At 43.9% G+C, this 144,179-nt stretch overlaps 2 protein-coding genes across 6 annotated transcripts in view; one reads left to right on the top strand and one right to left on the bottom strand.

Annotated features, from left to right (window-relative positions):
• PPT1 (palmitoyl-protein thioesterase 1) overlaps nt 1–59,761 on the top strand; it is a 71,731-nt gene extending 11,970 nt beyond the window's left edge. Inside the window, exons 2-10 of one of the 2 annotated variants that reach the window (XM_033955681.1) lie at nt 3,179–3,291; nt 3,386–3,495; nt 16,181–16,308; nt 30,104–30,174; nt 37,555–37,657; nt 37,748–37,838; nt 58,222–58,320; nt 59,015–59,086; nt 59,229–59,761. In XM_033955681.1, coding sequence (XP_033811572.1) covers nt 3,288–3,291; nt 3,386–3,495; nt 16,181–16,308; nt 30,104–30,174; nt 37,555–37,657; nt 37,748–37,838; nt 58,222–58,320; nt 59,015–59,086; nt 59,229–59,351 — 801 coding nt within the window. In that variant the 5' untranslated portion in view covers nt 3,179–3,287 and the 3' untranslated portion in view covers nt 59,352–59,761. The remainder of the gene's footprint in view (nt 1–3,178; nt 3,292–3,385; nt 3,496–16,180; nt 16,309–30,103; nt 30,175–37,554; nt 37,658–37,747; nt 37,839–58,221; nt 58,321–59,014; nt 59,087–59,228) is intronic. The other variant, XM_033955679.1, reaches the window with a different exon arrangement.
• A 2,763-nt stretch (nt 59,762–62,524) lies between these two features.
• On the bottom strand, nt 62,525–132,520 carry CAP1 (cyclase associated actin cytoskeleton regulatory protein 1). 4 transcript variants are annotated; one of them, XM_033955675.1, is made up of 13 exons: nt 132,365–132,520; nt 123,723–123,844; nt 119,470–119,570; nt 114,939–115,016; nt 112,411–112,554; nt 112,235–112,320; nt 110,168–110,273; nt 108,945–109,122; nt 108,657–108,844; nt 88,754–88,877; nt 86,711–86,793; nt 70,175–70,318; nt 62,525–63,454 (listed from the first exon to the last, which is right to left on the bottom strand). In XM_033955675.1, the coding sequence occupies exons 2-13, from the start codon at nt 123,832–123,834 to the stop codon at nt 63,371–63,373; spliced, it is 1,428 nt and encodes a 475-aa protein (XP_033811566.1). In that variant the 5' UTR covers nt 123,835–123,844; nt 132,365–132,520; the 3' UTR covers nt 62,525–63,370. The 4 variants fall into 4 exon arrangements, with proteins under 4 accessions (XP_033811566.1, XP_033811567.1, XP_033811568.1 ...); XM_033955676.1 differs by lacking the exon at nt 132,365–132,520 and adding an exon at nt 132,234–132,363; XM_033955677.1 differs by lacking the exon at nt 132,365–132,520 and adding an exon at nt 132,219–132,242.
• Between the last annotated feature and the right edge of the window lie 11,659 nt (nt 132,521–144,179).

The raw sequence follows: 144,179 nt of genomic DNA, 5'->3' as shown, positions 1-144,179 counted from the left end.
GGGTATTCTAGATTGTTTTATTAGACTGAAGGACTTGCACATGTCTATGCTGTTGATTTTAATTCTATGTGCTATTTTGGAGTGTGGTATGCAGCTCTATGTATTTTTGTTTTTGCCTTTCATGTGCAATTGTTCTGTACTGTTTGGAGTGTTTTTCAATAAAAGCTTTTCAATTGAAAAAAAAAGAAAAAGAAGATATCTTCCTCCGCCTCGATGCGGCCCGTAAGATACTTGAACGTCTCGATCATGTCCCCCCTCTCTCTGCGCTCCTCGAGCGAGTATAGCTATAATTTAGAAACATAGAAACATAGAAATAGACGGCAGATAAGGGCCCACGGCCCATCTAGTCTGCCCACCTTAATGTCCCTCCCCTACCTTTGCCCTGTGAATAGATCCCATGTGCCGATCCCATTTGGCCTTAAAATCAGGCACGCTGCTGGCCTCAATCACCTGTAGTGGAAGACTATTCCAGCGATCAACCACTCTTTCAGTGAAAAAGAATTTCCTGGTGTCACCTTGTAGTTTCCCGCCCCTGATTTTCAACGGATGCTTTCTTGTTGTCGTGGGACCCTTGAAAGGTTCCTGAAAGGTTTCTGAAAGGTTCCTGAAAGGTTTCTGAAAGGTTCCTGTTCTAATCAGCATCCAACAGTGTTTTTCCTTTGTCTTCTTCATGTACATGTGGAGTTGGGATGTTATTGTTTTCAGCCTAGTGGTTTTCTGCTTGGCTGTTCGTTAAAACTAAGGGCTCCTTTTACAAAGGCACGCTAGGGCCTTATCGTGCGGAATAGTGCTTGCCGCTGCTGCCTCCTTTTGAGCAGGCGGTAGATCTTCGGCTAGCGTGCGCTAAAACTGCTAGCGCATCTTCGTAAAAGGAGCCCTAAGCAAAGCCCACTTGTACTGTAGCCAAAAGTCAATGTTGCAGTCTACCTGCTGGCAGAGGAGCGTCCATAAGAACATAAGCAGTTCCTCTGCTGGGTCAGACCAGAGGTCCATCATGCCCGGCAGTTCATCAGGTCCTGGACCTGAATATTAATCCCCTTTTCCTTCAGGAAAACATCTAATCCTTTCTTGAAACCCAATACCGTACTCTGTCCTGTGGAAGCGCATTCCAGGTGTCCACCACCCTCTGGGTGAAGAAGAACTTCCTAGCATTGGTTCTGAAGCTGTCCCCTTTTAATTTTGCCAAATGCCCTCTGGTTCTTTCAGATTTCGAAAGTTTGTAGAATCTGTCCCTCTCCACTTTCTCGATGCCCTTCATGATCTTGTAAGTCTCTATCATGTCCCCTCTTAGTCTCCACTTCTCCAGGGAAAAGAGCCCCAGTTCCTCCAATCTTTCAGCGTATGACAGGTTTTCCATACTTTTTATCAAACGTGTCGCTCTCTTCGGAACCTTCTCGAGTATTGCCATATCCTTCTTAAGGTACGGCGACCAATATTGGACGCAGTACTCCAGGTGCGGGTGCACCATCGCCCGATACAACGGCAGGATAACTTCTTTCATTCTGGTTGTAATACCTTTCTTGATAATACCTAGCATCCTGTTTGCCTTCTTAGAGGCTGCTGCGCACTGTGCTGACGGCTTCATTGTCTTGTCCACTATTACCCCAAGTCCCTTTCTTGGTACTCTCACTCAATGACAGCCCTCCCATCGTGTAGCTGTACCTCGGGTTTCTGTTTCCTACGTGCAAGACTTTACATTTCTCTACATTAAACTTCATCTGCCATCTCGTCGCCCACTCCCCTAGTTTGTTCAAGTCCCTTTGTAAATCTTCGTAGTCTTCTTTAGTCCTAGCCTCATTAAATAGTTTGGTGTCATCTGAAAATTTTGTTAATTTGCACTTCGTCCCTGTTTCTAGATCATTTCTAAATACATTGAATAGCAGCGGTCTAAGCACTGACTCCTGCGGAACACCACTCATGACCCTCCTCCAGTCCGAGTAGTGGCCCTTCACTGCTACCCTCTGCTTCTTACCTGCAACCAATTCTTGATCCATCTGTGTACGTCTCCTTCCACCCCATGGTTCTTCAGTTTTCGAAGTAGGCGTTCATGGGGTATCTTGTTAAAGGCTTTTTGGAAGTCTAAGTATACAATGTCTATGGGGTCCCCTTTGTCTATCTGTTTGTTAATTCCTTCGAAGCAGTGCAATAAGTTCGTTAGGCACGATCTTCCCTTGCAGAAGCCATGTTGGCTTGTTATGATAAGTTTATTCCTTTTTAGATGCTCCTTGATACTATCTTTTATCAGTGCTTCCGCTATTTTCCCCGGGAACCGAGGTCAGACTTACCGGTCTGTAGTTCTCCCAGGTCACCTCTCGATCCCTTTTTAAAGATGGGCGTAACATTGGCTATCTTCCAATCCTCCGGGATCACGCCTGTTTTCAGAGATAGATTACAGACTTGCTGTAGTAGTTCCGCTATTTCCTCCTTTAGTTCTTTCAGTACCCTAGAGTGGATTCCGTCCGGGCCCAGTGATTTGTCAGTTTTTAATTTTTCTATCTGCCTGTGTACGTCTTCGAGGCTTACTTCCATGGATGTTAATTTTTCTGCTTGGTCTCCTTTGAAGATTTAACATTTAACTGTAAGTTTAGTATGAATTTGCCTCTCCCAGATCAAAAAGCTGTAAGTAGCACACCAGTCCCAGATTTCTCACTTGCCATCCCACAAAATAAATATCTTCAAATTCTGGTGTCGCCTCTGTAATAGCAGTATAACATCTCCTGCAACACAAACATCTTCAAATATGCTACCCAGAAACTATGGACAGCAGACCTGCAACATTTTCAGTTTGGTCTGGTGGCAACAGTTATTATTGGGGGTAGTGGGAAGAAATAGCGACCAGCAATTCCAATAACCTGACTTTCAAGAGTACTGGTCTTCCCAGCTTTGAGGCATTGATGGTTGCAAAGGAAACACGTGCTTGCTGTCTACATCCATTTTTTTGTGATGCACTGGTTGAGAATCTCTGATGTAGATAAATGAAAATGTATAATATACAACATTTTTATTGTAGTGCCTAATCTTTTACAGACTAATGTGTTTGTTTTTAATGTGACAAATCTCTAAATAAAGGATAATAATAATAATGACATAGCTGTGTTCATAATGAATTTGATTTATTCACTTGTGTAAAAACCTTTTGAAAATTAACCTCCTTAAAATTACTCTTTGCCCTCTGTAGGGAAAGGTATGGCAGCTGCCAACAGTATGCAAGGGAAAACTCAATACCAATGAGCTTTTAAGGAAAAGGGACATGGGAGCAACCCTTTTAAAAATCGACTTAAAGCAATATGGGTATGAAACATTTGTGGGTCTTCAAGCTAAACAAGAGAGCTTTAAAGATGGGATGGGTCCATCTCTTTGTTGTAAACTGCTGCTTCTTTTGCAGGTGACACTTGTTGTAATCCATTCAGCATGGGAGCTATTAAAAAAATGGTTGAAAGAAAGATACCAGGAATCTATGTTTTATCACTGATGATTGGAAATAGCATGGCAGAGGTAAGTAAACCTGTCTTCTTTACATTGTTTCTTATTTTGCATATCTGGTTCCAGCTTTTCTCTATTCACTATCAAGTTTGTTTGTTTCTCGTTGATATCTCCCCAAAAGCAGTGCTGTCATGGTGGTATACAAGCCAATACTAATGTCAGTAGACAAGATGAAAAATGCCTCTGTGCCGTAAAGGATGCTCATATCTAGATTGCTTATGTGTTGGGTTATTGGGGCTGAAGAATATAGTTTGAGTACAGAGGTCCTGTGCAATAAGTAATAGGGAATGGTTATCTACACTTGAGAGAGTCTTTTAAGGATATAAGACTAGCCTTAGTGGGTCAGACCAATGGTCCATCAAGGCCAGTAGCCCGTTCTCATGGTGACCAATCCAGGTCACTAGTACCTGACCAAAACCCAAGGTGTAGCAATATTCCATGCTACCAATACAGGGCAAACAGTGGCTTTCCCCTTGTCTTTCTCAATAACAGACTATGGAATTTTCCTCCAGGAACTTGTCCAAACCTTTCTTAAAACCAGCTACGATATCTGCTCTTACCACATCCTCTGGCAACACGTTCCAGAGCTTAACTATTCTCTGAGTGAAAAAAAATTTCCTCCTATTGGTTTTAAAAATATTTCCATGTAATTTCATCGAGTGTCCCCTAGTCTTTGTAATTTTTGACGGAGTGAAAAATCGATCCACTTGTACCCATTCTACTCCACTCAGGATTTTGTAGACTTCAATCATATCTCTCCTCAGCCTTCTCTTTTCCAAGCTGAAGAGCCCTAAACATTTTAGTCTTTCCTCATATGAGAGGAGTTCCATCCCATTTTCGATCTTGGTTGCTCTTCTTTGAACCTTTTCTAGCGGCACTATATCTTTCTTGAGATAAGAAGACCAGAATTGAATGCAATACTCCAAATGAGGTCGTACCATGGAGTGATACAGGGGCATTATGACATTCTTAGTCTTGTTAACCATCCCTTTTTTAATAATTCCTAGCATCCTGTTTGCTTTTTTGGCCCCCACTGTACATTGGTGGAAGGTTTCATCGTATTGTCTACAATGACACCCAGATCCTTTTCTTGGGTGCTAACCCCACAAGGTAGACCCTATTACCCAGTAACTGTGATTCAGGTTATTCTTCCCAATGTGCATCACTTTGCATTTGTCCACATTAAATTTCATCTGCCACTTGGATGCCCAGTCTTCCAATTTTCTCAGGTCCGTCTGCAATTTTTCACAATCTGCATGCGTTTTGACAATTTAGAACAATTTAGTGTCATCTGCATATTTAATCATAGTAACATAGTAGATGACAGTAGATAAAGACCCGAATGGTCCATCCAGTCTGCCCAACCTGATTCAATTTAAATTTTTTCATCTTAGCTATTTCTGGGTAAGAATCCAAAGCTCTTCCCGGTACTGTGCTTGGGTTCTAACTGTTGAAGTCTCCGCCAAATCTCACTCCAGCCCTTCTATACCCTCCCAGCCACTGAAGCCCTTCCCAGCCCATCCTCAACCAAAAGGCCATATACAGATACATACCATGCAAGTCTGCCCAGTACTGGCCTTAGTTCAATATTTACTATTATTTTCTGATTCTAGATCTTCTGTGTTCATCCCATGCTTCTTTGAACTCGTCACCGTTTTCCTCTTGACCACTCTTTCCGTAAAGTAGAATTTCCTAACATTGCTCTTGAATCTACCACTCCTCAACCTCAAATTATGTCCTCTGGTTTTACCATTTTCCTTTCTCTGTAAAAGATTTTGTTCTACGTTAATACCCTTCAAGTCTGAATCATATCTCTCTGTCCCTCCTTTCCTTTAGGGCAGGGGTGCCCACACTTTTTGGGCTTGCGAGCTACTTTTAAAATGACCAAGTCAAAATGATCTACCAACAATAAAATTTAAAAAAACACAAAGCAGAGAAAATGTTAATTATCATTTATATTCCGCGGGTTTTCAAAGAGGTCAAGGCAGATGACTTTATGCAATGTCACCTCAGGAACAACTATACAAAAATAGACAAATATACCCCCTCCCTTTTTACTTAACCGTGATAGTGTTTTTTAGTGCAGGGAGCTGCTCTGAATGCCCTGCGCTGCTCTCAATGCTCATAGGCTCCCTGTGCTAAAAACTGCTATTGCGGTTTAGTAAAAGGGGCCCATAGTGCAAAATATAGACAGCAGATATAAATTCTCAAAACGGACACATTTTGATCGTTAAATTGAAAATAAAATCATTTTTCCTACCTTTGTTGTCTGGTGATTTCATGAGCTTCTGGTTGCACTTTATTCTTCTGACTGTGCATCCAATATTTATTCCCTTTCAGCCCGCTGTATGCTTCCAGACATCATTCCCTCCGCCAACTTTTTCTTCCTCTTTCCCTGCATCCCTCCCCTTTCTTTCTTTCTGTCTCCCTGCCCCTCTTTCTTTCTTTCTATCTTTCTCTCTCCATGCGCCCTTTCTATCTGTCTTCCTGTCCCCCATTTCTTTCTTTCTTTCTCCCTTCTTTCTTTGTCTCCCTGCTCCTTCTTCTTTCTGTCTCCCTGCCTGCTCCCAAGCCACTGCTGCCGCCATTGGGGAACAGGCCTCCAAACCACCACCACCGCCATCGGGAACAGGCCTCCAAACCACCGCCGCCCCAAGTTCTCCCTGCTTCCCTACACAGAAGCATCAGGCTGACGTAATTTCTGAAGTCAGAAAGGAAGTTCCGGGCCAGCCAGGCAACGATTGGCTGGCCCAGAACTTCCTCTCCAACGTGGGGGAAATTGGTCGGCTCGGCGCTTCTGAGTCGGGAAGCAAGTAGAACGCAAAGGCAATGTGATCGACTTGCGTTGCCTTCGCGATCTACCGGTCGATCACGATCGACCTTTTGGGCACCCCTGCTCTAGGGTATACATATTCAGGGCTTCCAGTCTCTCCTCATACGTCTTCTGGCGCAAACCTCCTATCATTTTTGTCACCCTCTAGACTGCTTCAGGTCTTCTTATGTCCTTTGCCAGATACGGAATCACCTTACTCGTCGTTCCAATTTCCAGATCATTTATAAATAAGTTAAATAGCACCGGTCCCAGTACAGACCCCTGCGGCATTCCACTGTATACTCTCCTCCATTGAGAAAAATGACTGTTTAACCTTACTTTTTGTTTTCTATCTGATCACCAATTCCTAATCCACAACTGAACTTTGCCACCTATCCCATGACACTTCAATTTTCTCAGGGGCCTCTCTTGAGGAACTTTATCAAAAGCTTTCTGAAATTCTAGATACACTATATCAACTGGCTAACCTTTATTCACACCTTCAAAGAAGTGAAACAAATTTGTGAGGCAAGATCTCTCTCGGCTGAACCCATGCTGACTCCGTCTCATTAAATCATGTGTGTCTACATGTTCCACAATTTTATTTTTTATAATCGTTTCTACCATTTTGCCCAGCACCGAAGTGAGGCTTACCGGTCTGTAATTTCCCAGATCTCCCCTGGAGCCCTTTTTAAAAATCGGCGTAATATTGGCCACCCCCCCAATCTTCAGGTACTACAGGCGATTTTAGCAACAGGTTACAGATCACCAACAGCAGGTTAGAAATTTTATGTTAAGTATCCAAAAACTTAAATATGAATATAATACTTTAGTTTCATGTACAGCCAGGCGTGATATCTTCATTTCCAATTCTGGTCATTATATGGGAGATAATCTTATGAGTCGCCCTTTGGCCAGATACCTTAAAATTAAATCCAAAAGACTACATATCTCGGCTATTCAAGATCCATCAGGTCAATTAGTCAAAACCAGATCTTTAATCTCCTCTCAATTCGAAAATTTTTATGCTTCATTATACCAATCCGAATTTGCTGCTCCTGAATCAGATATAGACTCCTTTCATTCCTCCTTAACTCATCCGACCATATCGGATTCTGTTAAATTGGAACTAGATTCCCCGATAACTATATCAGAAATAGAAGCTGCCATATCTTCCCTACCTGCTGGGAAAGCCCCCGGCCCGGACGGCTTTACTAACGAATTCTTTAAACAATTTCGCACCATCTTAGCCCCTCATCTCCTTACATATTATGATTTCCTCCATTCCACTCCGGACAAACAATTCAATTTCACTGAAGCCACCATTGTAGTAATTCCTAAACCTGACAGAGACACCACCTTGGTTAAAAACTTCCGCCCTATCTCTCTCCTTAACTTAGATTACAAGATAATGGCAAAATTACTTGCATTAAGACTTACCAAAGTGATTCCATCTCTTATACATAAAGATCAAACAGGGTTCATTAAACAAAGATATATAGGAGATAACCTGCGCCTCTTTCACCATATTAACGCTCATGCTAAAACAATGTCAGACCCTATAATAGGCCTAGCTATTGATGCTGAAAAAGCCTTTGACCGGGTGGAGTGGCCTTTTCTTTTCCGTGTCCTGAAATGGTATAATTTTGGCTCATTCTTCACGAATTGGATAGAAGCGTTATACCACCAACCCACAGCTCGTATTCTGATTAACAACTCTTTATCCAATAAATTTTCCCTTCAAAGAGGCACTCGACAGGGCTGTCCTCTCTCACCATTGCTATTTAATTTAGTGTTGGAGCCTCTTCTTTCTGCTATAAGACAAAGCCCCTTAATTAACGGTATTCCCTCCTCTGATCGAGACTTCAAATTAGCAGCCTATGCTGATGATGTTTTAATTTTTCTTAGGAACACTCTATCCTCTCTTCCTCATCTTATACATATTGTCAAACAATATTCCCTCCTATCCGGATACTCTGTCAATTGGGAGAAATCAGAGATCTTCCCTCTGAATGATAACATTCTTCAATCAGATCTGGCTCATTTTCCCTTCTCATGGTCACATGAAGCTGTGAAATACTTGGGGATTTTAATACATAAGGATCCGGTTCTTGCTCAAGATCTTAATATATCTAAAGTCAAAAATCTAGTTCTAAATACTACATCTCGATGGTCTCCACTTTTTTTGTCTTGGTGGGGTAGAATAGCATCCATCAAAATGACCCTAGCACCTCAAATTAATTACACTCTCTCTATGCTTCCTCTTCTATGCCGGAAGTCGTTTTTTCACTGGCTAAATAGGAAGCTATCTGAATTCATTTGGAACAAGAAAAAACCTCGAATTGCTCTCGCCAAGCTGAAAGCCTCTAAGATTAACGGTGGTCTTAACTTCCCGGATTTCTATCATTATTATATTGCTTCACTAGCTAAATATGGAGCTTACTGGGTTACTGACTCCTATCCCCAAGATCCTCCTGCTTGGTTTGAAATGGAGTGCTTTTTATGCACGCCTTTACACATCTCCTGCTTACTAACGGTGTCAGTACCCAGACATTTGAGAAGGTACTCTTTGTTGGGTTCAACGCAGCATGCTCTTCATCTTTTAGATACATTAGCTGAGATCTCAGTTAATGTTAGCCCACTCATGTCTCTTTGGAATAATCCCAAAATCCAAAACCATGGCAAATCCCTCTCATGGAAACGGTGGCAGCGGGCAGGTATATGGTTTGCCCATCAATTGTCTACTCTTACTGCGTCAGTTCCTTTTGATATACTTTGCTCCACATACCTGCTGCCTTCTTTTGTTTATTCACAGTGGCTCTCACTCATTGAAGTGCTGTCTTCTGTGCATATACGTTTTGACTTCATGACTTCCAAAAATACTATCCGCCATTGGTCTTTATTGACTCTATTAAAAGGCAAGGCTATATCTTTTTTCTATAATATTTTGAGAGATCATTCCTTCACTTTTTCACCTCAATCTATGAAACACTGGGATATTATACTCACCACTCCGCTTTCTGACATTGATTGGGAACTCTTTTGGTCTTCAACAAACCGCCCGCTTTTATCTTCTAGAGTTTCACAATCAATGTTCTTTATTATGTGGAATGCAGTATGGACCCCATTTCGCATGTGGAAAGCCAACTTAAAGCAAGACTCTGTTTGCTGGAACTGTTTGAAAGAGGAGGGAACTCTTGATCATATGTTTTTTCATTGTACTTTGGTCCGCTCCTTTTGGACTCAAATTTGGAACACCATACAATCTATCACTAACTGCTCGGAAGAGATCTCCATGGACATTATAATCCTTCGCTCTCAACATCCCTGTTTTGCACAATCAAACTGTCCTCCTAAGCTCATCAATACCATGTTTGTGACTGCTCTCATGCACATTCTGAAAAATTGGAAATCATCTTCGCTACTAGACTATACTTTTTGGTGGAACTCTCTGTGTATGTATCATAGATTTGAATCCTATGCATATGAGAATAAAATTACACTCCGAACCTCCATGAATTTGAAGAGCAAAAAATCACCCTGGTCATTCCTGGATTCCTATGTACGCTCTGCTTCGTAGACACTCCTGTCTTCCCTTCCTTTTCTTCTCTTTTCTTCTTTCTTTCCTTTCTCTTTTAATTTCTATTTCTGTTCTCCTTCATCTTTTTCTCATATAGTCTACACAAGCAGTTCCAATACTTGGAGCTTTTCTTACTGCTATGGTCCTCTACAGTTAAATATATATTTGCAGATTCTTTATACACAAAGCTTTATTTTGTTTTTATGTATTTGAAATGCTCCCTGTATTTTTCAACATACTCAATAAAAATTATTGAACTAAAAAAAAAGAAATTTTATGTTTGAGTTCTTTTAGTACCCTAGGTTGTATACCATCCGGTCCTGGCGATTTATCACTTTTTAACTTGGCGATTTGGCTCAGTACATCTTCCAGATTCACCGAGATTTCTTTCAGTTCCTCCGCATCATCACCCTTGTAAACCATTTCTGGTTCAGGTAGATTTCTTGCATCTTCTTCTGTAAAGACCAAAGCAAAGAATTCATTCAGTCTTTCTATTATGGCCTTTTCCTCCCTGTGCACCTCTTTCGTCCTTGGTCATCCAACGTAGAGAATGACACGGTGACAAAATTCATCACCGTTCCCGTCCCCACGGATAACCGAGGTAAACAATCTTCATGTCATTCTTTAAGGAGAGAGGGAAGAATCAGAGTATGAATGGCCACAACTACTGACCCTCAAGCTTTGCTTTGAAGAATGCTGGTGTAGAAGGACTGAGGCTGAAATAGACACTAAAAAATGAAATGGGATCATTTCCCGCGGTTATCCGCGGGGACGGGAACGGTGATGAATTTTGTCACCGTGTCATTCTCTAATTCAATGGTCCCACAGATTCCCTCACAGGTTTTCTGCTTCTGATGTACCTAAAAAAATTGCTATGAATTTTTGCATCGCTTGCAAGTTTCTCTTCATATTCTTTCCTAGCTGTCTTTATCGATGCTTTGCATCTAACTTGCCAGTGCTTGTGTTTCTTCTTATTTTCTTCATTTGGACCCTTTTTCCATTCTTTAAAGGTTGTTTTTTTGGCTCTAATAGCCTCTTGCACTTCATCTTTTAACTACGCCGGCTCTCATTCCCTCTTTTTTCCACCTTTGCTGATACGTGGAATACATCTGGTCTGGGCTTCCACGATGGTATTTTTAAATAACATCCATGCCTGGTTTATAGTCCTAACCTTTGCAACCGATCCTTTTAGCTTCTTTTTAACCATTTTCCTCATTTTATCATATTTGCCTTTTCCAAAATTAAACTCCCTTAAGTTTATTTTATTTTATTTTTTTGCAACGTTACTCCCGGTATCAGCTCAAATTCGATCACATTATGATCACTGTTTCCCAGTGGGCCCAACACAGTTAACTCCCATTCTATGTCTTGCATTCCACTAAGGACCAAATCTAAAATAGCACCCCCTCTTGTCGGTTCCCGGACCAGTTGCCAAAAAGCAGTCATTTATGACATCTAGGAATTTTACCTCCCTAGCACTCCCCAATGTAACATTTAACCAGTCAATGTTGGAGTAATTGAAATCATACTATATAATTCAATAGAGCATAATTCAATTATCAAAGAAAAAGCAAAAATTATGCTTGACACAGTAATGATCATTCCACTGACCACTATGTAGTGCAATATAGGGTGAGAGAGAAACACAGTATTTTGCACTAAGCTAAAGACAGCATATAAATATGTGGAGAAAAAAGCCTCAGTTAAGGCTTCATGGGCTCAAAAAAACTCCACAGCAGGGTTTACTGCCGTTCTATCACAATGTCCATATAGTGTTTCATTCACAGGATCAGTCAGCATTAAAATCAAAATTACAGGTGTGAGAAGGTGTCATAGATGTGAAAACTGGATTTGTGAATAAATTAAAACACAGTACATTGAAATTTAGAAACTCAGATGAGGTTTAGTGACAAAGCCTTGAGACCTTGTAATTAAGATTAAGCTCACAGATTGGCATTTCTTGACTAAATTGCTGTTTCTGCATTTTAGCTATGCTACGGAAGTTTAGAAGGTTGATTTTGTGACTCTTAATACAGTCAAATTTATATATCATTGTTCATAAGGTTCTCAGAGGAACAGGAAACTTGGGGTTTTTACAGAGAGAATCTGTCTCAATGCTAATTGGGAGGTCATACAGATGCCAGGGTGTAGATGTCAAGACGTAGGGTTTTTACTGACATGACACATGTCTGAAAAAGTCAGAGATCAAAAGCGATTTAGAAAAAAAAGTGAAACACTGTCACCTGCTGGGTTTAAAAAATGTAACAGAATGGACTTGACATTAAAATTAAGGATTTAAATGTAACATTGAGGTAAGGCATTTGTGGAAAGGAAGTCATGTGATCAACTATGCCATTGTATGATAATTATTACAAATGATGTAGGGTATAAATCTGTTTGTCATTGCTTTCTCCCTTTGAAGAACACTGAAATTGTGATGGCTTGCTCTTCTCAGACAATAGGAGTACTGTTAATAAATTCTGATTGGTTATTACATGGCTTTTCCTCATGTCTGTTGTTTGAATTCACAGAAAGGAGTCTCTAGCCCAGTCGTGTGGGAGAGAGAATCCATTCTGGCAATTCTTTTGGCCTCAATGTTCAAGTCTTCCAGCCTGGCTTGAACAGAAGGAAGGACTCTAGCAGAGGGAAAGCCAAAGAGCAGGCCTGTGAGGATCAGCGGCAAAGGTTGAGAAAGTAGTGGGGTGCTGTGCTGCACTGCTGTCTCTGCCACCACCATCGGACCCATGGGTGGGAGCACTGCCACAGCTGCTGCTGTTATTGGACCCATGCGGGGTGGGGGTAGTCCACCTTTGCCGCTGATGGACCCAGTGGGGTTTTTGGAAGTTGGAGGGAAGAGAGAAGATGCTAGATCCACGGTGGAGGCAATTTGACTGGCTGAGGAAGGGAAGAGAGAGAGAAACATAGAAACATAGAAGATGATGGCAGAAAAGGGCTTCAGCCCATCAAGTCTACCCACTCTGCTTACCCACCCCCTGTCTATGCCCTAATGACCCAATTTCCTTATCTTGACCCTCGATCACCTGCACTGGAAGCTTGTTCCAATGATCAACCACTCTCTCTGTGAAGAAATACTTTCTGGTGTCGCCATGAAATTTTCCGCCCCTGAGTTTGAGCGGGTGCCCTCTTGTGGCCAAGGGTCCCTTGAGAAATAAAATATCATCTTCCACTTCAACACGTCCCGTGAGGTACTTAAATGTTTCGATCATGTCTCCCCTCTCCCTACGTTCCTCAAGAGTGTAGAGCTGCAATTTGTTCAGTCTCTCTTCGTACGAGAGACCCTTGAGCCCCGAGATCATCCTGGTGGCCGTCCATTGAACCGATTCAATTCTGCGCACATCTTTACTGTAATGTGGCCTCCAGAATTGTACACAGTACTCCAGATGAGGTCTCACCATGGCCCTGTACAACGGCATTATGACTTCAGGCTTTCGGCTGACGAAACTTCTATTGATACAACCCAATATCTGCCTTGCCTTAGATGTAGCCTTCTCCACTTGATTGGCAGTTTTCATGTCTGCACTGATGATTACTCCTAAATCTCGTTCTGCTGAAGTCCTAGTTAAAGTTTCTCCGTTCAAGAAGTACGTCCTGCATGGATTTCCGCTTCCGAGGTGCATGACCTTACATTTCTTAGCATTGAAGCCTAGCTGCCAGGTTGAGGACCAACTTTCCAATGTAAGCAGGTCCTGCGCCATATAATTCTGTAAACTGTATTCACTTACTATATTACATAGTTTGGCGTCATCGGCGAATAGTGTTATTTTACCTTGAAGCCCTTGAGTCAGATCCCCTATGAATATGTTGAAAAGGAGTGGACCCAGGACCGAGCCCTGCGGCACTCCACTGGTCACCTCCGATGTTTTAGAGAGGATACCATTAACCACCACCCTCTGAAGTCAGCCACTCAGCCAATCATTGACCCATGCAGTTAGTGTCTCTCCTAACCCCATCGATTCCATCTTGCTTAGCAGCCTGCGGTGTGGGACACTGTCAAAAGCTTTACTGAAGTCCAGGTACACGACGTCCAAAGACTCTCCCAAGTCCAACTTTCTTGTTACCCAGTCAAAGAAGCTGATGAGATTGGATTGGCAGGACCTACCCTTGGTGAATCCATGCTGACTGGGATCCCGAAGATTCCCTTCATTCAAGATCGTGTCCAATTTGCTTTTAATTAGTGTTTCCATGAGTTTGCACACTATTGATGTGAGACTCACCGGTCTATAATTCGCAGCCTCTGCCCTGCAACCCTTTTTATGCAGAGGAACGACATTAGCTAATTTCTAGTCCAGGGGAACTTTCCCCTTACTTAGGGAGAGATTGAATAGCTCAGCCAACGGTTTCGCCAGGACATCGCTCAATTCTCTGAGCACTCTTGGGTGCAAATTGTCTGGTCCCATGGCTTTGTTCACCTTGAGTCTTGCCAGTTCACTGTAAACTTCACCTGGTGTGAACTCAAAATTCTGAAACGGGTCTTCTGTGCTTTGTGTTGCCTTCAACTGCGGACCGTGTCCCGGTGCCTCACAGGTGAAGACTGAGCAGAAGTATTCATTCAGTAGTTCGGCTTTATCGGAATCTGCTTCCACGTAACTTCCGTCCGGTCTTCTAAGGCGTACTATCCCGCCTGTGTTCCTTTTTCTGTCACTAATATACCTGAAGAAGGATTTGTCCCCCTTTTTAATGTTTTTTGCCAGAATTTCTTCCACTCGAAGTTTTGCCTCCCTAACTGCCATTTTGACCGCTGTAGACCTGGTCCTATATTCTACTTTTGCCTCTCTTTTCTCTGTGCGCTTGTAGGAGAGAAACGCTTTTTTCTTCTCCTTAATGAGGTGCGAGATCTCCGTGGTGAACCATTGGGGTTTATTGTTTCTTTGTCGTTTATTTACTGATTTTATGAAGCGGCTAGTTGCTTCATGTATGGTTGATTTCAGTGTTAACCACTTAGCTTCTACATCATCGGTCTCCGCTTGGTCCTGCAGCGTCTGATGGACGAAATCTCCCATGCGTGCGAAGTCTGTGCCCCGGAAATTGAGTACCTTTGTTTTCGTGTTTGATCTAGGGAAGACTTTCCTAAGGTTGAACCATACTATGTTGTGGTCGCTGGAAGCTAGCGTATCTCCTACTGAGACCTCTGAAACGCTTTCCCCGTTGGTGAGTACCAGGTCGAGGATCGCCTGGGCCCTAGTGGGCTCAGTTACCATTTGTTTGAGACGTGCTCCCTTTATGGAGGTTAAGAGCCTCCTGCTACCACTGGTTGTTGCTGAAAATGAGTTCCAGTCTGCATCAGGCATATTGAAGTCCCCTAGCAGTACAGCTTCTCCTCCTAGAGTGATATTCTCTATGTCTTCAATTAATTCTGCGTCCATGTCTTCCAGTTGTCTTGGGGGTCTGTATACCACACCTAGATACAGGCATTTTTCTCTGCCTCTTGCCAGGTTTACCCAGAGGGACTCCCCGGTGTACTTGACATCTGTGATCCTGGTGGTTTTGATGTCCTCTTTAATGTATAGAGCTACCCCCCCCTCCTAACCTGCCCTCTCTGTCCTGATGAAGTAGATTGTAGCCCGGTATAGCCATATCCCACCCATGTGAGTCCGTGAACCAAGTTTCAGATATTGCCACCACATCTAGGTCGGCATTCCTTATTTCAGCCTCCAATTCTAGAATTTTGTTACCTAAACTGTGTGCATTGACATACATGGCCCTCCATATCTTGTGTTTGCTAAGTCCCTGTGAGGCGTATCCTACCCGAGTCGGTGTGACTCCCAAAGAACTGTTTGCAATGTGGGTACTTACCTTGGACATGGAAGCGGAGTTTCGACTCACCTCATCAGGATAATTCCTTTCTGCACTAATATGTGAATGGGTACCCTCCCCCGACTTACCTAGTTTAAAGCCCTATGCTGGCCAAGAAGGTGGTGGAAAGGTTCTGGCCAAAGGGGTGGAAAGAGAAAGAGGGTGCTGGCCACAGACTGGATGGGCCATACAGGTCTTTATCAGCCATCATTTAGTATGGAAACTATGTTAACCCTTACAGTGACCAAACCACAAAGCAATAGTTGTTTTAATTCATAATGATTAGAAGTTTTAATTTCATCTTCTGATTAAATCCTCTGTGAAGTTATATGTATGTGTATGACCTAATGAGAATTTTTGTTTATTTAAACTTGATTTTCTACTATATCACTGGGTCCTCAAAGCACATACTATAAGATTAGAACAGTTTTAAGAACATTCCAGTAAGTCAGATTTGAACTTGGAGAAAACAATTTCTAATATTTTTTTAGGACTTGAAAAACAGTTTCTTCCTGAATGCAAATCATCAAGTGGAGCAGGTGTGTGAACAGCTCTCGAAAGATATCAACCTGCAGGATGGTTATAATGCTATGGGTTTTTCCCAAGGAGGCCAGTTCTTGTAAGTTTGCTGCTGAAAAGGGTTTTTGCATATAGGAATTGTTTATAAAATTTGAAGGCTCTCCTATATAGATGCACTACTATCATCTTTTCATTGCTGATACCTTAGTAGCTTTTGATAGCTGAAGTAGCTGTGCCCTCCTGCTCTGGCATGTTCAAAAGAAAAGATCATAAATGTCTCAGTACACCATTTACTAACATCTAGTCCCGAAGCCTGCCACCTCCAGACATTCTTTTACCTCTTCAGCAGGACATCCCTGTGCAAAAAACTGACAGCCCCCAAGTCACTGGGACCCCAGGGTAGATGACCTGGTGATATTCTGCCTCCTCCCAGAGCAAAATGCAGGCAGTGCTGGGGGAGGTGACCTGATGCTCCTTTGCTTCACGGACCCTTCTATCCCCAGGGTTCAGCATTGTCACCCTAGCTCTCTGCGTTTCACTCCTGCAGAGACTTTTCCCACCCTATCAGCAGCCACAGCTAGCATCTAGCAGGCAACATAACATGCATCCCATAGATCTTGTTCCACCTCTCCTCCTCGGACTTCCTTGAGCATTTCTCCCCCCCAGTACCACCAAAAACAGGACCCCAAGGCACTGAAGCACCAGCCTCCTCTGCTGTGGATAAATGGGAAAAGTTAAAAATGACCCACTCTAAAGATAAGCCTTCAGGAAATCCTCCCATAAGGGCTGAACCACCATGGGATTACCCCCCTCTCACTTGGCAATAGTCTTTCCTGCTTCTACCTCCATGCCTCTTTTCACTTCACAGGGTCCTTCAGACTCTCTTTGAGCATCAGAGGACTGAGATGAGTCATAGGATGTCCCAAAGTGGTTCTTATTAGGATTGGGTTCGGGTCGGGAGAGATAAACCTGGAGGTACAACAGTGTTTAGGTTTTATGTTGTGTTTAGTGGCTAAACTGACTCTTGTGTGCTATTGGTGAAGTTTGAAGGCTCCCACTTTGGATATTTGAACAATGTGGACCAGATAACAGCAGAGGTGAGAGAGAACGGGCCAGTCATATAGTGATAAGTCTATTCTTTTACTACTGTTTATCATTCCTATAGCACTGAAAGGCGTAAACAGCGCTGTACATTTAACATACAATAGACATTCCCTGCTCAGAAGAGATTACAATCTAATTTGGACAGACAGACATGACATCTCAGGGTTGAGGAGGTTCTGGTAGAGGAAATGATAAAATGGGAGTGAGTGTGAGTTAAGAGATGAAAGCAGTTTTCAAAAAAGTGAGCTTTTAGCTTGGATTTGAAGACTGCTAGAGACACAGCATGACGTATTGATTCAGACAGACTGTTCCAGACATACAGAGCTGCAAGAAAGAAGGGATGGAGTCTGGATTTGGCAGTGGAGGAGAAGGGTACAGAAAAGAGGGACTTACCCAATGAACAGAGTTCACAGAGGTGGAGTGAAGTGAGATATTGAGGGGCTATAGAGTGAAAGCATTTGTAAGTCAATAAGAGGAGTTTGAACTGTATTCAGAAATGGATGGGGAAGTGACTTGAGAGGGTAATATGAGAATAGCGGCTCTTATGAAATATGAGTTGTGCAGCAGCATTTTAAAAGGATGAGAGATGGATGCGCGGGCAGCCTGAAAGAAGTACGTTGCAGTGGTCTAAGCGTGAGGTGATGAGTGTAGATAAGGGTTTTGGTAGTGTTTTCAGAGAGGAGAGGTCGAATTTTGGTAATATTATAGAGGAGGAAGTGACAGGTTTTGGCGGTTTGTTGGATCTGAGCTTAGAAGGAGAGAGGGGAGTCAAAGATCACCCCGAGGTTGTGAGCTGACAAGATAGGTAGGAAGAGAGTGTTATCCACAGAAATAGAGAATGGCAAGAGGGAGGAGGTGAGTTTAGGTGGAAAGATGAGGAGTTCAGTTTTAGCCATATTTAATTTGAGATGGCCGTGAGACAGGCTAAAGTGCGACAAATCGCCAGGTCCGGACGGCATTCACCCAAGGGTACTCAAGGAACTAAGGAACGAAATAGCTGAGCCACTTCGACAAATATGCAACCTATCCCTAAAAACTGGAGAGATCCCAGAGGACTGGAAAATAGCAAATGTCACGCCCATCTTCAAGAAGGGCTCAAGGGGAGACCCTGGAAACTACAGGCCGGTGAGCTTGACCTCGGTCCCTGGAAAGATGATGGAAGCGCTGATTAAAGACAGCATTTGGGAACACATCAAAAACAATGGGCAACTAAAGTCGAGCCAACATGGCTTCTGCAAGGGCAAATCATGCCTCACGAACTTACTATACTTCTTTGAGGGGGTGAACAGCCAGGTGGATAGAGGGGAACCCATAGACATCATTTACCTTGACTTCCAAAAAGCCTTTGACAAGGTATTACACGAAAGACTGCTAAGGAAGCTATGGAACCACGGGGTGCAAGGGGAGGTCCACCGATGGATCAAAAACTGGCTGGCGGACAGGAAACAGAGGGTTGGAGTAAAGGGCCATTACTCAGATTGGCAAAGGGTCACGAGCGGAGTTCCACAGGGGTCGGTGCTGGGACCGCTCCTGTTCAATATATTTATTAACGACCTGGAGGCGGGAACAAAATGTGAGGTTATTAAATTTGCAGATGACACTAAATTATACAGCAGGGTCATAACCATGGAGGACTGCGAAGACCTCCAAAAAGATCTGACAACACTGGAAGAATGGGCCAAAAAGTGGCAAATGAGCTTCAACATAGGGAAATGCAAGGTCGTGCATATTGGGAAAAAGAACCCGATGTTCACTTACAAGATGGGGGGATCACCGCTAGGGGTGAGCAACCTTGAAAGAGACCTGGGAGTGATGGTGGACGCAACATTGAAGGCGTCGGCGCAGTGCGCTGCAGCCTCAAGGAAAACGAACAAAATGTTGGGTATCATTAAGAAAGGTATCACAATCAGGACGAAGGAAGTCATCCTGCCACTGTATCGTGCAATGGTGCGCCCGCACCTGGAGTACTGTGTCCAGTACTGGTCGCCGTACCTCAAGAAAGACATGGCTGTACTTGAGAGAGTCCAGAGAAGAGCAACTAAGCTAATAAAAGGTATGGGGGACCTCTCATATACTGACAGACTGAAAAAGCTGGGGCTTTTCTCCCTGGAAAAGCGACGACTCAGGGGAGACATGATAGAAACCTTCAAGATAATGAAGGGCATAGAAAAAGTGGATAGGGATAGATTTTTCAAACTAAGGGGAACCACAGGTACAAGGGGGCACTCGGAGAAATTGAAAGGGGAAAGGTTTAGAACAAAAGCCAGGAAGTTCTTTTTCACCCAGAGGGTGGTGGATACATGGAACGCGCTGCCGGAGGATGTGATAGGCAGAAGTATGCTACAGGGCTTCAAAGAAGGTCTGGACAGGTACCTGGAGGACAAAGGGATTGAGGGGTACAGATAGGAGTAGAGGTAAGGTTATAGGGACAGGATTAGAGGTAAATTACAAAATTAGTCAGAGACCACTGTTCAGGGGAGCCACGGGAGCGGACCGCTGGGCAGGGCAAATCTGGGGCAAATCTGGTCTGCCCCAGCGGAGGCAACTTCTTATGTTCTTATGAGACATCCAAGCGGCAATGTCGGACAGGCAGGCTGAGATTTGGGCCTGAGTTCTTTTTAGAGATATTTGGTGTGGAGAGGTAGATCTGGGAGTCATCAGCATAGAGGTGATATTGAAAACCATGGGAGGAGATCAGTGTACCGAGAGAGCGGGTATATAAGGAAAAGAGGAGAAGGGCCCAGGACAGAGCTTTGAGGTAAACCGATAGACAGTGGGATAGCAGTGGAGGAGGATCTACCATTACGTACACTGAAAGTATGATGGGATAGGAAGAAAACCAGGAGAGAACAGAACCCTGGAATCCCAGTGAGGACAGCATGTCAAGAAGGAGGCGGTGATCAACAGTATCGAAGACAGCAGATAGATTGAGAAGGATGGGGATAAGAGTGAAGGCCATTGGATTTGGCCAGGAACAGGTCATTAGAGTCTTTATCAAGGGCAGTTTCTGTAGAATGGAAAGGGTGAAAGCCCGATTGAAGCAGGTCAAGAATATTATGAGAAGAAAGGCACGTTCAAGTAGTTTGGATAGGAAGGGGAGGAGGGAGATGGGGCAGTAGTTAGAGGGGGATGTGGAGTCTAGTGAGGGTTTTTTGAGGAGGGGTGTAACTAAGACATGTTTGAAGATATCAGGAACTGTAGCAGTGGAGAGCGAAAGGTTGAAGATGTGACAGATGGGAGGAATTACAGTGGGAGTGATGGCTCTGAGTAGGCGGGTAGGAATCGGATCAGGGGAGGAAAGAAGATGAGCAGTTTCCTCTTCTGTGACTTCAGAAAAAGAGGAAAGGGTGGTAGGGGATGTTGAAGGGAGATTTGCAGAGTGGACAGCAGGAAGGGGTGGGGGGGAGGTGACATGGTTGAAAATTCAAGTTGGATCTTGTGAATCTTTTTTTTTAAATAATTCTTTATTTGTTTTCAAATTAAACAAGTGCACAAAAGAATATATTACAACAAATTATTCCACAATAGCACTTTGATATCTACCATATAAAAATCTAGTAAATCAATAACCCCCTACCACCCATCTTCATCATATTTTCAATAAAAATATACACATATTACATATCATAGTATAACATATTATGTAAAATTATTTCCACCTCCCTCCCCCCTTTAGTGTGCTAAAAAAGAAAAGGAGTAGAGAAGAAGTGATGACTAGTCACTACAATATTTTGCCAATGGCCCCTATATTTTTATAAAATTAGTATATGTCTCTCTTTGTACTGCTATTGCTCGTTCCATTTTAAATATATAGGAGTAAAAACTTGGAATGGCCTTACAGAAAGGACCAGAACTGAAAATCCATCTGTTCAACACCTACCGTATTTTCACGCATATAACGCGCGCGTTATACGTGTTTTTACAAACCGTGCATAACCTTGCGCGGTATACGCGTGAGCGTGTTGTACAAAATTTTTTTTACATAGTTCCTCCCCCCCGACGTCCGATTCACCCTCCCCGCAGGTCCGCTCGCACCACCACCACGAAGGACCGTTCGCACGCACCCCCTCCCCGAAGGACCGCTCGCACGCACCCGCACCCCCACAGCCTCCCGACCCCCCCATCATGTAAAAGCTCCTACCAGTGTCCTGCTGCTTCCTCTTGGCGGTCCCAACACCCGACACGATTGGGGCAAGAGGGAGCTCAAGCCCTCTTGCCCCAGCCAACCGCGGCACCCCCGACACAATCGGGGCAAGAGGGAGCTCAAGCCCTCTTTCCCCCCTGACTCCCCGACACGATCGGGGCAAAAGGGAGCCCAAGCCCTCTTGCCCCGCCGACTCCCCAACTCCCCGACAATATCGGGCCAGGAGGGAGGCCAAGTCCTCCTGGCCCTGGCGACCCCCCCCCATTAGTTGTTCGAGCCAGGAGGGAGCCCAAACCCTCCTGGCCACGGCGACCCCCTACCCCCACCCCGCACTACATTACGGGCAGGAGGGATCCTAGGCCCTCCTGCCCTCGACGCAAACCCCCCTCCCCCCAACGACCGCCCTCCCCAAGAACCTACGACCGCCCCCCCAGCCGACCCGCGACCCCCCTGGCCGACCCCCACGACCCCCCCACCCCCCTTCTCCGTACCTTTGTGTAGTTGGCCGGACAGACGGGAGTCAAACTCGCCTGTCCGGCAGGCAGCCAACAACGGAATGAGGCCGGATTGGCCCATCCGTCCCAAAGCTCCGCCTACTGGTGGGGCCTAAGGCGCTTGGGCCTATCAGAATATGCCCGGGAGCCTTAAGTCCCACCTGGGGGCGGGGCCTGAGGCACATGGGCCCAACCCGACCATGTGCCGAGGGACCTAAGGCTCCCGGGCCTATTCTGATTGGCCTAGGCGCCTTAGGCCCCACCAGTAGGCAGAGCTTTGGGACGGATGGGCCAATCCGGCCTCATTCCGTCGTTGGCTGCCTGCCGGACAGGCGGGTTTGGCTCCCGTCTGTCTGGCCAACTACACAAAGGTACGGGGAAGGGGGGTGGGAGTGTCGTGGGGGTCGGCCAGGGGGGTCGCGGGTCGGCTGGGGGGGCAGTTGGAGGTTCTTGGGGGGGCGGTCGTTGGGGGGAGGGGGGTTAGCGTCGAGGGCAGGAGGGCCTGGGATCCCTCCTGCCCGTAATGTAGTGCGGGGTGGGGGTAGGGGGTCGCAGTGGCCAGGAGGGTTTGGGCTCCCTCCTGGCCCGAACAACTAGCGGGGGGGGGGGGGGTCGCCAGGGCCAGGAGGACTTGGCCTCCCTCCTGGCCCGATATTGTCGGGGAGTTGGGGAGTTGGCGGGGCAAGAGGGCTTGGGCTCCCTTTTGCCCCGATCGTGTCGGAGAGTTGGAGGGGCAAGAGGGCTTGAGCTCCTTCTTGCACCGATCGTGTCGGGGGTGCCGCGGTTGGCTGGGGCAAGAGGGCTTGAGCTCCCTCTTGCCCCGATCGTGTCGGGGGTGCCGCGGTTGGCTGGGGCAAGAGGGCTTGAGCTCCCTCTTACTCCGATCGTGTCGGGGAGTCGGGACCGCCAAGAGGAAGCAGCAGGACACCGGTAGGAGCTTCTACATGATGGGGGGGGGGGGTCGGGAGGCTGTGGGGGTGCGAGCGGTCCTTCAGGGTGGGGGTGCGGGTGGGAGTACGTGCGAGTGATCCTTCGGGGTGGGGGTGCGGGTGCATGCGATCGGTCCTGCGGGGGGGGGGGGTGAATCGGACGTCGGGGGGGGCATCAGGCTTTCAGGGTGGGGACAGGACTTCAAGGGGGAGAGGAGAGTCGGGGCGGGCGAAAGGAGAGTCGGAGTGGCCAGAGGAGAGTCGGGGCGGGCGAAAGGAGAGTCGGGCGGCGACGGGAGAGTTGGGCAGCATGCGCGGTATACAAAAATTTCTGTACATAAATTTGTGCTTTCCGCGCGCTATACCCGTGTGCGTGTTTTACACGGGTGCGTGTTATCTACGTGAAAATACGGTAATCTCCTTTACCCTTTCCTCTCTCCTACCTACCCATCTCCCCTCTCTCCCTCCTCTCCCCCCCTCCCACCCCATCCTCTCCCCTCTTGCCTCTCTTTACAGTCGCCTTGAGCCTCTATAGGTATGAGCGACGCTCAAATAGAAGATTAGATTAGATAGTCGGGGAAAATGCTTGAGTACCTGAATAAATTCATGTAAACCATTCTAAGCTCCCTTGGGAGAACGGTATAGAAAATTGAATAAATAAATAGTGTGAAAGGGTTCAGCCTTTGATAACCAGAGCTGGCATTGTGACATCATAATGCCTCATTCCACCAATGGCAAAAGCTAACCTCATCAGTGATGTCTCAATGGCCTGATTGCCCTTTACTTGGCTCACTTTCACTACATTTTGATTTCTAGAGTGGTGCAGTGGTTAAAGCTACAGTCTCAGCACCCTGAGATTGAGGGTTCAAACCCACACTGCTCCTTGTGACCCTGGGCAAGTCACAATACAATAAATCCATTTCTAGACCGCCTAACCAAATAGTTCTATGCGGTTCACAAAAGGGTAATAAGGATACAGCAATAATCTGAATGAAGAGACAGATAGTGAAAAATGCCCAAGTACTTGAATGTAAACCACTTAGGCTATAAGTGGTATTTAAATACTTAAATGCATAAAATAAAATTATAGTGTGTAAGCTGATTTTGATATTGTACAGTTCTTGTCAATAAAAATAATTTAACAAAAAAAATTGATTTGCATACAAGTAGTTCAGTCTCTGGTGCTTTTGCAAAATGAACAATGCATAAACATCTCAAAATGCACTTTGTCCCATTCTGTTCCTGCAGTAAAGCATATGTAAGCTGCAAGGGGATTGATGTATTCGCTGCACCTACTGCTTCTGAATTTCCAAAGGGAAACTTTGCAAAGCATTTCCCCTTTTTTTTTTTTAACCTTTATTCCTTTTTATTTCTCTCAACAAGTGTACAATATTATTACAATTAATTCACATAACTCACTTGACATTCTTACACAATATTATTATACATGTTTTAATCCCCCCACCCACCTCCCATCCCTTCCCATATCAATAAAATAATCTATCCAAACATATACATACTTAGACATCCCTCTTCCTTAATACAATTAATCATACTTTAACCTATCCCTCCCCCCACCCTTTCTTCCTCAAACTCTTTTTTCATTTTATTATATACATTAATGCACAACAAATATATCTCATCATAGTACATATATCCCCTAATATTTCATAACAACATATTTCCAATAATTTTACCCCCTTTCCTTTTCTATTCATACATATATACCATGTTTCTTATATCCAAGTTTCCAAGTTTATTAGGTTTTTATATACCGCCTATCAAGGTTATCTAAGCGGTTTTTACAAACAGGTACTCAAGCATTTTTCCCTCTCTGTCCCGGTGGACTCACAATCTATCTAACATACCTAGGGCTATGGAGGATTAAGTGACTTGCCCAGGGTCACAAGGAGCAGCACGGGGTTTGAACCCACAACCCCAGGGTGCTAAGGCTGTAGATCCAACCACTGCGCCACACACTCCTCCATTAATCAGTTGAAATATACCGCTATTTAATTGGATTATCCTATCCCCCCCACCCACCCCCATTTCTACAAATTATCCCCTAAGGAAAAAGAATAAACCTTAATCATTATAATATTCAATTAATGGCCTCCACACCTCCTGAAACCTTTTAAAATGCCCCCTCTGTACTGCAAGAAATCTTTCCATCTTATACATATGGCATACTGAGTTCCACCAAAAACTACAATTCAGTCTTTCCAATTAGTCGTTATTTGCTGAATTCCCACACCAGTAAGAATCATCAGTAATTTATTGTTTGCTGCAGATATTTGGCATTTAGCCCTCATGCACATTCCAAAAACCACTGTGTCATAGGACAATGCCACATGACTCTCCATCATTAGGTTAACTTGATCCCAGATTGATATCCAAAATGCCTGAATACATGGACAATAAAATAAAAGATGGTCTAAAGTTCCAACTTCAATTTTACAATGCCAGCATCTATTAGACTTAGAGCAATCTAATTTTTGTAATCTAGTAGGGGTCCAGAATGCTCTATGCAACAAAAAGAACCATGTTTGCCTAATAGATGCTGACATCGTACCTTTAATTCTCCAAGACCAATACGTGGCCATTGAGATGCATTAATCTGATGCTTAATCTCAATGCTCCAAATATCTCTTAATCCATTTTTTGGTTTCTTATTCAAATAATTAGATATAATTTTATACCACTTGGCGGCCTGGTGTCCCAGAAAATCTGCCTGAAAACATAAGAACTCTAAGCTGTAATGATCATTTAAAGATTTCCATTCAGGGAACCCCACCTGAATAGCCTGCTTCAATTGCAACCACTTATAACTTTGTTTTTTATTCAGACCATATTTATGTTGCAATTGTGAAAAATCAAGCAGCTTACCATTATCAATTACTTCCGTTAAGGATCTTATACCTGCTTTAATCCAATCCTTCCAGACAACCTTAAACCCGCCTATTTGTATCTTGGAGTTTACCCAAATAGTCTGTTGTTTCGATTTTAAAATAGAATCAGTAGTTAATTTGTCTACAAATCTTAATGTTTTCCAAGTATCCATTAATACTCTATTGTCTTTACGTATTCTAGGCACTTTTATACCAAGCAGAAGATCAAGCCTAAGTGGAAAGATAAGTGATCTCTCCACCCGTAACCACTCTGATAGTTGTTCCAAAAGCTCTGGGAGGACCCAATACATACCTTGGCGCATGATATAGGCCTGATGATACCTATAAAAATTGGGAAAATTTACCCCACCCTCCTCAATTGGTCTTTGCAAAGACACTAGAGCCACTCTTGCAATTTTACCCAGCCAAATAAATTTAACCAGAATACTATTTAATTTTTTATAGAAAGACCCCTGAAAAAACACTGGTATCATTCCCAATTGATAGCAAACTACAGGCAAAATCATCATTTTAACAGTTTGAACTCTTCCCCACCATGACAAATGTAAAGGATTCCATTGCTCACACAACTCTGTTACTTTTTGTAATAAAAATTTTTCATTTATTCTCATTGTCTCTTCGAGTGTTTTATTCAACCAAATACCTAAGTACTTTATTCCATCCTCTTTCCAAATAAAAGGGAAAGAATCAAGTATACCTTTTGTACAATGCACATTTAAAGGTAAAATCTCTGATTTAGTCCAATTTATTTTGTATCCTGAGAATTTTCCAAATGTATCTATTACCTCCAGTAGACATGGAATTGTTGTTTCCGGATTCCTCAAATGAAGCAAGATATCATCTGCATAAGCGGATACTTTATATTCCACTCCAGCACATGGAATACCCTGTATGTCCTTTGCCTGTCAAATAGCTAACAACAAGGGTTCAAGAACTATATCAAAGAGCAAAGGAGATAATGGACAACCCTGTCTAACTCCCCTCTGCAATTTAAAAGCATCTGAAAAATTATTATTTATGTATAAACGAGCAGTTGGGGAGCTTGAATCATTTGTATAAATCCAGATCCAATACCAAACCACTCCATAGCTTGATACATGAAATTCCATTCTACACGATCAAAAGCCTTCTCAGCATCTAGTGATACCGAAAAAGCCGGATCATTAATTTGTTTTGTTAAATAATACATCTGAAATGCCAGTCTAGTATTATTAGAAGAGTGTCTTTGAGCAACAAATCCAGTTTGATTCATTCCTTTTATATGCGGAAGAGCTTTAGCCAATCTTAATGCTAAAATCTTAGCTAATAATTTACCATCTACATTTATTAAAGATATAGGCCTGTAGTTTGAAACCAATGTTGGATCTTTATTTGGCTTTGGCAAAACAAAAGTTAAAGATTCTGCCATAGTGCCTGATATACAACCTTTATTCAGTTGATCCTGATATAATTTTAATAAATAAGGTAAAAGGGAAATTTGAAATTCTCTATAAAACTCTACCGTAAATCCATCTCCACCTGGAGCGGTCCCAGCTCTAAGGGATTTCAATGCCGTTTGTAATTCTTTTAGTGATATAGGTTCATCTAAACTTCTTTTTATATGATCAGGAACCTTAGGACCTTCAACTGAACTCAAAAAATCTAACCCATCTTTCTCTTTATTTAAATAAGACTCAGAAGAATACAGCGACTTATAATACTTCAAAAATTGTTTTAATATACTTCCAATTTGAGAATGAGAATTCCCTAACTCATCTTTAATTATACCTATTTTCTCCTTCCTTTTTTTTTTTTTTTAAATAATTTGCCAATAGTCTTCCAGCCTTATTTGCACTACCATAATACAACGTTTGCTGAGTAAAAATATCTTTCTTTACTAATCCAGAGGAAATCTCATTATATTCACATTTTTTTTAACAATATTTGAAATGTAGCTTGTTCCCATTTGTTAATCAATTTTAATTCTAAATTTTTAATTTCTTTTTCCAAACTTACAAATTGCTTCCTTAGTTGTTTCTTTTTATATGCAGAATATGATATAATTTGTCCTCTCATCGTTGCTTTGAAAGCATCCCATAAAATTTCAATCGACATTTCCTCTAAATCATTAAACAAAAAATATTCACTAATTTTGTTCTGAAATTCTGTGCAAAATTTAGAATCAGCAATCAATGTATTATCAAACCTCCATACAGGTTTGGAATTATCTTGATCTACTAAGTTAACTTCTATCCACACACCACCATGATCAGATATTACTATTGGTTCTATGTCAGCTTTTACAACTTGCTGTACCATCTGATCTGAAACAAAAATATAATCAATTCTTGAAAACGATTGATGAACATGTGAACAAAATGTAAATTCCCGATCATTAAAATGAAGAATATGCCATATATCTTTTAAATTACATGATTGTATCAAATTATCTAATCCCATTGATTTCATAAGTCTTCTAGGCTTTTTATCCATTATTGGATCTATAACAGCATTGAAATCCCCTGCCACCACTAAATTAGTAGTAGCCAGTGGCAAAATTAATTGTTGTAGAGATTTAAAGAATTCACTTTGATTTGAATTAGGGGCATACACATTTAGTAACGCCATTGTATTATTGCCCATGCTCATGTCAACAAGTAACCACCTTCCTTGAGGATCTGCTTTAACCATATTAAATGTTGCTGGACATTTTTTATTAATTAATATTGCTACTCCTGCTTTCTTTTTTATCGCTGGTGCATATAAACATTGCTTTACCCAATTATCTGACAGCTTCATAGACTCTATTCCAGACAAATGTGTCTCCTGCAGAAAACAAATATCTATATTTTGTTGCTTAATATATGACAATACCTTTTTCCTATTTATTGGATGATTGAGGCCATTTACGTTCAAAGAAAAATTTTTAAAACCCATTATATAAATAAAATATAATATACAAATATATCCTTCTCAAACATATATTATAAACTTTTCCTTTTCCCTTAAACCAAAATACAAGCTTACCCTCCCTCCCCACCTTCTCTGTCCCTCCCAAATACCCATCCCCTTGAAAATTTGTTGGCATGCCAGTTGCAGAGTTCAACAATTATCCCAAAGTCTCCAGAAGACTTCATTTACAAGGCACTACAGCAGTGGTTCTCTGACTACTTGTCCTGGAGGATCACCAGTTGGTTTTTCAGGATATCCCCAGAACAGATTTGCATGCCTCTTACCTCCATTATATGCAGATCTTTCTCATGTGTATTCATTACTCATTTAATACCTGCTATTACTACGACTCCAATAAATTAATTTTTCAAACATTTATTAAGTTAATTTAATATATACTTTTAAAAATAATAATATTAACACAATACAAATACATGCTATCAGTCACTCACATATATCAATGAAACTCTCTCTTCCCTTTCAATCCTCTCAGGAAAAGTTCATTCATTCGTTGTTCAAAACCCTTCTTGTACAAAATTTGCCTTGTTGTTAAACCACAGTCTTCTAATCTTAATTGTAGTTCATAAATACTTTTCTAAAATCAGTGTTCTGTTCATATTCCTCTTCAAAAGTAACCACCAGTAATCCAGCTTTCAGCCCGGCATAGTGCTATGTTTCGCAATCACTGCGTCAGGAGCTGAAGTCAGGAGAGTCTCTCCTCCTATATAACAAACAGTATTATTACCCTTCCACCCCCAATTCTAACAACCTTTTTCATTTTATCTCAACATTCTTTTTAAATACATTATCATTAACAATCTTATAAACCACTTTAAAAAAACAAACAAAAACCCCAAAAAACTATCTTTACAGCCTGAGATCGGGTGTATCTCCAAACCAGCTAATCAACTGACATGCTCCCTTTCCACCTTCTTGTTCATTGAAAGGGAAGGGTTTCATTGATATAAGTTGGGTGATTGGTAGAATGTATTTGTATTGTGTTAATATTATTATTAAAAAAGTATCTATTAAATTAACTTAATGTTTAAAAAAATTAATTTATTGGAGTCTTAGTAATAGCGAGTATTAAATGAGTATATGGTATATATAGAGATGCTATTTATATATTATAATTAACTCCATTCTTAGGTGATTGATGTATATTAATTAGGGATATCCTGAGAACTTGACTGGCAGAACAGGTTTGAGAACCAATGCTGTACAAAGTAAGCCAAAGTTGTATAATAAATGACTGTGAAGGTCCAGTAGATGGAGAGCACTGGATAATTTAGCCACAGGTGTAGACTTTCAGAGTCAGTGTTGGAAGGGTAGCAGAGGACAGATGCAATACACACTCTCTTTCCATACCTCTTTGGTCCCACAGGAGAGCTGTGGCTCAGAGATGCCCTTATCCACCAATGTTAAACTTGATTTCCTTCGGGGGACAACATCAAGGTATAGTAATTATTATCTGAACATCGTAGACATCAAATTTTCATGAGTTCATTATTACTGAAATGTGTGTTTCCATGAGACTTGAAACTTGCCTGCTGAAATGAAGAAATGTGTAATCATAGTGCTCAGAATCTTGTCCTTTATTTTCATAGATGTAGGAGGGAGAGAGTGGGAAGCCTGCATTGTGCTCATTTGTCCAGAGGGTAGAAAGCCAAAAACTAACTTGAAAGCTTAAGATATACCCTGAGGGGGGCTGCTGAGAGTTGACTTGAGACTATTCTTTGGTGGCTGCTGAATTTGCCTTTTGCTTTGTCACTTTTCTTTTTTGATATGAGCGCAAAAACAAGGGTAGACCATGGGGGATTCTCTCTAAACTTTAGTTTATCATTTATTAAAATTTTAAGAACATAAGAATCGCCATACTGGGACAGACCAATTTGTTGGCATGCCAGCTGCAGAGTTCAACAATTATCCATCAAGCCCAGTATCCTGTTTCCAACGGTGGCCAATCCAGGTCTCAAGTACCTGGCAAGATCCCAAGAGTCAAACAGATTTCATGCTGCCCTAGAAACGAGCAGTGGATTTTCCCTTATAGACTTTTCTTTTAGGAAATTATCCAAATTTCCAAATGCTTGAAATACCTGTATGTAAACCGCTTTGAGTTTGGTTGTATAACTACAAAAAGGTAATATACAATCCCTTTCCCCCTTTTTAAAACCCTGCTAAGCTAACTGATATCACTACATACTTAATTTTTTAATTAAAAATCTCAGACATCAGGCCTTACATTAATGATTCCTTTTGTGCTTTTTTTACCTCCCCTTTTTTATTTTATGCAATGTATCTTCCCCATTTGCCCATCTGTATCATGTTGTATCTGTATGGTAATTGTGAATTTGTTCCCTTTATTTTTTAAAAATCTTTTTAAAACTTTGTATTAATTGGAAACCACTTTGACTATAAAAGTGGTATATCAAGATTTAAATAAACTTGATATTTTCTCTGGTTTGTTTTAAATCTACTACTTAAGTAGCTTTATCGCATGCCCCTAGTCCTAGTATTTTTGGAAAGAGTAAACAAGCGTTTCACATCTACCCTTTCCACTCAACTCGGTATTTTATAGACCCCTGAGCCATCTCTTCTCCAAGCTGAGGAGCCCTAGCTGCTTTAGCTCCATCCCTTTTATCATTTTTGTCACCCTTCTCTTTACCATTTCTTATTCCACTATATCTTTTTTGAGATGCAGCGACCAAAATTGCTGTACCATAGAGTGATACAAGGGCTTTATAACATTTTCATCTTTGTTTTCCATTCCTTTCCTGATAATTCCTAACTTTCTATTTGCTTTCTTAGCTGCCGCTGCACATTGAACTGAGGGTTTCAATGTATCCTCAACAATGACACCTAGATCCTTTTCCTGGGTAGTGACTCTTAATGTGGAATGCTATATTAAGTAGCTATAGTATTACGTAGTTCGTGTTCCTCTTTCCCACCTGCATCACTTTGCCTTTGCTCACATTAAACATTATCTGCCATTTTAATGCTCAGTCTCTCCAGGTCTTCTTGCAATTTTTCACAATCCTCTTGTAATTTAATGGAACTTGTATGCTGCTTTGTTGAGGATACACATTGAAAGAGGTTTATGTATATACAAGTACTTATTTTGTATCTGGGGCAATGAAATGCTGCTATTTTTGGGGGTTTTGCCAGGTACTTGTGACTTGGACTGGCCTCCTTGAAGATGGGATACTGGGCTGGATGGACCATTGGTCTTATGACTTGCCCAGGATCACAAGTAGCCATGCTGGGATTTGATCCCACAACCTCAGGGGGCTGAGGCAGCAGCTCTACCACTAGGATGCCACTCATGTCCTACAGCTTTGAACAACTTTGCGTCATCAGCAAATTTAATTATCTCACTAGTTATTGCTATATGTAGATCATTGATGAATATACTACCTTATTTGTCATGGAAGTCCAGGTGGTTAACAAAAGAAAAGAGTTCAGAAAGGAAACTCCATCTGATGATAGGAAAGAGAATTCTTCAAGATGTACAATACACATCTAGAAATCTCAATGTAATGTCTTGTTTTAATGTTCCTCACCCTACATTTGCCTTTTTCCACCTCATCAAATGGGAAATGCAGAAAAAGTAGTCCCCTTGGCTTTTTTTGAAACACCATTTTTAATAAGTAGGTTTTCAGTGATGAACAAAATTGCTTAAAAGATGTTTTGAGTATAATTAAAGAGGGTGATTGTTCTACAATGTGGAATAAGAAAGCAAAAGGCTGGCTTCTGTGTGGACTCCCAGTTGGCTCAGTCTGTGCTTGGGAGAAAGAGCCTGTGTTCATTAAATGAATGCAACATTTTTGTGGGAACATGAGGATAATTAAAAATGACAAATAATTTGGTTTATTAGATTGAAGGGCTTTGTGGGAAAGTATCACTCTTAAATTTAAGCAGGTATTCTACTGGTAACCCATTGAGATAAATCAGCAAAGATGCACTATGGCACTTTTTTGGCTTGCGAGCTACTTTTAAAATGACCAAAAAACACAAAGCACACTGTACGCAGAGAAAATGTTAATTATCATTTATATTCGGGTGTTTTCAAAGAGGCTAAGGCAGATGACTTTAAAATATGCAATGTCACCTCAATAATAACTATACAAAAATAGACAAATATAACCCCCCTTTATTAAACAATGATAGCGGTTTTTAGTGCAGGGAGCTGCGCTGAATGCCCCATGCTGCTCCTGACGCTCATAGGCTCCCTGCGCTAAAAACTGCTATCGTGGTTTAGTAAAAGGGGGCCATAGTGCAAAATATAGACAGCAGATGTAAATTCTCAAAACGGACACTTTTAGATCAATAAATTGAAAATAAAATCATTTTTCTTACCTTTGTTGTCTGGTGATTTCATGAATCTCTGGTTGCACTTCCTTCTGACTGTGCATCCAATACCTTCCCTTCTTTTTGATTCCTCTCCTCCAGACCTCATTCCATTCCCCAACCAACATCTCTCTCTGTCCCTCCATGAGTCCAACTTTTTCTTCCTCTCTCCCTGCCCCCCTCCGCTTTCTTTCTCTATGCCCCCCCTTTTTTTTCTCTTAACCCTAACCCCCCCCTAAGCCACCGCCATTGATTTCTCCCTGCTTTGCTGACACAGCAACAGGCCAGGTGTGTGCAGTGACTGCACAAGAGTCGGGTCCACAAGCCCCCCCCTCGACCTCAATTCTGGGCCAACCAATCGCTGCCTGGCTGGCCTGGAACTTTCTCTCCTATGTCAGAATTGACATTGGGGGGGGAGGGGAGGCTTGTGGGCCTGGCGCTTGTGTGTCTACCTTGTTGCTGCGTCGGTGTCGGGGAAGCAGGGAGAAATCCTGGGCGTCGAGATCGATTCGCGTTGCCTTTGCGATATACTGATAGATCACAGTCAACGTTTTGGACACCCCTGTATTATGGTCTTTACATTTTACTTTACATAGGACTGAAGACGACAGTGTGTTGAAGGGCTTGTAAGGATTTAATATTGGTCTTTGAAATGCCTGTGTAAATGACATTGCAGTTTTCTAATCCAGTGTTCTTCAACTGCCGGTCCGCTTAAATTTCCTGCTGGGTGTATAGCAGTGCAGCACCAGTCTTGGGCTCCCCGACTGTGGTGGTATTGGTGGCAGGCTGCTGTTCCACCCAACCTCGGACTCCAGCCGGTGCGCGGGGCTGGCGTGTGGATTGGGGCCATCGGCAGCATCTGGGCCTTCTCCCCCAATGGCTCGCTTGTGCGGCGAGAGTTCACCCACGTGTGGGATGCATGCAGGCACCCAGCGGTTGAGAGGGTGTGTATGGGTGTAGCGGGTTGAGCCCATGTGGCTACAGGGTCGTGCCGTGTTCGCTGGCTGCTGCTGGGTTGTTGACAGCATCCACATGTGAGCGAGTGATGCGGCGCTGGCCCTGAGCTTTCCTGTCGGCGGGCCACTCACTCGTAGTAACTCGGTGGCAGGGCCTGCGTTGCAACGCTGTTTGTGCCAGCTGGGGGGGGGGGGGAAATGTGCAGAGCGCTCGGGAGTTTGGGAGCAGGGGTGAACAAGATCATGGGGAGCCTTCAACAGTGGTTGTTTCCCCTCCCAGCAGCTCTCATACTTGCCAGTGCAGTGATTCACTTTGGCAACTTCCTCTTTCTTCGGAGGTGGCAAAGGACCCAAGGCTGCCTAAGTGAATCACTGCTACAGGCATGTACTGAGAGCTGGAGGGAGGGAAGGGGAGGAAGCCACTGTTGGATGCTGGAAAGCTGCTGGATAAAGGGAGAGCTGCTAATGGACCTGGAGGGAGGTAGAAGGAGAGATGCTGCTGGGAGGGGAGGAGGGAAGGGAGAAGGAAAAAAGGAAGGAAACAGCTGGCAAGGAGATTAGAGGAGAGGAAGGGGTCAGGGTAGAATGGAGAGAGATTGATGCTGAAAGGGGGTCAGCAGAGAAATGAGAGAGAGAGACAAAGATGCTAGATTTGTAATGTAATGTAATGTAATTTATTTCTTATATACCACTAAACTCCGTTAGGATTCTAAGCGGTTTACAGAAAAATAGACAATAGGGTACATTAAAATTATAAGTAAAATAGGTACTTAGATATTCCCTTACTGTCCCGAAGGCTCACATTCTAACTAAAGTACCTAGAAAAATGACAATAGAGATAGAAGAGAAAAAATAAGAAAATAAACATTCTAATAAGACTACAATGGTCTAAAGGACTTTGAAAGGTTGAAAAAAGAGGGGAGATAGGAAATAGAAGCAGAAGGGAGAACCCTTGAAACTATAGAATACTTGGGAAATTTAAATGAAATTTAAATAATAAAATAGGAAACAAAAACCAAGTGGCAAAACAATGAATGAGATTTAAAAATAAAATATCATAAACTAAAAAGAAAGTGAAAAAATAAAAACAAACAGTCAAGACTGAAGTCCAGCTTGAAATGACTTCACTGCTTTGGCTGTGAAACTTCTCCAGATGTTAACCGATCCTTGTCAGCATGGTGTAGGAGAGATAAAAATGAAGAGAGTAGTGAAGCTGGAATGAATCATATAAAAAGGCGAGAGGGGACACAGGCTGGCTGGAAAGGGGAGAGGGGCATAGAAAGAAGGAAGATACCATATGGAAGGGGGAGGGGGAAGACAGTCGATGGAAGGGGCAGATGCTTGATTGAAGAGACAGAGCAGATGCTGGAAGGAAGAGAGTGAAAAAGAAGATAAAAGCAGAAACCAGAGACAACAAAAGGTAGAAAAAATAATTTTATTTCTATTTTGTCATTAGAATATATCAGATTTGAAATATATATTCTGCTAGAGACATAACTGGGGACTGCAAAACCCAGGTAGTGCTTCTTTAGTTTCTAGCTGGCTTAGGACTCTCTCTGACCAGGGGGCAGTTGCCCTCCCCTAACACTATTCCTGTCATGTGTGACTGCGGTATTCTGTTAGAATGATATTTCTGTGTAGCGTTCTGTAATAATTTGGCTTGTTCAGTTTTCTTGATAGTAAAGGGGATATATGTGAAGGGGAGGGGAGACGGGTTTTGTTGATCCTTGCTCTGTATTATTTGTATTTATAAAATGATAATTATACAGAATATTGTTTCTTTAATAAAATACGTTCAATATAAAATCATAACTGAGGCTTGTGTGGATGGGATCAGATGGTTTGCAGGGACCGAGCTCATGGAGACAGGGGGAAAATGTTTTTTTAAAAATTTCAGTCTTAGTAGTTTGCCGGTCCACAAAATAATTCTTTTATTTCCGCCGGTCCATAGGTGTAAAAAGGTTGAAGAACACTGGTCTAATCGAGAGCTCATGAAAGCATAGAATAATGTGGATAGTCCTTTTTTTATCCAAATAGTTTCTGACTGATTTTAATCTTCTTAGTGCAAAACATCCAGGTTTTAATACATCTGATATTTATTGGGAAACACAGAGTTGAGGATATAAAATGACATCTAGGTACTTGATGCTACTCTTAGAATAACTTGAGGATTTAGAGATGGTGGAGGCCTATGACTTGTGACCCAGCATGTAATGGCTTGGTCTGGGTTGAGCCCTTATCCTTATGGGCACATCTATGCCAGTCAGGAGAGCTGCTTCTGGCATGGAGTGGAGGTTTTGCTCCACCCAGTGTAGCAGCCCATGCAGCTTCCTTTTCATAGTAGCTGAGGCAAGCCTGGAGTGGTCGTTGGATTCTAAAGTGTTACCATAGGAGGGAGATGCCATGTTGGATGAAATAAGTAAGGAAAACGTTCTGGTACCTCCCCATGCAGAGTTTTAAAGACCAAACAACATAACTTGACTGGGAGCCTGTGATGATTTGCCACTAAAGGTGTAACATGGTCATAGCTAGAATTCCTATACATCATGCTTGAGCATAAATTCTGCACTAAGCAAATGTGCTTCATAAATTTCACTGAAATTCCAGAATAAAGGGAATTATGGTAATCTACTTGAGACAACATAACATACATAAGAACTGCCATCACCAGATCAGACTTATGGTCCATCAAGTCCGGCGATCCGCACATGCGGAGGCCCTTACAGGTGTACACCTGGCGTAAATTGTCACCCATATCCCTCTATGCCTCTCGTAAGGAGATGCATCTAGTTTGCTTTTAAATCCTAGAACAGTGGATTCCGCAATAACCTCCTCTGGGAGGGCATTCCAGGTGTCCACCACTCATTGCGTGAAGCAGAACTTCCTGATATTTGTCCTGAACTTGTCCCCCCTTAGCTTCAGTCCATGTCCTCTTGTCCTTGTCACATTGGACATTGTAAATAATTTTTTTTCCTGCTCTATTTTGAATGAATTGGTCAGCTTTCTTAGTTTATAAAATAACGTTTGAGCTAACTTTAACCTGATTCTCAAAGCCTAAACCTTTAATACTTCCGAGACTCATTGGAATAAATTAAAATCAGTCTTACTTGCACAACATTGTTCAATAGTGCCACTTACCATCTTAATCCAGTCCTTAGAAAGTAGGATGACATACAGCTATGACGAATACCAAACTCTCTGTGCAGATAAGGCAAAAGCTATAGTATTCTCTCTAAGCTTGCCACAACCTAGAAATTAAGCTCAGATCTTCCACAAGACACCAGTGCTGCTGGGAACTGGTCCGCTACAATCTATTTGTGATCAAACTTACCTGTCTAGCAAACTTCATGCAGCTTGTGAAAGCAAGCCACTGCCCAGGAAAAGCTAAGTGAATTGGAAGTGGTCCATCGAATCATTCTAGTTTTGGAGTGTTCCTTAAGGCTCTGAAAACAGATACTCTAACGCTGTACATCCTCTGAAAAAAAGTTCTGTAGTAGGACAGTATTTGTAATTTACGTTTTTATCACTGCAGGTGTTTTTGGGATTCCACAATGTCCTGGGGAAAGTTCTCATATCTGTGACTGGATTCGGAAGGTTTTAAACACTGGAGCTTACTCCAAAGCTGTTCAAGAGCAGTGAGTATTTCCTCTGTAGTGCAGCATGCAGCCCAGAAGAGAGGTGACGTAGGTAAATAATGTTGTCCTTTCTCCTTGTCGTCTTCACAGTTTGGTGCAGGCACAGTATTGGCATGACCCCCTTAATGAGGAGCTATATCGTAACAGCAGCATCTTCCTGGCAGACATTAATCAAGAAAGGGTAAGAAACTGGTATTTTCTTTTTATTTAGGGCAAGAGCAACACTAATATTTGATTCCACTGACACTTCAGCATATGGACCAATGCATCTAGCATAGCTTCTGGCTCTACAGCTAGTTCCTTTTCAGCTGTGGCAGGCTAGTGCCTGGATTTCATTCCAGCCTTCAGAGCTGAACATAAGAATTGCCGCTGCTAGGTCAGACCAGTGGTCCATCGTACCCAGCAGTCCTCTCACACGGCGGTCCTCTGATCAAAGACCAGCGCACTGAGACTAGCCCTACCTGCGTATGTTCTGGTTCAGCAGGAACTTGTCTAACTTTGTCTTGAATCCCTGGAGGGTGTTTTCCTCTACGACAGCCTCCGGAAGAGCGTTCCAGTTTTCTACTACTCTCTGGGTGAAGAAGAACTTCCTTACGTTCATACGGAATCTATCCCCTTTCAATTTTAGAGAGTGCCCTCTCGTTCTCCCTACCTTGGAGAGGGTGAACAACCTGTCCTTATCTACTAAGTCTATCCCCTTCAGTACCTTGAATGTTTCGATCATGTCCCCTCTCAATCTCCTCTGTTCGAGGGAAAAGAGGCCCAGTTTCTCTAATCTTTCGCTGTACGATAACTCCTCCAGCCCCTTAACCATCTTAGTCGCTCTTCTCTGGACCCTTCCAAGTAGTACCATGTCCTTCTTCATGTACGGCGACCAGTGCTGGACGCAGTTCTCCAGGTGAGGGCAGACCATGGCCTGGTACAGTGGCATGATAACCTTCTCCGATCTGTTCGTGATCCCCCTTCTTTATCATTCCTAGCATTCTGTTCGCCCTTTTCACCGCCACCGCATATTACGCAGACGGCTTCATTGACTTGTCAATCAGAACTCCCAAGTCTCTTTCCTGGGAGGTGTCTCCAAGTACCGCCCTGGACATCCTGTATTCATGCATGAGATTTTTGTTACCGACATACATCACTTTACACTTATCCACGAACAGAGAGCATCAGCAGGAATTCTTCTTTATTGCTTCTTTCAGGATTGTCTATACATGTAAAATCTTAGATATTACAGAAGCAAACTTTCTTTGCTATGATGCAAATACTATGGTGTTAGCAGTAAAGTTGAGAGATTGAGATCCAACGCAGTATACCCTGGCTTACTGTCATGATATATGAAAACTATCCCACTTGGGAAATATTGAATGCCACAGCTGTACATTTAGGATCAGGATGGATGAAGGCATAGGCAAATGCCTAGGATCCCCAGCTTTCAGGAGGATGCCGTCAAATGTGCTCAGCACTCGAGGTTAGTAGTGCCAATTGTCTGGCAGGAAATTAAAAGGTCAGTTTTGTAAATATTGTTCATCATAAAGTGCAACTATTTTTAAATGTAGTTTTTGCTTCTTTTCTAAAATTTTTAACTATTTTCAAAAACTGGGGAGGGAGAATGCCTCAGAACCAGGCTGACTTGAATATATCATGTTTGTAGCATTCAAGACATAACGAACCATCCCTTTGCAAGACTATACTTATTGTCAGAAAAGAAAGATATTTAAATTTATCTTAATTGGAAGTGTTTGGGCAAATGATCCCAGCAATGGTGATCAGCATTTCGTTTCAAAGCTGCATCAGAGAATAGTTAAGCTCTGGAACGCGTTGCTAGAGGATGTGGAAAGAGCGGATAGCATAGCTGGTTTTAAGAAATGTTTGGATAAGTTCCTGGAGGAAAAGTCCATAGTCTGTTATTGAGAAAGACAAGGGGGAAGCCACTGCTTGCCCTGTATTGGTAGTATGGAATATTGCTACACCTTGGGTTTTGGCCAGGTACTAGTGATCTGGATTGGCCACCGGGACAACGGGCTACTGGACTTGATGGACCATTGGTCTGACCCAGTAAGGCTATTCTTATGACCAACTTTAATTTGAAATGGATTTTTTAGCTAATAGTTAAACATTAAAAATTAGTTGCACTTTTTTGCTGAACAGTATGTTAGCATTAATATCTGGAAGCCAACAGGATGGCTTAGATGGGACGTTTTTCAGAATTTATACCTTTTATAGTTTGCCAATTCCTGCTTCTGGTACACTAGCAGTGAAAACTGGTGGGATCTAACTGATGCAAGTCAACTGTAGTCAGAGGAAGGGAGGGAGTGGGTGAGCCAGAGCTAAGCAAGTCAGATGAGGGTTTCATTTGTATGGGTGACTGAAGGTGGAGTGATTGGGGAGAGAGTGGAAGCTTGAAAGATGCTGATGTTGAGAGTGAGGGAAGGTGCCTGGGATTAGTAATAAACTATGGAGAACTCTAGTGCAAATGGGAATACCTAAACACATAACTCACCTGATAGAGAGCTTATATGAAAATCAAGAAGCTGTAGTAAAATACGGAGTGGTTTCCAATAAAACGTGGCGCTAGGAAAGGATGCATCTTGTCACCTAATCTGTTCAACCTGCACGGTTTGTTTGTTTGTTTAAAAACTTTATATACTGCCTATACAGCCACAAAGGATCAAAGCGGTTTCCAATATAATTCAAAACAATTTTGAAAAGAACTCCATTCATATAGAAAAGGAAAGAATTTGAAAGAAGAGAGTGTCAGTTTCAAGGTTGGTAGCCAAAATATAAACTGCTGTGCAGATACAGCGCTCATCACCAGCAGCAAAGAAGACATGCTGTATCTACTGAGAAAAATCAAAGCCGAACTGAACATAAGCAAGATGAAGATCATGAACATGGAAGATAATGAAGATTTTGAGCTTGAGAGCAATAGATTGAAATCCTTTACAACTTCTATTCTCCTGGGCTTGTTTGTAGCAGGGAGGAAATACTCTGCAGCGTAGTACTTGGTCGCTCTTCAATAAAGACTCTTGGAAAATATTCAAAGGGAAGGATCCAAGTGAAGATCAGATGTGTCCACACAAAACAGAAAGAAGATTGACTCATTTGGAGCTGGAGAAGGATTTTAGGCATCCTGTGGACTGCCAGAAGAACAAATCAATTCTGGAAGAGATCAAACCGGTTATATCACTCGAAGCCCAAATGAAGAAGTTACGGTTGTCTTATGTTGGTCACACCATCAGAAGAGAGAGCTCACTGAAGGACATTATGTTTGGGGAGATCGAAGGAACCAGGCAAAGAGGGTGACCTGCAATCAGATGGCCATTGAAAACAACCATGGGGATGACACTGGAGAACCTTATCTGACTAGCACAAAACTTGATTTCTTTTTTAGATCTGAAATTTATCAAGTCGCCAGGACTTGAGCACGAGTTGATGGCACCTAACAACAAAGAACCCACTATTTCGGAATAAGTTTGAGACAACAGAGGTGGGAGAGAGAACTTAGAAATGAGGGTGGTCAGAGAGAGAAAATCTTATGTGCCTGATTCCGGACAAAGGTTTGGGATTTTTTTTTTTTTTTTGGGAGGGTGGAATCATGAAAGGACAGTTTTGGAAGGGGGATTTCAATATCACTGGGAGTAAACACAAATGGGGGAGTAGAGAGAAACAGAAAGGAATGCCTTTAAACAATTTACAGGACTCTGAGACTAATCAATGCCTAGAGACAGTGAGAGCCACTCCAGAGAGAATATACCTTTTTTTGCTCCCCTTATTACCTAGACTCACACTGATTATTTTTTTGGGTTTCAGCGTATGTGAAGCAGCAATTGATGATAAGGAGTGATTTGATCACTCTCCAATTTGGGCTAAGATTAACACAGAATTAAAATTTTAGTGATGGATTTGGAAACATTTCACTGCTTATTTCTAGGATAAGCAATATAAAAAGAGAGCTTATGTACTTACCCTGGCAAGCTCTTTTCTAGACAGATGGGTTATTTCCCCATAGCCACATGCTGCTGCAAAAAAATTCACTCTGAATTTTTTCACTCTGCCTCTGCTGGGTTCTCTAGCTCCACCTACAGTTAGTACCTAAGCACTGAGAGCCACCCAATACACGTGAAGTAGAGGCACCTGTAGCAACAGGTTTAAACCAACTGTTCTGCTCAAGAATTAACTCAACAGTAATGTGAACTGCCAATACAGGCTTCAAAGTAGCTCCAAAACTGCTCCCAAAAAATCCTGAAATATATACAAATTATTCCCATCCCCCAGTAATTCAAGAATCAGCTTAGAGAAGCATAAACATAAGAATAACCTTACTGGGTCAGACCAATAGTCCATCAAGCCCATTCTCACAGTGGCCAATCCAGGTCTAGAATTGAACGTCCAAACAGTAGTGGCTGACAAAGGAACGAAGAGAAGACCAAACTGCAGCTTTAACAATAGCCACTGGAGGCACTAGAGAAGCTGCCTGACCCTGAGTGGAATGAGCCATGAGACAATCTGGAACAGGTTTTTTTTGAAAAAGGTTTACAGAAGCAGTAGTCTCCTTGATCCAGCGTGCAGTGGTAGCCTTGGAAGTGCCATTCCCCCTTACGAGGACCCGCTAAGAGGACAAAGAGATGATCCAATTTCCTGAACTCCTGGGTCCTCTGCACCTAAGAGCGAAGGACCCGACAGACATCCAACTTGCGCAACTGCTATTGCTCTGAAGGACCCTCCTGACTACCCAAACCGTGAGGACCACTGACTGATTGACATGAAAAGGAGAAATGACTGTAGGTAGAAAGGAAGGAACAGGGCACAACACAACCTGCTCCCTAGAGAACTGACAGACCACAGTGTCTCCATGTGGAAAGATGTAATTCTGAGAGCCCCGTTGATCCCTTTCAAATCTAAGATGGGCCGAAAGGTCCCCTCTTTCTTGGGTACCACAAAGTAAATTGAGTACCTGCCAGTGCCACACTCCTGCAAGGGCACTGGAACCACTGCTTTGAGAGCCAGCAATCTTTGGAGGGTCTGGCGAAAGACCTGCTGCTTCCATGCCACCTGAGAGGGAGAAGCGAGAAAAAGATCTGGCAATGAACGGGCAAATGCCAGAGCATAACCGTCCTGAATCACTTCCAGGACCCACTGATTGGATGTGATCTCTGCCCACTTTGGATAAAATTGCGCAGCTGGGCACCCACAAGGAGTTATTGGGTAGGACAGGCAACAGGGGAACCAGCGGGGGAATTTCCCGCTCCCTGGTGGGCCCCTCGAAAGGACTGCATGTGCTGAAAGGAAGTGGCCCCTTGACCAGGGCAGAGACGGCGGAAAACACGCAAGTGCTGAGCAGTGCCACACCATGCCAGCGTCCTAGCTCTAACTTCAAGCAAGCAAGGCACTTTAGAATCTGTGAAGGTCTGAACAAACTTGTCCAAATCCTCTCCAAACAAGAAAGACCCCTGAAAGGGGAATTTCATCAGCTTAGCTTTGGACGCCGCATCCACCAACCATGCTCGAAGCCACAAGGTATGGCGTGCTGCCACTCCCAACAGCCATAGACTTGGCCAAAGCTTGCATGAGGACATATATGGCATCCGAGAGATAAGAAGCACATATCTCAATCTTGGCAACTTCCTGCTCTACTAAGTCCCAATTATCAGATTCACGGTCAAGGACAGGCTCGGCGCAGAGAAAACACACCCGAGCAAGCATCCCGCCACTCATCGCCGCCCAGACCACCAGGGCAGTAATATCAAAACTCTGCTTAAGGAAGTACTCCCGCTGACACTCCTCGAGGTCCCTCAGAGTAGAACTGCCCTCCACAGGCACAGTAAGCTGCTTCACGATAGCCGAGACCATCGCGTCTACCACAGGTGACTCAAGGTGTCCCGATCCCCCTCCGTGGGCCATAGAACACGTAAAGCAAAAGGGTGCCACCGGCACCTGCCACTGAGCGAGCATAAAATCCCAAATATCTTGAAGCATAAGGAAAGAGCAGGAAATCGAGCAGGTCCACCACACGCGGGGGCTCTAACATGGTGTCCTCGGACTGCAACACAGAGGAAACCGGAAAAAGCAGCTCACGGAGCTCTTTCCGTGGAACAGGAAAACCATATCCTCTAGACTCTAGGGCCTAGAGGAATTGCCAAACTAGCAATGTCCCAAGAAACCCTCGGGCACTGGGATGCGAAAGGAGCAAAGGGAAACATAACTGTCACTGAATGGGGCTGACCCTTAGAGGACGTTGGGGGCAAACCCCCTCTTCCCCCCGAAACCCCTGAGGCGGAAGCAGGACCTCCGCTGCAGCAATAAAGCCAAACATGTAAAATAGGGGGAAAAAACCCCTTGTAACCCCATGGTATGCCCTGCCACAGGTGTGAGGTCACCTGAGGCTACACAAAAATAGAGATGTTTCCTGCCAAAACAGACCTTCAGCGGCTAAGAGACCTAAACCGTCCCAGCCGCTAAAGCAGAAAAACTGGCATCAGCAGTAAGGGAGTCCTTTCTGCCTGACCATTGGCAGCTGGGGAACTTCCCGCGTGGGCGGCGGGGGAAGCCTACTCGCGAAGGGGATCCCTGGCTGTGTTCCCGCTAAGCTGCGCTGGGGTGCGCTGGCGCACAAAATATTACCTCGCAGCGCACAAGTTTCTCGTCACAGCGCACACAGTGTAGAGCACAGTTCTTCAACCGCCGGTCCGCAAACAAAATCTTGCCGGTCCGCGAAGGATTCGGTCCCCGCCGCAACGAAAGGCCGGCGTCAGCTGACTTGCAACTTCCTGTTGTAGTCGCTGTGCCGGGACTCCTGCCTTCGCCGGGACTCCTGCCTTCCACCGCGTTTGCCTCCTGCCTTGTCTCCGCACCTTCAGACCAGCAGCGGCAGCTGTGTATGCTTTTAACTTCGGCACAGAGCTGCCCCTAATCAATAGTTTAGCGCGGTTTCATAAGGCAGCCTCGGGGCCTTTGCTAGGCCGGCCCACATCGCATCATCGAAGCGGGCCGGCTATCAAAGGCCCCGAGGCTGCCTCATGAAACCGCGCTAAACTATTGATTAGGGGCAGCTCTGTGCCGAAGTTAAAAGCATACAGAGCTGCCGCTGCTGGTCTGAACTCTTGGGCCGCTGAAGGAGGGCAAAAAGCAGCTGTCCTGGAGGTTTCCCTTCCTCTCGCCTTTACAGGTTCCTTTTTTCCACCTTTTTTTTTTTCCTTCAAACGGCAACGGGCCCCAGCATCGACATCAATCAAGTAAGTTCCACTGTCAATCAAGCGGTTCTGCTCGGCCAAAGCTTCCCCTGTGACATGAGCCACCCTCAGGGGAAAGAAAGTGACCCACAAAGGTGAGGGGAAGGGGGCAGATGATGGAAGTTGGGGGGGGGGGAGAGAGAGAGAGAGAGAGAAGGGGCAGATGATGGAATGGAGGAGATGAGAGAGAGAGAGAAGGGGACAGATGATGGAAGTGAGAAGAAGGGAGAGAGAGCAGAAGGCAGATGGATGTCAGTTGAGAAGGGAGAGCAGATGCTGAATGGAAGTGGGGAAAGAACACATACTGGATGGAAGGAGGAGATAAATAAAGGGGGAAGAAAATAGTAAGATAATGGAGGGGTGAGGGAAAGGGGTGACAAGCTGTGTGTAGACACAGTGAAAAGAGGGAAACGGGACTAAATAGTAAGAAAGAATTTAATTTAGATGGAGGCAGAAAATAGAGAAGGAAGACCAGAGAAGAAAAGGGAAGAGAGAGCAGAGAATGATCAGATCTGAGTGGAGGAAATGAGAAGAGAGATATGCTAAAAAACCACAGGGGGGAGGGAAGGATAGAGATGCAGTTATTTTGAAGCTACACTGTTAAGTTAATATGCTGTTGGTAGAGTTGCAGTGGCATCCTAAACATATTTCTGGCAAGCCAACTGTATATGGTGACATTATTAGAAGATGACTGTGTGAAACTTTAGGGAACTTGGATGCCAATCAGTTTTTGGAAGCCAAAGGAAAACATACATTTTTTGTATGCTATACTGTATGTTTGGCTCGTTTCTACTTCAGTTTTGTTCTTGCCTTTTCGTTTTGTCTTCCTTCCACCATCTCTTATCTGCCTTCCTTATCATCCTTTTCAATGTGATTTGGCAGCTCCTGTCAATCATAGGCTGGCTGTGCAAGATTGCTAATTCTAGATGCCTGGGTGACCTAATGCCTGTGCATGTGATTTTCTGTTTTTGTGTTTAAAACATTTTGCTGAAAGCACAACAGTGCAAAAGAGTAAAACAGATTTTATGCTGTTTATTCTAGGAATAAGCAGTGGGCTTTCCTAAGTCCATCTTAATAATGTCATGCAGATTTTTTAAGGAAATTATCCAAATCTTTTTTAATTACATGTTGAATGAAAAATATTTTCCCAGGTTTGTTTTAAATCTACTACTTAAAAGCTTTATTGCATGCCCCTTTACTCCTAGTATATATTTATTTTTATTTTTTATTTTTTAGTATATATATATTTATCTTTTGGCATGGCCCATCAGTTATAGCATTTGCTACATGATGGGCCATGCCAAAAGATAAATGTAGCATTTGCTACATGAATTGATTTTTTGTCACGTATGGTTAAGGGGCTGGAGGAGTTGCCGTACAGCGAAAGATTAGAGAAACTGGGCCTCTTCTCCCTTGAGCAGAGGAGATTGAGAGGGGACATGATAGAAACATTCAAGGTACTGAAGGGAATAGACTTAGTAGCTAAGGCAGGGAGAACGAGAGGGCACTCTCTAAAGTTGAAAGGGGATAGATTCCATACAAACGTAAGGAAGTTCTGTGGTAGAAAGCAACATATTTATTTGGCTCATAACTTGCTGGCGCCCGATATTTTTAGCTCACAGTGAAAAAAGTTTGCTCACAACACCCGCCCGCTTAGAGGGAACACTGATCCCTGGGCACCGATACCTGATGCCAAAGAGGATTCCCCTTCGCAGCGGCCTGCCTCACTCGAACAGGCCAGCACTTTTCCCCTTGCAAAAGTGCTCATTGCTCCAGACTCAACCTAGCTAAAAGAAGTGCCGGTTAGTAGAAAAATACAGTAAGAGACAGTAAATTTAAAGGGAAAGAGCCCTTTAGACCGGCACAGCCTCATGATTTTTTTTTTTTTTTCAGTCAGAACAGACTCCATGGCTCTCAAAGCTGGAGGCCTGAGCGGTATCAGTGGCCAGGCTGCCAGCTGAGGCACCTCTACAACATTGTTGGGGAGGTAGAGAAAGTGGGGGAGGGACCCATTCTCCCCAGCACAAGACCCACCGGGTGTGACACCCCCGAGGTCAGACGGACCCCCAAACAGGGCCCACCCAAGCTCAGTCCAGCACCATAACGGGGACTGGGAGCCCTAAACAAATTCCAACAGCCCTAACCAAGCGAGATGGGTATAACTCATTCACACCTGTGGAGACTGAAAGAAGCCTGAGGTATATAGGGAGAGTCAGCTATTATGTACTATTCCAAAGTTTTGTCTCAGTCTCCACCTGTGGGTCGTGATGAGATGTACCGGTCTGGCAAGGTTGATAAAGAACTTATTATTCTTTAGGGTTGGCCACTATTGGAAACAGGGGTTCACGGAAGTTTCGCCCCCCACATTTCGCCCCCAGCAATTCGCCCCTCACATTTCGCCCCCGCACATTTCGCCCCCCGGATGTTTCGCCCCCACACATTTCGCCCCCGCACATTTCGCCCCCCGGATGTTTCGCCCCCACACATTTCGCCCCCGCACATTTCGCCCCCAGCAATTCGCCCCCCACATTTCGCCCCCACACATTTCGCCCCCAGCAATTCGCCCCTCACATTTCGCCCCCCACATTTTGCCCCCAGGTATTTTTTGCCCCCACACATTTCGGAGCGCAAATCCTTACCTCACGGGCCCTCAGTCCAGCTGCTGGGGAGGGAGTCGAAGTCTGGCCCCGCCCCCGCGATCCGCTAGGACATGAAGGGGGATCGGGGCTTGGGCCAGAGGGAGGGAGGCAGGCAGAGCAGCAGGCAGGCGCAAGCTTTCTAAACTCCTGCCCCACAGCTAACCAGCTGCACGGATCCACTTAGTCCAAATCAATGCCATGAGCAGCAGCGCAATTTGGTGCTGAGCGGCTTCCTTACTGGCTCCCAAATTCTCGGGAGAATTCTTGGGAGCCAGTAAGGAAGCTGCTCAGCGCTGAGAAGCAGTGCCAAATCGCGCTGCTGCTCGTGCCACTGAGATGGACTAAGTGGATCCGCGCAACCGGTTAGTAGCGGGGCAGGAGTTCGGAAAGCTTGCCAACGATCGGCAGAGGTAGGAAGATAGGGCAGGGAGGAGGAGGGGGGCAGTGTCTGGCCGCGGCGGAAATATAGCCATCACATTTTCAAGATCATGTGCCTAATGGAGAGGGTTCAGGAAACGCTGGTCTAGTAATTCAGCACATTGAAGGCACGCAAGAGAACCAACTGCAGCTGGAGGATGAAAAACGGCGGGCTGTTATTGTGAATCCAGCTCGGGCATGCCTGGAAGCCAGCGATTCAGACACCGCCTCGGACCTGGCGTCAGATGACAGTGATGCCATGGAGCAGAGTCGGGAGGAGACACCGCAGGGGCTGGAACTACCCTGACGCTGGAGCTGCTTGCCAGAATAGAGGGAGGGAGTGGGCATCTGCAAAACAGATGCAGAGAATTTTTACAAAATGCAGCCTAATTTTGGGTCTCTTTTATTTTAAGTTGGTGCAGTTACCAAGCCCCGATCCCCCTTCATGTCCTAGCGGATCGCGGACGAAAAAGGGGAAAGCCCGGGGGCGGGGCCAGACTTCGACTCCCTCCCCCCCTTGGCTTCGCTCGCGCACACCAGCAGCTGGACTGAGGGCCCGTGAGGTAAGGATTTGCGCTCCAAAATGTGTGGGGGCGAAAAATACCTGGGGGCGAAATGTGGGGGGCGAAATGTGAGGGGCGAATTGCTGGGGGCGAAATGTGTGGGGGCGAAATGTGGGGGGCGAATTGCTGGGGGCGAAATGTGTGGGGGCGAAATGTGTGGGGGTGAAATGTGTGGGGGCGAAACATCCGGGGGGCGAAATGTGTGGGGGCGAAATGTGTCTGGGGGCGAAATGTGGGGGGCGAAATGTGAGGGGCGAATTGCTGGGGGCGAAATGTGGGGGGCGAACCTTCCGGATCCCGGAAACAGGATACTAGACTTGATGGAAACTTTGGTCTGTCCTAGTATGGCAGCTCTTATTATTGTGAGATTAAAAAGGCTTATTGAGAATAAGGAGATATTTGATTGAATCTGCAGTTGAACAATATTTTGTTTTAGGGTTTTTTTTTTTCAAATTCTTTATTCATTTTTTAATCTTACATCAAGTACACAATATTATATAATTTAAAACTTTTACACATCACTTGAATTTCTTTCTATTGTCATCTTAAATACATAAATTTATTCCCTCTCCACCCACCCTTCCCACAAATATTTTAATCAAAAATATTGTATATTAATATTGTATTCTTATCTATTGATTGAACCTTTATTAGAACTTTATACCATCATGTTAACAGAAGGAGTTGGCTTCTTTCTTGTAGGATGCATTTAAGGAAGTTATATGGGGCAGGATTAACACAAGTAGGGAGAAATAAACCAAAAAGACACAGAAGTTAACAGATCAAATTAAGATATTAGAGAGAGGTGGTTAGAGAATACTCAACCCCCAAAAAACAGAAGGAGCTAGCAACAGTAGCTAGCTGCAGGTTCTTTGGATGGACAAAATATAGCAGACAGTCTTTGAAGAGGGCACCTGAGCATGTTAAATTTTAGCCCACTAGCTAAAAAAAGCAAAGAATATACAATGTGAATTTGAATGTTGTGGTGATGGATTTTTGTGTGGTATATGCCAATGGTTCCCAACCCTGTCCTGGAGGACCCTCAGACCAGTCGGGGTTTCAGGATAGCCCTAATGAATATGCATGAGAGAGATCTGCATATAATGGTGGTGCAAGGCATGCAAATCTGCTCCAAGCAATTAGGGCGATCGTGAAAACCCGACTGACCTGGGTGATCTCCAGGACAGGGTTGGGAACCACTGGTATATGCAATGCAAGTTATTTGTATTGTGTGAGAATCCAACTAAGAGGTAATTACAACAAAAATCCCTATAGGGCAGTGGTCTTCACTAATTTTTAACCGAGGGTCCTTTTAGGTCCAAAAGGGCTGAAGGAGAGCCGAAAAATATCTTCCTATTTGGGGCCATGATGCGAATAGCGCTTCTTGACATTCATTCCTACTAGAAACCTGGCCTTGGTCATAGATGAACCTTTAAGGATTGTAATGGCCCCCACAATGTTAGGTTGTAGGGGTTATGTTAGGCGCCCTTACAAAACGCCAGGTCCCGAGTTCGATACCGTCACCGAAGATCCACCAGGAAGTAGACTCAAATAAGAAGCACAGCCAGCACGGAGTGGAGGGCAGGGGAGCGCGTTCCTGCCCCACAGGGTTCCCTTTCCTCCTTCTTTTTAAACGAGCGTGGCGCTGGTGGCGTCATATTCAGAATAGGTCGCCCACTGTATCCCCGTTTCTCTCCCTGCTGAGAAATCCCAACTTCGCCTCTGGAGTGGAGGGGCTGGCAGGTCTGAGAGGTCGCACCGTTCGGGACACGACAATAAGAGATGTCCTAGCTTTGGGTGGGGGGGAATTCCCTTCCCTTGCACAAATGCGGCTAGCATGGTGTTTACCACCAGCGCACATGTACACATATTTGCAAATTCATCATTACTTTCACTCCTGGGTACGCTCACATGAGGATAACTGGAGCTGTGGCCCTTTGGATCTAGTTTTCCTCGATACCCCTACAGAGTCTAATAAGATTTCTACATGGTATGGGGCGAGCAGAGACCATTTTGGAAGGGGGAGCCTTCGGGTATTGGGGGGGGAGTGGTCCACAGAGCTGGGCATGCAGGTAAATATAGATGACCTCCAATCTTTCTTTCACACCCTATACTTGCATGTAAAGGCCTCGGGACTGCAAGAAACACAATACAAAATATTACATCGGGCCTATATCACGAGAGCTAAAGGCTTTCGTATGGGATTGTGGAACACCGACACTTGCACCAAATGCACAGCCCATAGGGGTGACTATGTTCATTCATTTTTCACTTGCCCCAAACTGCAATTCTGGAATCAGGTACAGCTCCACTTAGCGTCTGTGTTGCACTGCACTGTGCCCTGGAACCCTCCCGCCCTACTACTGGGAGATACTACGGACCTCACTAATCGGGGTTTGGATGCCTCAGCTCAGAAATTCATCCTCCATGCGCTGCTCGTGGGTAAACAGCTCGTCTTGAAATATTGGGCTTCTTAGGAGGTACCAACCTTTAGCATGTGGTCCACGCGAATGCAATTACAAGCGTGATTTGAATTGGAAACTTACGCACCCCGCCCTCAGCCCCACTGGAAACTCTATTGTTCCCTGTGGAGGTTATCTCTGGAACAACAGGTTTAGCCACTCCGCAGTATGTGAATGTGAACGGGCTCCTAGCATGTGAATGATGACCCCCTGCCATTGTAACTATTGTTAACAGTGTAAATCTTGATCATGTACACAATATCTCTGCATTGTCCTGCTTAATTCTATGTCCTCTTCTTTCTGCTATGGTACTATAGGTCCTGTGATTGAGTATAGGTATATGTTATCCATGCAAGGTTGTAGTGTACCAAGTTTTTTCCTGCTCAGGTGACTCACTCACAATCAACAACATCTCGTAACATGAGTGTGAGTAGGAAGACTGTTTGGAGTGCGATTGGTAGTACGAATGATGAGTCTAGGGTATGCCTGTTGTGCGAATGAGGAGGATCGTATGGGGATCCTGTATGGTGCTATAAGTAATGTTGATTACGTACATTAGTAAGTTTAGACGTAGGTTGCTGGCTGGTTCACTACTGTTAATTGTCTGATGTTTATTGGGATGAAGGGCCTCAATCTTCACTAATACTGCTTGATCGTGCACCTGTATTTGTTATCTGCTCAATGTATTCATTTAGGATGGGCCCGTTGGTGGGTGCACGGAGTTAGATACTTACGGGATATGTCACCTGGCACTTTCAATACCGTACTTTATTCTTTCTTTAGCAACTGTTTTGCCCTTCTTCTATACTGAGATGGATATTGATACTGCTATTGTTATTAATATTGGAGGTGTTCTGGTATTGTTTTTGCACTGTATAGGGAGAGTCAGCTATTATGTACTATTCCAAAGTTTTGTCTCAGTCTCCACCTGTGGGTCGTGATGAGATGTACCGGTCTGGCAAGGTTGATAAAGAACTTATTATTCTTTAGGGTTGGCCACTATTGGAAACAGGGGTTCACGGAAGTTTCGCCCCCCACATTTCGCCCCCAGCAATTCGCCCCTCACATTTCGCCCCCGCACATTTCGCCCCCCGGATGTTTCGCCCCCACACATTTCGCCCCCGCACATTTCGCCCCCCGGATGTTTCGCCCCCACACATTTCGCCCCCGCACATTTCGCCCCCAGCAATTCGCCCCCCACATTTCGCCCCCACACATTTCGCCCCCAGCAATTCGCCCCTCACATTTCGCCCCCCACATTTTGCCCCCAGGTATTTTTTGCCCCCACACATTTCGGAGCGCAAATCCTTACCTCACGGGCCCTCAGTCCAGCTGCTGGGGAGGGAGTCGAAGTCTGGCCCCGCCCCCGCGATCCGCTAGGACATGAAGGGGGATCGGGGCTTGGGCCAGAGGGAGGGAGGCAGGCAGAGCAGCAGGCAGGCGCAAGCTTTCTAAACTCCTGCCCCACAGCTAACCAGCTGCACGGATCCACTTAGTCCAAATCAATGCCATGAGCAGCAGCGCAATTTGGTGCTGAGCGGCTTCCTTACTGGCTCCCAAATTCTCGGGAGAATTCTTGGGAGCCAGTAAGGAAGCTGCTCAGCGCTGAGAAGCAGTGCCAAATCGCGCTGCTGCTCGTGCCACTGAGATGGACTAAGTGGATCCGCGCAACCGGTTAGTAGCGGGGCAGGAGTTCGGAAAGCTTGCCAACGATCGGCAGAGGTAGGAAGATAGGGCAGGGAGGAGGAGGGGGGCAGTGTCTGGCCGCGGCGGAAATATAGCCATCACATTTTCAAGATCATGTGCCTAATGGAGAGGGTTCAGGAAACGCTGGTCTAGTAATTCAGCACATTGAAGGCACGCAAGAGAACCAACTGCAGCTGGAGGATGAAAAACGGCGGGCTGTTATTGTGAATCCAGCTCGGGCATGCCTGGAAGCCAGCGATTCAGACACCGCCTCGGACCTGGCGTCAGATGACAGTGATGCCATGGAGCAGAGTCGGGAGGAGACACCGCAGGGGCTGGAACTACCCTGACGCTGGAGCTGCTTGCCAGAATAGAGGGAGGGGAGTGGGCATCTGCAAAACAGATGCAGAGAATTTTTACAAAATGCAGCCTAATTTTGGGTCTCTTTTATTTTAAGTTGGTGCAGTTACCAAGCCCCGATCCCCCTTCATGTCCTAGCGGATCGCGGACGAAAAAGGGGAAAAGCCCGGGGGCGGGGCCAGACTTCGACTCCCTCCCCCCCTTGGCTTCGCTCGCGCACACCAGCAGCTGGACTGAGGGCCCGTGAGGTAAGGATTTGCGCTCCAAAATGTGTGGGGGCGAAAAATACCTGGGGGCGAAATGTGGGGGGCGAAATGTGAGGGGCGAATTGCTGGGGGCGAAATGTGTGGGGGCGAAATGTGGGGGGCGAATTGCTGGGGGCGAAATGTGTGGGGGCGAAATGTGTGGGGGTGAAATGTGTGGGGGCGAAACATCCGGGGGGCGAAATGTGTGGGGGCGAAATGTGTCTGGGGGCGAAATGTGGGGGGCGAAATGTGAGGGGGCGAATTGCTGGGGGCGAAATGTGGGGGGCGAACCTTCCGGATCCCGGAAACAGGATACTAGACTTGATGGAAACTTTGGTCTGTCCTAGTATGGCAGCTCTTATTATTGTGAGATTAAAAAGGCTTATTGAGAATAAGGAGATATTTGATTGAATCTGCAGTTGAACAATATTTTGTTTTAGGGTTTTTTTTTTTCAAATTCTTTATTCATTTTTTAATCTTACATCAAGTACACAATATTATATAATTTAAAACTTTTACACATCACTTGAATTTCTTTCTATTGTCATCTTAAATACATAAATTTATTCCCTCTCCACCCACCCTTCCCACAAATATTTTAATCAAAAATATTGTATATTAATATTGTATTCTTATCTATTGATTGAACCTTTATTAGAACTTTATACCATCATGTTAACAGAAGGAGTTGGCTTCTTTCTTGTAGGATGCATTTAAGGAAGTTATATGGGGCAGGATTAACACAAGTAGGGAGAAATAAACCAAAAAGACACAGAAGTTAACAGATCAAATTAAGATATTAGAGAGAGGTGGTTAGAGAATACTCAACCCCCAAAAAACAGAAGGAGCTAGCAACAGTAGCTAGCTGCAGGTTCTTTGGATGGACAAAATATAGCAGACAGTCTTTGAAGAGGGCACCTGAGCATGTTAAATTTTAGCCCACTAGCTAAAAAAAGCAAAGAATATACAATGTGAATTTGAATGTTGTGGTGATGGATTTTTGTGTGGTATATGCCAATGGTTCCCAACCCTGTCCTGGAGGACCCTCAGACCAGTCGGGGTTTCAGGATAGCCCTAATGAATATGCATGAGAGAGATCTGCATATAATGGTGGTGCAAGGCATGCAAATCTGCTCCAAGCAATTAGGGCGATCGTGAAAACCCGACTGACCTGGGTGATCTCCAGGACAGGGTTGGGAACCACTGGTATATGCAATGCAAGTTATTTGTATTGTGTGAGAATCCAACTAAGAGGTAATTACAACAAAAATCCCTATAGGGCAGTGGTCTTCACTAATTTTTAACCGAGGGTCCTTTTAGGTCCAAAAGGGCTGAAGGAGAGCCGAAAAATATCTTCCTATTTGGGGCCATGATGCGAATAGCGCTTCTTGACATTCATTCCTACTAGAAACCTGGCCTTGGTCATAGATGAACCTTTAAGGATTGTAATGGCCCCCACAATGTTAGGTTGTAGGGGTTATGTTAGGCGCCCTTACAAAACGCCAGGTCCCGAGTTCGATACCGTCACCGAAGATCCACCAGGAAGTAGACTCAAATAAGAAGCACAGCCAGCACGGAGTGGAGGGCAGGGGAGCGCGTTCCTGCCCCACAGGGTTCCCTTTCCTCCTTCTTTTTAAACGAGCGTGGCGCTGGTGGCGTCATATTCAGAATAGGTCGCCCACTGTATCCCCGTTTCTCTCCCTGCTGAGAAATCCCAACTTCGCCTCTGGAGTGGAGGGGCTGGCAGGTCTGAGAGGTCGCACCGTTCGGGACACGACAATAAGAGATGTCCTAGCTTTGGGTGGGGGGGAATTCCCTTCCCTTGCACAAATGCGGCTAGCATGGTGTTTACCACCAGCGCACATGTACACATATTTGCAAATTCATCATTACTTTCACTCCTGGGTACGCTCACATGAGGATAACTGGAGCTGTGGCCCTTTGGATCTAGTTTTCCTCGATACCCCTACAGAGTCTAATAAGATTTCTACATGGTATGGGGCGAGCAGAGACCATTTTGGAAGGGGGAGCCTTCGGGTATTGGGGGGGGAGTGGTCCACAGAGCTGGGCATGCAGGTAAATATAGATGACCTCCAATCTTTCTTTCACACCCTATACTTGCATGTAAAGGCCTCGGGACTGCAAGAAACACAATACAAAATATTACATCGGGCCTATATCACGAGAGCTAAAGGCTTTCGTATGGGATTGTGGAACACCGACACTTGCACCAAATGCACAGCCCATAGGGGTGACTATGTTCATTCATTTTTCACTTGCCCCAAACTGCAATTCTGGAATCAGGTACAGCTCCACTTAGCGTCTGTGTTGCACTGCACTGTGCCCTGGAACCCTCCCGCCCTACTACTGGGAGATACTACGGACCTCACTAATCGGGGTTTGGATGCCTCAGCTCAGAAATTCATCCTCCATGCGCTGCTCGTGGGTAAACAGCTCGTCTTGAAATATTGGGCTTCTTAGGAGGTACCAACCTTTAGCATGTGGTCCACGCGAATGCAATTACAAGCGTGATTTGAATTGGAAACTTACGCACCCCGCCCTCAGCCCCACTGGAAACTCTATTGTTCCCTGTGGAGGTTATCTCTGGAACAACAGGTTTAGCCACTCCGCAGTATGTGAATGTGAACGGGCTCCTAGCATGTGAATGATGACCCCCTGCCATTGTAACTATTGTTAACAGTGTAAATCTTGATCATGTACACAATATCTCTGCATTGTCCTGCTTAATTCTATGTCCTCTTCTTTCTGCTATGGTACTATAGGTCCTGTGATTGAGTATAGGTATATGTTATCCATGCAAGGTTGTAGTGTACCAAGTTTTTTCCTGCTCAGGTGACTCACTCACAATCAACAACATCTCGTAACATGAGTGTGAGTAGGAAGACTGTTTGGAGTGCGATTGGTAGTACGAATGATGAGTCTAGGGTATGCCTGTTGTGCGAATGAGGAGGATCGTATGGGGATCCTGTATGGTGCTATAAGTAATGTTGATTACGTACATTAGTAAGTTTAGACGTAGGTTGCTGGCTGGTTCACTACTGTTAATTGTCTGATGTTTATTGGGATGAAGGGCCTCAATCTTCACTAATACTGCTTGATCGTGCACCTGTATTTGTTATCTGCTCAATGTATTCATTTAGGATGGGCCCGTTGGTGGGTGCACGGAGTTAGATACTTACGGGATATGTCACCTGGCACTTTCAATACCGTACTTTATTCTTTCTTTAGCAACTGTTTTGCCCTTCTTCTATACTGAGATGGATATTGATACTGCTATTGTTATTAATATTGGAGGTGTTCTGGTATTGTTTTTGCACTGTTCTTACATGTGAATGTCCATGCGACCTTTTTGTCTTAATAAAAATGATATTATAAAAAAAAGCACAGCCAGATGCGATTGCATAAAGAATATATTATAGAAATAGGCTTACAGAAAAGCAAGATTCATAAAAGTTATAATTAAGCATTAAAATTAATGAGAGATATAAGTTTTACAATTACAGAGACTGCTTCTGTGTTCTTGTGAATGAGAGAGAACACACAAAGAAAGAGAGAAATAGGGGGGTGGGGAGGGTGATGTCCCAAGCTTCGGATTCCAGAAGGAAGACAAGTGGAGTGATGTTGCGAGGGGGCTTTTATAGTTTGGAAACTTATTCTAAATATAGAATCTATTGAGCTTCAATAGGTTAAGCATCCCCATCCTTAGTAAACTTGTGCTAGACAGGAAAAGAATAGACGGAAGTCAAATGTAATTTCCAGTATGCCTCTGACAATAGTTTCTGATTAACCTTAGTTATCTGTGCACCTGGACCCATTGTATATCCTAAGCTGCCCATCCTAAGCATCAGACATTAACACATCTTCTTTACACCTCTTAGAGCACCTACAACTACCTCGACTTTAGAAAATTACTCAAAACTCACCTATTCCGAGACCAAGACCCTTAATGCCCCTTTTCAATCCTCCTCCTCCCCCCCTTCTGATCTACTCCCCTCCCCCGTCTCCCTCCCTACTTCTCTCCTTGCTGTTTGCAACTCTATGATCAATTTGATATGTAACCACTTGTAATCTCTGTCTAACTAATGTGAACCGCCTAGAACTCTTCGGGGTATGGCGGTATACAAAAATAAAGTTGTTGTTATTGTTTTTACTGTCAGGTCCTCTAAGCACTGATTGAATTAGGGTTATTTGAAACAGTCTGCCTGGATGCTTACTGTATGTGATCTATCCCAGAGTCAGATTGATATAATTTCCCATAGGCCTTTGCTGACATTGGTTAGGGCAACCACAAATGCTGCTTGCTAGCAATAGCTATGCTGACAGAACCCTATGCAAATACAGGACCACAAATTAAAAGTCCTAATCTACACACCTGAAACCTATGCCAGATTCCGCAAAAGAGAGAAATGCATTTCTTCATAACAGCTGTAAATTCTCTCAAAACTGACATTTCAATCACTGAACTGAAAAAAAATATTTTTTTTCCTGGAATTCTGTATATCATATATACAAGATGGAAAGAGTCATTGCTTTACAGGACCACCGTATGCATTTGCTGTATTTCTCCCCTTCACTTTCTGCCCTCCATCCATCTTTTGCATTAACTTTTACCATTCAACTTTCTTCCATTTTTCTGCTCAATCTGTCTACTTTTCCATGTCTTTCCCTCCATCTCCTCAGCTTTCTTTCCACAGAGGTCTGACATTTTCTTACCCTTTTCCTCCCCAGTCAGATCTGACACTTCAGTCTTGCACTCTATGGGCAGCATGGATGAAGTAAACACACTGCCTTGGGTAGCCCCAGAAGTTTTCCCTTTGCTATTGCTTTCTACTGCAGGTCAGGTGGGGCAGCCTAGTACAAGTGATGGCAAAATAGTGACACTCTACATGCATTTATCACTAAATCTACAGTCTGATTTTTTTTTTTTTTTTAATTATTATAGTACCTCAATGAAAGCTACAGGAAGAACTTAATGGCTTTGAAAACATTTGTTCTGGTTAAATTCCTGAAAGATTCCATGGTGGATCCTGCAGATTCAGAGGTGAGAAGCTTTTTTGACAGAATATCATTTCTTCCCAGCTCTATGCTTTGAGGTTGAGACTGGTGGCCTAAATTGTTACCTTTTTGGCTTTTCTGCTAATAACCACATGTAGCATTCACTAACAAGGCAATTTTCAAAAACTTTGTTAGGAGCTGTGAAATGCAGCATCCTTTTGCCATGTAGACTTTGAACCAGTTCTTAAAGGGAAAGTATTAAAATTTCCTTTGATACTGCTCAGGGAATAAAGTATCTGTAGAGATACACAACTGCTTGGTTGCACACACAGTTTTGAAAATGGCTTTGCCTCTGCAGCCCTTATGTCTGAGCTCTTGGCCCTTTCCTGTTGATAAAAGTAGGTGCATTGATATCTGTCCATACACTCACCTGGAGAACAGCTTCAGTTTTTAAAAATAGCCACTCATGGTCCATATACCAATTCATGTTTCAGCTTTTTGTTTCCTAGTAAATCAGAAGGAACTCCTCACTTGTACTTGGGCTATTTTTTTCTTTACTGTTGGAAGAGGACATGCTATAATTTTGATGGACAACACTGAGCTTTCTAGAAAACTAAACCCAAAGCAGAAACAGTTGTCTGCCCTCAGACAGTAAGGTGCTTCCCAAACCTTTGCTGCTGCATGTTAAGGCCCATGTAGTTTTCAGATGATGCATTTGAAATACTTTTCTCTTTCTACAGTGGTTTGGATTTTATAGACCTGGGCAGGATAAGGAGATCATGCCATTGCAAGAGAGCTTGATCTATACAGAGGTAACTGGATACAGAGACAGTGTTTTGGTGACACATTAATACACAGCTTAAAACCATATTTACTGAAGTGTTCACAGGACTATTTTCTAGCATCAAAATATTCTATCCATAATAAACTGTATGCTATAAATTTCTCTTCTAGGACCGTTTGGGGTTACGGGAAATGGACAAAGCAGGACAACTGGTGTTCCTCGCCTCGGATGGGAATCACTTGCAGTTCTCCGAGAGCTGGTTCTGCAGTAATATTCTGCCCTACCTCCAGTGACTGTTCAGGCTGAAAAGCAAGTCTGACAGTTTAGGTGTAGGTTAAACCAGAAATTCTAAAACACTTTATTTGTAAGGCTTTGGGGCAGCATTGCTTTTAGCATAATGTCTGTGCCTACCTATTAGTGCTGCCCGATACAGGAAAAAAATTTCAATTTGATTAAATTCAGCCTATTGAATTGATTTTTCAATTCAATTCTCCTGCCCAATTGGGTGTGGTTTTAAAACATCCTTGTGTGTTTATTTTATAGCCTATTCAACCACCCCACCCTTTGCCCTCTCCTACACACACTGGTGCTGTTAAATCCTACCTCACATTTGCAGTCTAATACCAGCTGTGGCAGGATATACCTTTCAAATCGGACATATTGTAATCACAAAACAGAAAATAAAATTATTTTTTCTACCTTTTGTTGTCTGGTCATTATTTAAATCGTGTTAGTCCCAGGCTCTTCGACAAATGTCTTCTGATAACTCGCTTGCCAGAGGTCTGCCTATTTGTCATTTCTCCGTGCTTCTATCTCCCTTCCCTGCAGCAATGAATCCCCACCATTTCTCAAGTACCCTTTCATCCAGCATCTGTCCCTCCTTCCCGACCACCCCAGGGTCCACCAGCTCTCCCTCTCTTCCCAACTACCCTCCTATCCAGCATCTACCACCCCCCCATCTACACCATTCCTTGTGTCCAACTTCTCTCCCTCTCCTATTTTTAGACCCATTATTTTTCCTCCCCACCCCGGATCTGGCATATGCATATTTCTTTGGAACCCTCTTCCCTCCCTCACCTGCATTTTCCCTTCTTTGTAGCATCCTTCGGCTTCCTGGTCTCACCTTCAGCTAATTAGGGCAGCCGATTGCTGCCGCAGCACATTCCTTCTGTTGCAGTCCCACCCCACCTCTGACATCAGGGGTGGGACCAGGGCAGAGGGAACGTGCTGTGGAGGATGACAGCAGCCTGCAGAGATCATATCACCGGTGATCCTCCACAGGCTAGTTATAGATTGATTTATAATCTGTGTTTTTTGGCAAACTTGACAGAGCGGATAGTTTTAGAACAATTGGTATCGGATATAGAATCAACAAATGTGCAATCCCAGACAAGCTGGATTTCGGGCTATGCATAGTACTAGTAGGTTTCTGTAGTGAAGTCCACTCGATTTTGAACAGTGGGAATTTTGCTATGGTAGTATCATTAGATCTGGTGGATCATGGATTTTTATTAAATTTATTACATGAGATTGGTTTAAAAGGAGTGGTGTGGAATTGGTTTTTCTCCGAGATCGTACCTTGAAAGTAGTTATGGATGGGTTAACATCTCAAGATAGATCTTTAGACTAGGGGTTCTACAGCCTTATTCCCAATTTTAACATATTTTTGAGTCCTCTTGCAAGATGAATTCAGAAACTAGGAATCAGTACATATATCTATGCAGATGACATTTTATTGGACTATAAACTATCTCCTTTAACATTAGATTTAGGACCTCTTAAAATGGCCTAAAAAGGATAGAAGAATGGTTGAGTGAACATAAATTTAGTATTAAATATGTCAAAAACAGTAGCAGGCTGCATCTCAGGAGACAGCATAGTTAGATCTGGTATGCTTTCATTACAGCAGTATAGTATAACGATGGTAAATAGGTTTAAGTACTTGGGAATTATAACTGATTGCCATTTGACTTTTGAAGAACAGGTTTTGTCAGTAGTCTCTAAAGGATTTGGGGCACTAAAGACAGCTTAGAACTATTTGAGATGAGAAATTGTTACATACTTTGATGCTTTTGTTTTATCTAAGTTGGACTTTAGCAATTTGGTAGATGCAGGAATTGCAGGGCAATTAAAGCGCCTACAAACAGTAGAAAATGCTGCGATTCGGTTGAGCATGTAACTCAGTGAAATTTCAAGTACAATGGAATTTAGGATCAAATTTAAGATCTTATGTTAGCACATAGAGCATTGTATGAGTTACAACCATTACATCTTTCTAACTGGTAGTTCTATGCGCCTAGGCGTTTATTAAGATCTTTGAATGATAACAGAGTAGCTGTCCCCCACATTTCAAAGGCTCACCTCAACTAGAAATGGTGCATTTTTCTATTTAGTTCCAATATTGTGGAACAGTTTACCTGTGGAATTGAGGAAGAATCATTTCAAAATTTTGAAAGACATCTAAAGGCATATTTTTTTCAAATGGTCTTTTTTAAATGGATAAAATGAATTTCAGGACTGCAATCAGCATTTCTATTTCTATTTACTGAATAAAGAAATTATTAAAAAAAAAGTTTTAATTTAATTTGAATGCTATAGGATATGATGTATTAAAAAAAAAGTTTTAATTTAATTTGAATGCTATAGGATATGATGTATTAAAAAAAAAGTTTTAATTTAATTTGAATGCTATAGGATATGATGTATTAAAAAAAAGTTTTAATTTAATTTGAATGCTATAGGATATGATGTATTAAAAATTTTGTTCTTTCACTTTTTCTCTTTATTTGAAAAAGTTACATTGTAAACCGCTATGATTCTTTTTTGGCTATATGTGCAGTATAGAAAGATTTTATAAAATAAACAAACAAAGAACATACAGCAGCACTGGAAAAAATAGAAATGTATTTCCTTTTGTACTGAACATAATACAAAGACAGCCGCACTGAACATAGTGCAATACTAGTTAATAAAATTAGAACAATTTTTTTTTTCTATTATTGTCTGGTTATTTTATTTTTTCACTTTCTGCTTGTGGTAGTTCCTATTTATTTTCTCATCTGTCCTGTCGCCTCCCTTTCAAAGGTGAAAGAATTGTTAAATAGCCAAAATACTACCTGTGTCAGGAAAGACTTGCCCTGGATGAACTGGCAAAGCATTACTCCAAGTCACTTACCATGATGTAGTTGTGTTCTGACACTAGAAAAGGTTAAGAGAGAGATAGAGACTCTATAAACAACTTCCCTACACCCATCATCCACCCACAGGAGTTGGAGAAATAGTGGGGCATTATAAGGCTGTAAGTTACCCTTAGCTCCATCTGCTAGATTGACTAGATAGACTGAGTAACTATAGCGAGCCAAGGGAGTTGCTTGGGTTGGTCTAGCAATTCCACTTACATTGAACTGCACTGATAGAAACTGCCTGCTGTTAACTATATTTATAAAATGAGCACTTCTACATCAAATCAAGATATGCAGCAAGGAAACTGGAATCAACTTTATTTTATCTATAATTAAGTACATACATTTTATTAGACATCTCAGAAGATGAGGTCATAATTGGACATGAGCACAGATTGCATATTTCTTTACATTTTATCCTGGCCTAGAACTTCACTTAGCCTTAATACAACTTTCATATAAAAGCAAATAGTCTCCAAAATTCAGAAAGGATCAAAAAATGCAATGGGGGAAGGGTAAATTTACCCTACTTTTAGAAAATGCTCCAGGAAAGACTAAAGTAAACAGTGTGGAATGTAGAACAGGCCAAGAGAGAGAAATTAAAAAAGCCCCCAAATCCTCAGCTACTCCACCAGTCCCCAGCTGGCAGAGCTACTACTGTACTCTACTGAAGACAGTTTTAAAGCTACTTAAATACTGGCACAGTCCTTAACTTATGTTTCAAGGCTGTAGGTCATCTGCCACTCTTTCTCATGGATCATCTTCCAACATCCTGCTTCTTTAGCTAACAGGACTGAACTTAACTCTCATGTCAGCAGCGTCAGAGCAGCTTGTAAACAAATGAACAAGCTTCGGTAACAAAAGCAAGCCCATTACTTATGGGCAGAGTCTCCTGCCAGTCAAATGTCTCTATAAGCAAGTGAAGCGGAGATTAGTGAAAGAGGTATGTAATTTTCTGGCCTAACAGACTGCTTTACCTGCTAAGACATTTTAGAGTTTGTAGTAAATGGACTAGGAGGGGAAATACCCAAATACTAGTCTGACTTAGGCATGGAGGTTCTCTCAGAAGGCAGTTAGCAGGAAAGTGCAGAAAACAAGAACATCTTAGATTGATTAGACTATGATGGATTTTAGCCAGCAATCTCTGTCACAGTGGTAACCAATTTCTGCCCATTCCAGGTAGTCTTGAACTGCTCCGGAACCGGAAATTCATTCTGCAGAGAGCAAAGTGCAGGATCAAATGTGAGCATCTTAGGTTATCTGCATATCTATAGATCCTACATGCATACTTTAAAGAAATCAAGCAAAATTTCAGTATAAAGCTGTAAGTTTGCTTTTGAAGGCTCAAAGGTTCAGTGAAACAAGTGCTGCTGATTTTAAGTTCAATACACAGTGCAAGCCAGAATATTCGGCCACAAAACGTCTTATTGCCGATGCGTGCCCTATTCAACACTTCTCATATTGTACGGTTTCTTAGTAACTTATGGGCTAAATCACTAAACTAAACACAGAAGGAAGATGAGGGAGGGACTAGGCAAATTAATTTTTTTTTTTTTTACAGGGAAGTGAATTGGGGATAAAGTGGAAACCAGTCATACTACTGCAAAGTTGTGACCAACCCAGTAGAAATAGTTAAAAATTAATTCATGCATTTGGTAAATAGTAAGGCCACTTAGGTGTCTATAAGCTCAGTTAACTAAGGTCTGAACCTTTGAAATGTTTTTAAATGCACATTGGCTCCCTATCCCCCATAGAACATATACAATCGCCCTGATAATATTTAAGACACATAAAACAAACGAACCAACATTTATAGATAAACCAATTATGCCTCATGAACCATCTAGGACACTCAGATCCTCAAACCAACATCTTTTTTTTGTACCCTTGCTGAAAGTAATTGGCACTTGCCATACAATATTTTCTGCAACAGCTCCCACAATCTGGAAATCTTTACCTTTACATCTTAGATCAGAAACTAATTTATAGAAATTCAAAGGCGCCTTAAAATGGTTTTTTGTTCAAAGATGCCTATGAACACTAGATACTCTTTCCTGGGTACCCTATACCAGTAGCGTACCAAGGGTGGGTGCGGGGGGGGGGGGGGGGGGGGGGGGGGCGGTCCGCCCCAGGTGCAAGCCCTGAGGGGGTGCTCCCGGCCTTGGCATTGAGTCCTCCCCGCACCACCTACAAAGCAGCCCGTGGCAGGATTGCGATTCCTGCGGTGCTTCCTCCGCCGCGGTCCCACCCCTCCTCTAACGTCAGAGGAGGGGCGGAACCACAGCGGAGGAAGCAGCTCCGAAGCAGCGCAGGGATCACTGGCATCGCGATCCTGCTGCTTCGTAGGTGGTGCAGGGAGGCCAGGGAGGCGAGCGGTCCTTCGGGGGGGGGGAGGGGGGGTAGAAAGGCAGGCCTTCAGGGAGGGGGGCCCTGGTGTAGAAATACATGGAGGGAATGGGGGGGGTTCAAAGAGACACGCATGCGCCGGACTTTGAGTGGGAAGAAATAATGGGTCTGAAAATAGAGAAGAGGGAGAGAGATGATGGACCATGGTTTTTAGAGAAGGAAGGAACAGAAAGGGAGAGAAGTTGGACACAAGGGATAGTGTGGAGGGGGGATAGAGATACTGGATAGGAGGGTAATTGGGAAAAGAAAGGGAGTGATGGTGGACCCTGGGGTGGTGGGGAAGGAGGTAGAGATGCTGGATGAAAGGGTAGTTAAGAAAAAAGATGGATCTGTGGAGGGAGACGAAAAAAGGAAAGATGCCAGACCTCCTGGGGAGGGAAGGGAAACGGGGAGGACAGAGATGGCAGATGGATGGTTAGCATGCAGAAAGAAGGAAGAAGGAGACCCTGGCAAGCAAGTTATAAGAAGACAACCAGAGCCTTGGACCAACAAGATTTGAAAAATAACCAGACAACAAAAGGTAGAAAAACTAATTTTATTTTCTGTTTTATGATTACAATATGTCAGATTTGAAATGTGTATCCTGCCAGAGCTGATGTTAGACCGCAAACGTGAGCTAGGATTTAACAGAGAGGAAAAGTCCTTTTTGTTTCTTTATTTTACTTACACCACAGCGCCAGTGTGATTAGGAGAAGCCAAAGGGGGGTGAAAAAGCTATAAAATAAACCCACCAGGATGTTTGAAAAAACAAACACCCAATTGGGCAGGAAAGTTGAATCGAAAAACCAATTCAATAGGCTGAATCGAATCGAAATTTTTTTTTTCTTCTTGAATCGGGCAGCACTAGTTTGCGCATACTGTCTTAGACTTTAGGACCTGGGATTGGGGATAGATGGCATCCTCAGTACTTTATAATGCAAGTGAAACGAGGATTTGGTCAGACTTTTGAAGGGTCTGCAGAAGAAAAATATTGTATAGGCCGGGGACATGAGACAGCAGGAAACGGGATGATGTCATCAGGGACGTGCCAGAGTAGAAGGACCCGAAGCAGCGTGTGAAGACTGCTGCACATGCAGCTTGAATCACCATGTGTTGTTGGGACCCCAGGAAGGGAAAGGGGGGTAGAGGAAACGCTAATGCTGCTGCACAGGGAACTGGCGTGGGGGGAGGGAATGCTGATTTGGACAGACAGAGGGAGGAAGGGAGACAGAAAGAAAAGAAGAAAGACACAGGGGCAGGTGCACAGGGAACTAGTGTGGGGGGAGGGAAATGGAGGGGGAGGGCATGCTGCTTTGGACAGACAGACAGAGGGAGGAAGAGAGAAAGAAAAAAAAGAAGAAAGACACAGGCAGGGAGATACACAGAAAGACAGACAGACAAGGGGGGCCAGGGACAGAGACAGACAGAAAGAAAGACAGCGGGAGTCACGTCAGGAGGGGTGCGGGATGCAGCAGAGGGAACTTTTCCAATGGGTGCAACTGGGCGGCTGTCGGGAACCTCTGATCAGGGGCAGAGCAAGGTAAGTGTATCATAGGGAAAAGAAGGAGAAGGGGGGAGAAAAGGAATAGAGGCCTAATGTTGGACAGGGGGAGAAGGAAAGAGGTGCTGCTGGACAGGGGGAGGTAAAACAAAGAGAAGGACTGCTGCTGCATAAGGAGAGCAGTGAAGGGGTGGTGGTGGACACAGGGGAGGTAAAAGGAGAAGGGACAATGGACAGGGGGAGCAGGCAAGGGGTGGTGATGGGACAGCCAAGGAAAAAGAAAGACAGAAAGAAATAAAGCAGCTAAGGAGAGAGAGAGAAAGAAATAAAGACAGACACATACATTCTAGCACCCGTTAATGTAACGGGCTATAAGTCTAGTGGTGAATATATTTACTTTGGTGCGATATACAGGCCATCTTCACAGACAGATGTAGATAGAGATTTAATAGTAGACATTCAGAATATAACTAAAAAGGGGAAGTTTTACTTTGATTTTAAGATGCCGGATGTTGATTGGTGTATCCCTATTGTGGGGTCTTTTAGATCCTGGATTCTCTTCAAGGAGAACTGTTCCAGCAGTTCCTTTGCGGGAAGGGGTTATACAAACGAAGAAGTGTTTCTGATGTTACAGTGGGTGATCATCTGGCATCCAGTGATCACTGCATGGTATGGTTTAATATTAAAATGGGTATAGAGAGGGCTCATTCAAAAGAAAATATTCTAGACTTTTAAAAAAACTGTCCAGATGGAGGTTACGTCAAGGAATTATTCTTGCTACTCTCATCCCGTAGAAACAATCTCTCCCTCTGCATCCTTAAAAAAATGTACGTATAGAGATTATTCCAAATTGGAAATCTCTAAAATTTCTACTTTTTTTAGCCCTTCCATACCTATTCCTAACTTTGATTCTCTGGACGATCAATTATCTTTCTGGAACTCCTCTCTAGAATCTTGTTTAAATGCAACAGCACCTTTAATCTCCAAAACTATTTCTTTTCGTAAATTACGTAATCCATGGTACTCACAGGAATTATCATTAATCAAAACACAACTACGATCTTTAGAAAGAAAATGGCGCGCATCGAAATCACCTGTTAATTTACAACGGTTTAAAGAACATGCTCATTTCTACAAAAATAAAATTAATCAAACTAAAAAAACTTACTATTCTAACAAAATCTATAAAGCCAAAAACAGTTCTGAATTATTTTCAATTCTTAAATCTATTACGCCAGAGTCTAAAACCAATAACATCACATCTGATTCTATTCCCAAAGCACAAGATTTGGCCGATTACTTCTGCGCTAAAATTGTGAAATTACGAAAAACCTTTTCTCTTCAAATAACTGAAGAATCTTCTCACTTTTTAGATTCATCTGTTATACCAACATCTAAATGTTCGAATTTTAAACTTCCATCCCTTAAGGAAATAGAAGGCATTTTTCAAAGAATTAAATTAAAAAACTCTCGTTTTGAACTGATTCCGCCTTTTTATTTGAAAAAATTTTTTTCCTGCTTTGGTTCTTTTATCCACTCACTTATCAATAATAGTCTAACAGCAACTGTCCCTATTAACTGGAAGAAAGCAACAGTCACTCCAATTCTGAAAAAATTCAATGCCAATCGTAGAGATGTATCTAATTATCGACCAATATCCAATTTACCGTTCTTAGCTAAAGTGACTGAAAAATTGGTCTTTGAACAACTATCAGACTTTATTGAAACTTCCAATGCTTTACATCCCAACCAAACGGGTTTCCGGAAACACCACAACACTGAATATTCAATGCTAGGTCTTATCAACAATATTCATTATTTTCTTGATCACCATAAATCGGTTGCCTTATTCTCCTTGGATCTTTCCGCAGCCTTTGACACTATAGATCACACTCTGTTACTTTACCGTCTGGAATCTTTTGGTATTAGTGGACAAATCTTAAACTGGTTCAAATCTTTTCTCTCTGACCGTACATCTACTGTTGTTACTAATGACGTTCACTCTGCTCCTTATACTACATCTTTTGGAATTCCCCAAGGTTCTTTTCTATCACCTCTTCTATTTAATATCTTTCTCTCCCCATTACTCACCATCTGCCAATCATTAGGTTTCACCCCATTTTCATATGCAGATGACATCCAACTTCTTCACCCGCTTGACCCAGAAAAGGACGATGAAATTACAGAAATTAACACTAAACTAGAAAAAATTAAAACCTGGCTTAGCTCCAATAAGCTATCTTTGAACATACAGAAAACACAAACAATGATTTTTACCTGGAGAAAAGACATCGTTCCAATATCCTCATTTTTACTCGATAATTCTCCAATTGTATCAGTATCATCATTAAAAATCTTAGGTGTAATTATTGACTCCGACTTAAATTTCCATGATCACATCAACCAAATTGTCAAATCTTGTTTCTACAAACTCCGGCTTATACGCTCTATTTCCTCTTTTTTAGAGCCCAAATCCATTAGTATACTTACTCACTCTATAATATCAAAACTAGATTATTGCAACTCTTTACTTTTTAATATACCACAAAAGGACAAAAAGAGGCTTCAAATTATCCAAAACACCGCAATAAAACTAATCCATAAAGCAAAAAAATATGACCATGTAACCCCTTTACTGATCAAATCCCATTGGTTACCCATTAACCACCGAATCACTTTTAAAATAGCACTACTAATCTTTAAGACTATGGCATCCAATGAACCACAATTTATTTCCAAAATGATTATTCCTTATCATTCTTCTCGCTGATCGATTTTCAGAGGGTTGCGTTTGTGAGGTGCTATCTAAAATAAAAGTAGACAAAGCGATGGGGCTAGATGGTGTACATCTGAGGGTACTGAAGGAACTTAGGGAAGTTCTGGTGGCTTCACTGACTGACCTTTTCAATGAGTCTAGAGTCAGGAGTTGTACCGGAGGACTGAAGAAGGGCGGATGTGGTCTTTCTCCACAAAAGTGGAAGTAAGGAAGAAGTAGGGAATTATAGGCTGGTAAGTCTGACTTCTGTGGTAAGCAAATTAATGGAAACGCTTTTAAAACAGAGAATGGTGAATTACAGGACCGGAGGCAACATGGATTCACTAGAGATAGGTCTTGTCAGACAAATCTGATCAATTTCTTTGACTGGGTGACCAGAGATTTGGATAGACGGAGTGTGCTAAATGTGGTGCATTTAGATTTTAGCAAAGCCTTTTGACAGTGTTCCACACAGACGTCTAATAAATAAACTGAGTGCCCTCAGGACGGATCCAAAAGTGATGGGCTGGGTCAAGAACTGGTTAAGTGGAAGGCGACAGAGGGTAGCGATCAATGGAGATCACTCTGAGGAAAGGGATGTTACCAGTGGTGTGCCTCAAGGTTTTGTTCTTGGGCCCGTTCTTTAACATTTTTATAAACGACATTGCTGCAGGTCTGTCAGGTAAGATTTGCATCTTTGCGGATGATACCAAAATCTGCAATAGAGTAGACACCCAGGATGGCGGGAATAACATGAAGAAAGATCTGGCAAAGCTTGAAGAATGGTCTGAAATTTGGCAGGTAATAATATTATAAGTAATTGGAGCATGTAGAACATTTTAAATGCTCAGGGAGATGTATAGAGAAGTACCTGGGAGTACAGGCACTCAAAACAAAGTAGCCAAATACATGCACACACTTACATCTGCCTTAGAGCAGACGGAAAAAACTCTGCAGAAAGATTTCATTAAAATGTTCTCCATAGAATAGTGGTAGAACACGAGTGTACTCGTATGCCATTATTTTAAAAAAATAAATAAATAAATTATACTATATGAGTTATCCCCGAAGCCCCCTAACTTCTTCCTTTTACTGTGTTTTGGTAATGTGAAAATGTATCTTTTTTTGTTCAATGATTGGAAATCTGTGCAGTGTCTTGCTGTTATTCTGCATTGTATTTCCAAATTCAATAAACAAATTATACTCTAGAGAAGGTGTAATCTCTCACCCCCACCTTGTTAGAAAAAAAAAAAAAAAAAAAAGTTATACAAAATGAACTACCACAACACTTACAAAGTCACCACTGCTGTCTGGGACAAGAACGTTCATTTCTGATGATTTGGCACTGACTATCTCACAGTTCAGGCAGTCCTTGTTGAGATACATGTGACAACCATCTGTTTTATTAATGGAAATTGTTGGCACTTTACCCATTACCTGCAAAAACAGATCAGCAAATGGGAGTTAGCTTAGCAGGGTAAAAAAATAAATAAATAAATTTTGGTTAATCTTTTAAAAGAAAATCCACTACTTTCTCTGATAAATAGCATAAAATCTGTTTGTATTCTTGGTATTGTCAAGTACTTGTGACCTGGACTGGCCACTGTTAGAAACAGGATACTTGACTTGGACCTTTAGTCTGTTCCAGTATGGAAAGGCTTGTTATATTTTTATGATATTGAGAATATATAATAAAACATCCACAAGCCAAGAATACACCAAAAAGCATAGTTACTTACCATAACAGGTGTTATCCGGGAACAGCAGTCAGATATTTTCACATATGGGTGATGTTATCCACAGAGCCCGGTACTGTTACTTTAAGTTTTAAGAAACTTTGTGACTGCCCACACTGCACATGCGCCTTCCCACCTGATGCCCACTCGCTGTACCTCAGTTCAGTAAGCAAGCTGAAGCGGGACGGTGTGAGAGACGAACTCTGCCTTCCGACATCCCTAGCTGGGCTCTAACTTGAATCTCCTGCTTCAGAACAGCTCCACTACCAACGGGAGCTGCCCAACGCCTCAGCACACCTCCTCACTACACCTCCTCACTACAGGGATCTGAATCGGGACGGTGTGGAAGACGAACTCTGCCTCCCGACATCCCAGCAGTGCTTGGAAAAAAAAAAAAAAAAAAGACTGAACTCTGATGCTATACGATCCCTTACTAGAAACTATTGTGTACCTCTAACCAATTTTCACATGAAACTAACACCTATTAAACTGCTAGTCTTTTTGTTACAAATCCTGTGCGTTATACCTTTTTATTTTTTAAATATAAACTTAATTTCTGACCAATGGAAGCAGTACTTTAAATTAACTAGCCCTAAAAAGGATCATTTCAGAACAAACCTTTTCTCTATGGGACAGCCCCTGAGTGCTGTTAGCAGTTCTCTTAGTTTTTCATAATACACGGGGTGGAAGGGGACATGCATAGATGGATCAAAAATTGGCTGGCGGACAGTAACAACAGAGGGTAGGAGTAAAGGGACACTACTCTGACTGAAAAGGGGTCACGAGTGGCGTCCCACAGGAGTCAGGGCTAGGGACGAAGTGCGAGGTTATAAAATTCACAGATGACACAAAACTCTCCAGCAGGGTTAGAACTGTTGAGGAATGTAAAGAACTACAAAGGGACCTGAACAAACTGAGTGAGTGGGCAAATAAATGGCAGATGAGCTTCAATGTAGAGAAATGTAAAGTCTTGCACATAGGGAAAGGGAACCCACTGTATACGATGGGAGGGATGGAACTGGGGGAAGGCAACCTAGAAAAGGACTTGGGGGTTTTGGTGGATAAAACAATGAAGCCGGCGGCACAATGCGCTGCGGCCTCAAAGAAGGCGAACAGAATGTTGGGCATTATCAAAAAAGGTATCACTACCAGAACGAAGGAAGTTATCCTGCCACTGTATCGGGCGATGGTGCGCCCGCATCTGGAGTACTGTGTCCAGAACTCCAGTCACCCTCTGGAAGCTTAAATCCATTAAATCATATTTTGATAACTCAGCATTCAGAATCCTGGTACAATCCCTCATACTAAGTCAACTTGACTACTGTAACATCGCCTTATTTAGCAATCTCCCAAAAGAATATGCGTCGTTTACAATTAATGCAAAATGCTGCGGTCAGACTTATCTTCGGTCTAAAGAAATTTGATCACGTGACACCATACTACAGGCAGCTACACTGGCTGCCGTTGGAAGCTCGTGTAAAGTTTAAGTTCGCCTGCCTCTGCTTTAAAGTTCTATACGGTCTAGCCCCTAAATACATAACTGACCTCTTCTCCTCAGCCAACAGACACAAGAGAAGCTCCCATTCGAACTTCGTTTCCCCCCCAGTTAGAGGATGTAAACTGAAAAAACACCATGAACACCTTTTCTCACATCAGGCAGCTTTATGGGGTAAAGATCTAGAACAACTGCTCTCGCCCACCACTTATGAGGAATTCAGGAAGCGCCTAAAAACACATCTGTTCCTGAAGTATCTAGACGGCTGACCCGTTCTTCTCTTCCCCCTCTATAAAAGGTTCTCTCACCCAATCTCCTTTTTGCTTTCACTTCCCTTAAGTTCTCTCAATTTGTACTTTTATTGTTCTTATGTAAACCGCATAGAACTTCACGGTACTGCGGTATATAAACTGTTATTATTATTATTATTAAGCTGTTAAACTGCAAGTAATTGTCTAACCCCTCTTTGCTCTTATCTCACTAGCAGCAGTTGGTGCTCAGTCTTCATTCAACCCAGCTTGCTGTTTTCTGGGGTTTGTTTGTTTTTTTTCCTCTCTCTCTATCCTCCAGTTGTCTCACTAGTAACAATTTGGCACCAAACTCCCATCTTAGCTCCATCATACTTGATCCTCCATTAGGCTCCAGCTGCAACGGTAGGACTGGCCAGGACCAGATAGTGAGACCCTCTCAAAACTCCTCCAGCCCAGCTCCTCAATCCCCCCATCCTATCATGCCCCCAACTCTCCAGGCCACCCCCCCTTCTCACCACTTTTCAAACCACTCTCTTCCCCACCTCCATTCCTATCACATCCCCAACACTCCTTACGACACTATACTTCACCATCCCCATCATTATAGGCCAAGGCAGATATGGTGATCTTACCTCCCAGCACAAAAAAACACACACCAGGAACCCTGCCAACCTCATCCCCATTCTACCCTCCCCACCAGCCCCCACCAGCAATACTCTCAAACTGGCACTCATCAATGCAAGATCAAACAACAAGACCTTCCTCCTACTCAACCTCATCTGTGACAAGACTTGGGACGCCCTCATGATCACTGAAACCTGGCTTCAAGACAATGATGGGATAGCACTAGGCGAACTATGGCCTCCAGGCTACCAGACCCTAACCTGCTCACGTACCTCTGGGAAAGGAGGTGGAGTGACTACCATCATCAAGACCTCCACCACACCAAAACTGATAAACTCTATCAACATTCCCTCCCTAGAAGCTCTTGCTTTCACACCAGGCCACAAACACAAAATCGCCCCCAACTCCCCAACAAATACCCTAGAGACTCTCCTCGAATTCATCACCGAACTGTCCATCTCCCACAAACACGTGACCATCCTGGGAGATTTCAATTTCCCAGACTACCCCAACACCTCAGGACAAAGAGACAGCTTCCTCTCCTCCCTCACCGACCTGGGATTTCATCAAGCTATAACCACCCCTACACTTCGACAAATATGCAACCTATCCCTAAAAACTGGAGAGATTCTGGAAGACTGGAAAATAGCAAATGTCACGCCCATCTTCAAGAAAGGCTCAAGGGGAGACCCAGGAAACTACAGGCCGGTGAGCTTAACATAGAAACATAGAAACATAGAAATAGACGGCAGATAAGGGCCCACGGCCCATCCAGTCTGCCCACCTTAATGTCCCTCCCCTACCTTTGCCCTGTGAATAGATCCCATGTGCCGATCCCATTTTGCCTTAAAATCAGGCACGCTGCTGGCCTCAATCACCTGTAGTGGCAGACTATTCCAGCGATCAACCACTCTTTCAGTGAAAAAGAATTTCCTGGTATCACCTCGTAGTTTCCCGCCCCTGATTTTCAACGGATGCCCTCTTGTTGTCGTGGGACCCTTGAAAAAGAAGATATCTTCCTCCGCCTCAATGCGGCCCGTAAGATACTTGAACGTCTCGATCATGTCCCCCCTCTCTCTGCGCTCCTCGAGCGAGTATAGCTGTAATTTGTCAAGCCGTTTTTCGTATGGTAGATCCTTGAGTCCCGAGACCATCCGGGTGGCCATTCTTTGCACCGACTCCAGTCTCAGCACATCTTTGCGATAATGCGGCCTCCAGAATTGCACACAGTATTCCAGGTGGGGCCTCACCATGGATCTATACAATGGCATAATGACGTCCGCCTTACGACTGACGAAACCCCTTCGTATGCAGCCCATGATTTGTCTTGCCTTGGACGAAGCCTGCTCCACTTGATTGGCAGACTTCATGTCCTCACTGACGATTACCCCCAAGTCTCGTTCTGCTACCGTTTTTGCTAGGATCTCGCCATTAAGGGTATAAGACTTGCATGGATTCTGGCTGCCCAGGTGCATAACTTTGCATTTTTTGGCATTGAAGTTGAGTTGCCATGTCCTAGACCATCGCTCCAGTAGGAGTAGGTCGTGCATCATGTTGTCGGGCACTGAATCTTCGTCTGTTGTGCATTTGCCCACTACATTACTCAGTTTGGCGTCATCGGCGAATAATGTTATTTTACCTCGTAGCCCTTCTGCCAAGTCTCTTATAAAGATGTTGAATAGGATTGGGCCCAAGACTGAGCCCTGTGGTACTCCACTAATCACCTCCGTCATTTCGGAGGGGGTGCCATTCACCACCACCCTTTGGAGCCTACCTCCAAGCCAGCTCCCAACCCATTTCGTCAATGTGTTACCTAATCCTATAGAACTCATCTTGCTCAGTAACCTGCGGTGCGGTACGCTATCGAATGCTTTGCTAAAGTCCAGGTACACGATGTCCAGGGACTCCCCAATATCCAGCTTCCCCGTCACCCAGTCAAAGAAGCTGATCAGGTTGGATTGGCAGGATCTCCCCTTAGTAAATCCATGTTGTCGGGGATCCCTTAGATTCTCCTCATCCAGGATCTTATCTAATTGGTGTTTGATTAGAGTTTCCATTAGTTTGCTCACTATCGATGTTAGACTCACTGGTCTGTAGTTTGCTGTCTCCATCTTGGAGCCTTTCTTGTGGAGTGGAATGACGTTAGCCGTCCTCCAGTCCAACGGGACGCTGCCTGTACTAAGGGAGAGGTTGAAGAGCGCGGACAGTGGCTCCGCCAAGACATCACTCAGCTCCCTAAGCACCCTGGGGTGCAAGTTGTCCGGCCCCATTGCTTTGTTAACCTTGAGCCTTGACAGCTCACCGTAGACACTGCTGGGCGTAAACTCAAAGTTACTAAACGGGTCAACTGAGCCAACCCTTGTCTGTAGCTGAGGGCCGAGCCCTGGCGCTTCTCGGGTGAAGACTGAGCAGAAGTATTCATTTAATAGTTGGGCTTTTTCCGAATCCTTTTCCACATAGTCTCCGTCTGGTTTCCTAAGACGTACAATCCCGCCTGAGTTTTTTCTTCTATCACCGATATACCTGAAGAAGGATTTATCTCCCTTCTGGATGTTCTTTGCTAGAGACTCCTCCATGAGGAATTTAGCCTCCCTGACTGCTGTTTTGACTGCTTTTGATTTGGCCAGGTAGTCTGCTCTAGAGTCCTGCTTCCCCGATTGTTTGTAAGAGATGAATGCTTTTTTCTTCTCCTTGATCAGGTCTGAGATCTCCGCAGTAAACCACTGTGGCTTATTGTTCCTTCGCCGTTTACTTACTGATTTTACATAGCGGTTTGTTGCTTCTTGACCTCGGTCCCGGGAAAGATGATGGAAGCGCTGATTAAAGACAGCATCTGGGAACACATCGACAACTATGGGCAGCTAAAGTCGAGCCAGCATGGCTTCTGCAAGGGCAGGTCATGCCTCACAAACTTATTATACTTCTTTGAGGGGGTAACCAGCCAGGTGGATAAAGGGGAATCCATAGTTATCATTTACCTTGACTTCCAAAAAGCCTTCGACAAGGTGCCACACGAAAGACTACTAAGGAAGCTATGGAACCATGGGGTGCAAGGGGAGGTCCACCGATGGATCAAAAACTGGCTGGCGGACAGGAAACAGAGGGTTGGAGTAAAGGGACATTACTCAGACTGGCAATGGGTCACGAGCAGAGTTCCACAGGGGTCAGTGCTGGGTCCGCTCCTATTCAATATATTCATTAACGACGTGGAAGCAGGAACAAAATGTGAGGTTATTAAATTTGTGGATGACACCAAACTATATTGCAAGGTCAATAACATGGAGGACTGCGAAGATCTCCAAAAAGATCGGACAACACTGGAAAAATGGGCCAAAAAGTGGCAAATGAGTTTCAACATAGGGAAATGCAAGGTCATGCATATAGGGAAAAAAAACCCCGATGTTCACTTACAAAATGGGGGGATCAGCGCTAGGGGTGAGCGACCTTGAAAGAGATCTGGGAGTGATGGTAGACACAACATTGAAGGCGTCGGCGCAGTGTGCCACGGCCTCAAGGAAAGCAAACAGAATGTTGGGTATCATTAAGAAGGGTATCACGACCAGGACAAAGGAAGTCATCCTGCCACTGTATCGTGCTATGGTGCGCCCGCACCTGGAGTACTGTGTTCAGTTCTGGTCGCCGTACCTCAAGAAGGACATGGAGGTACTTGAGAGGGTCCAGAGAAGAGCAACTAAGCTAATAAAGGGCATGGAGGACCTCTCATATACTGACAAAAGCTAGGGCTTTTCTCCCTGGAAAAGCGGAGACTTAGAGGAGACATGATAGAAACCTTCAAGATCATGAAGGGCATAGAAAAAATAGACAGGGACAGATTTTTCAAATTAAGGGGATCAATAAGTACAAGGGGGCACTCAGAGAAATTGAAAGGGGAGAGGTTTAGAACAAACGCCAGGAAGTTCTTTTTCACACAGAGGGTGGTGGATACATGGAACACACTACCAGAGGATGTGATAAACAGGAGCACGCTACAGGGGTTCAAAGAAGCTTTGGATAGGTACTTGGAAGACAAAGGGATTGAGGGGTACAGATAAGAGTAAAGGTAGATTATAGGGATGGGATTAGAGGTAAGTTACAAAATTAATCAGGGACCACTGTTCAGGCACTAGGCCTGATGGGCCGCCGCGGGAGCGGACCGCTGAGCAAGATGGACCTCTGGTCTGACTCAGCGGGGGCAACTTCTTATGTTCTTATGTACACACTTAGCAGGCAACATCTTAGACTTAATCTTCACCCTCAGAGGCCCAACTGCAGAGCACCAACAAACAATCTACGCCACCACACCTGTCCCATGGTCAGACCACCACCTCATTGAATTCCATCTCCCACTCGAAACTACCCTAGCCCCGTGTAAAGATCCTAACCCTCCCACCCTACATCAACTCCCTAACTCAGTCAGCCCTCCAGCCATGGCCACAGGCATTCGCACCCTGAATGAAACCTGCACCCAACATCCCCACTCCATCGACCTAGCAGCTCCACGTGGCACTCCAACATCCAATCCCTCTATAACAGCCTTGCTCAGACAAAAACAATTTGAATAACCACCAATAAAACACCTGCTCCCTGGTACACCAGTGACCTCCGATCCATAAAACGATCTCTGAGGAAAGCAGAAAGGAATTGGATCAAACATCCAAATTCAGAAACCAAAGCCCACTGGAAAAGCACATCCATCACCTACAAAGCTGCCATCCTAGAAGCGAAGAAAGCCTACTACTCTCGCCTCCTACAATTAGCCCCTGCTAGATCCAAACAACTATTCACCCTCACAAACCAACTCTTCACCAGCGCCCAAGGAAAAAGCCACACCAACCAAACAGAACTTGATAGTGAGACTCTCTCGAACTTCTTCCAGTCCAAAGTACAAACCATCCGCAATAATCTTGACACCAACACCAACCCCACTCCTGCACACCCCCAGCCTACCACTCTCCCCCAATTTGATATGGCCACCCATGCCGAGGTTCTCGAAACCTTGAGAGAACTCAAACCCTCCAATACCATCCTCGATCCCTGCCCATCCAGCCTCCTGCTATCCACAGAAGACGCCATGGCAGAATCCATCCTCTCCATCATTAACACCTCTCTCTCCACAGGGACAGTTCCCCTCAGCTGGAAATCAGCTATTATCAAACCCACTCTCAAAAAACCCACCCTTGACCCTAACGAACCCAGCAACTAATGCCCGGTCTCCAACCTCCCATTTGTCTCCAAACTCCTAGAACGAAATGTGCTCCACCGATTACACCCTTTCATAGAAGAACAAGCTGCACTATCCCCTGCTCAATCCGGCTTCCGAACAGGCCACAGCACAGAGTCAGTACTCCTAGATATCATTGATGACAGCTGGTCAATACTCGACAAAGGCAGCAATGCCCTACTAGTCCTACTTGACCTCAGTGCTGCCTTTGACACGGTCGACCACCACCTCCTCATATCCAGACTCTATGACCTTGGAATCAAGGACTCTGCCCTCCAATGGTTCACCTCGTTCCTCCACCAAAGGACCCAAACTGTCCCATTAGGGACGCACAAATCTAACCCCAAGCCTATCAAATATGGCGTTCCCCAAGGCGCCCTTCTATCCCCCCCTCCTATTTAACCTCTACATCAGACCTGTCATTGATATAGCGCAAAAGTACAACATTAAAATCCACTCCTATGCCGATGACATCCAGCTGCTCCTCCCACTAGGCGAAAACCAATCGTCCCAAATTGCTAACCTCCAATACTGCCTCTCTGATATGAAAACCTGGATGACAAACAACAAACTACAACTGAACGCCTCTAAGACCGAACTCTTATGGATCAGGAACAAAAACACCAAATACACACGCCCAACTCTTATCATGTGACTCCACTCTACTAACGGCAACAGATCAAGTACGCAGCCTAGGAGTAACCTTAGACGGACACCTATCCCTATCCACCCACATATCCCAAGTAGTCTCTACCTCCTTCTACTACCTCTGCCTACTTAGAAAGATCAAACCCTACATCTCCACACCTGACCTAGCCCAACTCCTCTACGCATATGTCCTCTCCAGAATGGATCACTGCAACTCCCTATTTAATGGAATAACCAAAAAAGATCAAGCGCCTCCAACGGGTCCAAAATGCAGCTATCCGCCTCCTACACAGCCTCAACTATCATGATCCCATCTCCCCAGCACTCCGCGCTGAACACTGGCTCCCAATTAGCTAACGCTGTGCATTCAAGGCCCTGGCAATAGCACACAAAAAATTTATGCCACCACCCCCTCCTACATAAAATCCAAGCTACCCATCTACATCCCCACCTGCACCCTCCGCTCAGAAACGGAGATACGCCTATGCATTCCCCTGGAAGGTCCCTCCTCTTAGAAACCGCCCGCAAACGCTCCTACAGCCACTTCATTCCCCAACTCTGGAACCCCCTCAACTCAGACTACAGAACTTACTAATGACATTCCGGAAAATGGTAAAGACCCTCCTCTTCAACTAAAGGTCACCCTCAGTCTACACCCAACCCCTTACACCCCACCTCTACCCTTCTTTCTCCATTCTAATCTTCTGCCTAAATTTCTGTATAGTCCACTCTCAGCCTATACTCAAATAACTTGTATCTAAACTACTTATTTAAACTACTGTTCTTAATTTGCTGTACAGTCCCTATATTTACACTGCTGCACAGTCTCGTATGTGTATAATCTTGTATGTCCAATTCACTCCATTGTGAATGTATACTTGAAAACCGTTCTGAGCTACTGGGAGGATGGGATAAAAATCTAAATAAATAAATAAAAATAAATAAGCCAACCAGGTGGGTTGCGAGAATATCTGCCTTCTGTAACTTGAGAAAGCTCTTTGGGAGGCTTATCAAAGTCCAAGGCTTACAGGAGCTCTGATCTCGGTTCAGCGTCAGCTTCCAATTTTACAGGTAGGGCTTTGCCTAACTTGTCTAATATATCTTGTGTAGGAAAATCCTTCTGGAGGAGGCAGTCTTCTGGGAGGTGGTGGTGATGGTTCTGAAGGTATGCCATAAGAGTCAGGTGCAGATAAAAGGAGGTTCACACTCTGAATCAGATTGCAAATCTGTCATAGATAAGCCCTGAAGAAGCTATTCGAGGAGAACGATGTCTGAGAAGTTTTCCGATGTCTTCAGTACCTGAAGGGACGCAGTTCTGAAACAGGGCAAAGTCAGCACACTGATTTCTAAGCCCCTGTGAAAGAATGGTGAATCATTCCCTCTCTCCCCCTTACCTGTCACAAATTAACCCTTATCTTATTTAAGTAGGCTTTATATGGAAAGATACTTCAGCAGACAGACCTTGCAGAAGCAGTCCTCTGTCACGCACTGAGCTTAAGGGTGATCATGAGGTACATGCATTATAACCTTTAGAATGTCACATGCGATGGTAAGCTTTAGAATCATTAGATGTGTAAACAAGGGAATTGCTTTACTGTAACCTTTATAATGTATTCAGATGTCACGTGAGATGGTAGCCTTGAGAATCACATTAGATATGTAAACAAGGGAGTTACCTTGGTGTAATCAGCACTGCAAATGCATGTTGAGATTGTAACCTTGCAAATCATTAGATAAGTAAATAAGGGAGTTAAGATACTCAATAAAAGGGTTAGAGGCCTTCCATTTAGGGACGTCTCATCCCAATCTGAGTCCTGTGTGAAGCCTTATCCCTACAAGTACCGATCCAATGAAGAGGATCGATGAGTATCCCTTTTACGCTTAGAAGCATAGGATCAACATGAGGAAGAACAATGGTACCTTGGCGTCGAATGCCTTGTTGAAGAAGATTGTCAATGCTTCAAGGAAAAGGTAGAATGCAGATGCAAAGATTGATGCCTGGAGGTAGAACGGCGTTGAAATGGGGGGGGGGGGGGGGAACGACAATGCCACTGAGAAGATCCATAAGAAGTAGCTTGATGCTCTGATGGATAGTCGACATCGGTACTATGAGGCCTCGAAGTGCTATGCTTAGGCTGGGCCAGTACCAAGGGAGTCGATGTTAGCACCGGCATGCAATGCAATTGAAACGAATTACTGAGCTCCCTCTAGAAGAACTCAGAGTTTCTCCCTGAAAGTATGCACCGGTACCAATAGCTCAACAGCCAGTACCATCGGTGCAGCAGGTTGTCTCAGAGTGGGTGACCTTGATGTGGATGCACACCGTGAAGGAGAGACAACCTGCAAAGCTGGAGAACGATGACATCGCTGACATCGCTGATTGGTCTGCATCAAGGGACTCAAAGCTGTTGAGACCTGCGATAGTTGCTGGGAAGTAGATGGCTTCTTAGCTGACTTTCCCGATGCTGGAAGGTCTTGCGATGTTGATGCTGATACAGGAGTTTTAAATGTTGACGGCTTTGAAGATTTGCTGGTGTCCATAGCTGAGCCGAACAGCTTTTCCTGTTGAATACAGCATGCTTTGATGGAACGCTTTTGTAAGGTGGAACACCAAGCACAAGATTCGACTCAGTGTTCAGGGCCTAAACACTGTAAATACCAACTATGAGAGTCAATGATGGAAAAAGGCCGCTGACACCTACAGCACTTTTTAAAACCCGAAGGTTTTGACATGGACAGAAAAAGTCAGCAAAGTTAAAATCAATTTTGAAACTGGGAGAGAAAGACCCACCGAGGAAAAACCCAAAGACCGAAGCCCAAGTTTGAAGAAAAACGAATATGATTTTTTTTTTTAACTACAGAAGAGAAAATAATAAAAAAAACTGAAGTTAAAAAGAAATTAGACAAGAAGAAAAACATGCTGAAGTGGGAAGGCAACGCAGACTGAACAGAGTCTAGTCAAAAAAGTACTTCTTTGCTCCGGGGAAAACAAAGAACTGAGTTACCGTGAGCGGGCTTTGGGCAAGAAGCGCGGTGCGGGCAGTCGCAAAGTGAGAGTTCACTTTTCATACTGGACTCCATAGATGATGTCGCCCACATGTGATAATATGCTGCCTGCTTGTGCTAGGACTAATGTCCATAGTAAGTGTGGTGAAAGGAACGTCCACCACTGGATTACAAACAGCTTATAAACAACGTAAAAGGATTTGCTAAAGTTGTCAATAGTGTGCCATATATTGTTAGGGTAGACACAAAATAACTCTAAATGCTGCCAAGATACTTAAGACATTAAGCTGGAGCAGCTTTAGTCTATTGTAAGCCTTAACGAGGCTTACTAGAAGTATTGTAGCCCCGTTGATGGCAGGCTAAACTTTATGAAGAACTAAGCTAAGTGCTTTTTTCATCTTTATTGAGATTTGGTCTTTTCAGAGTGCCTTACTGCTTTGAATATATTGCACACACTTATTTTCACACGAATATGCCCTATGCTGATGTGTGGCTGGAAGTGAGTTGTTACTCCTTCATTACAAATTTTAAGGTTAAGTGCTAGAGTGGCTATTGGCCAACTCCATCACACTGAGGACACGTTTCATTCACTGTTCAATTTTGGTTGTCATTTCTTCACTTTGTTAGTGTGTTCACAGTTCGGCTCTCTGTTTTGACCAATGGACTAAAGCGCTTCCAGTTTAATGTCTTTTAAATATATTGTTAGTGTGGCAAGATCACAGCACTGGATATTCCTAATATATTATATATACACAAGCAGATAAGATGCTCGACTCTGTTGCAAACACTTGTACCAAGATTAAAAAGGACAAATGCCATTACAGCTTCCAGGGGTTCAAGGGAGAAGAAGATACAACAAAACGCTACTATAAAGCTCAGTTCTGGAACAAGCTGTCATTTGAAATAAGATCAATTATGGGTCTCACATCTGCTGTTTTTCCTTTGTTTTCGTCATTTGACTCTTCACTGCAGATTTGTTGGATTGTTTTTTTGTTTTGTAGTAGAAAGAGAAACATGACGGCAGATAAAGGCCAAACAGCCCATCCAGTATCTCCTCCTCTCCCTAAGAGATCCCATGTACCTGTCCCATGCTTTCCTGAATTAAGACAGTCTGTCTCCATTATCTCTACCACCCTCTCTGTAAAAAAAGGAGAAATTAGGTTCTTAACTGCTAATTTACTTTTTTAGCCTCTCTAGACCAGCATAGGTTAATCTTACAAGCGGGTTATATCTCATTGTGACCAGCAGGTGGAGACAGAAAAAAATGTTGGAATAGTACATATCATGTGACTCCTTCCTAATTACCTCACTCTGCTGAATAGTCAAGCAGAACTAAGAACTAGAAACAAAACAAACAAGATTCTTAACAGGAGTAACAACTAATAAAAATAGGAACGCTGTTGGAAAATGCAAAGGAACAAATGCAAATAGCAAAGGTCCCCACTAGTGCTGCCTGATTCGAATCGATTCACTGATTCATTTCGGGTGAATCTGTTCGAATCGCTTAAAAAAAAAAAATAAAAATCAGCCTCCCAATTCGCATCCGTAGACCAAGCCCAAAGCCAGAAGGTCCGACGCGCAGCAATGGATTTGGCAGATGTCTGCAAGAAATCATAGAGGATGTCTGAGAGGAAAGAGGCAGCCATCTCAATCTTCGCCACCTCCTGACCATCAAACTCACAGTTAAGGACCCGCTTGGCCCACTGAAACATGGCATGAGCTACCAGTCCCGCAGAAATAGCTGCCTGGACCCCCAAGGCAGATATATCAAAATTCAGTTTAAGAATGGTCTCAAACTTACGCTCCTCAGAGTACTGCAAGACAGAACTGCCTCTGATGGGCACAATATGCTGCGTAGCCAAAGCTGAGACTACCGCATCTACCACTGGTGACTTTAAAGTAGCCCTATCCCCCACCAGGATGGGATACAAACAAGCCAAGGAGTGGTCAAACCAAAAAGACGCCTCCGGCAAAGTCCACTGCTCCAGGATAATATCCAGAAAAACCGAATGTATCGGACAAGAGCGGGAAGCAGAGGAGATCCCCCAAAGAAGATAGTCCTCCACACTCAGGGTCTCAGGCGGCATCTCCTCAAAGAGCAGCACTGAGGAGATCTGCTGAATCAGATCTGAGAGCTTGTCTCTCTGAAAAAGGTGCACCACGAACACCTCCTCGCTGGAAGACAGAAAAAAACTAAGTCTCCTCGAGGATCCTGGAGGTCTTCCCAAAGGTCCAGGTCCTCATGCATTAGATAAAACTGCCCTCAGACAACAAGTCCTCATCCGAAGCCATACGCGGGCGCCTGGACGAGGGAGGAGATGGGGGGGACGCAAAAAGAATTAAGGGGTCCAAACAGCAGGGGGGCGTGGAGGGAACAAACACTCCCCCACGAGACACAAAGCAAAAAAAAAAAAGAGGGAGACCCCCCCCCCTGGCAGACCCATGGGACTCCCTTCCCCAGCAGGGACCCAGCTGAAACCTGTCCCTGTTATGTCAAAACAGGGAGAAGGCACCTGAGGCTAAATACAAGGTGGAAGGGCTATCTGAGGAAAAACGGCAAAAAACGCGCCAAAATTAACCACTCCAGGGCCTGTAGCAGCTGAGAAGGCTGAATTGTCCCTGCCACTAAAGCAGGCAAAAGCTGGCATCAGCTGAGAGAAAAAACAGCCGATAAGAAATCCCAAGCTGAACCGTCGGCAGCTGAGGAAATCCATCTGTGGGCGGCAGGGGAAGACCGGGCTTCCCTGAAAATCACTGCCGGCTCACGAGGGACTAGCGGAAGCCCTGGATGCTGGCACCTGTTCCCAATGAGGCTCCTCTACTGCATCGGCCCGAACAGCTGTTTTCAGGCCGACCACGAGTGCCTCGCGTCTGGACCAAATTGTGCACCTCTTCTGAGAAGTGCTCAATTGGTCCAGACGCAACCTAGCTAGAAGAAAAGTTGAAAAATACAGTAATTTACAGCATATTTAAAGAGAAAGCAACCCTTCAGACCAGCACTACCTCAGACTACACTGGCTCTCAAAGCAGTATGCCTTGCTTGAATTAGTGGGCAAACAGGGCCCACACAAGCCCAATCTGGCACTAAAAAGGGGACAAAAGTCCTAAACAAATTCCAACAGCCCTACCAAGGGAGAAGGGTACAGCTCACCACACCTGCTGGAGACTGAGAGAAGACTGAGGTAATCAGTGAGGAGTCACATGATATGTACTATTCCAACGGTTTGTCTCAGTCTCTACCTGCTGGTCATGAGATATAAACCACTTGTAAGATTAACCTATGCTGGTCTGGAGAGTGGCTAAAGAAAAAAGCATATCCTTTTTATTATATGACTAGTATTTTAGCCCGTTACATTAACGGGTGCTAGAATATATGTCTGTCTTTCTTTCTTTCTGTCTCTTTCCCTCCCGCTGTCTTTCTTTCTGTCTGTCTCTCTCCCTGGTCCCCTTTGTGTCTGTCTGTCTTTCTGTGTCTCTCTCTGCCCCTGTGCTTTTCTTCTTTTCTTTCTGTCTGCCTTCCTCCCGCTGTCTGGCTTTCTTTCTATCTATCTGTCTCTCTCCCCCCCCTACTTCCCTGTGCAGCAGCCACAGCAGCATTCCCTCCCTCTCCATGTCTCTGTGCAGCAGCATTTAGATCCCCCCCCTTCCCTGTGCAGCAGCTACAGCAGCATTCCCTCACCCCACACCACTTCCCTGTGCAGCAGCAGCGTTTCCCTTACCCCCCTTTCCTTTCCCTTGGTCTTGCCTGCTCCCTTAGTCCCTTGCCGCCCCCACCCTTCCCTTCCCGCAGTCCAACAAACCTGCTGATTCCAGCAGCTTGTGCAGCACTCTACACACGCTGCTTCGGGGCCTTTTACTGCCCTGATTTACTCTGGCACGTCCCTGATGACATCATCAGAGACGCGACAGAGCAAATCAGAGCAGTAAAAGGCCCCGAAGCAGCATGTGTAGAGTGCTGCACACGCTGCTGGAATCAGCTGGTTTGGACCGCGGCATCCCTTTGCGGCTGGAGTGTTTTGGGCTTCCCTTCCCGCCCTGCGAGGTGTCGCCACTGCTCCTCTCGATCCCGCCAGCGTCGGAAGCCTTCTCCGACGCTGGTGCGGCTGGTGAGAGAAGCCGACACAGAGAGCAGGGAGTCCAGTGCTGGCGTCCAGTCTTGCCGGCGAGTGGTAGGTGCTGGGAAGTAAGGTTGGGGACTCGCGCATGCGCATTCCTGCGGCCACAGACCTACAGATCATAGAAGCACGTAGATAGGACTGCGCATGAGCGAGGTAGGGTTTTATTATATAGGATTATTTTATTATGTATTTGCTTTTGTCATTTTAAGATTGTGTATGTAAACTAGAAGTGTCAAAGACCCTTCTCGAGGGCCGCAATCCAGTCGGGTTTTCAGGATTTCCCCAATGAATATGCATGTAATCTAGTTGCATGCACTGCTTTCATTATATACCAATAGATCTCATGCATATTCATTGAGGAAATCCTGAAAACCTGACTGGATTGCGGCCCTCAAGGAGGGACTTTGATACCCATGATGTAAACTGTTTAGTTTTAAACGGTATATAAATTTTTAAAATAAATAAATAAAATTACAACAAATTAATACACAATATGTAAAATATGAAAATGAATAAAGAATTTAAAGAAAAGAAAAAATAAAATAAAATAAATAAATTACTTCTGAGCCTATCACCTTTTAACTTCATCCTATGCCCTCTCAGTCTGGAGCTTCCTTTCAGCTAAAAGAGACTGGCCTCATGCCTATTTATGCCACATGGGTATTTAAACATCTCATGTCAGGACAGCAGCACTATGTATGCACCTGGCAAAGGAAGCTTCAGTTCTTACCTGCACTTTGACATCTTTTGAATTAATGATCTCTACAATGCCAACGGTATCATCAAACACCAAACCCAGCTTCTTACAGTTATCTGGGGGTAAAAAGCACAGAACCATGAAAAGCTTTGAAGGGTGAGGGGGAATGACCACACACACAAAACTAGACTACTATTGTAAAGACGACGTTCTCATACATGCCACATCTTTTAAATGTAATCATTTAAGTATGCATTTAAAGCTCACACCATTTTCCAATATCCCTCTGGCCAATGATATTGTTATTCTTTTGGAATCAGCAAAGCAGATAGGGAATCGAAGTACACCAAGAGCCTACGTTCTATTAAAGCAACGTTCTATTAATGGACCCGAAAAACACAATGATATGAACAGGGTATGCCCTAGGGCAGGGGTAGGCAATTCCGGTCTTCGAGAGCCGGAGCCAGGTCTTCAGGATATCCACAATAAATATGCATGAGATAGATTTGCATCTCAAGGAGGCAGTGCATGCAAATCCATCTCATACATATTCATTGTGGATATCCTGAAAACCTGACCTGGCTCTGGCTTTCGAGGACCAGAATTGCCTACCCCTGCCCTAGGCCATTACAGGCAGTACGATTCCCTGACCTCCACACTTAACAGCAAATAAGCTTCAATTTAAATTTTTGACTCAGGGAGCACCCTCAGTGTTGGTTTGAAAGCTCTTAAGAGTAGCTGTGTTTGCCGGCTCTGCTTAAGAAAGCAGTGCCGGCAAACACAGCAGGCAATGGACCCGACATGGACCAGGTTTTGGCATAACCACCTGTGTCAGGGGTCTGCACAAAGTAAAACACTACATACATACATGTGAAAGTGTTGGAATAAGTGGCCTTAAGCAAGTATCAGGGAAGAAAAAGGACAGCTGTGAAGAGATGACGTAGCAATGTTCAAATTAACCAACAGTGACATGACAAAAAAATAAGCACAAAAATTGGTTATAGCAACTTTGCCAATTCGCGCCAGAACTAGTAAAGATTCGTTTTAGATCCAGGGCAGTCTGAATTGAGCCTCCCCATTCTGGACCTACCTTAAGGATGCCAGGTGGATTCAGGTGATCCTCTAGTTGCTCCTGCCTGTGACCAGACTAGACCGGGGTAGGCAATTCCAGTCCTCAAGAGCCAGGTCAGGTTTTCAGGATATCCACAATGAATATGTATGAGATGGATTTGCATGCACTGCCTCCTTGAGATGCAAATCTATCTCATGCATATTTATTGTGGATATCCTGAAAACCTGACCTGGCTCCGGCTTTGGGGACCGGAATTGCCTACCCCTGGATTAGAGGCATAAACAGCTGAGAGATTGCTCCTTCCTGCCTGCCCTACTGTGAAGCATCAAGGCATCGTTAAAGGAGGGGACTGCTCCCCCTCTGAGATTCAGCCTGCTACCCAGTGCCATCAGGGGGATATTTAGAAGCACTATGTTTCTTATCTTATTTTTACCTCTGTCTTTATTTTACTTCTCTACCATTTACTAATTGTTTTTCAGGTACTTTAGTTAGATTGTGAGCCTTCGGGACAGTAAGGGTATTTCCAAGTACCTATCTTTACTTATCTTATTTTTATTGTATCCTTAATGTATATTTTCTGTAAACCGCTTCGAACTAACGGATTAGCGGTATATAAGAAATAAAATTACATTACATTACATTACTATCATCAAAATTTTTACTCAGGCTATTACGATTACAATTTTTGCTTGATCAACTATCATTAAAAACAGCCTAATAGGCAGCACAAGAGGATTTAGACAGCAAAATAAAGAGTAATTTAAACAGAAGATAAGAGCGTTAACTGCAAGAAATGTGAGCCAAATCCAAACAAATAAAGTTGTGCCATCAAAAGTCCTGCTGTAATAAGTGCAGTTGATCTCCGTCATATAAACATGGGCATGCATGGAATCTAGTTCATTGTTGCATGAAAGGCTTGAGAGAAGACAGCCAGGCTTTCACGGCCTTAGTTTGTACAGATTAAATTCCCCCCTTGGCTCATACATCAGTGGCCTCCCTCTTACCGACAGTAATGGAGTTAACTTTGCCTCTAATCTGCAGAGTGCTATTCACACATTTGAAGATATAAACCACCTGTTTCATTTCAGTCTGACTGATCACCAGGTTAGAAGCATTCTCATGGTTTTCCTGTTAAAGAGAAGGATATGGCAAAGGTGAAATTTCTCTTGCAATTAAACCAAAGCTAACAGCTTTCCCCATGTTACAATCCAATTGAAGATTTACCGTATTTTTCATTCCATAAGACACATTTTTTCTACTCCCAAACAGGGGATGGAAAAGTGGGTGCATCTTATGGAGCAAAGGCGACCCCCCTCCTCCTGGTACCTTTTTAAACCCCCCCCCCCCGCCTCACAGTACTTTTTTAAACGCCCCTTAAGCCTGGTGTTCCAGTGGTGTATGGACCGGCAGGAGCGTGCTTTCTGCGCTGCTGCCTGGGCCCGCCCCGCTTTCTGAATGGCTGTTATCAGTTCTTGTGGGACTCGCGAGAATTGACTGCAGCCATTCAGAAAGTGGACAGGCATAATTAAGGGGAAAAATAATAATCATTCATTACAATAATTCGTTAAAGGCTCCCAAATATCCTGAAATTTTCTTAAATACCCCTGCTGTGTGGCTATTACCCTTTCTTTTTTGTTAATCTTTATTCATTTTTAAAACTCACAATCAGTGTAACATATAATATAATCATTTATACTTTAACATCACTTAATATATCATCAATTCTAACTCACATCAAATATCCCCCCTCCCTTATACCCAACAGTTATTCATAAGCAAAAGAAATCATAAAATATTTCCACCCCCCCGGACGTGTATGAACAAAAGGGAAAAATTAATATTTCTTCGATGTAGTAATTTCAATCTTTACAGTATCTTGTTAACGGCTCCCAAATAACCTAAAGAGTTCCACCAGAAACTATAATTCAGTCTACTCCAGTTCTTTCAATTATTCGTAATCTATTGTATAGCAACCCCTGTCATAATAAGTAGAAGCTTATTATTGTTAAGGCTATTTGGCTCTTAGCCCTCATTGACATGCCAAACAGTACAGTATCATATGATAATGCCACCGGATTTTCTTATAAACAATTTATTTGACCCCATATTGATTTCCAAAAAGCCAAAATCAATGGACAGTAAAATAGCAAATGATCTAAAGTACCAGCTTCAAGATGACAGTGCCAGCATCTATTAGACTTAGAACTATCCAATTTTGTAAACGAACCGGGGTCCAAAATGCTCTATGCAACAAAAAAAACCAAGTTTGTCTCATAGATGCAGACACTGTACATCTTATCCTCCAAGTCCAAATTCGTGGCCATTGAGACGCAGTAATTTGATGCTTAATCTCAAAGCTCCGAATGTCCCAAAGGCCAGTTTTTGGTTTCTTATTCATAAATTCAGATATTAATACCACTAAGCAGCCTGGTGTCCCAGAAAGTCCACCTGAAAACACAAGAACAGCAACTAAGATTTTTCCATTCAGGGAACCCTACCTGAATGGCCTGCTTCAACTGCAACCATCTATAATTTTGTGATTTGTTAAGACCAAATTTGTGTTGCAATTGTGAAAAGTCAAGCAGCTTTCCATTAGAAATAACATAATCTAAAGTGCATATACTTGCATTCATCCAATATTTCCAGATGACCTTAAATCCACCAATTTGAAACTTTTAGTTCAGCCATAGGGTCTGATATGTTGATTTATGTACTGGAATAGGTGTTAAGTTTTTCACATATTTCAAGGTCTTCCATGTATCTACTAATATTCTATTTTCTTTATATAACCTTGGCATTTTGATACTGTTAATGTGGCCTAATCGCAGAGGAGACATGAGTTGCCATTCCAACCACAACCAATCTGGGAGATTTTCCATGAGCTCTAGGAGGATCCAATAAATACCCTGACGCATAATATAGGATTGATACCTATAAAAATTAGGAAAATTTACCCCACCCTCTGTGATTGGCTTTTGTAAAGATACTAGTGCAATTCTTGCAATTTTACCCAGCCAAATAAATTTTGTTAAGAATACTATTTAATTTTTTGTAAAAGGATCCTGGGAAAAAAACTGGCAACATATCCATTTGGTAACAAACCATAGGCAAAATCATCATTTTAATAGTTTGAACTCTTCCCCCACCAAGACAGATGTAATGGGTTCCAATGCTAACACATTTCTGTTACCTTCTGCAATAAGTTTTTCATTTACTTTCATTGTCTCTTCCAGTGTATTTTTTATCCAAATACCTAAATATTTTATTCCCTCCTCATTCCAAAGAAAGGGGAAAGAATCAAATAAACCTTTTGTACAATGTACATTAAGTGGAAGAACTGATTTACTCCAATTTATCTTGTATCCTGAAAATTTCCCAAATTTCTCTATCAAATCAAGTAAATGTAGAATGGTTGTTTTTCTGGATTCCTCAAATGAAGCAATATGTCATCTGCATAAGCAGAGACAGCACAGTTACTTACCGTAACAGGTGTTATCCAGGGACAGCAGGCATATATTCTCACATGTGGGTGACGTCATCTACGGAGCCCCGGCGCGGACAGCTTTTCAAGCAAACTTGATTAAAGTTTCAAGTTTGCACACTGCACCACGCATGTGCGTGCCTTCTCGCCCACTAGAGGGCGCATCCCACCTCGTGGTCCTCAGTTCCATAACTAGCAAGGAAGCCATCCCCGGGGAGGCGGGCGGGTTGTGAGAATATATGCCTGCTGTCCCTGGATAACACCTGTTACGGTAAGTAACTGTGCTTTATCCCAGGACAAGCAGGCATGATATTCTCACATGTGGGTGACCTCCAAGCTAACCAAAAAAGGGCAGGTGGGAGGATGGCAATTTAGGAAAACAGATTTTGCAATACTGACTGGCCAAACCGGCCGTCACTTCTGGATAAAGTGTCCAGACAGTAATGAGAGGTGAATGTATGAACCGAAGACCAAGTGGCAGCCTTACATATGTCCTCCATCGGAGTGGATCGGAGGAAAGCTATCGAAGCTGCCATCGCTCGGACCTTGTGCCCCGTGACTCGACCCGGGGGAGGAAGGCCAGCCTGAGCGTAGCAAAAGGAAATGCAAGCGGCCAACCAGTTAGACAGAGTGCGCTTGGAAACTGGATGCCCTAATCGATTGGGATCGAAGGACAAAAACAATTGAGGAACCTTCCGATGAGGCCTGGTGCGTTGAAGATAGAATGCCAACGCCCTCTTACAGTCAAGCGTGTGAAGCGCCGTCTCGCCAGGATGGGAGTGGGGCTTCGGGAAGAACACAGGAAGGACAATGGACTGATTGAGGTGGAAGTCAGAAACAACTTTAGGTAAAAACTTAGGATGGGTGCGGAGAACCACCTTGTCGTGATGGAAGACAGTGAAAGGGGGGTCCGCAACCAAGGCTTGCAACTCCCCGATCCGCCTGGCGGAGGTGAGGGCAATTAGAAACACCGCCTTCCAAGTCAGAAATTTCAAGAGGGACTTGTTGAGTGGCTCAAACGGGGGTTTCATCAGTTGAGCCAGAACCACATTCAAATTCCACACGACAGACGGAGGCTTAAGAGGGGGACAAACCCTGAGTAACCCTTTCATGAAGCGTGTCACCAAGGGATGGACTGACAGAGGGCGTCCCTCCAGAGGTTGGTGGAAAGCAGAAATCGCACTGAGATGAACCCGCACCGAAGTGGTTTTCAGGCCGGAGCGCGACAAATGAAACAAATATTCTAAAACCGAGGATACCGGAACTGATACCGGATCCAGGTGAGAAGACGAGCACCAGGTGGAAAACCTGGTCCATTTCTGCGCATAGCAAAGCCTCGTCGAGATCTTGCGGGAGGCTTCCAACACCTCCTTCACCGATTGAGACAGGTCCGGAGGAGTCAGGGAACAAGAAACCAGGCTGTCAGGTGCAATGACTGCAGATTGGGATGTAACATGGATCCTTGACTCTGAGACAGCAGAGAAGGAGAGACAGGCAGGGGAAGAGGCTCTCTGGCACTGAGCTGGAGCAGCAGGGAGAACCAGTGCTGACGCGGCCACCGAGGTGCTATGAGAATCATCGTGGCCGTGGACGATTTTAGGTGTACCAACGTTCGCATGATCAGAGGGAACGGAGGGAATGCATACAGGAACCTCCCTTCCCAGTCGAGTAGGAAGGCATCCGCTTCCAGACGGTCCTGCGAGTACATCCGAGAACAATATAGTGGTAGTTTGTGTGTCTCCGGAGAGGCAAACAGATCCACCTGTGGCGTTCCCCAGCGAGCGAAGACCTCGCGTAGAACTGCTGAGTGTAGAGTCCACTCGTGCGGTTGCAGCAGTCGACTGAGTTTGTCCGCCAGGCAATTCCGTTCTCCTTGGATGTAGACCGCCCGGAGGAAGATGTTCCGGGAGGCCGCCCACTCCCAGAGGCGAAGAGCTTCGGAGCAGAGGGGCCATGACCCCGTTCCTCCCTGCTTGTTCACATAATACATTGCCACCTGATTGTCCGTGCGGACGAGGACCACCTGGTCCTGCAATATGTGAACGAAGGCTCGAAGTGCTAGGAAGATGGCTCGCAGCTCTAGCACGTTGATGTGACACTGACGGTCTTCTGTCGACCACAGGCCCTGCGTGCGAAGACCGTCGAGATGGGCTCCCCACGCGTACTCCGAGGAGTCCGTGGTCAGGACCTTGCGAAAATGCGGAGTGCGAAACAATAGCCCCATGGACAGATTTGAAGAGTCTGTCCACCAACGCAGCGATTTCCGCAAGGGCGGAGTCACCGAAATGAGGCGAGACACCGGGTCGCACTCCTGACGCCACTGGGACGCGAGGGTCCACTGAGGGATCCTCAGATGTAGTCTCGCAAACGGCGTGACATGTACCGTCGAGGCCATATGGCCCAGCAGCATCATCATGCGCTTGGCCGACACCTTCGACAGTTGAGAGACCTGGTGGCTCATCCGTACCAGGGTTTCCAACCGCTGGGTCGGCAGGTAGGAGCGTAGGCGCACCGTGTCCAGCACCGCACCTATGAATTGAAGAGACTGCGACGGCCTCAACTGAGACTTTGGAAAGTTTATCTCGAACCCGAGGGTTTGCAGGAAGGCAATAGACTGTCGGGTCGCTGAGATAACCCCCTCCCTGGTCGGGGCTTTGATGAGCCAATCGTCCAGGTAAGGGAACACGTGAAGTCCACGCGACCTGAGGGCTGCTGCAACCACCACCATGCACTTCGTGAATACTCGTGGGGACGCGGCTAGGCCGAAGGGCAGTACCCTGTACTGGAGGTGGAGGTCCCCCACCTGGAATCGTAGGAATCTTCGACAGGCGGGGTGCACCGGAACATGGGTGTATGCTTCCTTCAGGTCGAGGGAGCACATCCAGTCCCCTTCTTCCAAGAGGGGATACAGAACCGGGAGAGATAGCATTCGAAACTTCTCCCGGGCCAGGAATTTGTTGAGCTTCCTGAGGTCCAGTATGGGGCGCAGGTCCCCGGTCTTTTTTGGGACCAAGAAGTAGCGGGAGTAAAACCCCGTACCCCACTGGTCCTTGGGGACCGGCTCGACCGCCCGAAGCTTCAAGAGGGCTTTGGCTTCGGTTATAAGGGTCGGTAGCTGCGAACGGTTGCAGGGGACTAAACTTGGGGGACTGTCCGGCGGCGAGGACACAAAGTTGAGCGAGTAGCCCTCTGAGACGATCCGGAGCACCCAAGCGTCTGAGGTAATCCCGGTCCATGCCTCCCGGAAGGACCGAAGACGGCCCCCGATAGGAAGGGGTTCCTGTGAAAGTGCGGAGGGGAACCCGCCCCGTCCGCTCAGCCCGTCAAAAGGAAGGCGCTGGCTTAGAAGGGCCCTGCGCCGGGGCTTGGGGTTGTCCCCCTCTGCCTCGCTGAGACGGACGTCTCGGAGGCGGTCTCGAGAAAGCCGGGGTCGACTTCTGAGGGTATCGGCGCGGCGGAGGCCGAAAGGGTTTCTGCGGCGGGGGCCTAGGTTTGGGGCGGACTAGGGATGCTAGAGAGCGCTCCTGTTCCGACAAGCGCTTGGTCGCCGCATCCAATGACTCGTCGAATAACTCGGACCCCACACAAGGCAAGTCTGCCAGGCGTTCCTGCAGGTTTGGGTCCATGTCGAGGGTGCGAAGCCAGGCCAAGCGGCGCATGGCCACCGCGAGGGCCGACACCCTCGAAACCAGCTCAAAGGCGTCGTACACTGCATGGAATAGGTACAACCGCAATTGAGACAGGTTGGACATAAACTTGTCGAATCCTGCTCTTTGGGAGTCCGGTAACGAGTTTCGATATTGAGGAAGGTCCTTCACCATACCACGCAAAAAGGAGGAAAAGGTGAAGGCGTAGTTTAGAACCCTGGTGGCCATCAGGGAATTTGAATAGAGGCGGCGGCCAAACTTGTCCAGAGTCCGCCCCTCCCTGCCTGGTGGAACCGCCGCAGAAACCCGTGAGGGCTGTGATTTTTTAAGAGCAGACTCCACCAGAAGAGACTGGTGTGAGAGCTGCGCCTTATCGAACCCTTTAGGGGGAATCGTCCTATACTTCGATTCCATTTTTGAGGGCACAGACGTGACTGTAAGGGGGTTTGACAAGTTCTTCAGCCAGGTTTGCAGAAGGACACTGTTGAGAGGGAGTCTAGGCACCTCCCTAGGAAGAATGGGGAGGTCCTGTTCCTCCAAAAATTCTTTGGAATACCGAGAGCCTACCATCAGGTCAATCCCCAGGGCTTGGGCCATGTCCTGAACGAAGGATGAAAATGAGGACGGCCTAGCCTGGGGAGAGGGGGTTCTCGACCGCCCCACCGAGGAGAGGGGGGAGGCCTCGTGGGAATAATGAGGATCCCTAACCGATCCCGAATCCCAGGATCCCCTCTCGAGGGCCCTCGAGGGGGAAGGGGAAGTTGTCCTCCTCGCAGAGCCCTTGGGTGAGGACCCCGGGGTTCGTGGGACACTCTCCCGTTTCCTCGGCGAGGCGGCCCGGGAAGACTTCCCATGGGGTGAGCGGAGGAGCCTCGGGTTGTCGAGGCGCAACTCCGACACCTGCAACGCCTCGCCCCCGAACGACAAGGAACGGTCGCGCCGAGGGGAGCCTCGGGGCCGCTTAGACTTCCTCGATCGACGCCCCGTCCGAGGTCGCGTCGAGGGCGAGGCGTGTCTGGAAGACCCGGAGGAAGAGGAGGAAAGACGGCGCACTCTGCGCAACTTTTCTTTGGGCCTTATACTCCGCTCAGGGGGTTCCCCCGAGGTCGAGGTCCGGGGCGGGGCCGAGACCGAGGTGTACGGGGTCCCAGTACCCGAGACCGAGGTCGCCGAGGCCGGGGCTCCCGAGGGAGCCGAGGCCGGGGCCTCCGAGACCGAAGGCGTCCAGGCCGAGGTCGAGGCCGCCGGAACCGCAGCACGCTGCAACACTTCCAGGGCTCCCGACAGCTCCGATGAGATCAGAGCTCGGAGGAGATCCTGGAAGGCCGGAATCCCCACGAAGGTGGGGAGTTCCGAGTCCGGGGCACACTCCCTGGAGGGCGACCTCGGTCTCGAGTATTCCCTCGGGGTGTGCGGAGTCGAGGTCCGATGCGGGGCCGGGGTCGACCCACCCGCCTTGGCCTGACTCGAGGATGGCTTCTTTGCTGAAGGGGATGGAACAGAGGACTTACCCGAAGCTTGCTTCACTGACGACGCCTTCGAGGAGGAGGGCCGAGGCGAGGCCGAGGCCCCCGAGGACGCCGAGGCCGAGGTCAAGGCCGGGGCCGAAGCCGAGGCCGACGTCGAGGCCTTAGGCGGCGCGTCGACGGCGAACAATTCGGCCATTCTTGCCTTACGGCGACGGAGGGCCCTGTTTTGGAAGGTAGCACAGCGATCACACGAGTCTGTCGGATGTTCGGGCCCAAGGCAGACGATGCACCACCGGTGAGGGTCAGTGATGGAAAGCAACCTCTCGCACCGGTTGCACTTTTTGAATCCCGTAACAGGACGGGACATCCACGAAGAAAAAGAAGAAGGCCGGGAACGTACCGACGTCCCGCGGCCACGGATTCCGGGAGCCCCCGGAGTCCGATGAAAAACGAAAGACTTTTTTTTTTTTTTTTTTTTTTGAAGAGAAACGAAAAGAAAGAAACAGCACCGCGAACTAATTCGAAGGAAAACAAACTAAACGCGGCAGCTAGAAGGCAAAAACACTGGAGCTCAGATCCACAGGGCTTTCTTGCTCCGCGGAAAAATTTGAACTGAGGACCACGAGGTGGGATGCGCCCTCTAGTGGGCGAGAAGGCACGCACATGCGTGGTGCAGTGTGCAAACTTGAAACTTTAATCAAGTTTGCTTGAAAAGCTGTCCGCGCCGGGGCTCCGTAGATGACGTCACCCACATGTGAGAATATCATGCCTGCTTGTCCTGGGATAACTTGTATTACCAACCTGTGTAAGGAATACACTGGATTTCATCTGCCTGTTGAATATCTAACAACAAGGGTTCCAATACAATATCATAAAGCAAAGGAGACAAGGGACATCCTTGTCCAACACCCCGCTGCAAACAGAAACGCTCTGAAAAATTGTTAACTAGTCTTTAAGCCGTTACATTAACAGGTGCTAGAATATATGTTTGTCTTTCTTTCTGTCTCTCTCCCTACCCATGTCTCTTTCTTTCTGTCTCTCTCCCTCCCTGGCCCCCTTTATCTGTCTTTCTGTCTCTCTCTCTGTCACTGCGTCTTTCTTCCTTTCTTTCTGTCTCTCTACCGTTGTCTATCTTTCTTTCTTCCTCCCGCTGTCTGTCTGTCTTTCTATGTGTCTCTCTCCCTGCCCCCTATGCAGCAGCAGCATTTCCCTCCCCCCCTTCCCACAGTCTGGCCAGCTCCCTTAGCCGCAGCATTCCCTCCCCCTCCATTTCCTTGTGCAGCATCATTTCCCCCCACCCCACTTCCCTGTGCAGCAGCCGCATTCCCTTCCTCCATTTCCTTTCACCCCACTTCCCTGTGCAGAAGCCGCAGCAGGATTCCCTCACCCTCCACTCCTCTGTGCAGCAACAGCATTTCCCTCCCCCTCCATTTACTGTGCAGCAGCATTTCCTCCTCCTCCCCTTTCCACGGTCTGGCCGGTTCCCTTAGTCCCTTGCCGGCGTTATTTTTAAGTTTAAAGGTGCCGCGGTGGCTCTGCTCACAATCCCCGCTTGCATCAGAAGCCTTCTCCGACACAGGTGCAGCTTGTGAGAGGAGCCGCGGCCGCGGTTTTGAACTTAAAAATAAACTTTGGGCATGGAGTGTAAGGGAGCCGGCCAGACTGCAACATTACCTTGGTGTCCGCAAGTGTGTGGCTGTTGTAAGCGCCATGCACACTCCTGCCGGCCACAGATCTACAGATCACGCAGGTAGGAGTGCGCAAGCGCGCTTAGCGTTTTATTATGTTAGATGTACAAAATAGCAGCAGGGTAGGTATACAAGGTTCGAATCATCTGTATAAATCCTGAACCAATACCAAACCAATCCATAGCTTGATACATGAAGGCCCATTCCACCCAATCAAAGGCCTTCTCTGCATCCAAGGCCGGATCTTCCATGGCTTTTGTTAAATTTAACATATGAAAAGCCAACCTGGTGTTATTAGAAAAATGTCTCTGAGCAACAAACCCAGTTTGGTGCATACCAATAATAAAAGGGAGAGCCTTAGTCAAGCGTAAAGCCAATATCAGCCAAAAGTTCCCCCATCTACATTGATTAAAGAAATAGGCCTGTAATTTGAAACCAACATGGGATCTTTATTTGGCTTTGGCAAAACTATAGTTAAAGATTCTGCCATAGTACCTTCAATGCAACCATTAGTTAGTTGAACCTGATATAAACTTTAACAAATGTGTTAATAGGGTACTTTTAAATTATTTGTAAAACTCTACCATGAAACTTTCACCACCTGGAGCAGATCCAACTCTAAGGAACTTCAGCGCTGTTTGCAATTCTTTTAGTGATATAGGCTCTTCTTGACTTCCTTTTATATGCTCAGGAATTTTTGGTCCCTTAATTTTAAAAATTCTAAACCTCTTCCTTATCTAAATAAGGCTTAGAAGAATATAAAGCTTGATAAAAATTTAGGAACTGTTTTAAAATAGATCCAATTTGAGAATGAGTATCACCTTTCTCATCTTTAACTGCAATAATTTTTGTCTTTCTTCTCTTAGCTTTGAGATAATTTACCAATAATCTTCCCGCCTTATTTGAGTTTCCATAATACAGGGTCTGCTGAGAAAACAAATTTTTCCTGACCAATTGTGAAGAAATCTCATTATACTTACATTTAGCTTTTAAAAGAGCCTATAAAGTAATTTGTTCCCATTTTTCAATTAATTTTAACTCCCAAACCTTAATTTATTGTTCCAAATTAGAAAATTTTCTTTTAAGCTGTTTTCTAATATATGCTGAATATGAAATAATTTGCCCTCTCATGGTTGCCTTGAAAGTATCCCATAAGGTTTCCATGGAAATGTCTTCTGAGGTATTAATTTGGAAATATTCATTCATTTTTAACTGAAGTTCTTCAAGAAAGTTTGAATCCGCAAGCAATGTATTATCAAATCTCCATACAGTCTACTACTATCCTGTTCAGCAATTTTAAATTCAATCCATACCCCCCCCCCCCACCAAGATCAGACAAAATGATTGGATCTATGGAGGCTTGTGTTGTGATGAATTAATTGATCCAAAACAAAAAAATAATCTATTCTTGTAAAGGATTTGTGAACATGGGAACAAAAAGAAAAAATTCCCGCTCATTAAAATGAAATATCCGTCATACATCTTCCAAATCACAAGACTGTACAAAATTATCTAATCCTAATGATTTCATGATCTTAGTAGGTTTTTTAATCCATCAATGGATCCATAACAGCATTAAAATCCCCTGCCACTACTAAATTAGAAGCCGCTATTGGTAGTATCAACTGTTGCAGAGCTTTGAAAAATTCAATTTAATTCGAATTAGGGGCATATACATTAAAAAGTGCCAGCATATTATTTCCCAGGCTCATGTCCACAGGCAACCATCTTCCTAAGGGATCTGCAGCAATCAATTTAAAGATAGCTGTACATTTCTTATTCACCAGAATAGCTACCCCAGCTTTCTTTCCCACAGCAAGGGCAAAAAAAACAATGTTTTACCCACCCCCCTCTAAATTCTTGGATTCTGTGGCAGACAAATGCGTCTCTTGGATATAACATACATCTGCATTTTTTTTTCCAATTCTTTATTCATTTTTTCATCTTACATCAAGTGTACAATATTACATCAATTGAATCATATATACATCACTTGAAAATCTTTCTATTATCATCATAAATACATAAATTAACCCCCTCCCCCACCCACTCCACAAATACTGTAGTCAAAAATATATATGTTATATTCATAAATATTGATTAAACCTATAATATAACTATATATCATCCCCCCTCCCATTATTATAATACTTTCAGTGTAAAGAGGTGTCTAATCATTACAATATGTTATCAATGGCCCCCAAATCTTTTTAAACTTATTATAATTTCCTTTTTGTATGGCAATTGTTCTTTCATTTTGTATATATGGCACAACAAATTCCACCAGAAGGTGTAATTAAGTCTAGTGTAATTTTTCCAATTTCTGGTTATATGTTGAATGGCAACCCCTGTCATTATTAATAAAAGTTTTATTGTTACTTGATGAAATTTGACTTTTTATTCTCATTGATGTCCCAAATAGAATTGTATCATATGATAGAGCTACATGGTTTTCTAATAAACAACTTGAGACCAAATTGATTTCCAAAAGGCCTTGATAAAGGGACAAAAGTATATTAAATGATCTAGAGTCCCTGCTTCCAGATTACAATGCCACCATCTATTAGACTTAGAGCTATCCAACTTTTGTAATCTAATTGGGGTCCAAAATGCTCTATGTAATAAAAAGAACCAAGTTTGTCTCATAGATGCAGACACTGTAGATCTCATTCTCCAAGACCAAATTCGTGGCCATTGAGATGCAGAAATTTAATGCTTAATCTCAATGCTCCAAATGTCTCTAAGACTAGTCTTTGGTTTTTTATTCATATATCCAGTTATCAGTTTATACCACTGTGCATCCTGGTGTCCCAAGAAATCCGCCTGAAAGCATAAGAATTCCAGACTAAACTGATTGTTAAGATTTTTCTATTCAGGGAACCCCTCCTGAATAGCCTGCTTCAATTGCAACCATTTAAAGTTTTGTGATTTGTTTAGACCATATTTATGTTGCAGCAGCGAAAAATCAAGCAGTTTACCATTTAAAATATCACCTAAAGTCCGTATACCTGCAATAATCCAATGCTTCCATACGATTTTAAAACCGCCAATTTGAATCTTGGAGTTTAGCCATAACGATTGATTTGTTGATTTGTGTATTGGATTTGGAGTTAAATTGCTGACATAATGCAATGTTTTTCATGTGTCCTTCAATATTCTGTTCTCTTTATATTTCCTAGGCATCTTAACACTGAGAACATGAAATAAGTTTATAGGAAACATGAGTCGCCATTCCAAATACAACCAATCTGGGATATTTTCCATGAGTTCTGGGAGGACCCAATACATACCCTGGTGTAAAATATAGGCTTGGTGATACTTATAAAAGTTCGGAAAATTTACCCCACCTTCCGCAATTGGCTTTTGCAAAGATACTAAGGCAATTCTAGGCATTTTACCCAGCCAAACAAATTTTTTGTAAGAATACCATTTAACTTTTTATAAAAGGACCCTTGAAAAAAAACTGGTATCATACTTATTTGGTAACAAACCACAGGCAATATCATCATTTTACTAGTTTGAACTTTCCCCCACCAAGAAAGATGTAAAGGATTCCATTGCTCACACATTTGTTACTTTTAATAAAAATTTCTCATTCTCTTTCATTGTGTCTTCTAGTGTATTTTTTATTCTAATACCTAAATATTTTAAACCATCTTCTTTCCATACAAATGAGAATGAATCAAATAAGCCTTTAGTACAATGTACATTAAGTGGAAGAATTTCTTACTTGCTCCAATTTATCTTATATCCTGAAAATTTTCCAAATTTCTCTATCAACTCAAGCAAGCATGGAATGGTAATTTCCGGATTTCTCAAATAAAGCAAAATATCATCTGCATACGCAGAAATTTTATATTCCCAATCTGCACGAGGAATACCTTGTATCCCCTTTGCTTGTTGAATGGCTAATAACAAGGGTTCTAATACAATATCAAAAAGCAAAGGTGATAATGGATAACCTTGTCTAACCCCCCTTTGCAAGATAAAACGCTCTAATAAATTATTATTAACTAGTGTTTAAGCCGGTTACATTAAGGGGTGCTAGAATATATGCCTGTCTGTCTTTCGTTATTTATGTCTCTCTCCCTGCTCCTGTCTCTTTCTTCCTTTCTTTCTATCTCTCTCCCTCCTGCTATTTCTCTCTCTCTCTCTCCCTGGCACCCTTTGTCTGTTTGTCTGGTCCCCTGTCTGTCTCTCTCCCTGGCCTCCTTTGTCTGTCTGTATTTCTTTCTGTCTCTTATCCCCCCCCCCCCACTTTCCTTTGCAGAAGCAGAAGCGGTATTTCCCTTCCCCTCCAGGTCCATGTGAAGCAATTCCCTTCTCTTACCGTGAGCTGTCCTGCTCCGTTCGGCCCCTCCCCCTTCCCTTCCCGCGGGCTAGCCTGCTGCGGCCGAAGGTTTTTGTTTCAAGTTTTAAAAGTGCCGGCGGCGGCTCCTCTCACGCTGCTGATCCTCCTGTAAAGAGCAGCCTGCGATGGTGGCCAGCTTTAGCGAACCTCGCAGGTCGCTCTCCAGCCTCAGTAGCACGTTCCCTCTTGACGCACGGGATCACGTCAGAGGGAACGTGCTACCGAATTGGAGAGCGGCCTGCCAGGTTCGCTAAAGCTGGCCACCATTGCAGGCTGCTCTTTACAGGAGGATCAGCAGCGGCGAGTGAGGGCCGAGGTGTGTTCCCTGCCGAAGACGGGGGCAGGGAGAGAGCTTGCCTGGCTTCCAGGGTGAGTGAGGGCGGGAGGAGGGTGAGTGGCCAGAATGATCCCTGCCGCTGGGTTGGCTGCCACGGATCACACACCACAGCGGCAAGGAACACAAAATCCTAAGTGCGCATGTGCGCTTAGGGTTTTATTATATAGGATGTACAACCTTGCAGCAGGGGAGCTATACAACGTCTGAATCATTTGTATAAATCCTGAACCTATACCAAACCAATTTAAAGCCTGATACATGAAAGTCCATTCAACTCGATCAAAGGCTTTCTCCGCATCCAAAGAGACAGAGAAAGCCGGATCATTCATGTTTTTTGTTAAATTTAACATATGAAAGCCAATCTAGTATTGTTAGAAACGCATTTTGTTTCAAAAAATAAAGCATTTTCTTTTTTGATTGAATGATTGAGGCCATTAATGTTTAATGAAAAAATTTTAAACTCCATTATTAGGTTTTTTTTTCAAAGCAAAGGGACTGCATCAAATAACGCAAAACATTCTGATTTTTCAATAAATTCACCATTTCCCCAAATCTAAAACCTAGAACATAGAACCCAATCCCTCCTAACTTGCCCTCCCCAAACCCCCCTCCCTCCCCTCCATATTAAAAGTGAAAACTTGGTAGGCAAACATGTTTTTTTCTGTTGCATAGAGCACTCTGGACCCCTGTTCGTTTACAAAAATTGGATTGCTCCAAGTCTAATAGGTGTTGGCATTGTCATCTTGAGGCTGGAACTTTAGATCATTTATTATTTTATTGTCCTTTTATTAATGCTTTTTGGAAATTGATCTGGGATCAAATAAATTGTATGCTTGAAAATCCTGTAGCTTTGTCATATGATATCATCTTATTTGGCATGTCTGAGGGCTAAATCTCAAATATCCTCTAACAATAATAAACTTTTAATGATTTTAACAGGAGTTGCCATTCAACAAATAACTTATAACTGGAAAGATTGTACAAGATTAAATTATTGTTTTTGGTGGAATTCGGTGTGTCACGTGTATAAAATGGAAAGAATATTAGCTGTTAAAAAAGGATGTTTTAATAAATTTAAGGATATATGGGGGCCATTAATAAATTATAATGAATAATCAGTATTTTTCCCCTATATATATATATATATATATATATATATATATATATATATATATATATATATATATATATGTTATAGGGAGGGAGGGTGGGTTTTAGTTTTCTTATTGTTAAGTGAAAAGAATGATGTAGTTACTATATTATGGGATATTTATTTATAAAGCATGTTTTATGTGGGGTGGGAAGGGGTTAAACTCTTGTGTGAGAATTGTAGAATTTCAAGTGGAATTGTATACTATTTGAATGATTTTCTGTACACTTGTTGTAAAATTTAAAATTAATAAAGATTTTTTTAAAAAAAGTGAAAACTTGGGAACGCACATACAAGACCAGGTAGTGAAAAACTCCTAACAGGCAACAAATATTCCTCCATTTATTTTCAATAAGTTACATAAAATTCTTATAAGAATTCTTATCTTGTATCATATCTACCCCTCAAAAAAAAAAAAAAAACCAACAAACTGTTAGTTGGCTGGGACGGATCACTCCTGTCCCAACCTACTACTAGACCACCAGAGGTGAGGAGAGCAGGCTACATTTCAGGGAAGGGTGGCTGGGTGCAAAGCCTGGCAGGGAAAAGGGAGGACAGGGTGCAGAGCCTGGCTTGAGGGGGGGGGGGGGAGACACGGTGCAGAGCCTGAGTGTGGGGTTGGGTGCAGATCCTGGATTTTTTTAAAAAAATTTTCCTCCTCTAATCTAGGATGCGTCTTATGAAGCAAAAAATACAGTAGCAAAAGATGAAGTAATTTTTTTTTTTGTTTGTTTATCAGGATAATGTTTTCCCTTGAAAAAAGGCAAGCTTGCAAAGCCCCAAGCCCACATGAAGACCTCTTGCCTGACCTAGGGGCTGAAGAGATATAAAGTTACTCAATTCCAGGCTGGAGACTTTTTGGCTAGTTATGGTTTTGAAAATGATTTTGAACTCATGTCCCAAAGCAGTATGGCATTTGTAGACCCTAATCACCGCCTCAAGTCCCATAATGTTCCAGGATGATCCCACAATATCTAGCCTGGAACTGGAAACTTGGCATTCTTCAGCATCTCTCCACACCGGCACAGCCCACTGATGAGTAATAGCTCACCATTACCAGCAGGTGGAGATTGAGACAAACTTTTGGTCTTTCCATTCTTTTGTGCGACACTACCATGTGGACATTCAGGTGCGTCGTGACTTGGTGTTCAGCGACCGTATTCTTGTGGCAGCCCTTCGGATACTACTTTGGTACGTCCCATCAGTGAGCTGTGCCGGACTGGAGAGACACTGAAGAAGAAATTAGGTTTTTACCTGTTAATTTTCTTTTAGTCTTTCCAGACTGGCACAGCCCCCATCGTCTGGTTTTTTCAGGATTCACATGCAGAGTGTTTTTTTTCTGCTAGATCTCGTGTTTTAGTAGGGTAGGGGAGATTAAAAGAACAGCGGCCTTTGGCTCAGCTGGTGAGCTGTGGGGACGTTTTGCTGAAGGTACTTCTATTCAATTTCTAACAATATTGCTCTATGTTAGTTGTTACTCCTGTTGGGAGTGTTACTGTTATGATTAGCACTTATTAGTTTCTTAGTTCTGCTTGGCTATTCGGCAGACTAAGTATTAGGGACTGCATAGCCCACTTGAACTACAACCAAAAGTTTGTCTCAGTCTCCACTTGCTGGTCATGTTGAGCTATTGCCCATCAGTGGGCTGTGGAGAGACTAAAACATGGGTGTCCAATGTCGGTCCTCGAGGGCCGCAGTCCAGTCGGATTTTCAGGATTTCTCCAATGAATATACATGAGGTCTATTTGCATGCACTGCTTTCATTGTATGCTAATAGATCTCATGCATATTCATTGGGGAAATCCTGAAAACCCGACTGGATTGCGGCCCTCGAGGACCGACATTGGACACCCCTGGACTAAAAGAAAGAAAATTAGCAGGTAAGAACCTAATTTCTCCTTTCTGAGGTTCTATATTCATGCAGTGTTTAAAGTTTTTCATAAATAAATTCCATTAATTCATTTTTAATGTCACGGGCATTTTTTTTAAATCTAGAAGATCATCATAGATGAGTGGTTTTACATTTCTCAGACTGTGAATTTGTGACTGAAGAGAACATGCTTCTTCACAGCAAAAATGCTATAAAACAGGGATCTCAAAGTCCCTCCTATAGGGCCACAATCCAGTCAGGTTTTCAGGATTTCCCCAATGAATATGCATTGAAAGCAGTGCATGCACATAGATCTCATGCATATTCATTGGGGAAATCCTGAAAACTCAACTGGATTGCGGCCCTCAAGGAGGGACTTTGAGACCCCTGCTATAGAATAAACTGAGTTGAGAAAGAGCTTAGCGCTATCGTTCTTTTGCAGATCAATGTAGACAGAATCAACCCCTTACCTTTAAGTGCTAAGTTTACATATCTGAACAAGAAGCCAAGTGTGAGTAGGGAGGGGCAAGCATTAAAAAATGAAACAAACATTTCTGAAGAAAACCATGTTTGTTACGGATTTTTTGCCTATTCAGGGAAATGGAGATTTTATCCTGGGTATGACTAATGTCATTTTTAGATCTTGGGCAAATAAAAGGGTTCAGTTTATTGCTCAGATTTTGGATGAGTCAGGGAGGTTGAGGAGATTTCCAGAACTATCCTTAACTGTTGGAAATGGGCCAGGGTCTTTGTATGGATATATGCAATTACAACATTACGCGAGTCTAAACTAAACTAAACCTTAGGTTTGTATACCGCATCATCTCAACATTCGCAGAGTCAAGTAAGAAGAGGGGGTCTTTCATTGGGTGTTCGTGAAAGGTTTATAATTTTTTTTTTAATCAATGTAATGAGTCTCCTATCTCTGTATCTTTGTTGCATAAGTTGTGGTGGTGCTTGATTCCAAATAGAACATATGAAACTATTATACAAAAATGGTGTGATGAATTAGGGATTCAATTATCACTCCAAGATTTTAGTCAAGCTATTCATCGTTTGCCTAAAATTATTACGGGATATGTTTGGAGAGAATGTACGTATAGAGTTTTGCATATGGCATATTTCTCACGGGTACAAGCATTTCATGCAGGTTTAGTTAATTCTCCTATTTGTATCAAATGTGAGAAAGATCTGAATACTTTATCTCATGTATTGTGGAAATGTCATCTTATTAAATCTTTCTGGTCTGCAATCATTATTTTTAGGTTCATTATGGAATTGTCAATTGGTGGAATCTCCAAGGGGGTGATATTTGGTAAAGCTGCGGCTTGTGGGGTTTTTGGTCAGGGAAGAAGTATTCTATTTCAAAAGGCATGTATGATAAGTCAAATGCATTTTGCAATATTGGTTACAGAAAGATTCACCTAGTTATTAGCATTGGAGGAATCAATTTCATCGTTTAATTTTATTTGAGGTTTGGGAGGTTCGTAAATTTCCTAGAAGAACTCGTTATTTTTGAAAATTTGGGACCCTTATATACAAAAATTATCCTCTAGAGCAAGAAGTACGATTCTTAATACTTTACATTGAAGCTTTGGAATCGTTCTTTGCATTTTTAGTATTTGGTAATTGATGTCACCTTTCATTCTAGGGTTGGGGTGGTAATAGGGGGATGATAGTACTATATGTAGAATTATTTGAATTGTATTTTGTTTAATTCATTTATTACAATGTTATAATTAAAAAATTATGGGGGGATGGGGGGAGAGGTGAATAGGGAAAAGGGAAGGGGAAGGAAATAGGGGGAGGGTATTGAGATGTAATGGGTAATTTGGAAATATATTTTGAAGAAATGAAAGACATTTGATAGAAATTAATGATGAATTTTAATTTAATTTACTGGATTTCTTCAATAAAATGTTATAAATTAAATTGTCTTTTGTTATAATAAAATGTTATAAATTGTCTTTTGTTAAAATAAAATGTTATAAATTAATTGTGATTTAAATGAAGTCCACCCTGTCCTGTGCTTTTGAAAATTTTACCAAGTCGGTGTAAAAAAAAAAAAAGGATACTCTTAAATCCTCCAGCAATTTACTAGTCTAAATAAGCGTGTTTCAGAAAGTGCCCAGGTTTGGAGACTGGAGTATAGATTTGGGCAGAACCATCTTCACTTTGCTTCTACTCCATTTAATGGGCTTTATGTTCCTTTTTATTGCTAAATGGCTTACCTGCACATTCAGCTAGTTTATCTACTTCCTATACATGCACAGTTCTACAAGTCTAAGGTTCCAGGCTATCACTTGGTTAGAATTCCCTAGCAGCACTGGAAAAACAGGAGCGCTGCTACACTGGGCACATTTATACTGGTTTCAGAGACCAGCTCACTGAAACTCAAAAGTAGGCAGTGCAACAGAAATCAGCAGCTTTTAGCAAAGATAAAGATTTTTTTTTTTTTTTTTAAAGGACAAAAACTGTGTGTGTGTGTGGGGGGGGGGGGGGGGGGAGGAGGAGAAAACAAAGGTTTGTTAAGTTAAGGGGAATGGAATGGAGAAAACAGGAGGTTGCTGGCTATAAGCTTTCACCAGAACCAAAAGCCCGATGTATTAAATTGTCTTTCCCATAGAACAAAGGTCTTGAAAGGTGTTCCCTCTCCCAATTCACTTTCTCTTTAGGAAGAACAGAGGAGCAGAATAGGCAGAATGAGGGCAGGAGGGAGGGAAGGGGTCTCTACCAATGCTTACATTTTTGGACTTTGCTCCTTGATCCTAAGACAAAATTTGTCAGGATCTGTATTAAAATTGGCATCTCAATTTGCTGTAGCCATTCTAATAAGAACCAACAAGGGCATCCTTGTTTTGCTAGCCCCTTCATGGGCAAGGATTACAGCACCTTCACTATTCTCTGTACTTACCACTCGCCATTTCTTGCCCTCCAACTCCAGTACAGCAGGTTCCTTTGCTGTGGACTTTGCAAGGACCATGCTAGCACACACAGGTTTTGGAGCAGTGAAAGGTTTTGGTCCACTTCGAACGGGGCTGCTCTGATTCTTCAATGATGGGTTCTTGTGGGTTTTCATATCATCAGAGACATGTTTTAGGTCTACAATGTGATGTCAAAAACTTGTTAAAACCCTTTGCTCAAGAGAAAAAAAAAATCTGCTTAGCTTCCAGCTGAGTTTTTGAGCCTTCCAACAACTTACTACTAGTTATGTGTTCTCCTTGGTTAAGCTGAGCGAACAGTGCTGAACGGGAGGCAGACTCATCCTGAGGCTGAATGGAAGTAGAGACAGGAGGAGGAGGAGGAGGAGGGCCAGGAGGGGGAGGACATCCAGCTGGAGGAGTACTCTGTGTAGAGACAGTTCCTGAAGCTCTGGGCCCCTAAAATAAAGAAAAGCATCATCTTATAGGAAATGCTCATTCTATGGTCCTCAGTATAAAGGCTTTTCTGTAAAGATTCCAGTGTTATCTAGAAGTTAACAGTTCACAAATGTGCAGCCAGTCAACTTTAGGATGGAAAATCATTACCAGAAGGGGATGAAATGGCTCCCCTATGAAAGCAGATTAAACAAGTTAGGAAGGAGACAGTCAAGAGGGGATAATAGGGTCGCTTACCCTGTCAAATACTAAAATGGAGGGACATTCCATGAAAACGAATAAGCAGTAAACAATGAAGTGCAGTGAAGCTATGAAACTAGGTCTGGAGTATGTGCTTAAGGCCAATGGTATCATGAAGTTAAGTCAGACTTAGGCATCTCCAGCTGCCCTAGAAGTGGCATATTTTCATGGAAAGACATGTTCTTTTGAAACTGCACAGTACCTTAATGGAGTTTCCCATTGCAAGAAACTAGAGGCAGGCAAATGACTACAGTATTAATGCAGACAAGCCAGTGTCCATGCAATATTTTAATACCTGGTCCTACGCATGCCCTGCACAGTTGTCTTCCTCTGCCACCATTTTTCTAGAGGCAGGAGCAGGCAGGCCTCACACTTCTGAAGTGTGGTGGTGGCAGGGGGTCAGGACCTATTAGGGCTAACAGGATTATTTGAGATAAAGTGGTACATTTCACCTAAACCTCAGCTCTTGTGCCAAAATCTTTACTGCATCCGAGGCTGTAGTTAAGTAAAAAAAGTCAAAAATTTAGTCAGAGCAAAAAGTTACTGCTTCAGCTGGTTTGCATGCTCCATCTTAGAACAGTGGTTTTACTGTGAATTTTTCCATGCCAATTCCTTTGCTACATCAGGGAAGTAATATTCATGCAGGAAAATTCTGAGTGAAGTACTATGCTAAAGCAAAGCAAGATATAGCTTTATTACATCAGCCCCACAATCAAATAATCTGGGGTATGGCAAGTCACAATAGACCTCTCCAGGCTTAAGTCACAGGCAAAGAACAGTACTGCAATGCGTCTCATTCATCACTTACTGTTTTACTCCAACATAAGCCTGTGGTGTGGTGTTCTTTAATGTACAGCTGAAGCTCTGCCCATATGTTCAGATAAGCCTTTACCCAGTCCACATGCTTCTTGTCACTGATTTAAAAATAAAGCAAAGCTGAAGACTCCAACATTATGAACCTTCAACCCTATTCTGCAGCATGGGCAAGCGAGTGCCAGTAAATTGGTTAACATCTTATTTTGCAAGGTCTACAGTAGAGAGCTGCACGGAACGGGGACGACGGGAATCCCGCAGGACCCGCGGGTTCCCCCTTCGGGTCAAGGGGATCCCGTGGGGACGCCCCCTAGGGTCGCGGAGTTCCTGCGGGGCTGGATGTACTCAGTCACGCAGCTCTTCTTCTCTCAACCTGCTCTGCTTGCAGCACAGAGCCGAACGGAAGTCTTCCCGACGTCAGCGCTGACGTCGGAGGGGAGGGAGGGCTTAAACAAAGACCTCCCTCCCTCCGACGTCAGCACTGACGTCGTGAAGACTTCCGTTCGGCTCTGTGCTGCAGGCAGGGCAGGTAAGGAGACGGAGAGTAGCCTCGCGGTTCGAGTGGCTACCAAGGGAGGGGGGCGGTCTGCCCCGGATGCAGCACAGCAGGCCAGGTCCCCTTACTTTTGTGGCGCTTCCCCGACCGACCAACCGACAACAGCCCCGGTCTGACAATCCTCCCTGCCCTGTAGCCACGAATCTAAATTACCTTCTTACAGCAGCTGTAAGAAGGTAATTTAGATTCGCGGTTAAGGGCAGGGAGGTTTGTCGGACCGGGGCTGTTGTCGGTCGGTTGGGGAAGTGCCACAAAATTAAGGGGACTTGGCCGGCTGTGCTGCACCCGGGGCGGGGGAGAAGGACGCTGAAAACACTGGGGAAGAGAAAGGGGTGGAGAAGGACGCTGAAAGGCCATGGGGAAGACGGGCCGGAGGGGGGGGGAAGGGACTCTGAAAGCACTTGTGGAAGACAGAGGGGGGAGAAGGATGCTGAAAGCACATGGGGAAGACAAAGGGATAGGGGTGGAGAAGGACGATGAAAGGACATGGGGAATATGGGGGGGGGGAGGTGGAGAAGGATGCTGAAAGGCCATGGGGAAGACAGAGAGGGAGAAGGACGCTGAAAGGACATGGGGAAGATGGAGGGGAGAAGGACGCTGAAAGGAAATGGGGAAGAGAGAGTAGGGAGAAGACGCTGGCAAGGAAGAAGACAGATGCCAGACTATGGGGGGAGCGGAGGGAAGAAGATGGGTGCCAGACCAATTTGGAAGGGGGAAGAAAGGGAGAGGCACAGTAACAGAGCAAATGGAAGATGCAGAAGGAAGAGAGACAGTGGATGGAAGGAATTGAATGAGAACATGAGGAAAGCAGAAACCAGGAAACAAAGGTAGGAAAAGAATTCTATTTCTTTTTTTTTTTTTTTTTTTGCTTCAGGATAAAGTAGTATATTAGTTGTGTTGATAAAAATTTATAAACATTAGAGGCTCTGGTAGAAACCCGTTTACAAAGTATGTATTCTTCCCAATTAATATTTCCAAATTAATAAAGTCTTTTTGCTTATTTGTAAATGGGTTTCTACCAGAGCCTTTAATTCAGTAGCATAATTAAATGAAATAACTATTTCTGAAGTTTATAGGGACGGGCGGGGATGGAGGGGAGTCCTCACGGGGACAGGTGGGAGTTCTGTCCCCGCGCAACTCTCTAGTCTACAGCTCATTTCACAGAACAGCTGAGCTGGTGTCCCTTGACTAAGGAACCTTGGGGGGAAGGGAAGAGATTTTGTTCACATACCCAGTGGTGGAGAGGGAATTTTGGCTTCAGTTAAGATTGTTTAATTTTCTCATTTGGTTTATCTGTGCAACATAGCGCTATTTAGATTCAACACATACTATGGGCGTTGCTGCAATACGATTAAGAACGGCAGGATCAGTTCAATGTGTTAAAAGCATCCCCTTCTGGGTTGCCTTGCTTCAGGATCATTAACCAAAACTTGTCTCCATGCATGGAGGTGCCTGCCTAAAGCTAGACATCCAGCCCCCTACTGTCTCATCCAGACCTCAACCTACACATCTTTGTATTCCTTCAGCACACGGTTGGTGTAGAACATAGCAGCATCATTCATTTCTTTCACATATGGGCCAGGTTTTGGGGCCTAAAAATAAAAAAAGACAAGTAGTCAGTACCTGGTACAGAACTTCCAGTGGGGCAGTAAGTAATGAGTGGCGGCACGAACTCCACTTACCACAGCCACCCACCCCAGTGCTGGCACACTCTCGCCGACTGCAGAAAGATGATTGAATGCTTTGCTGCCACGATTCTTTTCACGAAAGTTCTGAACCTTCAGGATTTGCTCTGAAAGGGGTGCGAGGAAACTTGAAAGTTCATTCTGGGAAAAAAAAAACAACAAACAAGCTTTTTATAAGTGTTGTGTGTGGCTCCTTACTTCAGTTTGGTCTCTTCTAGAGATGCCCTGAACCAAAATCACTTCTTTGCAATCTTTGGTTCTGCTCTAGAATTTAAAGTTTCATAAATGCTCACAGAGAATAGCAGCCAACTACAGCAAATACTGGACACGAGTCCAAATGATTAGAACAGAAAAGAAGGGACTGCCGCTCCACATAGTAAAGTGGAAAGCAAGGGGGCGACCGATTAGCCACTCTGCCTTGGATCAGCTTGCTACCTACCCACGCTGGTTCCTCATATCTTATCCAACCATACATACCATTTGTCTTCAGTTTAGCTACAGCATCATCATATCGCAAGTGCAAACAAAGCAGCATGTGTGATTCTGCAATTCTGAGATTTATCAGTTGCCTTGAATCAGATACTTAGCTTGCTGAAACATCAGTTTATTTTAACATCTGAAAGGACTTAATTTCCAACTCACACACACCAGTTGGAAGGTTGCCCTGTTTCAGTACAATATAAGTACCTACATATAATATATAAGCCACTGACTGTAACCACAGAGAGTTACTTTAATTTTATGGTCACTGGTTAGCAGGTTGCTGCTTTGTTTCCTTTTGATTCATGTCAGCTTGAGGGCACAAATGAAGCATGAATATGATACTATGCTGTTTGTTAATAGGCAGCTGAGGGGCAAGACAAGACGGGTGGCAGAAAGGCATTGGCATTAACAGGCAAGGCATATGTACAGTGCTGCTTTGTTCATGTTATTTTACAAGTTTCAAGTTTATTAAAAATTTGATTAATCACTTAATCACTTGATTTTACATTGACAGCTAATCTGTTAGCGTCAAGCCATTGATGAATTTGTTCAAGTTTTATATTGATTGCTGTTTCAAGAGGGTTTTTGATGTCCAACGGGTGCAAAAGCTGAATATCGTCAGCGTAAGCGAATACGTTAAAACCAATGGATTGGCAGAGTCATCAAGGGTGCAAGAAAGATATTAAACAAAAGTAGCGAGAGGATGGACCCTTGGGGAATACCATGGGTTGCTGAGAAACTTTCTGAAGTAGTGTTGTTGAAAGACACAGTTGAAGAGCGATTAGTGAAACAGGATCTAAACCAAGAGAGGACCTTGTCCGTAATGCCAATAGTCTGTAGTCTATCCCAGGGGTAGGCAACTCCAGTCCTCAAGAGCCGGAGACAGGTCAGATTTTCAGGATATCCACAATAAATATGCATGAGATAGATTTGCATCTCAAGGAGGCAGTGCATGTAAATCCATCTCATCTCATACATATTCATTGTGGATATCATGAAAACCTGACCTGGCTCAGGCTCTCAAGGACCGGAATTGCCTACCCCTGGTCTATCCAAAAGAAGGTTATGGTCAATTGTGTCAAACGCAGATGAAAGATCAATAGAAATTAAAAGAACAGATTTATGGTGATCCAGGTATTAGAGTATGGCAGTAGACATGCCGATTAATGAGTGATGCTGCCTGGAGCCTGTTTGATTTGGATGTAGGATGTTGGTTTTTTCTATAAATTCTGATATTTATTTGAATACCACCTTCTCAGTCAGTTTTGCTAGGAAATGGATGTTTGCAATTGGTCTGTAATTTGATTTATCATCAGGACTGATTTCATGATCCTTGATAATGGGACAAATGATTGCTTCCTTCCAGACTTTAGACATGATGTTTTCCTGAAGACTTTCATTAATTAAAGTAAGGATGAATGGACCGAAAACTGCAAAATATCATTTAAGGATGAATGGAGGAATTGTTTCAGCTTGAGAACCCTTAATATTAATGCTCTTAAGCTCCCTGAGATTTGGTAGGTTGAATCGCGAGCATTTTGAAGAAAATGGCATTGATCTGGAATTAATCGCTTATTTGAGGAAAAATTTTTCCTGCTGTTAACTTTGTCTGTGAAATAATTTGCAAGTTCCTAGACAGTGTCAGACTTTGCCTCTCATAGCTTAACATTTTCCCATTGCTATTATGTCATCATTTTTACTGTATTAATGACATTTATTAGATTATTGTTTTACAGTGCTCTTAAATATTTCTATGTCTGATACTGTTTCATGTTAGTCCTATTACTGAGATTCAATTCACCATCTCCATTTTTACTTCAGATTCTATCTTAAGTTCATATTTTGTCATCATTTTACGTATTATACTGTTAAAATTGTAATGTTTTATGCCAACCTATCTCTTTATAAAGTGGCTAATACAGTCACAATAAATATTGCAAGACTGGCCTATGGTTGCATGGGCTGTAAGCTCCCAGTGCTATCTCCACAAATCATGCTCTGCCAAATCCTTTTCTTCTTCCCCCTTCGATTTTAAAACTCACCTCCGATGGTTGCTGGCACATTGATGCTGTTAGCAAGATGCTCCTTTCAGTTTTCAACCCAGTAAGAACCATCTCCGCCTGTAAGGAGATAACATGCCTTCAAAGATCTTAAGCTTACTCTCAATTGTTGTCTCCCTAGAAGGTGAAAAGGGTTAGGACATAAAGAATATAAGAATTTCCATACTGGGACAGCCTGAAGGTCCATCGAGCCCAGTATCCTGTTTCCAACAGTGGCCAACCCAGGTCCCAAGCACCTAGCTAGATCCCAAGTAGTAAAACAGATTTTATGCTGCTTATCCTAGGAATAAGCCGTGGATTTCCCCAAGCTATCTCAATAGTCGCCTATGGACTTCTCTTTTAGGAAATTATCCAAACCTTTTTTAACTGGATTTCACCACATTCTCCAGCAACAAATTTGATATTAATCACATGTTGCGTGAAGAAATATTTTGTAGTTGGTGATTTGATCATTAGGGCATGAGGACTGCCTGGTGCAAAGGTGGCGTATCTTGTATGTAATTTAGATAGGATTTTAGATGGAGCTGGTGAGGAGCTTGGTAATTGTAAGTATGAATGACATACGAAAATGTGGAAGGGAGGTTCTGGAAGCCAAATTTAGGATTTTAGATAGAAAGCTGAAATCCAGATCCTCCAGGGTAGCATTTTCAGAAGTGCTCCTCGTTCCACACACAAGAGAAAGGTAGAGCTCCAAAGTCTCAATGTGTGGTAGAGACGATGGTGCAGGGATAAGAGACTTAGATTTGTTAGGAACTGGATAACCTTCTGGGAAAGGTGGAGCCTTTTCTGAAAGAATGGACTCCACCTTAATCAGGATGGAACTAGGCTGCTGATACCAATGTTTAAAAAAGGAGAAAGTAGCTTTTAAACTGAGATGGAGGGAAAGCTGACAGGAGAGAAGTATCCTTGAAGGATACTATTGAAACAGGATATTTAGATTTCAGTAATGATGAAAGAAAGCCAGGAGTATTTAAGAGGAAGGCAGAGTAAAGGATTCAAACTTCTCAGCAGCCTGTAGATACAAGGAAAAAACACAAATTTGAAGTGTTTGTATACAAATACTAGAAGCTTAAAAAATAAAAATAGGAGATTCAAAGTATTTAGCACTGAGTGATAAGGTAGATATAATAGGCATCTCTGAGACCTGGTGAAAGGAGAACAATTAATGGGACACTTACCTGGGTACAAATTATATCACAAGGATAGAGTAGATCAAATTAGGGGGGGGGGGTGAGCTATATGTTAGAGGGAATTGAATCAAACAAAAATAATCAATCATTCTGTACTACACAGTGTAGAATCTATGTGAATAGAAATTCCATGTGTGAAGGAAAGGAATATATAGTTTCCAAGTTTATTAAAAAGTGTTATACTAAGATCCAACATTGGTTTCAAACTACAGGCCTATATCTTTAAAATTTCAAGGTGGGCTTATTCCTCCGTCTCCCAGGACAGAATGAGCAGACAGATGAAGACATGTTTTCAGAGATTAGGAAAGCTGACAAATTGGGCAACAGTATAATAGTGGGTGATTTCAATTACTATGTACAAAAAGAACTTGGATATATGTATCAGCCTACACACTTAATATCCAATAATATAATGAACTGTACTTATGACAGATTTTGAAACATATAAAGTGAAGATGATTGTGTGGTGGAGCTTTTTTTTATGCCAATGACTGAATGTGAGTCAGTCCCTGACTTGCTTAGGGCTGTTCTCTTTGAAACAGGATTTTTTCTCCACTAAAGCGGGTATGAAGTATATGAGCAGCTTTGTATACTGGATAATAAGTGTGTAGGTTGGTTTCATTTACCCCAACATTGATTGGATAAACATAACATTAAGTGCCAGAGAGAAAAATTTCCTAGACATTATGACTTCTTCTTGGAGCAACTGGTCCAGAAACCAACAAAAGGGGGAGCCATTTTAAATTTAGTCCTTAGTGGAATACAGGTAACTGTTTAGTCCGCTAGGACAGTGATTCCCAACCCTGTCCTGGAGAAACACCAGGCCAATCGGGTTTTCAGGCTAGCCCTAATGAATATGCATGAGAGAGATTTGCATATGATGGAAGTGATAGGCATGCAAATTTGCTTCATGCATATTCATTAGGGCTAGCCTGAAAACCCAATTGGCCTGGTGTTCCTCCAGGACAGGATTGGGAACCACTGCGCTAGGAAACAGTGATCATAACATGATCAAATTTGAGCCAGTATCTTGAGCGACATCTGTAGCAGCATTTACGATAACATGAGGAAAATGGTTAAAAAGAAACTAGAAGAATTGGTAACAAAGGTTAGGGCTGTAAACCAGGTGTGGATGTCATCTAAAAATACCATCATGGAAGCCCAGACCAGATGTATTTCACATATATATTAACAAAGGTGGAAAGAAGAGAAAACGAGAGCCAGTATGATTAAAACATGATTTAAAAGAAAATAAGAAAGAACATAAGCACTGGCAAGTTAGATGCAAAGCACTGATAAAGAAAGCTAAGAAAGATTATGAAGAGAAATTTGCCAAAGAGGCAAAAACTCATAGTAACAACTTTTTTTAGGTGTATCAGAAGCAGAAAACCTGTCAGGGAATCCATAGGACTGTTGGATGATCAAGGAGCAAAAGGGACACCCAGGGAGGATAAGGCCATAGCAGACACACAAAATGAATTCTTTTCTTCAGTCTTTACAAACGATGTAAGAGATCTACCTGAACCAGAAATAGTGTTCAAGGGTGATGAGGCGGAGAAACAAAGAAATCTTAGTGAACCTAGATGTACTAACCCAAATTGACAAGTTAGAAGCGATACATCCCACGGTACTTAAAGAACTCATGAAATTACCAACCTGCCGTTAATGATATGTAACTGGCTGCTAAAATTGTCTACCTGAAGATTGGAGGGTGGCCAATGTTACACCAATCTTTTAAAAGGGTTCCAGGGGGGGATCTAGAAAGTTACAGACCGGTAAATCTGATTTTAGTGCTGGGTAAAATATTTGAAACAATTATTAAAAAAAAAAAAAAAATGTGGCATATACAAACATGATTTAATGGGACAGATCAGAATGGGTCAGCCAAAGGAGGTCTTGCTTCACCAATTTGCTTGACTTCTTTGAAGGTGTTAATAAATATGTGATAAAGTTGGTTGATGTACTATTGCACGGGTGTCAAAGTCCCTCCTCGAGGGCCGCAATCCAGTCTGGTTTTCAGGATTTCCCCAATGAATATGCATGAGATCTATTTGCATGCACTGCTTTCATTGTATGCTAATAGATCTCATGCATATTCATTGGGGAAATCCTAAAAACCTGACTGGATTGCGGCCCTCGAAGTGGGACTGACACCCCTGATGTACTTTATCTAGATGTTCCAGAAAGCTTTTGAAAAATTCCTCATGAGAGGCTCTTAAGAAAATTAAAGTTATGGGACAGATTCAATGTTCAGTTGTGGATTAGGAATTATCGTAGGAAAAAAAAAAAAAAAAAAAAAAAAAGAGGGTAGGGTTAAATTGTCAATTTTCTCAGTGGAGGAGGGCAAATAGTCGAATGCCGCAGGGATCTGTTCTGGGACCGGTGCTATTTATTTATAAATGATCTGGAAATTGGAATGAGTGAGGTGATTTAATTTGCAGATGACACTAAACTGTTCAAAGTTGTTAAAACACATGCAGACTGAAAAACTACAGGCAGACCTTATGAAATTGTGGACAAATGTAAAGTGATGCACATTGGGAAGAATAATCCAAATCATAGTTACAAGATGCTAGGGTCCACCTTGGGAGTCAGCACCCAAGAAAAAAATTCTGGGTGTCATTGTAAACAATATGCTAGAATTATTAGAAAAGGGATGGTTAACAAGACTAAGAATGTTATAATGCCTCTATCGCTCCATGGTACAATCTCACCTTGAGTATTGTGTTCAATTCTGGTTGCTTTATCTCAAAAAAGATATAGCAGGAAAGACTAAAGAAATTTGGGCTTGTCAGCTTGGAAAAAAAAGAGATCGCTGAGGGGATATATCATTGAAGTTTACAAAATCCTAAGTGGTGTAGAATGGGTACAAGTGGATTGATTTTTTTATTCCATCAAAAAAGATAAAGACTAGGGGGGGGACGACACTTAAAACCAATAGAAGAAAATATTTTTTCACTCAAAGAATAAATTAAGATCTGAAATGCACTGCCAGAGGAATTGTTAAGAGCGGTTAACATAGCTGATTTTAACAAATGTTGGACAGGTTCCTGGAGGAAAAGTCCATAGTCTGCTATTGAGACAGTCATAGGGGAAGCCACTGCTTGCTCTGATCAGTAGCATGGAATGCTGCTACTATTTGGTTTTTTTGCCAGGTACTAATGACCTTGATTGGCCATCATGAAAACAGGATCCTGGGTCAGATGGACCATTAGTCTTACATACCAACAGCACAGCATCTCCCAGGATCTTGATCAGAAACTGTAAAGTCGTTGCTCTGAAATCAAAAGAACTCCAAATGGTGTTTTTCAGTGGAGATTTACCTGTGTCTGGACAACACCGCCGATTTCCTTACTGATCTTCATATATTCAGCTACTGGTCCTTCAAGCAGACAATCAAATGCCTGCACATACTGAGCCAATCCTGAAGAAAGAAGAGACCAAAGGATGGGAAAAAACAAAATCATGGCAGATGAGCAGAATAGACAAGATTTATCTCCAGGTTCCTACTTAGCCTTATAATCCCTTTATATGCTGTTTAGATGAATTGGGATGAGAATAGGCAAGGTGTTCTTTAGGCCCATTGATGCTAACCAACCAACCACGATAAGTTAAGCAGCAACCCATCCCCCCTCCGGCAAAGACTACCGGCAGGAGGGATGCCCAAACCCTCCTCTCGGAATGCCCCCACCCCCGAACATCACACGGCAGGAGGGTTGCCCAATCTGTTCCCGTTCATTTGACTGACCAATCCATACTGAGATCTTCTCACTACAAAAAATTGTTTGATTATTACTGATATTAGTATTACATACATACATATATATATTGTTGCAGTACACTTTTTATGCCTCAAGCTAGTACCATCTAGAACTTTTCTGTTTACTGCCCTGTATCGGTAGCATAGAGCAGTGGTTTCCAATCCTGTCCTGGAGGACCACCAGGCCAATCGGGTTTTCAGGCTAGCCCTAATGAATGTGCATGAGAGAGTTTTGCATATAATGGAAGTGACAGGCATGCAAATCTGCTCCATGCATATTCATTAGGGCTATCCTGAAAACCCAATTGACCTGGTGGCCTCCAGGACAGGGTGGGAAACCACTAGTATAGAGTGTTGCTGCACCTTGGGTTTTGGCTAGATGTTGGTGACCTCAGTTGGCCACCGTGAGACCTGGTTACTGGGCTTGATGGACCATTGATCTGACCCGGTAAGGCTGTTCTTATGTTCTAAGAGCGATACCTCGAGTCCCTGATTGCAGGAATCTAGGAGTCCTGGTACCCAACACTTACCCAGCAGCCCCATCATCACAATGACTGGACAAGTGCGCAGAGAAAGGCATACCAAAAGTGGAAATTTAGTTGCAAATGACAAAACTGCCATACTCTAAACCGGGGGTCTCAAAGTTCCTCCTTAAGGGCTGCAATCCAGTTGGGTTTTCAAGATTTCCCCAATGAATATGCATGAGATCTATGCTTTCAATGCATATTCGTTGTGGAAATCTTGAAAACCCAACTGGATTGCGGCCCTCAAGGAATGACTGTGAGATCCCTGCTCTAAACAATAAAAGTTCAATGTTTCTACCCTCTTCTATTCGCTACTGGTATACATTCACCAAAGAAAGATTAGCTTCTTACCTCAATAATCTTCTCTCTTTCGCATAGATGTGTCTAATAGCCCTGAACCGGCAAGTTGCTTGCAGAATGATATCACTCATCTTTCATAAGAACATAAGAATAACCTTACTGGGTCAGACCAATGGTCTATCAAGCCCAATAGCCCATTCAGGCCACTAGTACCTGGCAAAAACCCAGAGAGTAGCCAACATTCCAAGCTACCGATTCAGGACAAGCAGTGGCTTCCTCCATGTTTTTCTCAATAACAGACTATGGCCTTTTCCTCCAGGAATTTGTCCAAACCTTTCTTAAAACCAGCTGCGCTATCCACTCTTACCACAACCTCTGGCAATGCATTCCAGAGCGTAATTATTCTCTGAGTGAAAAATATTTCCTCCTATTTGTTTTAAAAGTATTTCCCTGTAACTTCATCTTTCCCCCTTGATCAAGCCTCCTATGGATCCCCACCCCTGGAGGACTCAAAGAAAACTGAGCCAACCATCCAGCACAAAACTGGAATGATACAGGGGGAGAAAAGGCCTGAGGGGTCCATCCCTATCGATTTTAAGCAAAATAGAGGGGTTTGAGGCAGATAAAGGCTTTAGAAAAAACCCAATTAAAATTCAAAGATGGCCAGCACCAGCAAATTCGAGTCAAAAACAGCCCTGTGGGCTCCCCTGAAGTTCAAGAACTACAGGGAAATGGGTTTGAAGAGGGGACCCTAATCTGGCCCTGGGCAGAAACACTGAAATATCACATTTCCAAACCCACCAATATTCTCCATCCGCTATAATTATTCCCTTAGCACGCATGCGCACTTCAAAGTTGGTGGGCCATGATCAGTGGCGCCATGCCAGTGCCTGCCTCAGCTGATTTCCTGATCTCCAACGCCGGCTGACTTCTGATTACGCTGTGCTTGCTGGCTTCCCAATCCTGCTCCTCCGAAACCGGTGATGGGGAAGAGGGAGGAGAAGCGAAGCTGGCAAGCACAGTGTTAAGAGCCCCTGGAGCATGGCTGAAGTAGCTTCCTGGCTAGGGCAGAATTGAAGGAAGATAGGGTAGGGAGGGAGGCTTCAACTCGCTGCTCCTGCTTGCTTCAGGCCTTCCTCGCTGTTGAGTCCTGCCTTCGCAGAAACAGAAAGTAGGTGGGACCCGGCAGCGACGAAGGACCAAAGCAAGCAGGAGCAGTGAGTTGTGAATGCTGCAGTGCTGACAGCTGTAAGAGACCTGGGAAAGGGGGGGGAAATAAGAAACACTGCCGATGGCTGTGTGAGACCGTGGGAAGGGGGAGAAATGCTGCCATTGTACAGGGGGGAGGTAAAAGGAAGGGAAAAGGGCTACTGCTGGACAGGGGGAGCAGGGAAGAGGTGCTGCTGGACAGAGGGGGAGGTAAAAGTAAGTGAGAACATAAGATTCACCGCTGCTGGGTCAGATCAGTGGTCCATCGTGCCCAGCACTCCACACACACGGCAGCCCTTGGTTTAAAGACCAGTGCCCTAACCGAGCCTAGCTTTATCTGCGTACTTTCTGGTTCAGCAGGAACTTGTCTAACTTTATCTTGAATCCCTGGAGGGTGTTTTCTCTTATAACAGCCTCCAGGAGAGCATTCCTGTTTTCCACCACTCTCTGGGTGAAGAAGAACTTCCTTATGTTTGTACGGAATTTATCCCCTTTTAACTTGAGAGAAGAGCTACTGCTGGACAGGGGGAGCAGGGAAGGGGTGCTGCTGGACAGAGGGGAGGTCAAAGGAAAGGAGAAGGGCTACTGCTGGACAGGGGGAGCAGGGAAGGGGTGCTGCTGGACAGAGGGGAGGTCAAAGGAAAGGAGAAGGGCTACTGCTAGACAGGTGGAGCAGGGAAGAGTTCTACTAGACAGGGGGGGTAGAGAGAGAAAAGTACAGACAGCGGGCAGGAAAGAGACAGACAGGGGGCCAGGGAGAGAGACAGAAATAAAGACAGACAAAGAAAAAAAGGGGGCAGGGAGAGAAAAACACAGACAAAGAAAGAAAGAAAGAAAGAAATGCCTAAGTCTACACATCTATTCTAGCACCCGTTAATGTAACGGGCTAAAAAATTAATAGGCTATAATAGCCTTACTCACTGTGCCATGTGGTGCCTGCCTGCCTCAGCTCAGAAGTGCAGCTGGAACTAGAGAATGACACGGTGACAAAATTCATCACCGTTCCCGTCCCCACGGATAACCGCGGGAAACCATCTTCATGTCATTCTTTAAGGCAGAGGGAAGAATCAGAGTATGAATGGCCACAACCACTGACCCGCAAGCTTTGCTTTGAAGAATGCTGGTGTAGGATTGAGATTGAAATAGACACTAGAAAATGACATGGGATTATTTCCCATGATTATCGACGGGGACGGTGATGAATTTTGTCACCATGTCATTCTCTAGCTGGAACAAATGGAGAACAACTCGCCTCACAGGTTTACTCTACGCACTTAGGTCTTTAGGTTGCCAGTCAGAACTTCAAACCCCGAAACTCTTGCCGCAATGGGAGGGGGGGGAAGAGACCATGCAGCCAGCTTGCTTTTAATCCCAAACAACCTGTGTTCAAGTTCCTAATGAATCAGGGATGTGAGCAGCTACTCAGGGGATGGCCCCCAAGCTCCCAAAATATTACAGCAGGCTGGCTAGATAGGCATTTTCGAGGGCTGATCCTGCTAGCAACAAATATTTCTGCCACAAAAGTCTGTGTCTTTTCCCAGGCAGAGGCCCTAACAAGTGGAAACCTCTGGGCATTGAGCCTCAAATAAAGCCAAAAATAGATCAGAAACATCTGAGCTACTTGCTTGCACAAGAAAAACTGAGGGGGCAGGAGCAAGTCTACTGCGAAGGAGGGGGAGTTGAAAGGTGAGCAATATTCTGCAAGCAACTTGCAGGTTCAGATGAATAATCCTAGCATTCAGGACTACTAGACATCCCACTACAATTACATTTGCTTTCTTACCTTTAGAAGAAGCATCACCAGAGTCCGCATGGAGGCCAGGAGACCTAGCTACAGCTTCAAGGCGACCCACAGCCTTCTCTAAACGCTCCACAAGGCTCTGCACGTCTGCCATCACTCAATTCCTGCAGGTAAAAGGTACAGCAAGTAGCTCAAAAGCCAGGCCAGCATTTTTAGATAATTCAACCAGATCCTGCCTTGCTTGCTTTAACTTGACATCTAATCTCTCTATAAGAGAATACGATTCCACTGATCTGACCCAGCAGTGGCAATTCTTATGTTCTTATGACAGCATGAAAAAGAACCACAATCCTAGCCTCAGTTTGCTGCCCCAAGCCTGGGCCAACAGATGAGGCTCACAAACCTTTCCCACCAAAGACACCGTGGATAATTTCAGTGGTAAGAGAAGTCCATGGCTATCTGTGTGGAGAGTTTGCAGAAGAGCAAGCAATGGAGACTTAGGCCCTGATTCTCTAAAAGTGCGTCCCGATTTTAGGCAGCTGTAGACGTCCTACAGCTGTCTAATCAGCCAATCGGGATGCACGTTTTTAAAAAAAAAAATGCTCCCCAGGCAGGCCTGAAGGCGCCTCCGGGAGCCTAGGGAGACCCGCAAGATGCCTAAGCTCGTCTAAGGGCCTTAGGCGGGCCTTAGGCTGAACCTAGGCGGCCCTACGCGTCTCCCTAGTAGATGAGAAGCTTAAAAATGTAGGCCAGCAAAATGCTGGTCTACACTGTAAGTAGACGCGGCTGCTATACTTATCGCAGCAAGGGATCTCTCTGCCGCTATAAGTATAGCGGGCCGTTGCCCCTGACCGATCACTGGCAGGAGGGTGCCCAAACCCTCCTGCCCGAAGATGCACCCCCCCGACACTACCGATCCCCCCCCCCCCGACAATATCGGTCGCTGGCAGGAGGGTGCCCAATCCCTCCTGCCCGAAGACGCACCACCCCCCGGCGCTAACAACCCCCACTCCACCAAACCTGTTCTTACAGATGGGTCTTGCACGTCGAGCAAGCAGGCACGCCTCGTCAAAATGAGGCGGGCCCGCCCCTTCCCGGCCCATCCCGCCGAAGCCTAAGGCCTGATTGGCCCAGGCTCTAGAAGCCTGGACCAATCAGGCCTTAGGTATAGCGGGTCCGCCCATCCCCACTTAATCTAAGGCCTGATTGGCCAATCAGACCTTAGATTTAATAGGGATGGGCGGACCCGCTATTCCTAAGGCCTGATTGGTCCAGGCTTCTAGAGCCTGGGCCAATCAGGCCTTAGGCTTCGGCGGGATGGGCCGGGAAGGGGCGGGCCCGCCTCATTTCGACGAGGCGTGCCTGCTTGCTCGACGTGCAAGACCCATCTGTAAGAACAGGTTTGGTGGAGTGGGGGTTGTTAGCGCCGGGGGGTGGTGCGTCTTCGGGCAGGAGGGATTGGGCACCCTCCTGCCAGCGACCGATATTGTCGGGGGGTGGGGTGGGGGGGCGATTGGTAGTGTCGGGGGGGGGCGGTCGGTAGTGTCGGGGAGGGGGGTGCGTCTTCGGGCAGGAGGGTTTGGGCACCCTCCTGCCAGTGATCGGTCAGGAGGCCACGGCCCGCTATACTTATAGCGGCAAAGAGATCCCTTGCCGCGATAAGTGTAGCGGGCCGTGTCTAATCTAACCCGATTCTCTAACCCGTGTCTGTAACATGGCCGCCGGTTACAGAATCGGGGTTTAGTTTAGGCCGATTCTGAATAGGACGCCTCTCCCGGGCGTCCTATACAGAATCAGGGCCTAGGTGTCTTGCGGGCCTCGCCTTCAATATAGGCGGCCTGCCTGGGGAGCATTTTTTTAAAAAAAACGTGCATCCCGATTGGCTGATTAGACAGCTGTAGGACGCCTACAGCTGCCTAAAATCGGGACGCACTTTTAGAGAATTAGGGCCTTAGTGTCACGTAGTACAAAGAGTCACTGAAACAGCTGTCCTAGATACTAGGACTGATCACGCGAGATGCACTTAAAACGGTTAAGACCATGCCGGTCACTGTGGGCTGATTTTTTGGCCGATTTCTAAACAGCAATCGATGTTCAAACAGCTTCCCATGCAAACGAGTTTTGTGGAGGGCAGTTGTAATCCCATCCGATTGCTCGCTTAGAAACTGTCTCTCACACATGCACAGAGTTGGTCTGGGGAAGCCCCAAAGCTGCCTTCTGCCAACTCCACTGTGTTTGGGCATATCTCTTTTTTTTTTTTTCATAATGGCACAGATATTGTGCATTATACATGCACATTATCTGTCCCCATTAAAAAAAAAAAGCAAGCCGCTCCCCCTCTCCCCGAAACCAAAATAGAGGTAAGAGGGATGCCCACTCCTTCCTGCTGCTGTAAAGCCCCTCCCCACTTACATAAAAATAATAAAAAAAATAAATCAGCAGAAGGGATGCCCACTCCCTCCTGTCACTGGATGTCCCCCCAGGCCCCACCAACCACCCCTGAACAACCTCCATACCTTCAAAATAGCGGGCCTTCCCCTTCCCAGTGCATCCTGGGATGCATGGGAAAGGGCCTAAGGCCCCTCCTAAGGGAGTGAAATCCCTCCAAGCACTTACCAGCTGGCACCCAGAAGGTGTAGACAACCCTTTATATTTCTGGTATGCTACATACATCAAATTCACAAAATGAGGGTCAAAGACCTGATCTGGATCCTCCAGGGACCTCTTGATGGTCTACCATGTTCCTCCTCCCAGGGTCAGCAGCATCCACACAGATGCATTTTGCCAATGACAAAGTCACCCCTACACAGCTTCAGCAGGGCTTTACTGTCTAACACTGGAGGCTTCTGTGACCCCAAACCCATGGCTTGAACTCCCCCCCCCCTTGCATGCCCCGTAGCATGTGGTACATGGATGCATACTGTCTACCATTCAGCACATTCCTGGTATGATATAGGGGCCAAACCACTTGAGTCCATTAAAAAAAAAAATCAATTTAAACAAAAAAAAAAAAAGTGAGGTGCTGAAGCAGATAGAGGCTTTTTAAATAAAAAATGAGAAATCCAAGATGGCCAACACGGGTGCCTTTTGGTGCAAGAAAACTGCCCATGGGAGCAAAACTAACTTTTCAAAAGCTATGAAAAATAGGATGCTAGAGGTGGGGAACCCTTGGGACAACCCAAGAAACCCTTAGGTTTGCTAAATTCAGACCCACCCCAATGTTTCCCATTAACAATAATGATCTGTACTCACAGAACTGCTAAGTGCTTTGCCTGAATCAGCTCTCTCTATAGCTGGAAATGAAAGAGGGAGGATTTTCTGCCTCAGGCAAGCAAGAGTGGCTCCAGCGGCTTGTCTCTTCAGGCTGCCTTTTATTCAGGGTCCCAGAACCTGAAACTCTAGACCCCACTTGCTCCCACACGATTCTTCAGGTAGGGGATACAGCTGACCATCACCAAGCCTCCTGGTCAGTTGGGGGGTGGGGTCCAATCCAGCACCTGATCTCTACAGGGGCGAGCACCACTCCCAGGGGACCTATCCCGAGTTTCAAGTGTTACAGCAGGCTGGCCAGGCAGGTGCTTTTTCAGAAGGGTTGCCCTCCTGGCTGCAGACCCCAATGTCTGTATCTTTCCTAGGCAGAGCTTTCTCAGGACTACTGGGAACTTCTTAGCATGGGAAAGCTTTGGGAAAAAGCAGATTTAACCTGAAAATAAGAAATCCAGCACAAAGCAGATGGAAAGACATCTTCTCAACTCACTTACAGAAGATAAGACTGGGGAGAGGGGAGAGCTGAGAAAAATGATCGGCATCTTCTGCAATCCAACTCACAAGCTGGGATATAGAACCCACCTGTTAGGAATCATATGCTGTTTGCACAGGAAATGGGCTATCAATGCCAGCAGTATGAGCCAGTCAATAGGTACACGAGGCCAAAGTGAATCGTCACAATGACTCAGGATATTTCCTGTTCTGAAAAGATATGCCAAGTTATGATCCATTATGTTCAAGAGAACTATGCTTAATGGACCCACATACTCAAATATGAAAGATAGTCAGCCTCTATCATTAAGCTCTCTGAAAAATGGACAGAATGAGTGAAACTCTTATCAGTACAAGGAGGAGAGCAGCAATTTGTAGAACAAGGAAAAGCTGACTAAAGCAGAAATAGCTACAGCAGGAACCAAATAGAAATGACAAGCAGATCAAAGCCTGACATATGATTTATTAAAGAGAAGTGAATTTAAACTTCAGCGATACAAAATGTGCACGTTCTATTTTTTTGCATTAGGGTTTCTTCCTGCACTGGTTTTGAACCATTTGTTATACTGTGCTGCAGTTATCAATCTGTTGTGAAATGGTTCTCTCTCACTGCTATGGTGTTGACCTGTGTACAGAAGTGCATAAGGTAGCAAGTCTCATCCACTGAAAACTGCTACACCCTGTGATGCAAGTATACAAAAGCATGAAAGTCTCAAAAACACTTACCGTATATACTTGAATATGATTAGATTTTTGGGCCAAAAAAAGGCCCAAAAAGGGGGTCTCGTTTTATATTCCAGTCAGCACCCACATGCCCCCCTCCCAGACTTGTTGCAGGCCTCTGCCAGCCTGCCATATGACCTGGTGGGCCAGGACAGGAGGGATCCCTCCCATCTCAGGTCCCGGTCGACTTTGAAAATTTTTTACCTCCCTCCCGACTCCCCCCACATACCTTTTTGAATCCTTGGTGAACCAGGTAGGAGCGAGCTTTCCGCGCTCCTGCCCCAGGCTGAGCCCTCTAAATGGCTGCTGCGACTTCTTGTGATCTAACAATGTACCGGGCAGGAGTGAGCTTTTTGTGCTCCTGCCCAGCATTGAGCCACTGGCTGAATAGCTGCCACCAGTTCTTGCGGTATTCATGAGAACTGGCAGCAGCCATTCAGGGAGCGGCTCAGGGCCAGGCAGGAGCACAAAAAGCTCGCTCATGCCTGGTACACTGCTGGACCACCAGGGATTCAAAAAGGTGCTGGGCGGGAGGAGGTGAAAAAATTGTCAGTCTTCTGGGACAGGAGGGATCCCTCCTGACACATGAATATTAACCCCCGTGGCTTATATTCAAGTCAACTTTTTTTCCTCCTTTTTTTGGGGAAAAAGGGTACCTTGATTTATATTTGAGTATATACGGTATCAAGGAAGGAAGTGCCTCAGACTTCCTGCCAAAGATTAACACTAACATGGAGAATATTCATTAAGAGAAGGACTTCCTAAATACTGAATTCATTTTTAATAAATATAAGAATAACCTCTATATATGTTTGAAAATTATATTTTGTTTTTCATAAACTGCACTTAGCCTGAAAAACTTCTTAAAACAACTGTCAATACCTGGGATTTACAATTCTCACCGATGAAAAGGCAGATATACTCTGTGCCAATGTCTGAAATCTCAGCACTATATACATAAGAACTGTCATACTGGATCAGACCTAAAGGTTCAAGTCCTGTATTCTGTCTCTAAAAGCGGACAATAGAAGTCAAGTACATGGCAAGATTCTAAAAAATAGTAAGATTCCATACTACTTATCCCCAGGGATAAACAGTGGATTTCCCCAAGACTTCCTCAATGATTTTTGAACTTTCTTCCCAGAGACTGTCCAAAATTTTTTAAAACCTAGCTATGTTAATTCCTTTTAGCACATCCTCCAATAATGAATTCCAAAGCTTAGCCATACATTCATTAAGGGGCTCTTTTACTAAAATCACAACAAAAGTGGACTTAGCGCATCCCTTAAACGGATCTTTATTGCATGGTAAAGCCACTTTTGCAACATGCAGAAAATAGCCATGCATTAATTTTGTCTTTGGCGCATGGCAATTATAAAAAAAAAAACCCCAAAAAACCCACATCTTATCACATGAACCCCTATGCCACCTATTTTGTAGGTGGTTAAGGGCCCCCGTGCTAAATCAATCAGAAGATAGCAATCAATGCCTCTCACGCTGTCACATCCCCTCTCCTACCCCAAACACACTTCCACTCAGAAAATAATTTTTAGCATACAAATTGGCAAATTTACCACAGAATACCAACACATGTCCTGCGGTAAGCATTTTAAATGTATGGTAAGCCACTTACAGCAGTTTGGTAAAACGACACCTGAGTGACTATTCCATGAAGAGAAAGAAAGCCTTCCTCCATCATGAGCACATATGAAATGTGGCAAATGTGGCAGAAAGATATTCTGCCTGTAGATTATACTTTATGAGATGAGCATTAACTATGAAATCAGAACGAACATCCAACATTTTATTTATTGGGCTTTATTAGCCGCCTTTATGAAAAGGTGGTATACAGCAAGCAAGTTCAACATACTCGTAAAACTTAGTTAACAGCATAATAGTAAAATGACAAAGTATAAACATGAGAAAACTCAAAATCAGCAAATTTAAAACATAATAGAACTACCATGACAGTATCAAAATTATACATATTTAACAGCACTGAAATAATGCTTATGCAACACATAAGCACACATTAGAACCTTCAAAAATATATATGATGCTAATGCTTGACAATACAGGTCATCAAATAGGCAAAGGGTCAAGTGCAGAAATAAAAATGCGACAAGATAAGTGGTACAGAGTCCATTGGAAGAGATAGGTGGCTAAACTTAAGGCAAGCTGTTACATCACTTCCTTAGATCTTGTTTAACTGTGGGGTCGCTCCAGAGGAATGCTTAAAAGATGGATTCTCGAAGGAGGGAGGGTTCTTGAGTGGCCAGAATTGTTGGGCTATCGCCCCTTTTCTGTCATCATTCTCTATGTTTCTAAAGTTATATACCCTGGCAGAGTACAGATTCACTTCAGTCAGTTATGTGGAAAACTAGAGATGGGTGGCTCAAAAACATATTTAAAAGAGTGCAGCACATACTGAATACTGTGGTTGATTTGATTTTTCTCTAAATACATACAATAATATTTCAGAATTCTGCTGCATGTCTCATATTCCGCCAAGGTCATTATGCTCACGTTATCCCCCCCCCCTTTTAAGTTGCTTCATTGCTCCCTGTTTGCTTCCACATACAGTTCAAACTCCTTTTACTGACCTACACGTGTATAAGAACATAAGACTAGCCTTACTGGGTCAGACCAATGGTCCATCAAGCCCAGTAGCCCGTTCTCATGGTGGCCAATCCAGGTCCCTAGTACTTGGCCAAAACCCAAGGAGTAGCAACATTCCATATCTTTCTCAATAACAGACTTTTCTTAAAACCAGCTACACTATCCTTGATATCTCTCCCTATACTCCGCCCCGGGAACTCTGTTCATCGGGTAAGTCTATTGTCTGTACCCTTCTCCTCTACAACCAACTCCATCCCTTCTACCCTGCTGTGCCATACACCTGGAACAACTTGTCTGACTTGGTATGACAGGCTCCGTCTCTGGAGGTATTCAAATCCAGTCTGAAGGTCCACTTTTTCACCCAACCAATTTGTAAAAGCAACACATTTGTTGTCAATCTCTCTGTGGCCCCCTACCCTCTCTACCTTTTCTCCCTTTGTATCTCCCCACATGAACAGCATATATTGCTTTACCATTTTGTCCAATGTGTCTTTCATAATTAGATTGTAAGCACTTTCAAGCAGGGACTGTCTTTTGTATTTAATGTACAAAAATAATAGTAGTAGCAGCAGCAGCAGCAGCATTACATGAGGTTACATTAGCTTCCTATTGAAGCTAGGGGTTAAATTTAAATGCTTTTGTCCAGAATATCATTTTGTCTTATGGGAACAGGAGAACCATTAATAACTCTTCCTTTGATTTCCCCTCTGTAAAGGATGGAAGAGAATGAAGCAATTTGAGATTATCTTTGATCATCAGGCCCCTAAAAAATATGTTGTGGGTTAGGTTTCTGTGTTTTCTGGGTTATTGCTGTTGTGAGGTTTTTTTTTTGTTTTTTTTTATTTATTAAGACTGCTTTTGTTATTCCCGAGAGTATGTCATGGTCTCTTGGCTTTGTGAACTACTTAGTACTTCAAGGTTGAAGCCATACACAAGTATCATTGTTATGTTACAATAGCTAGAGATAATATTGTAAAAGTAACTTAATTTTGAAAGCTGTTAACGAAATCAATGGAACATTTCCCTATAAGAAAGAGTCCCTTGTTCCAAGGGCTTAGGAAATTGACTGCACCTCTCACTTTAGCCAAATAATGAAACTGAAGCAGCAAAGGAAAATTTTAACAACGAAATACTTCCAACAGTATCACTTTATGGCAGCAATTTTAGATTTAAAATGTACTTAAAGTAAAAAGCTCAAAGTATTCTCTAACAAGCCTCAATTTCAGCACCTTTGGAGTACTTTAGAGTATGAATGCTGGTGTCTTTCAGGAAGCACCAGATGGCTTTTTTCAAGGTAGCCAAGGCTAGTTTCCAGACGCCACCGCTATGGCAACAAGCATCACTTTGATACTGTAAACTGTCCCCTCTGTACTTAGTGCCAAGATTCCATTTATGGGATGGATTAACCTCCCTCACCCAGCGCAGCTGCCAACTCACTGGTACGGTACCCACCTCCAGGTGCCACTGGCTACAACTGCGCGACTTCTCCCTCGTTGGGGGGTCTCGAGACAGAGTCAAGCCTCAGAGCCCTCAAACACACCGCCCTTTCCAGCCCCCAACGCGCGCCGCCGCACCCAACTCACCTCGCCTGTACTCTCCGACTCAGCCTTACTTCCGCCAGGAAGCTCGCAGCACGCTCAGCGTCTTCAAACACGCCACTTCCGCCCCCGACACGCCCTGCCGGTGCTACAGAAGGAAAAGAGCGCGCGATGAGCACGCCCTCAAGCAGGGGGGCGGAGTTTTCGTACCGCCAAAGAGCGCCTACCAGACTAGGGAGAGGCGTGGCTTCTCGGCAGCCACCATCCCTTTTTAGGCATTGAGAGTGTGCTGCGCTCTCTGATTGGCTGACGCGGCGCGCACTGAGCGCAATCCACAATTCAGAGAACTTTATTAGCATAAGGAAGTAGCAGCAGCACCGTCACAGCGAGGACTTCTCACCCCAAGGAAAGAAGGGAAAAGCTCGGGGCTACTAAACTACTCTCCCTCATTAAAGAGCTAATGAAGCAGCAGACAGATACATACTGAATTAGCAGTGGCATGGGGAGGGGGGCGGGGCAGAAGGCCCAGGGTCCTATCTTTGGGGGGGGGGGGCGTCACCACTTTTCCATCCTCCCACCCTCCCTTTCCCCATACTTTTTTGAGTCTGCCAGCGGGAGCAACTTCTCTGGCCTGCTGCTTGCACCAGGCTCCCTCTCGAGTCACTTGTGATTCTCCATGGACAAGCAGGATAGCAACAGCCACACATGTGGGTGACGTCAAATAATAATAACAGTTTATATACCACAGGACCGTGAAGTTCTATGCGGTTTACAATGATTAGAAATGCTTCAAATTGAGTAGAACTGACAAGTAAAACTAGTGAATTAAAGTGGGCAAGAGCAGCGATTGACCTTTAAGAGGTTCCGAACTCGTGTAATAGACTCCCTCCCTAACGAAACCATCGGAACCCTTCAGATATTTTCTAACCACCACCATGGTCAGATGCCAAATGAATCCTTCAGGACCCAAGATGCCATCAGATTCCTCCAATAAACGTCAACACCACTCAGACGAGGTGGAACATTGACATCATAGACATCGATCACGTCAGGAACACCCCCAGCCAGCAGACAGGAGCACATGCAGAAGCAGACACAACAATACTACATCGGGGGACTCAGATTCTGCTGCAAGCAGACAGAGCTCTCCATTTTATACTTGTTTCTTTTCAGACTAAAAGGAAGTGCACACAAAAGAGGAAGCACATCATTGCCTCCTCCACAGCATTTATCACTGTGTCCTCCATATCTCTCAGGCTATGAGATTTCTCCTTCAGACCCTTTGGTGTCAACTCCCTTACGGTAATCTCAACCTCAAATAGATTCTAAATTTACATCAAAGAGGTTAACACCACCTCAGCCTCATCCAGTATTCATTAAATTATGGAGGCAATTTTTAGAATCAAAGTATGGTTTGCAAGCTCCCAATGCAATTCAGGAAACTCAGTCAGCTCAGCAGCTTAAAACAATAACTCTGCAGCAAATTACTCCCTCATCAGCTGACTCACCACCATAGTCATCTGACCAAACAACTCTGAATGTATTATCAGGATCCGCCTGAGGATAGATATTTCCTATCCTTCATTTTTACTAGCGCTACCAACTTCTGACAAGCCAAACCCTAGAAATAAATACCTCAAAGCTTTGAAGTATTTGGAGGTCCCAAAAATGCTAATTGCATTACCTACCCATGAACATCTATTGGAACAACAGACAGCCATCTGGCAAGAGCCATTTACATCCCAGCCAATAAGAAGAGGAATAGACACAAAATATAAAGTCCAATCTGCATTGGGACACAATAAGCTTCAATTGTCTCATCAGCATTCGGTGGTGGTAGAATCTGCACTTAAATGTGTTAAAAGGACCCGTAATTTCTCTAATGCTCCTCCTGGATGTTGTTTCAAGAAAGGTTTTCCAAAATGTTATGCTGTTATCCTGCATTGCAAACCACCAATTTCGTATATCTCAATACCTATTTGAATTGCTTGAACAGTTGGAACAGTCATCTATTCTCCCAGACCTTTACGAGTGCATCAAATATCTGGTTCGCACTTCATCCGATGCATACGACACTGCTTCAAGAGCAGCTGCCATTGCTATTGCAGGAAGACATATGGCCTGGCTCCAATCATTGGACATCAGGGAGGATGCTCATGATAAACTAGCAAATGCACTATGCATTAGCAATGAGCTTTTGGGGAAAAAACTAAGGCGATATTTTCTAAAATAAAGGAAAATGATACTACTTTACAGACTCTAACACGAGAGTCATGGGGTCAGGAAGTGACATCAGAGGGAAAGCTTTGGCCAGAGGAGCTGCTCATGCTGGTGATTTAAAGAGATATGAAGGGAGGGCGTGGGGGTGCCGCTGCCCTGGGTTCTCCTACCCTCACTATGCCACTGACCTGTATATTATATACAATTTAAATTAATCGATTTGTTTAATATTATCCATTCCATGAACATCTGCGGGAGTGACGCAACTAAATCTCCCTTAAATTCATGACCCTACCTTTTACTAAGCTGGATCAAGCACCTAACACAGAGCTTACTGTGTAGTAGACTAGCACAGGCCACAGTGCTGTCTCGTGACTTAGAGCACCACTGTAGGCAGGATCCAGGTGTTATTTGGGCAGAGGTGTGGGCAGACTTGATGGGCCATTTGGCCTTTATCTGCCATCATGTTTCTATGTAGGTCTTTACCACTTGCTAGCTGTCCTGACTGCCAATAATGCAACTGAACTTACTGCCATCTCAAAGGAGACAATAAGTTCAGCTGCACTCTTGGCAGTCCATTAGCACAGCAGTTCCAGGTGAAGTGCCACAATGGCATAGCGTTAGCACTTCTGATCCTTTGCCTGACATCAGCCCTCTCCTCTCTTCCCTGACAACATCCAAGTTCCTCAATCTCCATTCCCAACATTGTCTAAGTCAAGACTCCTGATCCCCTCCCCAACATATTCCAAGCCCACAACCTCTTTCCTCGCATCACCTTGTCCCCAACAATGTGAAGGGACCCAATCTATTCCCTGGAAACCAAGCCCTGACCATTCAGACCTCTACCCTCCTTCACTCCCAACTCTCCCCTGAGGCCTTCATTAGGAGTTCTGGGGCCCCAGGTGGCAGTGATTGCCAATGAACCCTAGCAATAGTCTCATGATACTATCTCTGGGTATTTCATCACGATGAAGAACTAGTGGCTTGTTGGTCTAGGGCAGGGGTCAGCAATTCCGGTCCTCAAGAGCTGGAGCCAGGTCAGGTTTTCAGGATATCCACAATAAATATGCATGAGATAGATTTGCAACTCAAGGAGGTAGTGCATGCAAATCCATCTCATACTAAACTAAACCTTAAGTTTATATACCGCATCTTCTCCACGGAAGTGGAGCTCGGCACGGTTTACAAGAACTTAAAATATAAGAAGAGAAAGGAAAAGGTTTACATGAGCTTATATATAGAATGGAAGAGTAAGGGGGAAAATAGAATTACATGTTAGAGAAGAGCCAAGTTTTCAGTTGCTTGCGGAATAGTTGGAGAGAGCCCAGGTTCTGCAACGGGATAGTAAGGTCGTTCCAGAGACCTGTGATTTTGAAGTTTCAAGTTTATTAAAATATTTGTTATACTGCTTATTCAAATTTCTAGGCGGTGGTACAGCAATAATAAAAAGGAGTCTTTAAAAGTAACAAAACATTTTGGAATTAAAATATTAAAAACAAGACAGTGTTAATTTAGTAGACGCTGACAAAGAACAAGTAAGTTAACTACACACAAATGGGAAAGAGGGAAGAACTACAATATTTAAATAAAGCACACATTAAGGGTAAAAACAATAGGTGGGGAAAAAGATTTTCCCAGTTTACCTGCATAGAAAATACCGCGTAGAGAGGGGAAGGATAGTTTATATCTTTGGGCGGGTCTGGTGGAGTCAGGACTCGAGGAGTTAAAGGATAGTGGGATTAGGGGAGGAAGGATGCCGTGAATGTTCTTAAAAGCCAGGCAGGAGCATTTTTAATGGATTCTGGAAATCACTGGGAGCCAGTGAAGATTGGACAAGAGTGGGGAGACATGGCTGCAGTATTCTGGATAAGCTGGAGTCTTTGAAGACTTTTTTTTGTTAGGCATAAGTAAATGGCATTGCAGTAGTCAAGTTTGGAGAGGATGATGAATTGGACGATGACGGCAAAATGTTTTGGCTCCGGCTCTCGAGGACCGGAACTGCTGACCCCTGGTCTAGGGCAGGGGTCGGCAACCTTTTTATTTATTTAGTTTTCTATCCCATCCTCCTCAAAGAGCTCAGAACGGATTACATACGTAATATACAGTTAACAGATTACAATTTTCTATAGTTAAAGTACCAGTTTTTTCCAGTAAAAGTTTTTATCCTAACTCAGGGATAGGCAATTCCAGTCCTCGAGAGCCGGAGCCAGGTCAGGTTTTCAGGATATCCACAATGAATATGTATGAGATGGATTTGCATGCACTGCCTCCTTGAGATGCAAATCTATCTCGTGCATATTTATTGTGGATATCCTGAAAACCCGACCTGGCTCCGGCTCTCGCAGACCGGAATTGCCTACCCCTGTCCTAACTCAACACATATTAGGGATCTAATATCAATATACATAATATACAGTTTGCAGGTTGCAATTTGCCATAGTTACAGTGAAAGGTTTTTCAATACAAGGTTTTATCCTAACATGACAAAGAGCTATTTTATCCTAAATGTCTGACCCAAAATTTATAAAAAGAGTTGCAATGGGTAGAGGAGGTTTGAGATATTCCAGGTCTCTCTTCTCTCCCCTCCAACCCCTTGCAGGTCTCTGTACCTCTCGTTCTTCTTATCGCTCCCTCTCCCCCAACCCATAGCCAAGGCTCTCTCCCCTCTCCAGGCCCCGATCCTTTGATCTTCCTCTCAATCCCACAATTCCCCCTCCCTTCAAGGGCCTACTTAGGTACCAAGTTCAGCAGAGGATCTTCAGGGCAGGAGCAAAGGCCCTGTCCTTGGCTGCTCAACCCCACAATGCCCCTGCCCCCCTCCACTCCAACACGTGTATATACACCCCCCAGGACTTACTGAGGTACCTGATGGTCCAGCGGGGGTCTCCGTGGCAGGAGCACAGCCCTCTAGCTCGCTTCCTTGTGGCTGCCTTCTAAAATGGCTGCCCTGACCTTTTGAGGCTGCTTACGGCATTTCCTGTAGTGCCGGGAGAGGTCAAGGCAGACATTTTAGAAGGCAGGAGTGAGAGGGCCGCACTGCTGCTACGAAGACCAATGCTGGACCACCAGGTACTTTGGTAGGTCTGGAGGGCCTATCTATAGAAGAGCCACAGCCATAAGGGAAAAGAGACACAGGTTGCCGACTCCTGGTCTAGGTTAATGATTCTTTGGGTGTAAGAGGTCCTATGGAGGGGCATGCCAGGGTACCAGTCAGACTTTTAAGTGAGCTATCAGGCAAAATATTGGGTTTCTGCAGGTTCTTGTGACCTGGATTGGCCACTATGGAAGCAGGATACTGGACTTGATGGATCACTGGTCTGACGCAGTATATTCTTATATAGTTATGCTGCTAGTTTTATATATGTAGTTGTGTTATCTTAATAGGTGTGTTTCCATTCTACAGCACTGAATGGTTAAAGTGATTCGTGGGCTGTGACCCCAGTGGATGCCCCATAGAAGAAAAAGGATGTGTATTTAGTTCACCAAAGTAATTGTGAGTCGAAAAGTGATATCTCCATCCAAGAGAACTAAAAGAGTTGGAAGGCAAATTTCATAATCCAGGAACAAAGATAAATTTACTAGGCTTCCCCATCCAGTACTCAAAAGTTGCATGTTATCTTTAGAAGTGAAAGAAAAATATGATCTTATAGAGGTATTTTCTGAATAGGGTTTTGATTCATGACACTGCAACCAACATTTTTGGAACCACTGTATCCTCCCTCACAGAGACAAGAGTGACTCCAGTCTCCATCAACTTTTCAGACAGCTGTGTGAGCATCCTGATTCACATGGGAGGAACAGTGAATCTTTGGCTGTAGTATGCTAGTAGTGCCCTAGGCCTATGACTCAAAGCCAGCAGTTACATCAGATTATGCACCTTGAGTAGTTGGACCTAAGCACAGAACTGGGCAGAGCTTTGGATTCTTGCCCAGAAATAGCTAAGGAGAAAAAATTTTTTTAGATTGAATTAGGTTGGGCAGATTGGATGGACTATTCAGGTCTTTATCTGCCGTCATCTACTATGTTACTATGACGTGTAACTTGACTGACAGGAGGCATTTCCTAAGCAGGTCAATAAAGAAGTGTAGCTCTAGATTCCTCTTTATCAATGAAAAGTGAACAGTTTATGTAAGGAAATCCTTTTTAAACTGAGACGTTTAAGATCTTCCTTTTTAATCCAGAACATTTTTAAATATTCCCCCTCTTTTACTAAGTTGTGCTATGCTTTTTAGCGCACGGTAAATAGCACATGCTAAACGCTAACGCGTGTATGTTATCCTATAGACATGTTAGTGGTTAGCGCACCTTTGTAAAAGAGGGCCATTGTTTCAGGCAATATCCTCACAACTAGACTCTTTTAACATATTGTATTTGAGAGACAGTCAAATCTCATCATTTTTGGGGGTTTGTTTTGCAAAAAAACAAATGACCTTAGTTTGCCTTTATGCAGGTCTATCCTGTGCACTAACGCCATTTGTACTGTGGCCATAAAATGGACTAGTTTCAATGATACATCTGAATGTTTTTGATTGTCCTATAGAACAGTTCATAAAAATATTGGGAGTGACTTTAGATCAACACCTTACCTTTGAACACACAGGAAATGTTTCTCAGTTCTTTGGAAACTCTGAACCATTAAGAAATATTTGGATACAGCTTCCTTTCGATTGTAAGTTCAATCAACAATACTGAATATCCTTGATTATTGTAATATAATCTACCTGGGTGCCTATAAGAATATCTTCAAAAAACTAAGAGTGGTTCAAAATAGAGAATCAGAAACAAAGAATGGGATTGTCAGATGAGTTTGTGGACACTTTTTTAGTGCACATCATTCTTTTTTGGACAATCCCATTCTTTGTTTCTGGTATTTTATTTGTGGTTTCAAAATAGAGAATGACACGGTGGCTGTTACCCGCGGGTAGCCATGGGTAACCTGCCAAAACGGTGAGGAAAAACCTGTGTTCACCGTGGCTACGGGGACAAGGCCCGCAGTTAAGGGAGGGAACGCGTGCGGTCACCTATCGCGCTCCCTCCCTACTGCCGCCGCTGAGTTGAAACAGCTCCCTTTCTCCCTCCCTGCCCCTTACCTTCGAGGCCGCAAGTCTAAATTGCCTTCTTACAGCAGCCGGAGCCTTGAAGCTGCGTGTAGCTGCCGTAAAAGTCATCTCTGATGCAACCGGAAGTTGCAACAGAGACGATCTTTATGGCAGCCATATGCAACTACAACGCTCCGGCTTCTGTAAGAAGGCAGTTTAGACATCGGCCACAGGTAAAGGCAGGGAGGATTGTTGGATCGGGCCTGTTGTCTGGGGGGGGGGTTGGTGTGTGAAAGCGCCACGAAGGTAAGGGGCAGGGAGGAGGAAATGTGGAGTGGAGAGGAAAAGACGTTGAAGGGAAATGGGTAAAACAGAGTGGGGAGAAGGACGCTGAAAGGACATGGGGAAGACAGAGGGGGGGAGAAGGACGCTGAAAGGACATGGGGGGGGAGAAGGACGCTGAAAGCACATGGGGAAGACAGGGTGGGAGAAGGATGCTGAAAGCACATGGGGAAGACAGAGGGGGGAGAAGGACACTGACAGGACATGGGGAAGACACAGGGGGAAGAAGAACGCTGAAAGTACATGGGGAAGACAGGAGGGAGAAGGACGCTGAAAGCACATGGGGAAGACAGAGGGGGGAGAAGGACGCTGAAAGCACATGGGGGAGAAGGACGCTGAAAGGACATGGAGAAGACAGAGGGGGGAGAAGAATGCTGAAAGCACATGGGGAAGACAGAGGGGGAGGACACTGATAGGACAAGGGGAAGACAGAGCGGGGAGAAGGACGCTGAAAGTACATGGGGAAAACAGAGGGGGGAGAAGGATGCTGAAAGCACATGGGGAAGACAGAGTGGGAGAAGACGCTGAAGGGAAATGGGGAAGAGAGAGTGGGGAGAAGATGCCAGACTATGGGGGGAGCGGAGGGAAGAAGATGGGTGCCAGACCAATTTGGAAGGGGGGTAGAAAGGGAGAGGCACAGTAATAGAGCAAATGGAAGACGCAGAGAGAAGACAGACAGTGGATGGAAGGAATTGAATGAGAAGATGAGGAAAGCAGAAACCAGACAACAAAGGTAGAAAAAATTTTCTATTTTTTTTTCTCTTTAGGATAAAGTAGTATATTAGTTGTGTTGATAAAAATTTATAAACAAAGTCCTGCCAGCTGAACATCTCTTTCTCCAGTTCAGCAGCCAGAACTTTGATTTATAAGGAAGGAATAAGCTAAATATTGCAGTACTGAGGCTTGTATGGATGTTGCGGGGACGGGGCGGTGAATGGGATGGCAGTGATGGTGATGGGGCGGTGAAGGGAACGGTGGGCCGGGGACGGTGCAGTGACGGGGACAGATTTTTTTCCCCGTGTCATTCTCTAATTCAAAACACTGCTGTCCGACTGATTTTTGGTCTGATAAAATGAGAGCGTTCAATCTTAGTGACTGCCACAACATAGCTACAATCATAAGTCCCGTGCAAGAACCCGTTTTAAGATCCTGAAGAAGCTGACTGAAAAGCGGTGAAACAGGCCCCATTGATGATGTAGTGCGGGTAGTTCTGAAAGTACAGATTGAGCTGCTAAAGATTAAGATAAGTGGCATAAAGTTTTTTTCTGCACGGGACTTATGTTGTGGCAGTCACTAAGATTGAACGCAAATGCCATCTATATATTCATATATTTACTCAAACATTGACTCACTTATTTGTATGGTGTTTGGAAAATATTGAAAAATTTTAAGGCCAGTTATTTTTGGACAACATAATTGTGAAAGAGACCAACAACCCACTTGCAATCAAAGGAGAATCCATCTGACCCTCAGTGTGGTACATCGGAGATCTTTCCTTCACTTAGGTCTCTATATGCTGTAGTTGATCTTTTGCTTCCAGATCTTTTGTATTTAGTTGGTTGACTCATACGATTTTCCATTTATTTGTTTGATTCTTCATAGCATTAATGGTAAAACATTAGCACATGGCCCCAAACTAAATAATAATAATAATTTATTCTTATATACCGCCAGACCACGAATGGTTCTAGGCGGTTCACAGCAAATAAGGCTGAAAATCCAGCGAATATACAGTTAAAAAGATACATCAATTTCTAGAATGTACACAATACATGTTGTATTTAAAAAGCATTAGGAAGCTTGGGTTACAAATTTGTCAAATAGTTGTGTCTTTAATAGTTTTCTAAAGAACTAATAGGATGAGACTCCTGGCATGACTTTGCCAAACCAGGCGTTCATTTTGGCTGCCTGGAAAGAGAAAGTTCTCTCGAGAAATTTCTTCAAATGACATGACTTGACAGTAGGATATGTGAATAACTGGACTCTACGTGTGGGCTTATTGGAGTGATTTAAAGAGAAATGAGGTAACCTGGGGACATACCGAAGATTGATTTGAAGCAAATACATGCGAATTTGAATAAAACTCTAGCCTCAATCAGTAGCCAGTATAATTTTTGGTAATAAGGAGTAATATGCTCCCATTTTTTCAGACCAAAAATCAGTCAGACAGCAGTGTTTTGAACCACTCTTAGTTTTTGAAGATTTTCTTATAGGCACCCAGGTAGATTATATTACTTTTTTTTAAAATTCTTTATTCAGTTTTAACTCTTGCAACAAGTGTATAAAATTCAATCAGATAATTCGTACAAATCACTTATTCGTACAAAACAATTATTGTCAAATGCGTATAAAAAAGACCCCTCCCCCACCCATCCCATTCATCAGGAATAAACCCATTAAATCACATAATATACCTCCCCATCCCCACATTAAATATAGTCCTATGTAATAAAAAGGTGTCCAAGGTGTCAAGGATACTCAGTATCAATGACTGAACTAACAAACGAAAGGAAGCTGTATCAAAACATTTCTTAATGGTTCGGAGTTTCCAAAGAACTGAGAAACATTTCTTGTGTGTTGTTCTAAGGTAAGGTGTTGATCTAAAGTCACTCCCAATATTTTTATGAACTGTTCTACAGGATAGTCAAAATCTTGTCAAACGAACCTGATTGAATTGATTGGGTGACCAGAGAGCTGGATCGAGGACATATGCTACATGTAATTTACTTAGATTTCAGCAAAGCCTTTGGCACGGTTCCTCGTAGGAGGTTCTTGAACAAACTTGAAGGGCTGAAGTTAGGACCCAAAGTGGAGAACTGGATTAGAAACCGGTTGACGGACAGACGCCAGAGGGTGGTGGTTAATGGAAGTCACTCGGAGGAAGGAAAGGTGAGTAGTGGAGTCCCTCAGGGTTCGGTGCTGGGGCCGATCCTGTTCAATATGTTTGCGAGTGACATTACTGAAGGGTTAGAAGGAAAGGTTTGCTTTATTGCTGATGATACCAAGATTTGTAACAGAGTAGACACCAAGGAGGGAGTGGAAAACATGAAAAAGGATCTACAAAACTTAGAGGAATGGTCTAATATCTGGCAACTAAAATTCAGTGCAAAGAAATGCAAAGTAATGCATTTGGGGATTAATAATCGGAAGGAGCCGTATATTCTGGGAGGTGAGAGGCTGATATGCACAGATGGGGAGAGGGACCTTGGGGTGATAATGTCAGAAGATCTAAAGGCGAAAAAAACAGTGCTACAAGGCGGTGGCTGCTGCCAGAAGGATGCTGGGCTGTATAAAGAGAGGTGTAACCAGTAGAAGTACTAAGGTATTGATGCCCCTGTACAAGTCGTTGGTGAGACCCCCACTTGGAGTATTGTGTTCAGTTTTGAAGACCGTATCTGGCAAAGGACACAACAAAAAGGCTTGAAGTAGTGCAGAGGAGGGCAATAAAAATGAGAGGAGGTTTGCGCCAAAAGACATATGAGGAGAGACTGGAAGCCCTGAATATTTATACCTACCTTAGAGGAAAGGAGGGACAGGGGAGATATGATTCTTGTACAATCCCTCTGGAGGCTGAACTCGTGGGTTGTGCATCTATTTCAGCCTTGGCTGCAAAACTTAGAAATAAAACCAACCTCCTCTGTGGACATTCCCCTTGAAGCTCAGTTTGTTTCTGCAGTCTTGCTGAGAACTTCTAGTTTCTTCTGCTCATGATTTTATTTCTCAGTTTCTAGTCTTTTGTTTTCTTCGGTGCTGCAGGTATTGCCCAAGCAATGCAGATTCACTCTGAGAGTGTTCCTTCGGTGGGCAGACTTTTCCTTAAAGATTGTCTGCTTCTGGAGGGTGCTCTGTAAGCTTAAACTGCAGTATTTTTAATTATTGTAGCTCTCTGGACAGCAGTGCTGTCTTGTCTCTCTCTGTAGAGCTCTGTGGTTTAATTTAGGACAGAGAAAAGGCTGCCTTAAAACTGTATACTGTATATTCTCTGTCCGTTGAGCTGCCAGTTGTAAGCATTTGCCATGAAAATTCAGCACTCCTTGCTCTCTGGAGAGCAGCATTGAATATAAGTAATGTATTTAAAGGCATCGGTCAGCATTTAAAGAACCTCCTTTGAGCATTAACCCAATATAATTTCTCAGCTAGTCTGTAAAGCAGACACTTATTCACAGCCAGACCCATGGCAATAATATGTGTACATGAATTTAAAGGGTAGATCGGTAAACGTGTTATTTAAAACATGGGGATCATTAGAAATAACAAAG

This window comes from Geotrypetes seraphini, chromosome 8 (assembly GCF_902459505.1).
Source record: "Geotrypetes seraphini chromosome 8, aGeoSer1.1, whole genome shotgun sequence".
NCBI classification, from domain to species: Eukaryota; Metazoa; Chordata; class Amphibia; order Gymnophiona; family Dermophiidae; genus Geotrypetes; species Geotrypetes seraphini.
The sequence above is the reverse complement of the archived record's forward strand: the minus strand, read 5'-3'. Positions and strand labels throughout refer to the sequence as shown.

Coding starts and splice junctions, on each gene's coding strand:
- CAP1 (XM_033955675.1), bottom strand. CDS start 123,834: ATGGCAGACGTGCAGAGCCTTGTGGAGCGTTTAGAGAAGGCTGTGGGT. Junction 119,571..123,722: donor TGGTGATGCTTCTTCTAAAG/GTAAGAAAGCAA, acceptor TTCTTTCTTCAG/GATTGGCTCAGTATGTGCAG. Junction 112,321..112,410: donor CACTGGGGTGGGTGGCTGTG/GTAAGTGGAGTT, acceptor TTTTATTTTTAG/GCCCCAAAACCTGGCCCATA.